This window comes from Sus scrofa, chromosome 5 (assembly GCF_054392235.1).
Source record: "Sus scrofa isolate SSC_HxYL_T2T_F1_AM1 chromosome 5, Sscrofa_HxYL_maternal_Yorkshire_Landrace_v2.0, whole genome shotgun sequence".
NCBI classification, from domain to species: Eukaryota; Metazoa; Chordata; class Mammalia; order Artiodactyla; family Suidae; genus Sus; species Sus scrofa.
Window position 1 is genome coordinate 36234706 of NC_139387.1, and position 144179 is coordinate 36378884.

Sequence of the window (144179 nt, forward strand, 5' to 3'; positions counted from 1 at the left end):
GGAAAATGATGGATCATATTACAGACAGAGATTTCTGTCTATCATGTAGACATATATTTCTGTCTACAATATATGTCTATAATAAGAGATTTCTGGGAAGAAATATAGCAGAGACTCTGTCATGGTATCTTTTGGAGGAGGCAATGGGACCCCCCTCATGACCTCTGTCCCACAATTGAGGGAACACTGCTCTGTAACTCTATGAACATAGACACAGTAAATTGTTGTTACTGGAAGTGAGGTGTACACACACACTGATGCATGTGCAAAAGCAGACCCATTTTCAAGCAGTCAAATGCAAGGACAAAAAAAAAAATCTGATTACACAACCACAGTGTTTATCAATTTTTCCAAAAAGACACAAACACTTAAATTTGCCTAACAATGATGTTGACTTAAGTCAGTTGCTGAATTTTTAAACTTCATTTATTACTCGTTTTTGATAAATGATCATGGGTGTTTTTAAGAACAGCAACTCTTGAACTAAAGGGTTCTCATTATTCAAGGAATAACAGGGCAAACCCTGCTTCATGTCCTTCAGGATTTTTAGAGACTACAATTGCCAATATAAGTAAAAATATACAAAACAAAACAACACTTAAAATATCACCCACCTCTGATAATGCTTTTGGTGCCTCTGTCATCTCAGGAATCGGAAATCCTGTGCCAATTTCTGTCATGGCTCAGTGGTTAACGAATCCGACTAGGAACCATAAGGTTGCGGCTTCAATCCCTGGCCCCCTCTGTGGGTTAAGGATCCGATGTTGCCGTGAGCTAGGATCCCAAGTTGCTGTGGCTGTGGTGTAGGCCAGCGGCTACAGCTCTGATTGGACCCCTACCCTGGGAACCTCCATTTGCCATGGGTGCGGCCCTAGAAAAGACAAAAAAAAAAAAAAAATTGGAGTTCCTGTCGTGGCGCAGCAGAAACAAATCCATGAGGTTGCAGGGTTGATCCCTGGCCTCGCTCAGTGGGTTAAGGATCTGGCATTGCCATGAGCTATGGTGTAGGTCGCAGACGAGGCTTGGATACCACATTGCTGTGGCCGTGGTGTAGGCCGGCGGCTACAGCGCAGATTAGACCCCTAGCCTGGGAACCTCCATGTGCCATGGGTGTGGCCCTAAAAAGACAAAAAAAAAGCAAAAAAAAAAGTTAAAAAAAAAAAAAGAAATTCTATTCCTTTAGTTCCTTGGGTCATCTCAGGGTTCAACAAGGCTGACCAATCTCAGGCCCTGGTGTTCTCCTAACTCTCTAGAGATCTGCAAGAACTGTGCTCCCAACCTTCATCCTGGTTACACCCAAGGTCATCCTCAGGCATAAATTGACTAGCCAAAGTAATGGATCAAGTACATCAGAAGTTTTCCTCTTTGCATTTGGCTAAATCCCAATTGTCTATTTGCAAAAGGAGTGGTCTGTAGAAACAGAACTGATGGATTCTATCAGCAAATGGATTACTTGCAAGGATGCCTCACCTCTAAAATGCTTGCCCCAGGGAACACACTACAAGGCATGGTGAGTGCTAGGGTTTAGATCTGTTCACAATGGATTTAAATCTGTCCACGTTTGCTCTCTGACTCAGAAAGGACAGCAAAAGGCCTGAGGACTGGATGAAGGTGAACAAGAAACTGGCTCTCTTCTTCTCTGGAAATTGAGGTGTCCTCAGCCAGGTTAGAACACAGGATCGAGAAAAATCACCATAGCGGTTTTTTTATTCTTAATGGAAATGACTTAGTTATATTGTAGAAAAAAGTTTTAAACATTGATCTCCCCAATAAAAGAGATAAACTGGATACATGCAAGTGGACAACAGGCAGGGGCCAGCAAATTCATTACTGGTTTCACCACTTCTTAGATAATGTGTCCATGGCCAGATCTCTTAATATCTCTAAACCTTAAGTTTTCTCACCTCTAAAATGGAAGTTTGGTGCTATACTAATTTTAGGGAAGGAAAAAAAAAAGCGTCTATATGCATCCCTAAAACAAAAAGAGTGCCTAATGTTAAGTTTCCTCATCTCCCCTTAAGAGGAACATTTGTCAGATCAGAAGATAATATTAGTAACCACAGAAGGTCCTGCAAGGTCAAGTTTTACCTCTGACGTCTCAAACTGCTTACGTAATGGTACTTAAACCAGAATCATGTGGAAGCCCAATTAAAAGCACATTGCCTTCCTATACTAGGACACTGGGATGCAGCAAGTTTGGGGAGGAATCTGCATTTTAACAACCTTGCTGATAATCTGGAAGTTCACCAAAGCCTGAAACCCAATAGGTTAGGGCGATGTCAATATAATGACAGAAAATAGTCGTTTTGATTTACTCTAATAATTTTATCTTTAAAGTAGATTAAAAGATATATTCGATCCGTTAATAAAATTGCAATTCTAAAAACTCTATGTAAGTATTGCCTAAATCTCTTAGTGCTTCAATGTAGCTAAGCCATGAGGTAGAAACCGTAAAGCTTGCTGATTTCACAGACGGTAAAATTCCAGTTCAAATGTCATGCCTCTCGGGGAAGTCTCCCTGACTATCTCAGCCCCTTTTGTGGGATTAATCAAATCTTGTGGTTTCTGGCTCTTAGCAAATTGTATTTCCATTCACTGCCTACATGGTTTCTGGAGGGGGAAACATTAGTCATGCGATCTGCTCCCCCCTTCAACATAGTACCAGCTACATAGTAAGCCTTAAGTAAATGCATGCTGAATTTCACTATAAATTTCTTAAATGAACTTACACTTATTTTATAAAATTAAGAATATGTAAAAAATTTAGACATAACTACTGGCAACACTTTGAAATAACTGTTTGAATTTGCAAGTCCATTAACCTCTTTCAGAAAAAAAATGTTTCCTAATCTCACGTTTTCTCTTAGGAAGGAAAAATGAAGCAATTTGCTCACAAACTTCCCCTTAAATTAAACATTGATTTAGCATCTCTTATTGAATATAATCCCCTCTTCTCTGCTGTGTGACTTCTTTTAAATGGGCTGGCAATGGATGAATAATAAGCAACTCCTTTTACAAATATTTAAAGACACCACTCAAACAAAACAAAAACCTCTTTCCACATCAATTTAGTGAGCCCTTAATTATTCTTCCTAAGCACACAGGATCATAAAAGGCAGACTGCGCACAGTTTCCCTCCTGCTGAAATGACATGAGAGAAGATTTTAGGGAAGTGCTGAAAGGAATCAGTAATTGCCCACTGACTTGTCATGCACGTATATTAGTAGATGAACCAGAAGCAAAGCAGCAACAGTAGCAACAGTGCTGAGTTTTGTGGTGGCTTCCATAAACTGGTCCCTGTCCTTAGGGAACCCATCATCTCTGGAAAAGACCTATACATGAACAGTTAATTACCAGGGAAGGTGAGAAATACTCTCTGGAACATATAGAGCTGTGCTATGGGAATGAATAAAAGGGAAGAGCTGCCTGGGGATCAGGTGTGACAGACTGGAAAACATCTGATCCAAGTATTGAAGGATGAATAGTTCTCCCAAAGCTATTCCTAAGGACAGGTATTACATTTACTGAGCTTGCTTCATAGGTGGTCAGGGTCAGCACCCTCAAAAAGAGTAAAAGTTTAACAATAAAATATATGAGCCAATGAAGGATTCGGGATTAGAGTTGCCTAAACAGATGCTAACAGCCTAGCCAGTATATTTAGATCACATAAAATCCAGTTATGCTCCTGAAAATGCAGGCAGCAAGATGACCAATTTAATAGGAGAGGGAAAAGGAGGCACATGTAAGCTATAAAGGATTTATTCACTTCCCCCAATAAAGACTAAGCCCGTCCACATACGTTTGTTAATTTATGAATTTTCCAATTCATAGTCCAGAGACAAACTGTGCCATTTTAAAATAGCTTTTACAGATAATCTACAGGATTTTATTTAGACCCATCACCTTGATCTTTATTTCTGCCTCATTCAGCTCAGCATCTTATTTGTTGGATTCATAAACTGGGTATTTAATTAGATTACTTAGCGACACCTAGTGGTGGAGACTGGAACCAAAGACTACTTTGACCATGAAGTTTTGTGCCTCTACCTTCATGCTTTGTCCAAGAAAGCCCTCATATTCCAAGTTTTCTTTTCAACCCATTGTAATGATATGCGACGGTTAATCTTATGTGTCAACTTGGCTCGGCCAATAGATGCCTAAATCAAATATTATTACTGGGTATGTGTGTCAAGAGTGTTTCTGATGAGATTAGCATTTGAGTAAATAGACAGACCTCTCTGAAGGGGATGAGCATCATTCCTTGAGGACCTAAATAGAATAAAAGGCAGAGGAAGGAGTATTTGTCCCCTTTTGCTTTCTGCCTGTCTGCTTGAGCTGGGACCTTGATCTCCAGCACTTAGACTGGGATTTATACCATCAGCTCCTTTGGTTTTCAGGCGTTCAGACTTAAGACTGGAATTACAGAAAAGAAAAACATGGACTTGGAGAATAGATTTGTGGTTGCCAAGGGGGTGGGGGAGGGAGTGGGATGGATTGGGAACTTGGGGTTAATAGATGCAAACTATTGCCTTTGGGGTGGATAAGCAATGAGATCCTGCTGTGCAGCACTGGGAACTACATCTAGTCACTTATGATGGAGCATGATAATGGGAGAAAAAAAGAATCTATATGTGTATGTGTAACTGGGTCACCATGCTGTACAGCAGAAAATTGACAGAACACTGTAAACCAGCTAGAATGAAAAAAATAAAAATCATTATATAAGAACAAAAAAGGCTGGACTTAACACCACTGGCCCTTCTGGGCCTCCAGCTTGCAGACAGCAGATGGTGGGATTTCTCAGCTTCCATAATTGCATGAGCCAATTCTTCATAATACATCTTTCCAGATCTATAGTGATATCCATATCTATAACTTATTGGTTCTGTTTCTCCAGAGAACCTTGACTAACCCTAGATACTAAAACAAATCCACACAAGCAGTCTGACCTGAAATATAATTGATTAGAGAGAGAACAAGAAAAAGAGAAGAACAAGAGGGAGAGAGAGGGAAAGTGATGCCTAGTTCAAGTTGAAGGGGTGTGTTAGAACACAGAGGAGCCAAGGTCAGTCATGAGGGTATTTATTATATGACTACATTCATATCACGAAATAGAAAGGTAAGTCTACCTCCCTCTTGATGTAGAAGATGTAATGAGAACCTGTGGCAGTCTGAAGGAAGTAAGACTCAATACTTTGTTTCTGTCTTCTCCACTCAGATTTGAGACTAGAAAATAAACCAGGTTATGATGATTTTGAAGTCCAAGATTCATACAAATTTAGATTTTTTTAAGCAAAAAGAAATGGTGCTTTTTTCATAAATCATAAAATGCCCTTCCCACTTCTCAATCTCTGTTACTTCTGTCCTTTCTTTGTCCACCTTATCATCACATCAAACTGTTTTTCCCACCTTGGGAGGTGGACATTAATCTCATTTAGAGCAACATTCGGTGTTTCTCTAAAAATAAAGTGGTGATTTGCTACTCTGGCATATCCTTTTAGAAAACCAATTAATCTAGCAAAGTGGTTAAAAAGGCAAAACCCATAGTCATTAACAAAATTAAAGAACAAAAGTATAACAAGCTACTAGAAGAAAACGTGAGTGCATATGACAGTTTTCAGTTAAAGGTGTAAATCATAGACCAATCCCATCCTAGAGTTCTGAGGGAACTCACACGAGAAGCTGCTGCCATAAATCTTGGAAAAAACAAAGAACAGGAATAATGCTAAAGGATGGGATTCAATTTTAAAAACTAGAACAGATTTTTGAGGATAACAGACCAGGGAATCCTCAACACAATTTTAGAGCTGAGAATTTAAGCAGAAGTCTTCCCTTTCTTTCCATGGTCTAGCTCCCTTTCCAACAATGGGGTTCATTACCTACAAGTTAAGCCCTTAAGGTTCTGGGGCCATGTGAACTTGATCTGAAACATTAGAGCTACTCGCCCCTTGAAGGTGGAATTCAGAGATGATGCAGTATTGAGTAGCCTTGATTCTAAGGCTCAAAAGCTTTGTGGGCCCCTTCACTTCCAGACTCCAGACAGCACACTGCCCAGTCTTCACCCATCTATTCTTTTAAGTGCTCTTCTTTCTGTCTGAAGTATTCACCTAATATACTGCTATTCACCTTCCAGATGCCAAGAGACTATCACCTCTTTGGGGGATCTGTCCCTCATTTCTTTCCTACATAGTTACTCTTAGCCACACATAACCCAGTTACTGTAATAATTTGTTATTGCATCTGTCTTTTCCATTAAAACCATAACCTCCATGGGTAGAGCCATGTAACGTAGCCTTCACCCACCAGTCCATCCTATTTATTGATTAAATATTTATTAGGCATCTAGTATGCACTGCGCATGGAGATGGGACCTGGGGATACAATGATGAATAAGATTCACGTCCTTTCCTCAAAGGGCTTATAATCTGGGATGAAAGACAAACAAGAAAACTGATCATTCTGGCATGTTCTAGTAAATGCTAAGCATAGAGTTCTGAGAAGCACAGAGCAGGACCGCTTGGTTTATGAAAGAGTCTGGGAAGGGTTCCTGGAGTAAGAGAGGGTGGGGAAGGATCACTGGAAAGGCATTCCAGGCAAAGCAGAGGCACAAAGGCGTGCATCAGCACTGTGTGGCTATCACACATGAGGCCCAGTGGCCTCCCTGTTGCTGGGCCTGGCCCCTACAATCCATCCTCCATATTATCACCTGAGTGGTCCTCTTAACCTGCAAATATACAAACAAAAAGAAGGTCTCTCCAGGATCAAGTTTCTGCAATGGCTCCGTGTCACCTGAAGGAAAAATCTAGCTCCCTACTGTCAGTCCCATCACCTCAGCCTTCATGCCAATGCTGGTACAGTGCCTGGTGTGAAATATTTTTAGACGGACAAAGAAATGACTGAAATACTGATTAAATGGTTAGTAAATGGCAGGGGGAAGAGGATAAGGAAGGAATAAAATAAATTTATTCCAGTTTTATAGTCCCTAATTCTCCCATGCACCATCCTCACCGGGCTTTGTCAAGTGTCTGAATATTGTTTACACAGCCAAAGGTCAAAACACATTAATGAATAAAAATACACTTTACTTATTTGCTTTAAACTCACTGCATTTGAGAAGTGGCTTTAAGTGTCTGGAACAATACTGGTTCTTCTTACCTTTGTTTTAAATTTCTATTTCTTCAACTTCCTGTAGACTGTAATACACTAGGTACTTTTCAAGCATTTATCTTAGTAAAAAGTCATAAACATGCAATGAGGAAGGTGCTATGGTAACCTCACCTTCCAGATGAAAAAACTGAAATTTAAGGAGTTATGGGACAGGCAAAATGTCAAAGTTGATAAGTGGCAGAGCTGAAATTTGAACCCGGCGCTATTTGACTATAGCATCTCTGTTCTTAATACTCTGGATGTGCTTAGTAGATTGACTTGGTCCAGACCCTCGCATGGATCAGAGGAGAAGGGAAGAACCAAGACCATTTACATTATGATACAGGGATTGGCTCCCAAAGTGCCAGCAAGCAGAAACCTAATCTCTACTGTTGCAAGCCCAGGCTCCATTCAAACCAGCATCAGCATTTACATGCAGGGAAATCTAATCCAGAGGCTGGGGGTGGAGGAATGGAACACATTCCAACCATAAGCTGACCTCAAGTTCATACTAGTACCTGGGCCATGGTCTCAAGGGGCATATCTGTATGAAGTGGCATCTCCAGAGTGAACTGGGATTGTGAGATGCAGGTGTGGGGCAACTGATACAGAGGAACCGGGAAGGGACAGGCAGGAATCAGTATTGCCCTCCTCCATACATCATCAATCCGACTTGGGATTCAAGGAACTGGAGCCTCTAGGCAGAAAACTGGTATGACAGCCCTAGCCATGGAGACATCAAGCACATGGAGGCTTTCAAAAGGCTCATTTAGTGGGCACCTTGGTGGATCTAAGTGTTCCTGAGACACCAAAATACCAGGCAGAAAGACCAATTCTGACCTCTGCCTGTTGGGGATGTGTGGGAATTAAGTGTCTCCCTGTCCTGGTCGGAGGGTTGAGGACTGAGGAAAGCAGAAAATGACCCTGAGGATGGTTGGCATTTTTACAGGATCTCCCCTAAAGCCAAGAAACGATAGTGGGATTGCATGCAGGTGTGGGAACTATCCGGGGGAGAAGAAAAGCACTGTGTAGTATCCTTAAATAAAACTGATACCAAAGGTCTTTACTTTATGAAAGCCTTCTGTTACTTATATTTTTAACATTTAAGGATACAAGGACAAAAATCAGATACATGTTAATACTTAACAGCCCAACTTTCAACTGGTGCTTTACCCTAAATGATACTGGACAAGGAGTAATTGCTTATTAATATTTTTAGTGAAAAGCCCGACATTTTCAAGTTATGCTACAAAAGTCATTAACGTTAAAATAAAAATACACAGTACAATATACAGAGATTTAATACCAAACCTTAAGCCTCCTTACCAGAAAAAGGTAAGACTGTTTTATTTCCCTCAGAACAGAATCTGATCTGTGTGCTCTCTTTTCCCATGGAATTATGTTGAATAAAGACTTGCTTGACCCAATGACATTATGCAGTTGAAGTATTCTGTCACTATCAACATTAGTGACAACAACAACATTTATTAAAATCAATGTATAAAAACACTATAAAATGGTTCAAAACCAAGATGGATTAGTAGACTCATGCAAGGAATAACAGATAAATAGACATGTGACAGTGGAAGTGGTGTACACTCTTCAGGGTAGAATCGAGGTGATGGGTCCTCGGATGTTTACTTCAAAATCCTTTCAACTATGCTGTATGTTTTAAAGTTTTCCTAGTGACATACTGGGGAAAAGAGTCAGTGGGAAGCAAAACAAAATAATTCTCTGATTAAAAAAATATTATTAAGGCATGGGATTTTTCCAAAATTGTTTTACCAGATACTTATTTTCTACAACTTAAATAAAAATCAAAGGCAGTTTCAAGAGGCCTTTCCTAATATTGACAATGAATAAACTCAACACGGGATGACTTTCAATGAAAAAAAATCTGAATTATATATTTACCTGAATTATCTTTGTATGTATACACATGTGTACATATGCCCGTATATGTATGTATGTTTGTACGTATGTATGTATACATATGTTTGCACATATGTATTAGAAGATGTGGAGAATGAAGAAATGTTAAAGAATAAGAGAAAGGAACCATGAAAAACTGCAAAAACTTGAAAGAGATCTGAAAGATGAGGTTTGATCATTTTAGATTAGAAAAGCAACCCCCTCCCCCCCCAAAAAAAATTCTAAAATATGTCAGAGGTGGCCCTGGATGAACTGTTTGGTAACTGTAACATGCAAGATGAATATGAATATGCATTTTCCATGTTTCTGCCAGGGTCAGCAGGATTTAATATTGACTCGTTCTCCCTGGCTGTGAGTCAGATTCCCTGGTGAGACACTGAAGAATTCACTCCTCTAAAGCTCTGATTCAGTACATCGGGGATGAGGTTTGGGCATCTGTATTTTTAATGCCTAAGGAGATTCCCAGGCACAGCTGGTTTTGAGCACTATTCCCTTGCCCCTGAAGCTGCAGACAGCAAATTATTTCTTAGTCATGAGAGCAGCGGACCTATAAATTTCTATTTAAATTATTAGTCCTTGCTGTTCTTTCCTCCCATTTCGTGCAGCTCTGTTCTGTTAGGTGAAAGGATGTTATTTTCTCCAGGGCCCCAGTACACCGTCATTTCACACTTGAAGAGAATACTTTTATAAAATCTAAATGTGGTCTTTTATTTTATTTTTTTTTTAAGACTTGAGGGAGAGAAGAGGAAGGTGGTCAAACAGGGTTTCCGAAGAGGACATAAACATGTAGGGAGAGGGGAAGAGAAGGTGGTATTGGTTCACAAACCCTGGGGAAACACTTTTCTCTTTCGTCATGTTGAAGAACTCTTTAGAGATCTGAGGTAGCATATTATCAGCCAGTGGGCTTCAGAAGAGAGGAGGGTGTGCCTGCAAGAGGCCCGGTTTATGCCTATGGTGCCAGTATAATTGTTAACGACGTCCCTTTTCATTCTTAAAAATACCCTGACTTTAGACACTACATTTTAAGATCACCCTCCAAGGTTAAATAAGTAAGAGTGTTGTGGGGATCAGATTATAACTGTAGACTTGGCAAGGTTCTTAACCTCTGAGCCTTTGCACCTTCATTTGTACACTGAGAATGCTATCTTCAAGATTGCCAAGCGGGTTAAAACAAGGTGAAATGCCTGGCTCTGTCTGGCACTGTGTAGGGGCTCAAAAAAGCAGCAGTGCTTTATACTATGGCTTGGAATCCAGCCTGCCTGAAGTCGAATCTAGACTCCGTCACCTCTGAGCAATGTGCCTTGGAATGATTTTGTTGCCCTCTCAATTCCTTACTTTTTTATCTATAAAACGGATGTAAAGAGAGTCCTAGCCTAGCCAAGGGTATTGTAAGGATTAAATGAATTAGAATATACACAGTGCTTTGAACAATCCCTGGCACACAGTGGATTCTCAATAAATGTAATATATTATTATTATTAATCTAAAGAAATTTAGGTTTTTAATCTAATCTTGTGGATAAAATGACACCTCAATTTGAAGGTGTCTTTTTGCAGTACGAAAATATTTAGGGTAAAATTATGACTCATAAATTGCTGTCTTCCATTTTGACCTTGGCCATTCTACTATTTTGTATTCATGAACTAGAGCTGTTTTTGTTCCTTTTAAAATTTTGTTTGTGGGTACTTTTGTTTGTTCTCTTACATGAGCACTCAGAACCTCTTTCAGTTTGTTCTCTTACTGTAGTTACTATCTTGATTCCCAGTCTAGGAATGTGGGACCCCACGGGGTTCCATCTGGGCGTGACTTTGCTACCCCTGCCTTAGTGACATAATGGGTTGGGTAAGGAATAAAAGACCACATGTTAAACTGGAGACTGTGCCCAGAAGCTAACCTCAGTTGACTGCAAAGCATCCATTTCAACCAAAGTTTTTAGACCAATTGAACTAGGAGGAAACAGCATCTAAGTATAGGGAGTAGGAGGCTTAGAATTTTTCATGAAAACTTCCAAATTCAAAGTTCATAACTCATAATTCTTTCTCTTTATGGACATAAAATAAGATAATAGGATAATATCCCAGAGTAATATATATTCATATAGGTATATCTTTCAATGCATGGTCAAGTGGAAAATTAATAAAATTAAACACATCAATGTTTACTGGACCAAGTAAAACATTTTGTATATTGTTTTGTTAGCTCACATTCAACTATCAGTGTAGCTACTTTTACTGGATCAAAGAAACATGCATAACTTATAACCAGTTTATTGAAAGGGACACAGACAGAAAGCAAGTTTATTTTTAAAAATAACCTCTCAACTTTTCTTCCCTACTCTTGGATGAAACCTTGGTCATTTATGTCAAATGTAACTCTCATTTTCAACACACACACACACACACACACACACACACAACCCAGTCAGAGAGTACTATGAAAAATTCAAACTCTCATCTAATTTATTTATTTATTTTTTTGTCTTTTGTCTTTTTTTTAGGGCCGCACCGGTGGCATATGGAGGTTCCCAGGATAGCGGTCTAATCAGAGCTGCAGCTGCTGGCTACAGCCACAGCCACAGCCACGCCAGATCCGAGCCTCATCTGCAACCTACACCACAGCTCATGGGCAATGCCGGATCCTTAACCTACTGAGCAAGGCCAGGGACCAAACCCTCAATCTCATGGTTCCTAATCACATTCATTTCTGCTGAGCCACAATGGGAACTTCAATTTATTTCCTTATTTTAATATTTTTTCTTTTTTTCACTGCCCCACAGCATATGGAATTCCTGGGCGGGGATCAGAGCTGAGCTGCAGTTGCCAACTAAGCCACAGCTGCGGCCAACATCGGATCCTTAACCCACTATGCTGGGCTGGGGACTGAACCTGCATCCTAGCACTCCCAAGATGCCACTAATCCCATCACACCATGGTGGGAACCCCTTGTCTAATTTAAAACCTTTCCCTTTCCCTGGCTTGGATCTGCTTTATATTTAGAAACCTGTCAGAGGGGAAGTGGGGCATACACAGCATGTCAGTTGAGGTTCTGTAACAGATGATAACAGTCCTGAAATATCAGTGGTTTAACACAGTGGAAATTTAGGTTTTGCTCATAAAAAGCAGAATCCAGCTGTGGTGAGTTTGAGGCAATGTGGTATTGGTGGGAAGAGGAGGCTCTGCTATCTTAAATAATGTAGATTCCAAAATTGCCCTGGTCTTAGTTTGCATTTCCCCAGAAGTATATCTTGAAATAAAGATTTGAATAAAAGTAGTTTTATTGGGGAGGCTATCAAGTAAATCACTAAAGAGAAAGCAAATGAGATAGAGAAATAAAATCAGACAAAAATGATGATGCAAGTTATAACCGAGGGCAACTAGAACTTAATCTTGCTGAGAACCAGTAGAGAATATATACCTCAGTGCTATCCGCCAAGAAGAAGCAAACTTGGGTATTTATCCACCAACTCCAAATGACCACTGGCTTAGGACTGTTCACATATTGTGGGGGGGGGATGCTAATTCCTTGATATTTCCACCTGCCATATATATGGGCAAAGGAACTTCCAGCAGCTAGAGAAAGCCTTTAGGTAGAGACTCAGGTGCAGGCAGCTAGAATTTAGGTTAGTGTGCACTTCAATATTAAGGGCTAAGAGCACATTATAGCATGTGCCACACCCTGGATGCCACCCTCCAGGTGACAGAAGCAGGGAGGGGAAAACATTGAAGATTTTATGGGAGGTTAGTGTGGGACAGGATAGCACATAACATAGATCACTTTCATCCACATTCCACTGGGAAGAATTCAGTCACATGCCCTCATGTAGCAAAGGACACTGCCTTTGGAAAAGGTAACCTCATGGTGTGTAGTGACTTTCTTGCATGATATACCAATGGAAGGGGAGCACAATCCATGGTGGACTTCCAGCTGTCTTTCCCAACCCTGACTGCTGCTTCTCCATTTACTCATCTTCTACTTCTCATTCCCCATTCACTTACCTGTACTTGGTTCCTTCAGGGTTGGACTGGAAGAAGGAGAGGAAATATGGGACAAAAATCCCTTACTTGATTATTTCAATTGAAATCTGTCATTAGTGCTCTTTGGATGCAGCAATGCCCAAAGTTCTTTAGAGCTGGCATTGCTGGTGATCTCTTGCTTAGAGTTTTCCTGATGTGGGCTGCAACTCTTCTGGTAGGTATTAGAACTCCCTCCAAGCCCCCGACTGTTGGTTCCCACTCTCTCCAGGTCACTTTGCACAAATCTGCAATGTCTTGAACAAAGGCCCTCTCAACTCAAGACAAACCACCCATTCCCCTTCCCTGTGATCCATGTCAGGTTCACCAGCATCTGGACCATTCTCAACACTGCCTTGTCCTTGGCTCTCAAGAGCAGTATGCTACAGATCACATGCCAAGCTCTTGAAGCTTTTTGTTTTGGTTTGGTTTTTTGGAATGGCTTGAGGAAGGGAAAGTCTGCCTTTCCTTTCTCATTTTATGGGAAAGTTAGGTGGAAACTCTCAGCACGCTGACTACTCTCACCAAAGAGAACTTCCCTACCAGCTACTTCAATATCTCAGTGATGTTTTTTGTCTTGTCTAATACAGCCTTATACAAGGTAAGGGAAGAACTTGCATGGCATAACTCACTTTGGACCATATTCTTTGCATGTTCAGCAGAGGTACCTGTCCCTTCCTTTGGAATATAAGAGAACATGTCACCAGCTGTTTGCAGCCTTGGGGCCTCGGTCAAGCTTCAAGACAATGGGAGAACATGCATTCGATATTCTGTTACACATACCACAGAATTTCTCCCCGTGTCTACATTTCTAGGACATCTTTGCGGCTACAATAATCAATGAAAAACTCTGGGAGTTATTAGGATGGTTCCTTAGATTTTAGGAAGGCAAGTTTCAAAAGCATAGATATGAATTTGTAAAAGGTCTTAAAAGGATAAATGGCTCAAGGGACATATAAAGCTCTAAAATAAGTGAAATGCTGAAGCTCAAGTTTAAATAAATAATAAAATGAAGATGGTGGTGAGTGGCATTTAAAGAGAGCAATGTAGTCATGGGGGAGCCTCTCTGATGAACTCATGTTTGAATAGGACAGCGTCACACACACATACATCGCAATACCACGAGGGCATGAGCAAGCACAAATGCAAATGGGAAAACAGGTCTGTAAAAGCAGCATTTAGAAAACTGAGACACATCATGAACCAATGGTTTTTGTTTGTTTGTTTTTATGGCCACACCTGTAGCACACAGAAGTTCCCTGGCTAGGGATCAAATCGGAGCTGCAGCTGCAGGCCTACGACACAGCCACAGCAAGGCTGGAGGATCCTAGCCACATCTGCAACCTACACTGCAGCTTATGGAAATGCTGTATACTTAACCCACTGAGTGAGGCCAGGGATCAAATCCACATTCTCATGGACACTGTGCTGGATTCTTAACCTACTGAGCCTCAACAGGAACTCCTGAACCAAGGTTTAAAAAAATGCTAAAGAAAAAAAGTGAAAATGATTTTTTAAAGCTACATTTGGAAAATAAAACAAGAAAGGGAGGACTCAATCTACTGTTTAGGCAAGATAGCAAGCACCCTGTTAACAACAAAGTGAAGACCAAATGGCTGTACTGCTTCTTTCATTTTATATTATTTTATCCAGAAGAATTATTTTTCAACTGAAGAAAGTGCAGTCAAAGCATTTTTCAGAGCAAACTGAAGACCAGAATAGATGGCAAGTTTCTAAAGGAAGACCCTGTAGTCTTAGATGAGTTCTAGTTTCCAAGCCTAGGGGAATTTTAGCTCCAAATACACAAGAATGTACAGATATGACTACAGAATTTCTCTGAGATATTGCTGAAGCATTCCCAGGAAGCTAACTCATTACAGGGCCTCTGCTCCTGGTCTGCTCTCTCTGCCTGGAGTACCTGTGCCCTAAACATCCCCAATCATTGGAACAGAAATGCCCTTGCTATGAGTTCCCTGAGCTCTCTCACCACACTGCCCTCAAGAGACTCATCACCTGACACTGCCTGTAAATCATCTGTAAGAAGATGTCACCTTTTTCCTGTTGTATTACCTGGGCTTGGCATAGTGCCAGAGCCTATGCCAAATAGGCAGTAAGCATTTCTTCAATTAATGAACCAACCAACTATTGTATCCTTCTTAATCTTTTCCTGTAGAAGAGTTTGTCTGCTCTGAGACCAAAGCTAAATAGCTCATTTTGTCTGTGTATGGAATGACTGTGGTCTGAGTGAAAGAATACAAAGATAATCTGGTATACAAATCCATACCAGGCAAAAAAAAAAAAAAAGTTGGATTCCAAGCTATACCACTGGTATCTGAAAGAATATCCAAACCCTATGCTACTCCATATGCCAACAAACATGTCACAATAACTTCTCCTTAATTTAGCATTTACAGTGTGACAGGACTTATGCTAAAGGTTGAAATTCTAAGAGCCCTGAAAAGGTAAATATTTTGTCCAATTTTACAGTTGACAGAGTAGGCTCTGAAAAGTAATGCATCCTGCCCAGGATGATACAGAGGGTGAGAAAAATGGTATTCAACCCCAGATCTGCTTAATTCACAACCATGTATTGGGCTGATATAACAAAATAGCACAACCAAAGGGCTTATAAAAACAGAAATGTATCCCTTCATATTCTAGATGCTAGAAACCCAAAGTCAAGCTGTTAGTAAGACCATGTTCCCTCTGAGACTTTGGGAAGAGGCCTGCCTGCCTCTTCCTAGCTTCTGGTGGAGGCTTGCAGCTGCAGCACTCCAATATCTGCCTCCATCATTACACAGCTGTTTTCCTGTGGGTCTGTCTCCTCATCAACTTCCCTTTTATTATAAGAACACCAGCCATATTGGATTAGGGTGTGCCCTAAGGACCTCATCTTAGCTAATTATGTCTGAAATGACCCTATTTCCCAGTAAGGTCACATTTTGAGGTAATGGGGGTTAGGACTTCAACACATCTTTTTGGTGAACCCAGTTCAATCCATAACATGCCTACACACCATTATGCTGCTCCTCTGAGGAATGTGGGAGTGATAGAAGCCTTGAGAGCACAGAACAAATTATTCTGAACAGAAAAGCACAACAAAGTAGAGATTGAATCCTAAAAAGCACATCGAAACACCATTATTTCTACTTTCTGTCACCATTTTATTCAATAAAATATGTTCTTTAAACTATTACCATCTTAATAGAGATGCTTCCATGAACAGAAGCAATGCCTTACACTCAATAAAATGTTTATTTTTACATTAAGGATTTGACTTTACTATGCAGAAAAAAAGGTTAAATTTAACCAATGATGGGAGAGAAAGCAGATAAGCAAGTCAGGGTTTGTGCAGCTGATTACCTAAGTTTAACCAAAAGAGTTATGTAGTACTTACTGCAATCAGTGGTAGAGAAGGCCACCTCTCCACGTACAACTTGTGCTTCATCTTCCAGAATGTGGAGTTGTCACTCAGCCAGAGATTATGTGACCACTTCTTACCAATGGAATGCAAGCACAAGTGATGTGTGTCACTTCTAGGCTGCATGATCTCATTTCTCATCCTTCGGTTGGAGGTGAGGACACCAAGGCTCTAGAGGCATAAGATGGAAGGAATCTAAGGCCCTGAATTACTATATAAAGGAAAACTGCCACTGACTAGGGCATTCATTGGACCATTATGTTAGGCAGGTGTAATGGACAGGTTAGGGTTTCCATGTTATGGTGCTATCCTAATTAATACAGAAAGTTGCCCCTTAACGTAGAGTGCTGTTACAACAAAGACCCAATTACATTGGCTTGGAGGGCAAGTGTAGGCAGTGAGGAAATAGGCAACACTAGCTGGAAAAAGTGGAAATCAATACTATACAGAGGCAAAATATTTGGTAAAACTGTCACCTGTCATAAGTCAGACTATATGCCTACTGAGCCTGTGTCTCTAGAAGTGGTTGGAAAGAATATCAACACATGATTTTTCTTGCTCCTTTTAGCAAGGTATTGCAAGGCAAACAAGAAACAACCTTACACAAAACTTGGCTGATTTGAAATCACAGATGGAAATCACAGGGATGAAAAGCTAACTCCTACAAAATCTAAAAAGTAAAAAACTGAAAAATAAAATCTTTGAGATACAGAGGACTGTTAAGAATCCTAAGTTAAATACAGTGATTTGGTCCCACAGCAAAAATCAGCCTAATGCTATTGAAGTCCCACCCAATCCTATTCTTTTAAATACATCCAAAGCAGACACCATTAAGTTGAAAAATAGTTACTTGGGGAGAGAAACAGTCATACGTTTAAGCCATATGACTTTTAGGAATGAATTTGCGATATGATTCTTAATACATGGGACTGAAAGCGAACAAATAGATCAAAAGCCTACCATGTTTCTGAGGGACCTTTGCTGCCAAAGAAACCACTATCATAGTTCACTTATTATTCAGGTCTGAAAATCCTTGGAACCCCAAACTTCCATGGCCAAAATAATAAGCACTGAAAACTCTACAGACTTGTTCGATAATTCCTAAATACCACTTCACATGGGCCATGGAGAATATTAGGGGGAAAAAAAGAATTTTTTCAGGAAATGAAGCCAGGCTCCACAGAGAACAATGGAGAGTTTTTCCCAGAGATAGAGTAAGTTTCTAACCTAGGAATTCCCCTCCCCTTCAAGCTGGCTCCTAAATCCTTTTGACATGTCCCCATTGTTTTCTTTCAAAGGATGTTCTGCTTTTTCTGGCTCATCTTATACTTTTCCTGTCACAGCCCTGGAATCAGATTATTCCAAGGAGCTCAACTTCCTCTTTGAGGGCAATGGCATTTAGTAAGCAAAAGAGGTGTGCTCATTGCTATTGGGATGTCTTTATTTCTAGGCCCTTTCTGGAGACAACCTAGTGTACTGGGGGTAGGGGGGGCATGAGATACACACACACATATATTAATTTTTTATATCTTTTTATCATTTATCTTAAAATCTGTTAGTTTATGCTAATACCTCCAATTGCAGTTCAGCCCCAGATGGTTCAATCATCCCTCCATCCATACTGTTGCTTTTATTCAAAGTGAAAAAACTGGCTCCTGTTTCTGCAACATATTTACTCGCTTGTTCAATCTCCATTTTACACAAATTTTCAAATTGTTATCGCATACTATTGCAAAAAAAAAAACCTAATTGGAATTCATATCTGTTTATAAATCTTTTTTATCTTCAGATTGAAGACACAAAGTCATTGTACTATACTCAAAAGTTACTTGGTTATTCATTTTCTCCTCTCAGGGTGCTTTTGTTACTAATTTGAAATAGAGTCTAGTTCATATGTTTCTGTTTATATTCCATTTTGAAGAGTTTTTTCACATCCTTGTTGATGCAATTAGATATTATTTTTGAGTATGTTCCAAAAGTCAAAATTAAATAAAAAGGCACACGCAGAGAAATTTACTCTATCTCTCACCTCATATCCTCCACTCTTTTCCCATCCACTCATATAAGTAGCCTACCTCTGTTCTGGTTTGTTCTTCCCATGTTTTTTTAAATTACAGATTCACTGAATAAACCATGCTATATCCTACAGTAGAGTACCATGTGGGTGTATAAAATAATGAGGAATATCTCTATCAACTGATGGAATGATTTCTATGGGATATTAAATATAAAGTACAAAAGAATAATGGTTCTTAATAAGATAATAACATGTAGTATGTTAACCTACTAATAGAATATGGTATGTTAACTTTTGTTTAAGGGAAATAAAAATATACATGTATCTACAAAGAGAAATATAAGAAAAGTAAGCCAGAAACAAATGAGATTGATTAACTTTCTTGAAGACAGCCTTTTGTCTTAAAAGTCTATTCTTTCTATTTTTAATATGGACATTTCACCTTATTTTAATTAGTATTAGCTGTGTGTATCTTTCCCCCTCTTTTAGTTTTGCCACTTCTGAGTGTGGCAACCATGATTGTGCACTGCTCAAATCCTTCTTCAACAGAATCTGCTGCCGAGAGGTAAGCTCACTGGCAATTTCCAGTTGCTACACTTTCAAATCCACCTCAGCTTTCTCATGGAGGACATGCTTCACTTGGGATGCTCTCAGCCACGTACTGAGAACAGCAGGGGTACTAGAGATCTCTCTAATGGTCAGTCTTTGCCATGGACTCCGTTGGTCTGGCTTTCTCAGAACCGTGCTGCTGTCTGGGGCTCTTACTACTCAATTCTCCTTTTCCTCCCTCCCCTTTCACGTGTTAGACCTTCCTCGCTGTTTGAAGGCTCTCTCCTCATATTTCTACTCCCTTTCTCTAAATCTTTCAGACATTTTTCCCAATAAATCTCTTCTACATCTGGTCCGTTTCTTATATCTGCTTCTCAGGAAATGCTGCCAGTTTAAGAACATGCTGTTTCCCTTGTAAAACAATTGAGATCTAAATTTTTTAACCCAATATAGCATTCTTTTAACTAACTACTATGGTTTTATTATATTCCTTATGATAATTAATACAGTTAGATGTGTTTCCATCCTTTCCCATGTTGATTTCTAGGCATTGTACTTTTCTTAGGATTTGATCTTTCCCGTTTTTTCCTGCCTGTGGTTAGGTTATTGTACATTCTATTTGCATTTGTTTTATTTTATATTTCCAATGGTTAACCAAATGCATGTTTTACTTAAGGTCTAAAATTAAATACCACTTTATCCCTCTTCCCAAGTAATAGGAGAATCTTGAAACACTTTAAATCTTCTCACTCCCACTCCCTTTCCAATTTACAGACTGTTCTTGTCCCGTACTTAGGTACACATTTGAACCTGTCAAATTAACTTGCAATGTTTATTTTAGATTTGTATCTATACTCATGTTCTTTGTTCACCCTTTTTACTTCCATCCCATACATCATTTTCCTTCTTCCTAGAGTATATATCTCAACAAGTGTTTTCATACAGTCTGGTGATAAAACTCAGCTTTTGTTATCTGAAAATACATTTCTTTCACTTTCACTCTTTTTTTTTTTTTTTTTTTTTTTTGTCTTTTGTCTTTTGTCTTTTTAGGGCCACACGTGCGGCATATGAAGATTCCCAGGCTAGGGGTCATATTGGAGCTGTAGCCTCTGGCCCACGCCACAGCTACAGCAATGCCAGATCCGAGCTGAGTCTGCAACCTACACCACAGCTCACAGAAACACCAGATCCCTAACCCACTGAGCAAGGCCAAGGATCAAACCCATGTCCTTATGGATGCTAGTCGGGTTCCTTAACACTAAGCCACCACGGGAACTCCTCACTTTCACTCTTAAAAGAGAGTTTTGATGGGTATATTATTCTAGGTTGACAGCAATTTTCTCTAAACATTTTGAAAACATTATTCAATTGGCTCCTGGCTCCCATTGTTGCTATAAACTTTGCTGTTGGTCTAATTGTTGCTCCCTTGAGGCAATTGTTCTTTTCTCTCTAGCTGTTCTTCTTTTATTTATTTGTTTGTTTATTTTTTGGTCTTTTGTCTTTTTAAGGCTTTACCCACAGCATATCCAATCAGAGCTACAGCTGCCAGCTTACACCACAGCCACAGCAATGCTGGATCCTTAACCCACTGAGCAAGGCCAGGGACCCCACCCGCAATGTCACGATTCCTAGTTGGATTCATTTCCCCTGCACCATGACAGGAACTCCCTCTAGCTATTCTTTACCTTTGATAATAATCCCTTTCATTATGATGTGTCTAGATGTGCATTTGTTCTTAAATATCCTGAGTAATTCTCTGATATTCAAAGCCAAATCCCTTCAAATGTTCCTCTTCTTTATCTTCTTCCTCTGAGACTAATAAAGTATGTCAGAAATTATTTTATTATTTTTATTATTTTTTTTATTCCATAAATCTTACCTTCTTTTACCTTCTTTTAAACCATACCTCGTATTTTTGTCCCATTTTGCCACTTTCTGGATAATTTCTTCTTCTTTTTTTTTAGTTCAATAACTTCTCCATTGCATATCATATAATTTACAGGTTAACTTTTTCCCTGTTATTTTTTATTTTAACAAATATTTATTCAATTATAGCATTCTGCTTTGCTATAAAGAAGTTTTCTGTTGCTTGTTCATATTTGTGATCTTTTATATTTTTAAACTATTTTATAAGCTTCAAAATCTCAAGTTCTTAGAGGTTTAATTATGTTATGTGTGGTTTCCATTGACTATTCCCTATGGTGTCTTGTTTCCATGTGAGCTTAGTGATCTTTTATTGCAATCTTCTATTTGTCTTAATGTGTAGGAACTCTGCAGGTGTTAACATGGATATATTTTCTATGGAGAGTGTATGTATCTATTTCTTCTAAAAGCCAGAAGGTGCTAAAAATTTGGAACCAATTTAACTCCCTTTTAGAATGTTATGCTAATGAAAAAAATCTCATTTTTTTAAACTGACTGCTGCATAGATAAATTCTACCTTTATTTTTTATTTCTTTGATATTAAGGTTAACCAGGAATATATTTGTTTATTTACAACTACTATGGATTTTTTTAGTCATTTTAAAAACATTTATTTCTTAAAAGCAAAAATAAACCAATTGGACCTAATCAAACCTATAAGCTTTTGCACAGCAAAGGAAACCACATCAAAAAAAAACAAAAACAAAAACAAAAACAAAAACAACCAAACAAACATCCTAAAGAATGGGAGAAAATAGTTTCAAACAATGCAACTGACAAGGGCTTAATCTCTATACAACTCAATAGCAAAAAAAAAAAAATAACGACCCAATTGAAAAATGGGCAAAAGACCTGAATAGACATTTCTCCAAAGAAGGCATACAGATGGCCAACAGGCACTGAAAAAATGCTCAACATCACTGATTAGAGAAATGCAAATCAAAACTACTGTGAGGTATCACCTCACACCAGTCAGAATGGCCATCATTAACACATCAACAAATAACAAATGCTGGAGAGGGTGTGGAGAAAAGGGTACCCTCCTACACTGTTGGTGGCAATGTAAATTAGTACAACCACTATGGAAAACAGTATGGAGGCACCTCAGAAAACTAAATATAGAACTATCATATGAGGCAGCAATCCCACTCTTTGGCACATATCCAGATAAAACTTTCCTTGAAAATGCTACATGCACCCATATGTTCACTGCAGCTTTTTTTTTTTTTTTTTTTTTTTTTGTCTTTTTGCCATTTCTTGGGCCGCTCCCGCGGCATATGGAGCTTCCCAGGCTAGGGGTCGAATTGGAGCTGTAGCCACCGGCCTACGCCAGAGCCACAGCAACTTGGGACCCAAGCCATGTCTGCAACCTACACCACAGCTCACGGCAACGCTGGATCGTTAACCCACTGAGCAAGCACAGGGACCGAACCCGCAACCTCATGGTTCCTAGTTGGATTCATTAACCACTGCACCACGATGGGAACTCCCATTGCAGCATTATTTACAATAGCCAAGATATGGAAACGACAGGTGAATGTCCATTGACAGATGAATAGATTAAGATGTAGTATATATACACAATGGAATACTACTCGGCCATAAAAAAGAACAAAATAATGCCATTTGCAGGAACATGGATGGAACTAGGGACTCTCATACTAAGTGAAGTCAGAAAGAAAAAGACAAGTACCATATGATATCACTTACATCTGGAATCTAATATACGGCACAAATGAACTTTTCCACAGAAAAGAAACTCATGGACTTGGAGAACAGACTTGTGGTTGCCAAGTGGGAGGGAGAGGGAGTAGAATGGACTGAGAGTCTGGGGTTAATAGATGCAAACTATTGCATTTGGAGTGAGCAATGAGATCCTGCTGTACAGCACAGGGAACTATATCTAGTCATTTATGATGAAACATGATGGAGGATAATGTGAGAAAAAGAATGTATATCTATGTGAGACTGGATCACTTTCCTGTACAGAAGAAATTGACAGAACACTGCAAACCAGCTATAATGGAAAAAATAAAAATCATTTAAAAATATTTATTTCTAATTTTACTGAATAAAATCAGAACTCTGGCCTATAATATATATGCTGAAACATTCATTAAATTAAAGTTTTCTTTATGGCCAAGTGAATGTCCAATTGTTATCAAAGATTCATAAACACAGTAACAAACATACTGTCACATATCTGAGTCTGTTGACCAGTCAATACATTCTATACTGTTAACCTATTTGGAGGTATTAGAACTAAAGCCGAATGAGATATACTGAAGGCTACTGTTGTAACTGTGTTTTTGTCATGCGCTCCTTGAATTTATAATTTTTTTCTGTATATACTTATCTGTTAGATTGTTTTGTGGCATACAGTTTGATGAATAGTGCATCTTAATCAGATATGCTTTTAAAATCTTTGTGTGTGTATCTATGTGTGTGTGTATAAACTCTACCTCTAAATATGTATTTCCATCCCTATCTATCATAATCAGATGAAAACTCCCCTACATGGTTAAAAATAAGACATCAAATATTACTCTCCTATAAGATGAGACTTTTAAGGATTACTTAATTTCCCCCTTCTTTCCCAATGAACAACTCCTAGGTTTGCTTAAATTGTTTAATTGTTATGGTTCTAGGCTTGCACTAGAACTTTCGTTGAAGCTTTTCCCTCAAAATTTAACCATTCTTACCTGTACTAATACTACAAATAGTCTATCAATATCTATGTGGTTTAACTGAGTTTCATTGTTCCCTACCAGGCTTACCCTAAATTTGTGGGACCAGGACAAGAGGACAAATGAATGTCCACACACTTCATGTATACACATTCGAAAGTTCCTGTATAAATCAAGTTAACAAACTATTAAATAAAATATGCTATATGTTTCAATGTTGGAAATATCTACCTGTAAAATAACAAAATCAAAAAGTATAGGTATGAGCTCCCATCATGGCTCAGTGGTAATGAACCCAACTAGTATCCATGAGGATGACGGTTCAACCCCTGGCCTTGCTCAGTGGGTTAAGGATCCGGCATTGCCTTGAGCTGCGGTACAGGTTGCAGACACGGCTCAGATCACTATAGCTGTGGCATAGGCCAGCTGTAGCTCCAATTCAACTCCTAGCCTAGGAACTTCCATAGGTCACAGGCACGGCCCTAAAAAACAAAACAAAACAAAACAAAAAACAGCAAAAAAAAAAAAAATTAGTAAAGCTATGGCTTTTAAAAACTCCAAGTTAATAAACTATAAAAAACAACTGAATCCAATTATTGCACATGTCTAAGGGTTCTGCTGATAAACCAGTGATATTTATAAAATAAAAATTGTATGTAATTCATACATTACTATATTTTTACTCCATAAAATTTATATTTTTACCTTCATTTAAACAAAATTACTAATGATGTTCTTATAAAATTACCTGAGACTAAAAATAAAATGTAATCACAAATATAAGCACTGAATATAATTTCATAAAAAATCAAAATTTTTATTTTTGCATTTAAAAAATATCCTTCAAATATATTTAAAATATCAAAATTAAAATTAAATATAATTTATAATTAAAAAATGAAATTTTGAATCAAGTTTATTTTTAAAAAGTAATATTTTTATAATTTTAAACACAATATATCTTACCTTTTACAAAAATAAAACTATTCTCTATTTTAGTATTCAGTATCCAACTAGTTACCAATGATTTCAAAATACTTATCATGCTTCATCCATGTTATGTCTAATCAACATATGCACAAATAAAAAAGTAATCTTCATTGTTAATACTGCAAAATATTCTTCCACCTCAATGTGCAACTGCTACAAAATAGCATGCTAATTCTTAGTACCTACAAAGCCAGGAATTAGACAGAAGAGAAGAAAGAAAAATTGACCCTCGGTACTAGCAAAGAATGACACTTCAATATGGGAGAAGGACTGCATTCATGCTATCTGAGAAGAAGGTTTGATACATTAATTACAGTTATTTTTCTCTGACCTAAGTACTGTGTTACTCACATCCCCCATGCCCTGGAAAAGCTCTGGAGAAGCACGCCCCTGGGCAATGCTCATCTCAAGAGTGGATATTTACAGTGATGGTTTGTACTGTGCCAGCTATGAGCACTAGCTCTGGATATCTAGGGGTATCTAGATCTAGGGTGATCCAAATGCAAGTAAATTTTTTTTTTTTCCCACTGTACAGCAAGGGGGTCAGGTCATCCTTAGATGTATACATTGCAGTTACAGTTTTTTCCCCCACCCTTTCTTCTGTTGCGACATGAGTATCTAGACATAGTTCTCAATGCTATTCAGCAGGATCTCCTTATAAATCTATTCTAGGTTGTGTCTGATAAGCCCAAGCTCCCGATCCCTCCCACTCCCTCTCCCTCCCATCAGGCAACCACAAGTCTCTTCTCCAAGTCCATGATTTTCTTTTCTGAGGAGATGTTCATTTGTGCTGGATATTAGATTCCAGTTATAAGTGATATCATATGGTATTTGTCTTTGTCTTTCTGGCTCATTTCACTCAGTATGAGATTCTCTAGTTCCATCCATGTTGCTGCAAATGGCATGATGTCATCCTTTTTTATGGCTGAGTAGTATTCCATTGTGTATATATACCACCTCTTCCGAATCCAATCATCTGTCGATGGACATTTGGATTGTTTCCATGTCCTGGCTATTGTGAATAGGGCTGCAATGAACATGCGGGTGCATGTGTCTCTTTTAAGTAGAGCTTTGTCCAGATAGATGCCCAAGAGTGGGATTGCAGGGTCATACGGAAGTTCTATGTATAGATTTCTAAGGTATCTCCAAACTGTTCTCCATAGTGGCTGTACCAGTTGACATTCCCACCAGCAGTGCAGGAGGGTTCCCTTTTCTCCACAGCCCCTCCAGCACTTGTTATTTGTGGATTTATTAATGATGGCCATTCTGACTGGTGTGAGGTGGTATCTCATGGTAGTTTTGATTCAAATGCAAGTAAATTTATTTTGGTCAGTCTGTGACCTGAGAGGCCCTGTAAAGCTTGGGGCCTAGGTGAGGTCCGTTTCATTTAGGTGTAAGATGAAGGAGCTCTCTATTTCCTCTCTTCTTCATATTCCTTTCAGACAAGGAACAAGCATTTTTAGAAATCCTTCTCATGGGGTATGTGAATACACTTTTTAAATTCTTGCATAGCCACAGATATCCAGCAAGAGCAACAAGACAGAGGACAACTGGCTGGGTACTGAATCTCTGAATTCAGTTCTTTTTTGCTGATGTTCATTTTCTTCTATCTTCAGCTTGCAGCTTTGAAATAATCTAATAGTAATAGCAATATTAGTAATATCACTACTCTATGCCAGGAACAGTTTTAAATACTGTATATCAATTAACTACTGGTTAATTTAATCCTTATAAAATCTTATGGTGTAAGTGCATCACTATCACTACCCTAGATGAGAAAACAGAAATACAGGTAAATAAGTTAATCAAGGTCTCATAGGCAGTAAATGGAGAAACCAGAAGTCAAAACTAGACTGTGCATCTCAAGTCATTTTTCTTAACCTCTATGATATGCCATCTCCCTAATAACTGTTTAATTCTTTTTCTTTTTGGAGGGTATCTTATTTTTTTCTACCTGAAAGCATGAAAATTTTTCTTTTCATGCTTGTAGTTCAGGAATTTTACTATAATATGCCCAGGTATGTTTTCCATCTTATTTTTTCCTTACCAAACCTGCTTGGAATTCAAATCTTCTTTCAAACTAGTAACTCAGGTTTGCCTTTATTCTAGAAAAACATTCAAGAATTACCTGTAAAATGATTGTCTCCCATTCATCTTTTACATCTGTATCCTTATGGAAAAACTACTATTCAAGAGCTAAATTACTGGACCCATTCATGTCTGTCTTTCATCTTTTCCACCTCTCTCTTTTCATTCTGCTCTTTGCATGATTTCTTTCATTTGACATTTGTCTCTAATGTAGAAATCAACAAACTCTTCTTTTCTTCAAGTCACCTATTGCTTGCTCATTTGAAAATAATGTTTGGGTATTTTAGTTTCAAAAAAAATCTTTGGAGTCCTCAGAAGGCTACATCTACCTCTTTGGTTTGGTCTTTGTCTGAAGGATGGTGCCATATACCTGTACTATTTTTTTGTTGTTGTTGCTTTTGTTTTTGCCTTTTTTTTTTTTTTTTTTTTTTTTCTGTACCTACAGCATGTTGAAGTTCCCGGGCCAGGGCTCAAACCAGCACCACATTAGTGACCTGAACTGCTGCAGTGACAATGCCAGATCCTTAACCCACTGCGCCACAACAGAACTCCATAAGCTATAACTCTTGCCTTTTCTGTTGTTGTTGCCACATTTAGTCTCAAGTCTGATGTATCGTAAGTGGTCGTGGTCCACCAAGAGGAAGGAAAAGCATTTCTTTTATCTGCCCAAGGGACAGAGGAGAGAGCTAGGAAGAAGCCACCCAACTCTACTGTCTCCTTCCACAGTACAGACTTAGCCCAGGTACTCAGTTTTTGCTCCTCTTCTTGGGGACCAGAGAGAACAAGTGTATTCATATGGAGACAGTGCCAGTTTTACCCCTGGAAGTATACACGTTTCTCAAGGCTTCCTGATTCTAATTCCTGTCCTAGAGCTCCCCCACAGGAGTTTAGAGGCTCTGGCTTGACCCTCAGAGACAAAGCCCCAAAGCAGTCTCCTGAGGAGAATCATCCCCTAGAACCCAAGACCTCCTGCTCAAATCCTACAGTTAGGACTGAGAATGGAGGGGAAGTGAAAGCATTCAGGCTGGTCATCATGTTTCCAGAAACTGTCCTTATGTTCAAAACACCTTACATAAAAATAAGTAGGAATAACCAAATTCACACCACATTTTCCTCCCAAGATCATCAAATTTTCAGTAATCTATTATGCAAACATCTCATGAAATACTGTAACCTTTTCTATATCGTTAAAATTTTTAATTAATCAGAATATTTTTTTCAATACTTAACCTAGGTCAACTTTTGTTTCCTCACTTGTAAAATAGCATGTACTGACTCTTGCTATAAAGTATTGTGTTGAGAATTAACTAAGATAATCCGCCCAAAGTTCCAAGCATTTCCCTTAAATATTATAATTGATATTAATATTAATAATAGTAAATGAATAAACCCTAGTGTGAAAGTCCTTTATGAGCTGTATAGGTATTGAACAACATTCGTTACTATTCTTTTTTATATTTTATTTTTATTAGAGTACAGTTGATTTGCAATGTTGTGTCAATTTCTTCTGTATAGCATAGTGATTCAGTCATGTGCTATAGGCACAGCCAAAACAAACAAACAAAAAGTACCGAACTTCCTTTCTTTAAATAAAATAAATAAATAAATAGACTTGTTTCAGAGGGTAGCTGTAATAATGAAGTGAAAGAAATAGACATAAAATGTTTTAACATGTCAGAATAACCAGAAGTATTCAATACTATTAGTTATCTTTATCCTTTTATTAGTGTTCAGTTTTATTCTTTGGCATGTATCCAGAACACAGCTATTCTTGTGTGCCAAATAAATCTGCCTTAATAAAAAACTGAGCTCCTCTTGAAAATACAGAAGTGTTTACAAGAACAGCCACCAAGTTTGAAAGTTTCTTAACTCTAGTTGGAAGTGAATTAAATTAATATTTGTATGTTAGGCCATGACTCTCCTTAGAAAACATTTATTTAACACATGTTAAGCCAGAGATGAATGGAAAATCAAAGCCATGAAGTTCTATATCATGTTTGTAATTTTAGACTAGAAAAAAATTTAAGGTTTATATAAGTAGACAACTACATTGGCTACATAGAATATCAATTAACACTCCCACAGAACTGCCTAACTTTAAGCAACGATACTTCCAGGCAGGGTCTCTAAGATGAACCATTTACCAAATGTATACCATGGAAACCAAATAAGGTCATTTGCTCTTTGCTACTTTATCAGAAAGGCCTTTCCTGACCACTTCCCTCCCATTCTGGCTGTCTTTTCTTCCCAGCACTTGTCACCATCTAACACACACCTTTACTTGTCTATATGTAGATTAGGAGACCCCCATCCCTACCCCACTAGATTGTAAGCTCTGTGAGAACAGGGACTTTGTTTCATCCATTGCTGCCTCCCTGGTACCTAAAAGGGTACCTGAGACATAATAGATAATTAATAAATACTTGCTCAATCAGTGACTGACAGAACCAATGAATGAATATCTATTCAGTAGGTTAAAGCTATATGACATCATCACAGATAATGACTTTATTTGAAATATTTGATTTATAACATTTTCTTCTTTAACTTATTAAAGAGTAGGCTCATTTACCTATGAAATTTACCCTTGAATTGAGATAATGAACTTAATCTTCTGCTTACAAAAAATGCCTATTTTTATCCTTTTTGAGATGGATAGGACCCAAAGATAGGGGAAATATGCCTCCAGCCATCCAAAAAAAAAGTTCACATTGAGAAAAGAATTTTAATAGGGGAGACCAAGATCACATCTCTATTTTCCCTTTATTAGAAGTATGAATTAATCCATTCAGAATCCTTCTTTCTCCTGCTCTTCATCCCCGTCCTCCTGCTGTTCATTCTTCTCTTCAGGAATCTCAAACTGGTGGACATGACTCAATTAATACATCTTAATTTTACCTTTGTAAAAGGTAAAAATAAAGTTACCCTAGTTTAACTATAATCTACAAGAAAATTCTCCTACGTGCCATATCATGTACAAACTATGCACTGTTCCATAATTTTATTTAATTAAAAAAAATTTACTTTTTCCTTTTTATGGCCACACCTATAGCATATGGAAGTTCCCGGGCCAGTGGTGGAATTGGAGCTGCATCTGAGGCCTACACCACAGCCATGGCAACACTGGATTCAAGCCGCAATTGCGACCTACACCACAGCTTGCCGAAACGCCGAATCCTTAATCCACTGAGTGTGGCCAGGGACCAAACCCCCATCCTCATGGAGACTATGTCAGGTCCTTAACCCACTAAGCCACAATGGGCACTCTCAGAATTTTAAATAAAACACTGTTCCCTTTTTAATATAGTAAATTTGCTCTAATAATCCCACAGCAGTTAAAGTCCTGTAAAACCAGGTTATCAGACACACTGTCCTTCAGAATGTGATCATCTGCAGGGTTATTTTCACTAATGTTTCAGGAATTGATGAGACTGAAGCAGTAAGAATTATAGGGATTCTAGGACAGTAATATTTTGATAACTTTTAAACCACTCTGGTAGAGACTGACTGTTTAATAAAATGTACTTTTATTATTTTCTGTAGTAACAATTACTGTTAGACTCAATAAATGACAAAGTTTCTTTAAAAAAACAGTAACTTTATGTCAAGGTAATTTTTTGAAGGATCCTCCTTCCAAATCTTGATGTATTTGTGATTTAGTGACACACAACTCAGGGTATAGTCAGGATACACATCCAGTAATCTTCCATGTAAGTTAAAGTGGTTAAAAATGTTGGCTCCAGAATTAATAGGCCTGGGAGTGAAACTTGTTTCTGCCATGTACTTACCATGCAATCTTGGATAGGCAGTTTAACCTTTCTGTGCCTCTTTTTTCCTATCTATAAAAAGGGGATGCTAATAAAAGCACTCACTTTTTAGGACTGTTGAGAAGATAAGAGTTAATTCAGCTAGGGCACCTGAGAAATGCCTGGCCTGTAACAATAGAGTATAGGATTTTTCTGGATTAACTTTGATTTCCCAAGAGGAATCAAAAGGATTTCAAAATTATAAAATAGGGAATTATCAAATTACCTGCATCTGCTTCATAAAGTTTCATGGAAGAGAAGAGATTCTAGCTTAGAGTGAATTCGTGAGTTTCCATTTCCATTTAATTCCTTAAATTGTTCTACATGAGTCCCTAGAAAGCAGGAATGACCCAATTCATGGGATTGGCAACAGTCCCAAGTTCTGGCCCTCAATTGAGTAGATTCTGCTTCAAACAAGGAAGTTGTGTTCTTGCAGAAAGAAAATACCCTTGCAGTTTTAAGATTAAATACCTCAGAGTCAGTGACTTATTAATTTCTCATTTGGCTAATGAAAAGAAGGACAGGGATAAAGTTTGAAGCTCTTGTCACCTCAAAAGAATACATTTTTATATTTCTTTAGAATTTTCAGATGCCGATTTGAATATACTCTCCTACAATAACCTGTTAGCATGAGGAGTTTTAAGATTAATGCTTACATTCTCTAGGAGAGACTGTTCAACAATAGAATTAAAGTTGTCTCCAGGGAGACTTTTAAAAAAATTTTTTTTAATTTTATTTTGCTAAGAACCTTTTCAAAAGATCTACCTTTTTAACTAACTTTAATAATTGCATTATAATTGCAACAATAATTGCATTATTGTTAACTATACATACAATGTTTTATAGCAGATCTCTACAGCTTATTTATCTTAATAAACTGAAGCTTCACACCTGTTGATTAATAACTCACTTCCTTCTCCCGTAGCCTCCGGTAACACTCAATTTAATCTTTGATTTTACAATTTGACTATTTTTTATTCTTTTAATAACTGTTTATTTTTATTTATTTATTTTTAATGGCCAGGGATTGAATCCCAGCCACAGCTACAGCAACATCGGGTCCTTTAACCCATTGCACCAGGCCAGAAATCAAACCCGCACCTCTGCAACAACGCCAGCTGCTGCATTCAGATTCTCAACACACTATGCCACACCAGGAATTCCTGAAATTTGACTATTTTAGATACTGAAATAAGTAGAGTCATGCAGTATTTGTCTTTCAGGAGTTTGGCTTATTTCACCTAGCAAAATGTCCTCAAAATCCATCATGTTGTCATATCTTACAAAACATCCTTCTTTTTAAAGGCTAAATAGTACTCCACCATATGTATATATCATACTTTTTTTCATCCATTTATCAGCTGATGGACATTTAGGTTGTTTCAACAACTTAGTTATTGTGAATAGTGCTGCAACCAACATGGACTGATAGTATCTCCTTGAGATCTTAATTTCAATCATTTGGATAAATGCTCAGAAGTGAAATGCTGGATCATATGGTAGTTCTATTTTTTATTTTTTGAGAAACTTTTATACTTTGTTCCATAGCATCTGCACCATTTTGCTTCCTACCAATGTTGTGAAAGAGTTTCAATTTCTCCACATCCTCCAACACACCTTGTCTTGATTTTTTGATAACAGCTATCTTAATAGGTATGAGGTAATACCCATTGTCGTTTTGAGTTGTATTTCTCTGAAGATTAGTGATGTTGAAAATCTTTTCATACACCTATTGGTCATTTGTATGTATCCTTTGAGAAGTGTCTAGTCAAGTTCTTAGGTCAGTTTTTACCTGGATTATCAGAGGTTTTTGTTACGAAGTTGTAGGAGTTCCTTATGTATTTTGGAAATTAACCCTTATAAGATACGTGTTTTGAAAATATTTTCTTCCAGGAGTTCCCGTTGTGGCTTGGCAATTATGAACCTGACCAGCATCCATGAGGACATGGGTTCGATCCCTGGCCTTGTTCAGTGGGTTGGGGATCTGGCGTTGCCTTGAGCTGTGGTGTAGGTCACAGATGTGACTTGGATCTGGCGTGGATGTGGCTGTGGCTGTGGTGTAGACTGGCAGCTGAAGCTCTGATTCAACCCCTAGCCTGGGAACCTTCATGTGCTGTGGGTGTGGCCCTTTTTGAGCCAAAAAAAAAAAAATTTTCTCCCATTATGAAGGTTGCCTTTTCATTCTGTTGATTGTTTACTTTGCTGTGTAGAAGTTTTTTAGTTTGATGTAGTCCCACTTGTTCATGTTTGTTTTTGTTGCCTCTACTTTTGGTGTCAAATTCATGAAGTTATTACTAAGACCAATGACATGAAGGTTCCCCCTTTTCGTCTAGGCATTTTATAGTTTCAGTTCTAATATATACGTTTGTTGCTGTTTGTCTTTTTAGGGCCGCACCCACGGCACATGGAGGTTCCCAGACCAGGGGTCCAATCAGAGCTACAGCTGCCAGCCTACACCAGAGCCACAGCAATGCCAGATCCGAGCCATGTCTGCGACCTACACCACAGCTCATGGCAACACTGTATCCTTAACCCACTGAGCAAGGCCAGGGATCAAACCCTCAACCTCATGGTTCCTAGTCGGATTCATTTCCGCTGTGCCACAACAGGAACTCCATACTTGTTTTTAATCTATTTGAGTTAATTTTTGTACATTGTGTAAGGAAAGGGTCCAATTTTATTTCGCATGGGGATATCCAGTTTTCCTAACATCATTTGTTGAAAAGACTATCCTTTCCCCAAGAAGACACCTTACATATATCTTTAAAGGACACTCCCATGGTAACTAAATAGAGATTTTTGTTCTTGTGTTTTCAGCCTTGAATTTCATTTAACAAGTTGTTTCCAGGTAGCTTTATGGTTTGGAATTCTGTCCTCTTTTCACACCTGAAGAAACAGGACTCTTAATTTTAGCAGCATCCCTTTTATAGGCGATTGTTGATTATTGTGTATTGCAGCTTTTAGGCTATAAAAAGAATTTTATTTGCCTGGACTGAATCAGAAATATAGTTGCTAAAATTATGTAGAACTCAATAAAAGAGAGTAGGAGACAGACTTTTAAGAAAGGCACATTAAGACCACGCCCCACTGCCTCTATTCTTCCATGCCTTCAAGTATATAACTGCTCATATGCCATTGGGCTGGAATGGTTCAACTGGAAATAGGAAGATGAAATATTTACACTGGTGCTGAAAAGTAATTTGATATGGAGAGATGATGTGGAAAATGCTGTCCATTACCCGCCCAAGCCACTTCTACTTTTTCTTCTCAGCTTATGGTTTCCTGATTTGTTGAGTAGGGACCTCCACTGGGAATGAACCATGAATGATCTAAACCAGGCATTCTAATCTCATTCTACTAGCATGTAACTGGTTGATGACAGGCATGTGATCTAGTTTAGCTAATGAGATGTGGAGAAGCTGAGAGAGGGTTCCTTTGCCTGACTGAAAAAACAAAGTTCAGGAGTTTCCGCCGTGGCTCAGCAGAAACTAACCTGACTGGCCTCCATGAGGATGCAGGTTCAATCCCTGACCTCTCTCAGTGGGTTAAGGCTTTGGTGCTGCTGAGAGCTGTGGTGTAGGGTTGCAGACATGGCTCGGATCCTCCAGGGTTGAGGCTCTAAAAGAAAAAAATTCTGTGGAAAGGAAAGCTTAGAATTTCTCTTTTTTTTCTGTCTGGAATATGGTTCTGGTTCTTTTTTTTTTCTTTTCTTCTTTTTTTTTTTTTTTTTTTTTGGTCTGTTTAGGGCCATACTCATGGCACATAGAAGTTTGTAGGCCAGGGGTCTAATGAGAGCTGTAACCGCTGGTCTACACCACAGTCACAGCAATGTGGGATCCAAGCCATGTCTGCAACCTACACCACAGCTCACACAACACCAGATCCTTAACCCACTGAGTGATGCCAGGGATCAAACCTGTATCCTCATGGATACTAGCCAGGTTTGTTTCCACTGAGCCACAATGGGAACTCCTAGCTCTGGTTCTTGAGATGCAGCAAATATGTTGTAATATAGCAAAAAGCCTGAGGATGAAAGCTAAAGATAATGAAACAGAAAGATAGAAGGGACGGGGTTCTTTGATAGGATCTCTGAGCAGCTGGATCCACTCTATCAACTATCTGCCACTGGCATTTTCGTAAGAAACTAGAAAGTACGCCCTATTTTTTTACATTTCTGAAAACAGGTTTGCTCTTCCTTGCAACTGAATATCTGGTATAGCTAGATTCTCCTAAGGTTTGTTGTAAGACTCCATTGCTATGTCATGAGCAATATTGATGTTTCCATTTGGGCTCACTCCAAAGTAGCCTCTGAGACCACAATTAGGATGCAAGTAGTTCATTTGAGGGATGAAGTGAACACCAGTAAAGTTAGGGAAGTGAGACACAGAAGAGAAGGCCACTAGCAAAGAGTGCACCATCAACATAACTACCACTGAGGGGAAACTCTAGAGACCAATGGAAAACACAGCCTCAGGAAGCCATAAGGAAGCTGGATTATTAGCATACCAATTCCTATCATGCATGAGTTGATGACTCCTCCAGTGACCATTAATTCCCTGGCAAATATGCCTACCATATAAGAGGCAAATTGGGCTTTAGCAATCAGAAAAAAAAAAAAAAACCTCAGGAAAAGAAATGCATGATTGGTAGTTGGAAGTATAGCTAGTATGCTCTAAAGATTTGGGTGGGGCATCTGCTTCAAGTAATGAACTGCTATTACAAAGTGTTGAATGAATGGTTATAGTCACTGCATTGGCCTCTAATAAGGGATATTTTCTAAGCACCTAACAGACAAATGAACCTTCCTGCTGACACCAAATCTAGGTCTAGACCTAAACTATTCTTTCTCAGATAAATCCCCATTAATGTACCTCAAATAAAATCATTTATAATTGTCTTCCTGTAACTAAGGCTGATAGTAAAATGGAAAAGACATGTATTCAATATGACTTTTGGTTATGACTTTGATTTACCTTGGCCACGGTGGGGAAGAGGATTGGGATTTGAGTGACAGGTGGGGAATATTCATTCTCCATCTGTATCCACTATCATGTTCTTCCCAGACCCTTCCCAGCTGGCTTCAGGAAGGAACATTCTACTCTGTTTTTAAAGTTTACTCCTTTGTCTTCCAACTCTCTACATTTCCCCAATATACTCAAAAAACTTGATTCTCTGGTGTCATAAATTCTACTTCATGTTAAAAATAAAAACATGATAATACGTTCCCCTTCACTTAATGTTTTATTGGAATGGCATATTTTGGAGAAGTGGCATGATATTATTTAAAAATAGCATTGGACTAGAAATTTTATGACAACTGAATTCTAGTACCAAATTTATCAATGAGTTATCTGAACAACCGTGTGTAATTCACTTACCTTCTCTAATGCTCAGTTTTATGATAAAGAAAATGCAGGTTTGACAAGTCCAACTCTAAGGACCCTTTAAACTCTGAAAGTCTAATTCTTCAGCTGACTTGGAGTCTGGCTGCCTCTATCTATATTGAGTCTATTTTATTGCTTATAATAGAGTATTCCCTCCCAAAAAAGGTTCTCTATAGAAACAGACTGACCAGAGAGTAAAACAGGAAGCTAATCCCAGGGTTCTATTTAGAGGAAAGTAAAGAAATTCATTCTTCAAGTTTAACTCCTGCTGCCTGTCATTCCATCACTATGGTTTTGTTTTTTCACATGGCAAAGACTTTGACAAGTTTACTAAGTGTATTGGAGAATTAAGCTTAGTTGATAATGAACAAATACCTTGTCAGCTGACACCATAGCAGAAGACTGTGGGTGCAGGGAGAGTGATGACATGTAAGGGGATGGAGGAGTATGAAGCCCAGAAAGGAAAATCAAGTAATGAGACCAGTGGAGAAAACAGAGGATATGGAAAGACAAACTTTGCTTATTAGTTTATTACTATTTTTCTGCCTGATATACCCTTTATACAATGTCCAACACAGTGTCAAGTTTGGGTGGGTGATTTTGAATGAATACTGACATGACTCTTTTAGGTGATGGTATTTATGAAGGTCAGAATTTAGTTGAGAAGAACTATGAAGTTAAATCAAAACAAAAACATATCAGGGAGTTCCCGTTGTGGCTCAGTGGTTAACGAATCTGACTAAGAACCATGAGGTTGCAGGTTCGATCCCTGGCCTTGTTCAGTGGGTTAAGGTTCCAGCGTTGCCGTGAGCTGTGGTCTAGGTTGCAGATGTGGCTCGGATCCCGCGTTGCTGTGGCTCTGACGTAGGCCAGTGGCTACGGCTTCAATTAGACTCCTAGCCTGGGAACCTCCATATGCTGTAGGAGCGGCCCTAGAAAAGACAAAAAATATATATATTAAAATTTTCCCTCCAAATGCAATCTTACTCTTATACTGAATAGATTCACATCTTTGCTTTAGATCCATCACCAGAAATTAACAGTAAATAAGCAAACTTTAAAAAAACACAACTTTCAGCAAAATTTATACATCAGTTTTAAAGTTATTAGTAAGCTCTGTCCTTTGTTTATATAACTCCTGTCATTTTATATCTAAACTAGCTATATATGCTTCAAAGGAGAGTAGCCTGCTACTTAGAGCTGCCTAGCCATTACCACACAATCAGACTGCCACTCAGCATGTTGTCACTCAGACAGAAAAGATATGCCATCTTATCTCTGCAATTTGTCACCCAAATAGCTCACTGAAGCTCTCTTGCTTCATAGCTAGGGTGGAAGTTAATCTACTCAACAAGTCAGACATAATTTTCCTAAAAAAAGACTCCTTGATTCTCTCCCAAAAGAGACCACAAGCACGTATGCATCAAGCTACTAACTGTGACCTTGATATTTTTCCAGCACCGTCACATCTGCACATGATATAAGGAATTAGCTCAAGAATTGGTGGTAAATCTATGGGCTGCCAGATTCTCCTATCTGCACTGAAAGAAACCATGTCTCTTGGATCCAAGCTCTATTTGTGCAATTGGCATGAATTTTTAGTTGGCTTTCTGTTCCCCAACCACAGCCTGAAATCTTAAAAACACTTGCTCTAGCAGGACAGCAAGCTCTTTAGGAGCAAGACGTTTGTTTGTCTCTCCAGCATCTGGATTCTTTACACTATGGCAAGAAGTAGGTGGAAGACACACAGAGGGAGAGTAGAGCCCAGCCCCGCCCCCCCCGCCCCCGTTCCCTCCACCACCTAGGAAAGGAAGCCTCTCCTTTAGTACCTAGACAAAGACGGATTTACTATGAGGCTGAAGCTTCCAGAGTTCCTCGCCTCTTATATGTTTGTATTCATTATTTTTAATTTTTTTATTTTTTGTCTCTCTGTCTTTTCTAGGGCCACACCCGTGGCATGTGGAGGTTCCCAGGCTAGGGGTCTAATCAGCTGTAGCCACCGGCCTGTGCCAGAGCCACAGCAACACCAGATCCAAGCCGCGCCTGCGACCTACACCACAGCTCACAGCAACACCGGATCCTTAACCCACTGAGCAAGGCCAGGGATCAAACCTGCAACCGCATGGTTTCTAGTCAGATTCGTTAACTACTGAGCCATGACAGGAACTCCTATTCACTATATTTTTTAGGTTTTTTTTTTTCTAAAAAAAATGATATAAACTTCAAGATCCACAAATTCAGCTTCATATTTCTCTTAGGAAATCCTAGCAAACCTGAATGACCTTTGTCACTATCTGATTACTGAATTCTAATTTCTACATTGCTGTATAGAAACAAGAAGTCACAAAGAGCAGCTGAGTTGTATAGTTATCTGGTACACTTTATTAACAGAGGGGACTGATGTGGATAATTGACCACCTAGCAAATGTTTAATATTTAACAAAAGATTTCTTTATGTCTATTCACTTTACTTTGTCTACATGTAGGAGGCCTTCAAAGAATAGTACTTGTGAAAGAAACATGTTTTTTTAGAGTATTTTTATCCTATTTTATGTCATTGGAAACTTGAGAACTCAAATTTATAGAGACTGGCAATATTTTTAAAAATATCTCCTAGACGTTTGCAAATAGGATGAGCAGTAATTATAAATTTATCACAAAACAGAGATAGTATATTAATACGCACTTCAAAAGTTACAAAATTGCAGTCTATGTGTTTCACAGACCAACTGTCAAATATGTCCTGATGGGGAAACTATTAGTTAAAAAAAAAAAAAAAAAAAAAAAAGACATAATATGCTGACATTAGGCATATTTTATATTGAGCAAGACTGTTTAAAATTCTTCACAAGCATGTTCAGGCTTCATTTTAATTAAATTCCATGCAGAAGTGCTCAGCTTTTGAACCATGTGATAGTCCCAGGACAATAGTAAATTTCAAGGGAAAAACTGAGCTGCTAAAAGTCATTTCTGAAATTGCCCTCTGTTCTTATTATTTCAACATAATGACCTTGCTGTTCAAAAAAAAATCCAATATTTCTTTCTCTGATATGTGATTACTGTTTGATATCAAATGACTTTACAATATAATAATAACTAATACTTGCATCACATTGTTATTTAAAATGATTTTCACTACTTTATCTCATTTAAATATCACATCAATCCTATCAGTTTTATTACCCTTCATTTTCAGATAAGAACTTTGAGACTCAGAGTGGTTAACTAATTCTAAATCTTAAATAAATACTTCACAGGACCAGAATTTTAACTATATTCTGAAATTTTTCTATTAAGCTGCAAACTAACCTTTAGTTAAATAACGAGTGATCTTCTAGCATAAACCAAATTTTAAAAGTTTGCTGTCATAAGCACTGTTGACAATTTTTCTGCAATACTTGTGTTACTCTCCTTTCATTACCTCAAAAAGTAAGGCTCAAAGAAATGCTTTCATTCCCTATGTTGACAAATTATACCAAATGAAAAAAGCCAGGGACCATAAAACCAAAATAAATATTAAAAATCATTTTTTGGGGGGAGAGGGCAGGGGAGAAAAAAGTGAGGAGCTATTGTTTAATTGATACAGAGTTTCAGTTTTGCAAGATGAAAAGAATTCTGGAGGTAAGTGGTATTGATGGTTGCACAACAATGTGAACCTAATTAATGCCGCTGAACTGTACGCTCAAAAATTCTTAGAATGGTAAATTTTATCTTATGAGTATTTTAACACAAAAATGGTTTTGAAAAGATGAACAGATGTTCATCCTTTTAAATTTTTTAACTCTAGGGGAAACAGGACTAACCACAAAGAGTCCTGTTCCATAAAGATAGCTGTTTACGTTTGGCTTATATAATTACAATTCATTTTGATTAAAAAAAATATAATGACACGGGAAAATGCTCATTATGTAGCATTAAAGTAGGTGTGGCGAGGAAGCAAGATACAAAATTATGTAGAATAATAACACAGATTTTTTTATTATTCTTAAAAATGGGTACGGGTACTTAACAGTGGTTGTAGGAAAAGGCACCAAAATAATAGTGGTTACTTCTGGACCAAGGGTCGGCAAAAATGTTTTATAAATGGCTGGACAGTAAATATTTTAGGATTGGTGGCCACAAAAGGTCTCAGCTGCATGTTCCTCTGTGTGTCCACAAGGTGAAGGTGTTTACGACCCTTTAAAAATGTAAAAAACCATTCTTAACTCACTCAAGGGCCTACAAAAACAGGCCATGGGCAGGGTTTGACTCTGACTTCTCTTAAATGATGGAAGTATGGGTAACTTTTATTTTCTTCTTCTGTTTTTCTATTTTAAAATATTACACTATGGACACACAGTACATTTCTATAATAGAAAAATAAAAGGTATTATGTTATGATCTTAAAGACCTCCTCATATTCTATTTGCAATTTTTTTTCTCCTGAGCAGCTCATAAAATTAAGAGGGTACATATTACATGCTATTCTTAAGGAAATTGCCCAACGTCTGAGTGCCTCTTTCTGAGAAGGTGGACCATACCAGGGGAGGAGAAAAAACAACATTCAGACAGAATCTCTAGTGCAAAGCCCTTTTTATAATTCTACTTGTTTGCCTCTTGTGATTCTATTAAGAAAGGTGGTTATATTTCACCTTTGAACCTAAGACAAGTGAGGTAAGATGGTTATGATGTAACCAAGAGCCTTCAAGTTCTGCCTGGGAGAAGATCTCCCCCTTTGAAATAACAGCTCCACCATGTCTACAGGGCTGAGCTATGAGTAGTGGGCTAGCTCCTTGATGCCTGCCTCCTTGAGAAAGAAGCCACGACAGGTCAAGAACCCTGGACTACTTTGACAGGCATGAGTTCTTTCACTGGGAGAGGGCTGGAAGCAATGGGCATAATATCTGACTTTAGCTTAGCCTTGCCTTTCATAATAAACAAATGGTCAAGAAAATAAGCCAGAAAAACAAACAAAACTCTTTGTTCTCTGTTTCATGAGGTCATGAAATTTTCCAGTCACTGTGATCAGAATACAGGAAGTCAGTTTTATTTCAGAGAGGGGAATTATCTCTGATGTTGAAAATACCTTCCAGGTCAAAGTTCATAACCTATTAACCCCATGCAGACTATTGCCTTTGGAATGGATAAGCAATGAGATCCTGCTGAGGAGCACTGGGAACTGCATCTAGTCACTTATGATAGGGCATGATAATGTGAGAAAAAAGAATCTATACATGTATGTGTAACTGGGCACCATGCTCTATAGTAGAAAATTGACAGAACACTGTAAACCAGCTATAATGAAAAAATAAAAATCATTATATATATAAAGTTCATAACTCTCTGCCCTCAAAGAAGGTATTAGATTATAGGCAACTAAAGCCTTTGTTTTCTCATCTTCTCAAATCTCCTCTCTTAAATTTCTGATTCTCCTCAAAAATTTTCTTGCTTTCTTTTATTTTCTATTCTCAATCCTTATTTTCTCCTTTTTAATAATTATCCCAATACAAGTGATCAGAAATTCTTGTATCCTGGAACTGAAATTCTTGTGCTTGCTCATCAAGTTTTACAAAGGGGTATTCTGAACACGTGAGTTCCATGAAAGGAAAATGTGACAGGCGTGGAGTTCTGTATTCGAGACCGCTTGGGAACATGGGTGTGTTTTGTGGCTGCGTGGTGATGCTAAGCAATGGAGTCAGAACCATCCTACATTCCCCTGGAGCTCTTCAAGTTTCAGTTAGAGCTAAGAGTAAGTGAGGGGCCATCTGCCTCAGAAGTGTTGTACTCAGGTTCACAGACTCTTTGTAATATTAATCACAAACAACAGAGACGGTACATATCTAGCACACCAGGTTTGTGGAGTTAGGGTTTGGTAATTATTTAATTCTAATTGTTCAAGGGAGACAGGGAGAACTGCCTGACACAGCTCCTAAGTCACCACCCCTGCTGTGGTCTGAATGTTTGTCCCCCACCCCCACCCCCACCCCAATTAATGGGTTAAGATCCCATTCCCCAATGTGAGGGCATTTGGAGATGAGGCTTTGGGAGGTACTTTATTCATGACAGGGAGCCCTCATGAATGCGGTTAGTGCCTTAAAAGAAGCTCCAGAGAGATCCTCATCCTTTTCCAGCATATGAAACATCCCTCACCTTTTCCCACACAGTGAGAAGACACCATCTACAAATCAGGAAGGGGGCCTTCATCAGAACTCAATCTTGCTGGCCCACCAATGTTGGTCTTCCAGCCCCCAGAACTGTGAAAAAGAATTTCTGTGGTTTGAAGTCACCCAGTATGTGGTATTCTTATAGCGGCCCAAATGGACTAAGACAATATCTTTGTGTGCTTTGATTGTATGGGATGTGCCTTGGGAAAAAAGAAAAAAAAAAAAAGACTTTTGGAAATGCTACTGCAATCAGAAGCTCTGAAGAGAACTGTATTAATGTGAAATAAATTAAAGTGGCTGCCTACTAGAGATGTTCTGACCTGCCTTCCTTCCTTGTCCATTCCTCTCATTCTATTAAAATCAACTCATGATGCTTTTAAAACAGTCTGTCCCTGGCCTTGTGCTAAGAGAACATTCCCTTTTGTCACTGCTCTAAAAAAGAGCAAGGCTGTATTGGAGGCTAACTTCGGCAAATAAATCAGACGTGCAAAGGCTCTAGCAGGCATGGGGGCAGGAAAGCTCCAAAGCACTCCGGGAACTGTCGAAGCACAGTCAAATGGGCTATGCTCATGAGTTTAACAGGCACATGCACAATTTGGAAGTCATTATCTCAAGCACATCTCTGTTGCCATCTCATTAAGTAGAAACCTCCTCTGTATCCCCCTTTTTTTCCACTGTGCTTTAAAGCTCTGAAGGGGAATTCAGTTTTGCCAGAGACAGAGACACCTACAGAATACACAGTGCTTTACTGATCTTCTCTTCAATTACTCTTCCCTGGGCTGGCCTAGTGGGACTGCGTTCTTTGGAGAGGTTCCAGAGGACTCCGAGACTGACCCCATCTACCGGTCATTGTGTCCTTGGTGGTTTGATTATTTCCCTCTGTTTTCCCTTGGCAGCAGACGCTCTCTTAATTGAAGCCACCTGTTTGGTGGCATGTCCTCTATTCCCAGAGAGGAGTGGAAACCCCACGTGCCGCTCCATTGCCAGCTCACTGCTGTCTGCATTTGAATTTGATTGCAGAAGAGGAGCACAGTGTCAGCCTGAATCCAAATTGATCCTGCTAGGGGTCTGGAGAATTTGCAACTGCGTCAAGTGCATATATATTGCTCCATTTTACAAGTGCGTCTTGATTTAAACAAACTGAAGTGTGGAAGAACATAATTAAGGGAACCGAAAAACTGAGTTGATGGTTTAGAAGCATATTTGAGATAAAAGGAAACTTAAAAGCCACTTAATTCAACTTTTTATTCAATGTATGATTCCTTCTTATAAAATCTCCTATAAGAGGCTCTCAAGATAATACTTGGAGTATTCCATGATAAGAAGCATATCTCTCAAGAAGTAGTTCATGCCTTCAGAGAGATACTGAAACTTCTCCCAAATATCCAGCAAAAATCTATCCCCCTACTTATTTTTAGCCCATTTACTTGAATATTCATACTTGTAACTACACAGGAAAATAAATTTTCTACCTCAAACTTCAACTATTAGAAGACAACTGTAATACTTCACGAGTACTCTTTTCTCCAAGCAAAATATCCTCAGCATTTCCAACCTTTCCTTATAATATCATGCTGTCTAGATCTTTCCTCCCTTACTGGTTGTTTTTTCCTCTCTGACAAAATTGCCTCTCCTAAGGTGTAGATCCCAGAATTGAACTGGTGATCTGAATACTGAGTGTAAGGGAAATTATCATATCACTTAACCAGAAATAACACAGAAAATATTTTTAAAATATTAATAGCAAGTTCTTCCCTATAAATAATTACTTAAAATGTCAATGGATTAAACTCCTCAGTAAAAAGACAAGCAGTGGCTGAATGGATTTTTTAAAAACTATATACTATCTATAAGAAACTCATTTTAGATTTAAAAAACACCCATAGGCTGAAAGTGAAAGGATGGAAAAAATATCTCATGCAAATGCAATCCAAAGGAGGAGAGATGGCCATACTTATATTAGGCAAAATTAAGTCAAAAACTATCATGAGACAAAAAAGACATAATGATAAAAGGGTCAATTCACCAGGGAGATACAACAGTTAGAAATATACATACACTCAACATTAGGACATCTAAACATATGAAGAAAATATTGACCAAACTGAAGGGAGAAGTAGACAGCAATACAATAATAGGAGATTTCAATACCCTGCTTTCGATAATGGCTAGAAATCCAAACAGAGGATCAAAAAGTAAATTAGAAAATATCTTAAGGCAAGCGAAAAAACACAACATACTAAAACTTACGGGATTCAGCAAAAGGAGTACTAACAGAGAATTTTATAGTAATAAATACACTAAAAAAAGTACAAAGATCTCAAATAAAAACCAAAATCCACACCTCAAGGAACTAGAAAAAGAACAAAAAAAAACTAAAGTAAGCAGAAGAAAGAAAATAATAGAGTTTAGAGCAGAAACAAATGAAACAGAAAAAACAATGAAACTAACAGTTGTTTCTTTTTAAGTCAACAAAATTGACAACACTTTAGCTAAACTAACTATAAATAAAAGAAAGAAGACTACTCAAATAAACAAAATCAGAAATGAAAAGAGGAGACACTTTGTCTTGAACCAAATGGCTTATGGCCCAAATGTCTCATGGACCTTTTGACAGGAACCAAATGTCTTATGAATGTTTTGAACAGAACCAAATGTCTGCTAATCAAGAATGACACCATCCCTTCTTAAACTCTTCCCAAAAAATTGAAGAGGAGGAAATACTTTCAGTCTCATTTTATGAGGCCAGCATTACTCTGATACTAAAGCCAGGAGATACTACAAAAGAAAACTACAAACCAATGTCCCTGATTAATATAGATGCAGAGTTCCTCAACTAAACACTAGCAAATTGAATTCAACAGCACCGCAAAAGAATCATATACATGACTAAGTGGGATTTATCCCTGGGATGAACAGATGGTTCAACATACAAAAAAAAATAATCAATATGATACACCACAATAACAGAATAAAGCCCCAAAATCACAAGATACCTTTCTTAGATGCAAAGAAAGCACCTGACTAATTCAACATCACTTCATGATAAAAATGCTGAAAAAAACTGTGGGTAGCAGGAAATTACCTCAATATAAAAGTGCTACAAGTAGCCCATAGCCAACATACTCACAGATGAAAAACTGAAAGTTTTTTTCTTAAGAGCAGGAACAAGGCAAGATGCCCACTTCTGCTACTTCTTTCTATTCAACACAGTACTGAAAGGCCTCACAAGGACAATTAGGCAAGAAAAAGAAATGAAAGGCCTCCAAATGGAAAGAAAGAAGTAAAATTATCTCTGTTCACAGATGACATGATATTATATATAGGAAACTCTAAAGACAGCACACACACACACACACACACACAAAACCTATTAAAAGAAATACACAAGTTCAGCCAAAGTTGCAGGATTAAAAAAAAAATCAACATACAAAAATCAGCTGCATTTTTATACACTACTAATGAATAATCCAAAGAAGATATTAAGAAAGCAGTCGAAAAAAGTGAACTCAGTATCTTGAAGAGATATTTGCACTCCCACATTCAATGCACCATTATTCACAATAGCAAATAAGCAGAAACAACCCAAATGTTTACTGACAGATAAATGGGTAAATAAAATGTAGTATATACATACAATGGAATGTTAGCCATAAAGAGGAGGAACTCCTGTCATATGCTACAACATATATGAACCTTGAAGACATTATGCTAAGTGAAAGAAGTCAGTCACAGAAGAACAAATACTGCATGATTCCACTTTTATGAAATACCTAAAGTGATCAAACTTAACTGAAGCGGAAAGTAGAATGGTGACGCCAGGGGCTGGGGGAGAAGGAAATGGGGAATTGTTGTTAAGAGGGTATCAAGTTTTAGTCGTGCAAGATGAAAAAGTCCTAGAGATCTGCTGTATATAACAATACCATACAGTACACTTAAAATTTAAGAAGGTAGAGCCTGTGCTTTGTGTTTTTTTTACCACAATAACAATAATTTTTGAAAGCTTACCTTGCAGACGTTCCATGCATATCAATATCCCCAGCAAAAAGAGAAACCTGAACAGGGAAAAGCAGAAAAACTACGGATCTCCACCATGCCTATGGATGCACCAGACTGTGTAAATAATCGTGCCATTCAGAAGCCCATTCATGGTCTTTAGAGTATCTAAAAGGTTTGCAAAAGTGCTCATAGGTGAAACAGAAGGAAGCATCTACAGCCATCTCAGAGGGAGCCTTCTGCTTCCAAGAATAAAGTCACACATTCACAGGTGCTTCCTGTTTTTTCAAACACCTTCCCCACCTTCTGCACACCAAGCATGCATTCTGCAAAACGTGAGCCCAACAGGAAGCTGCCTACAAATTCAGGTAGCTTTTCTGCATCTAAAAGAGGTCTTAAAGATACTTTCAGAGAAATGCCAGCAAAAGCTATAGTCATTTGGGGAAGAACAAGTCTGGAAGAAAAATACACAGTGGACTAGGACCAAGAGGGTGAGAACATTTTTATGTGAAAATGATGTCTGCAAGTTGCCTTTTAAACAAATAAATGTGTTTTCTTTAGATTTTCAGCTCCTGTGGGTGAAATTAGGAGAACTAATTGCAAGTGGATAGTGTCTGTCGTTTCTCTAAAGGGAGGGAGGAAGAGGAAAGAGGAAAGCTGAGGTGGAGAGAAGGAAAGAGGCCTGCCTGGCCAGAATACCCCAGCTGAGAACTACTAGAAGAATTTTTCTATTTCAGGAAGCTTACAAACCTTTCCCGGGATTTCAGAACAGCCACCTTGAAATGCATGTGTAGAGTGTTGATTAAATCGTGATAGTGTTCACAGCAAGCTTTGCTTGAGCCATTCTGGGGAATGTCTTCTTAAAGTGGTCACAGGTGGACTAGTTGGAATGAGAATGCAGGCTCCATGCTCAGTTTTCAAATGGATTCAGTGAGGAAGTTCAAGGTGATGAGTGCCAGGCCACATCTAGGTGCTGGCTAATCTTGGGTTGTAGGGTGATTTTGTTTTTTATAATTAAAAATGGGGGGAATTGGTAACTTGTGGTAGCAATACTCGTTCAGTTCCCAATATGTGTTTATATTTGCTTTTATTAGGCTCCATTTTCTTCCCATCCACATTGCCGAATTAAGTTAAATTGTATAAATGCTTTTGTTTATTAAACTGACTTCTTGACATTCTCTCTTTCTGAAATGAAATTAAAATCAATAACCACAAAGGTAAGCTTCTTCCAGTTAACTGACTAAAGGGCTAGACGAGGAATTTTCTTCTGCTGGAATTCAAACCTAAATTGGTCAGAATTGGTCCATATACATCTTAAAGAAGACCACCCTTAGCAGCAGGAGTTATGGGAACAAAACTGTATATAACAAACAAAAACTTTCTTTTTCTTTTATTTGGAAAACTTTATACATCTAAGGGATTGAAAAACAATAGTGATTTTTTTAAACTGTAAAATCTTCCTGCATAAGAAATGCTTTCTCTTTCAGCTGTCTCATGTTGTTTGGTAGAGCACCATGTCATTATGGATGAACATCTATTAAGGATCCCACCATGTAAACGCTATAGATTCAAAAAAGTTCTTGTTCTGAAGAACTTGATGTCCTCTTAGGACATAAAGATAACAAAAGAAAAATCACCAAATAATGACAAAGGCAGGCTGGATTCTAGGCTCGGTTCTGTCACTTACTAAATATCTCTGGGTTTCAATTTCCTCATCGACAAAACGAGGAGGCTGAATTATGTGTTCTCTGAAAGCTTCTAGCTTTAAAATCTATTACTTCTTAAGCACTGGTTTTTAAAAAAAAAACTGGAATAAAAGAACATAGTAAGAGTCAGATGAGTTGCTATAATGGTTCTGAGAAGGAAGACATTATGTCAGGCTGGAAAAACTGGAAAGCACTGTGGGGCTGAGAGCATGAGCTGTGTGTGGAAAATGTACAAAACCTAAGAAGGCAGAGAGGGGGAGCAGGAGTTCACGGGCTTACTCGGGAGAGCAGGGGATGCTCCAATATGGCTAGATTCACGTGTACCCCTGGAAGCACACCTGAATGATAGAGAAAATCCTCTTTTTGACATCCTGACATGCAAGGATAATAACGGTTGCTTGCAGAAAAGTTTTAATAGCTGAGACAGATGATCCAATAAACATAGCCTCCTTAGAGGATAGCTACCACGATGGGCTGAATTTTAAAGCCAGAGCTCTCTTTTAAAGTTTGGTGTCCCCTTGTAGAACCTCAGAAAATAAGTCTTCCTGAAAGAAAACTACACAAAATCATATGATCATAAGGTCATTGGCTACAGGCAATGGAACAAGTCACCAAGGATAAAATGATACTAGCCTCCAACTAAGAAAGTGTAGCTTCCTACTTTCAAGTAGGTCTGTAGGATGTCTGCTCCTTGCCCTTTGACCCCATTCCATTCTCTCAACTAAACAGTCTCTTGCCTCCAAGACAACTCTCAGGCCCCATGGCAGCTATTTCTAATATTACCTCCATTGGTGCCATCATTTCTGTATCTGTCACCAATAATCCCGTTATTTGTTCTCCCCAATTCTACTCCTGAGCTACAGAGCACTATGTTAGAAAATTAAAAGATACGGAGTGTATCCCCCATAAATTTGTTCTTTTTAACCTCAATTAGACTATCACCGCTATGCAACCATTTTTTAAAAATTCCTCTCTAATCACCTTCCTAAATTTTTACCACCATTAATTTTCTTTATCCTCAAATTCTTAATGCTCTACCTTTTACACTCTGATGACATCCTATATCTGCATTCTTGAGGATTTTGATGTTAACCGATACACATTCCCTCATCTTTCCCTGTCAATTCATCTCAAATTATGTTGTATCTTCATCTGGGTACCTATACAGCTAGCATTTAAAAGGTGTTTATTATGAGCTAGGTCCTTACATATATGTTAATTTTTTCAAAATTATGAAGTAACTACTATTGTCTCTGTTTTATAGATGAATATGACATGTGCCTAAGATCACGCAACCAGTAAAGAACCAAGAAAGGATTTCAATTTAGGTAGTTTCAGCTCAGAGCCTACATCCTTTCCCTGACCCTGAAGGGAAGTAGGGGAATGAGTGTGTATACGTGTGTGTGTGTGTGTGTGTGTGTGTGTGTTTGTGTGTAGGCTGGGGAATTTGAATATAGTTTTATATTATATATATATGTATAGTAGTTATATATGATATATACTATATATAGTTACATATTTTATATATATGTGTGTGTGTAATATCCAAGATTAATCTGTCCCTTCTACCTCTGACTTCTATTCTATCCTCACTCACCTACTCAAGGAGTTTTATCAGTTAGCTTTCGCTGTGTAACAAACCATGACAAAACTCAGTGTCTTAAAACAACAATCATACATCACAGCTCACAAGTCTAAAGGTAAGCTAGATGTTTCTGGTCATATGAGCTAGGCTGGCTAATTTCAGCATACTCACTCACTCATACCTCAGTGACCACTTGGAGGCTTCTCTGGGACTGAATGATTTCTAATGGCCTTACATGTCTGCAAATTGAGCTGATATCAGCTAGGGTAATAAAAGTAGCTAAGCCATGTGTCATTCATCATCCAGAAGTATAGCTTAGTCCCATTCACATGTTAGCAATTGTAGGATCCCCCTCCCAAGGGCCACAAAAGACAGCAAGTCCCTCTGTGCAAGCACTTTACAAGTCTCTGTTTGCATCTCAAGGGTTTTCATCCCATTCATCAAGCAAAGTCATGGTAAGGCCCAGAGTCACCCAAGAGCAAGTCACAACTACAGAAGCCTACAGACTTTTATGCATGAACTATATACCACCCTTTCTCTAATTTAGTCCCTCCCTTTACACTGGATCCTTCCTTTCATCTACCAATTTGGCGAGAAATACCCTGTTCTAGAAAACCCCCCTTCAATCCCATTATCCTCTGGTGTATAATGTAGCCAAGCCCAGATTGCTGGGAATTGACTTCATAACTGAAAAGTTCATGAATTAACTTCCATGTGGAAAACATGATAACCAAAGGATAAGTAAAGTAGTTTTAAAATGTGCAATAATCACAGCAACTATTTAAAAAACAAAACAAAACAAAACCTTAGAAAAACAAAAGCCTTTTTTTTTCCAAGGAGGATTACTGCTCAGAAATACTGGCATATGGTGATAATAAGAAAGCAGACTGACTTTCAGTTGGTTATAATTTTGTTTTTATATGCTCTACTGACAATGTACCCCTTATTACATGGGCAGAGGATAAATGCTGCCATTACCCTGCCCTTGTACACCAGTGCTCCAGAACCTCTCTCTTGAGTCTTAGGATAAAGGACATTTGACCTTGAAGTTTCATTATCATGTATATTCCATCATGTAAGAAAATAAAACAAACAAAGCAGTACCCTAATTATCCTCTGGCTTTCCCTGAACTCCACTGGAGGGCATGCATACATTTCATTTTATAAGATATTATGTAACTGGCCTGTGCTTCCTTAGGAGTATGTGAGAGTTTCCACTGATCCACATCCTTGGCTATACTCACTATTTTAAACCTTTTCAACTGGAAAGCTATAAAATAGTATTTAATATTTTAATTTGCATTTCCATGCTATAAAGACTTGTATGCTCCATTTTACAGAATACTAAAGTGAAGTCTTTCTTTTATTTCTCTTGCTACATACTCCCCATCTAATTGCTTTTAGGACTAATATAATTCCTTTTAGTTCCTGATATTTTGGCTGACAAATTAGTCACCATTTTTCTCTAAGTAAACATATCTTAAAGCAAGTGTTTGCTTCTTATAGTAACAGAGAAAAGGTAAATGATTTGCATAAGTAGAGGTAATCTCACTATGGCAATTTTAAGGCTCAGAAAATATCTCTTAGTTTTTTCTCCAATTCTCTTTCTCCTTAGTCCTCCCACCCATTGAGAGCCACCATAAACAGCCAAAATACTGCATGTAAGGTTCTATCTGTGAAATCTGCAGCTTGGCTTAAGAAAAGGAACTAGCTAAAAATCTGAAAAAGTTGTCCTCTTGTCACTTTCCTGCCCTTGTACAGTGGTGAGGGGTTTCAGACACAAAAAGGACTCCATCAGACTTGAATCCCTTTGATAAAGCTCACATAAGCAACTAGATTCTGGCTGAGGTCTCTTATTTAAAAAGAATTTAGGAGTTCCCGTCGTGGCGCAGTGGTTAACGAATCCGACTAGGAACCATGAGGTTGCGGGTTCGGTCCCTGCCCCTTGTTCAGTGGGTTAAGGATCCGGCGTTGCCGTGAGCTGTGGTGTAGGTTGCAGACGCGGCTGGGATCCCGCGTTGCTGTGGCTCTGGCGTAGGCCGGTGGCTACAGCTCCGATTCGACCCCTAGCCTGGGAACCTCCATATGCCACGGGAGCGGCCCAAGAAATAGCAACAACAACAACAACAAAAAGACAAAAGACAAAAAAAAAAAAAAAAAAGAATTTATTTTTCCTTATTTTTTAATTCCTTATTTTTTAATTCCAGGATTTTATTGGGCAGACGAACGTTTCTTTATTCCTTTAGAAAATCTCCCGGTTTTTATGCAGTTCATAATGTACTTTCCTCTCTTATTCAGATAGGATTTGTAAGCGCAATCTGGTGTTCATCTCAGTAACGAATCACAATATGCAACAATGTCAGATCATTAAATGGAACATTGTGTAGTTCTACAATAGACATTATAAAGCATTTGTAAAAGGTCATTGAAGAATCTTGAGTGATATGAAAAATATTCATGAGATAATGTTCAGTCAGTGGAAATAAACTATAGGTCGATATACACATATCAATAGCAGTTACGGCTTCATTATGAAATCTATTTATCCAACTAACTACCAAGACAAAGAAAATATACCAAAATATTAACAGTGAGTATCTTGAGTAAAGAGATTGTGAATTATTAAACACTTAAAATACAGTTCTACTTTTTAATAATTCTATCATGAAAATATAATTTCTGTAATCCAATATGATTAGAACAAAAAGCACTTACTGGTTAAAAAAAAAAAGATAATACGACAAAGGTTCTAGGAAGATTTTGATCTTATTATAGAAGCTTTGATGAAGAAATTTAATATACACAATTTTCCTTTTTGCTTTCTTGAGTTTAACTTGGTTTGAGAGAATAACAATAGAATTGTAACTTTCCAGATATACCTTGTAAACATTCATTCTGTAAATTCAGACATGTATAAGAAAGTCTGGTACCATGCTGAAGTCTATTTGCATGAAGGGTAGAGGGTCTTGGTAATGAAATTATTTTGGAGGAGGGTTGATGATTGGGGGTCTTCCCCAAACCCCATCCATTGTGGCATGGTGGAATATTTTAATCCCATTGGGAAACATTTCAGCTAGGGAAGGCATTCATTGTTACAGGAGAGTTGCAGTACACAGCTGTGTTAAGGGTGACCCTGAGGCTAAAGAAGAACTCAGTTACACCTTCACACAGTGACAACAATCTTCCTACCCCTCCCTCAGAGAAGAGTCATGGCTCTCAAGAGAGGAAGCTATGAAAGGGAATGCTTTAAATGAATTCTGAATCAGCCAGTGTTGCTACAAAGCAAATAGATTGCAAGGTACCCAGTTTCATTAATGTCCATCAAAGCATCATTATATCCATCTGGAAGCCAAACACAAAAAGAGGGACAGTAGATGGGTGATGTCATGGGGATCTCTTCCATCATAAATTCATTTTGTGAATCAAAAATTTTGAGATTTTTTTTTAAATGTGCTCTGTCCAAACTTGTTAAAACCCCTAGGTACAATTTCCTAAGACCAAGAGGAGAATTTAAATAAATTTTCAAAGCAATTGTACACATATTTATGAAGTGATCACGCAATGTGTGTAACATGATGCTAGATATCACGGAGGCTAAAGAGGTAAGACACTCCCTGTGAAGAAAGATCTTAGGATCATATTTGGGAGGCAAAACAGACATACATATAGCACATAAACAACACCACATATTCCACGAGCTGCAGTAGGGTTAAAATATAGATGAAAGAAGTGGTCTATGGCAATTTTAAGAATAGGGACTTTGTATTCAGCTCCCCTTAAAGTCAATCTCAGTTCCTTTTATTACTATGTGTATCTAAGGTACTCTGGACAAGTTACATAACTTCTGTATGCCTCAGTTTCTCCATCTGTAGAATGGTGAAATTAAATCTGCTTTATAAACAATCTGAATGTAATATGTTTAGGACAGTGCCTCACATCCAGAGGGAGCTCAACAATCTTCCTATCACTGCAAATGCCAAGAAAAATACTTCAGAAAATACATCTGATATTTGTAAAATAATGACTGCCAGAGTGGGATGAAGGCTTTTGACAGAAAGTGATGCCTTTTAGAAATGGCAGTCAAATTTCAAAGAACATTTTTCAGGTTTGCATTTTATAAAAGGTTGGGAATTATTCATCCCAATGACAACTACAAATCACTCCCATATGGAGAAGAAAGTGGTAAGAAAAAAAAAATGTTAGCTGATTATTTTCTCAAAAAAAACTTAGATAACTGATTTGAGGTTTCTCTTCAAAATGTGAAAAGTTCATGACAGCCCACATTCATGATGCTGACAATCCCAAGAATATAAGCAAATCAGTTCCCATTCAGGGAAGGAGAAAATATTCATAATAGATATAGTATGCAATCAAAAATTTTAAGTAAGAAAACAGTATTTATTCATTCATTCACTCAAAAAACATATATTAAGACCTACCATCTGAGGGATGATATGATCTGGAATCTAAAAGTAAATGACATAGGCCATGCCCTCAAGAGTTTTTAAGACAGTCAATAAATAAGTGATTAAAATGCAATATGGCGAGGGTTAGTAAGAGACACTACAGAAGGCATGGGAGAGGAACATAAAGCTGTAAATCAGGAAGGACATCTGGGAGGAGACGCTGTCTGAATGGGATGTGGGAGGAAGAAGGAGGCAGGTACTTCACTGGGCTACATTGCCAGTGTGAAAAGCACGGAGTGGAGCTGAATGTACAGAGTAAGGCAGAGGCCATGTGAAAGAGTTCTGCCTCTATTCTGAGACCAACATCAATCCACTGAAAGATTTAAGAAAGGGGGATGACATAAACTATCTTCATTTTTGAAAGATCGCACTGATTATGTCCTGGGAACATACTGGAAGGGAGACCAGGGCTGAGCTTTTATTAATTTCATAGTTACAAAATCTTAGGTAGTCTTTTTTGTCCTTAGAGTTCAGTGAAACCAAATGTAGATCCTTGAGGAGAGACTATTATGTAGTGATTAAAAGCACAGAATCTTGATTAAAAAATCAGTTTTTCTCACTGCTCTCTCTGTGACCCTGGGCAAATGTGTCATTATCTCTGGTCTGTTTCTTTATTAATAGGCAAATAAAATGTCTACCTTTTATTAGAATTGGCTTGCAAATAAATAAACCAAATCTCAAAGGCTTAACATGATAAAAATTTTTTTGGTTGAAGTCAAGAAAAGGCATTATTAACTAAAATGATACAGTAAGTTAAAGGTAGCAGGATAAAAGCATTACATGCTAAAATTATTATTTATTTTTTTTGTCCATGCCTGAAGCATGCGGAAGTTCAGGGGTCAGGGAGTGAACCTGAGCCACAGCAGTGACCCAAGCCACTGCAGTAATAATGCCAGTTCCTTAACCTCTAGGCCACTGGGGAACTTTTGAAATTATTTCACATAGATATAAATAATATGAAATTGGAAGACATAGTAATAATAGTACAATATTAACTTATAGTAACAACAAAGAAGCTTAAATATTTTGGAATAAACTTTAAAGGAAAGGTGTTGAAGAAACTCTATGAGGAAAACCTTCCTGAAAGCTATAAAAAGAGGTCTGAACAAAATGACAGACACCCCCAATTTTTTAACAGAATGACTCAATACCATATATTGTCAATTCTCTAAGTTAATATAAAATTTAACCCAATCCCAACAAAAACATTAATAAGCTTTTTTATGGAGGTAGATTAGTTCATATCAAAAATCATGTGAAGTGCCCGCTGTGGCACAGTGGGTTAAGAATCTGAATGCAGTGGCTTGGGTCACTGCAGAGGCATGGGTTCAATCCCTGGCCCAGTACAGTGGAGTTAAAGGATCTGGCATTGCCACAGCTGCAGTGTAGGCTGAGGCTGCAGCTCAAATTCAATGTCTGACCTGGGAACTTCTGTATGCTGTGTGCAAAGCCAAAACAACAACAACAAAAACAAAAGAAGACGACAACAGGGGGAAAAATAAGAATAGCCAAGAACACACTAAAAAGGAAAGACTAGAAAGAAAAATTAGCTCTATCAGATATAAAACATACCATAAAGTTTTCTTAATTAAAACAGGGTGACACTGGTACATGAATAGACAAACAGATGAAGAGAACAGATCAGAAAGCCCAGAATTAGATGCAAACACATAGAAATTTAGTATATGAGAAGGTAGCATCACAAATTGCCAGAAAAACATAGTAATTTTAATAGATGGTCCCAGGAGAGCAGGATTACTATTTGGAATAAAATAAATTTAGATCCATACTTCACACCACCCATAAGCATAAACTCCAAATGGAACCAGGATTTAAATTTTTTTTTTTTAATTTAAGTACTAGAAGGAAACATGGGTGGATTCCTCTTTAACCTTGGTATAGGAAAAGACTTCTAACTATGACTCAACATCCAGAGGCAATTAAAACAAACTGATAGGGAGTTCCCGTTGTGGCTCAGTGGCTGACAAATCTGACTAGTATCCATGAGCATGTGGGTTCAATCCCTGGCCTCGCTCAGTGAGTTAAGGATCTGGCGTTGCTGTGAGTAGTTGATGTAGGTCACAGACACGGCTCAGATCCCACATTGCTGTGGCTCTGGTGTAGGCCAGGAGCTACAGCTCTGATTTGACCCCTAGCCTTTGTATGCCACAGGTGCAGCCCTAAAAAGACAAAAAAGACCAAAAAAACAAAAACAAAAACAAAAACAAAACCCTGATACATAGCTATATAAAATAATTTTTTTCCTGCATGACAAAAACAGTCAGACAATTCACATCCTTAAAAAAAAATGTCTAACATAGATAAAACTATAAAGTACTAGCATTGCTACTATATAAGGAACTCAAAATTTGAGGGGAAAACAATTTTTAAAATCCATTAAAATAAGGAAAAGACATGAGCAGACCATCACAAAAAGAGTTATAAAAATCATCTTTAAAGACAGAAAAAGATACTTTACTCATAATTAGAGAAATGCAAATTAAAACCATACTGAGATATTGTTACTGGATTGGCAACAATTTAAAAAGTATGTAACAACACATTCTGTAGGGAAACAGGCACTCTCATACACTGCTTGGAAGAAATGCAAACTGCTGCAAAGGTTTTGAAGGGAAATTTGGCAAGAAAACTACATATACACTTACCTTTCAACTCACCAAGTCCAATTCTAGGAACTGACCCAGATATACTCCAATAATACAAAAATACATTTGCACAGGGTGACTAAGTACAACACTGTTTGCTACTGCAAAATATTAGAAATAATATAAATGTCTAAATATAGGAGAGTGGTTAAATAAGTTATGTACAACTGCACAGCTGTAGGAGAAAAACAGAAAAAGACTAAAATTTAGGATTGTTTTCCAGGATACATTAAGTTAAAAAAGGACCCCAAAAAAGTGCAAAAGAGGAACTGTTATATGCCACTTTTCATGAAAGAAAAAAAGAGAAATGAACTATACATTTATCTACTTGTTTGTGACAAAAGAAACACTGAAAGGATAACCCAGAAATTAATAAGATAAGAAATAAGGAAGAGAGGCATTGGTGGAAGCATGACAGGGGCAGAGGAAGGAGCATTTCTCTGGGTATAAGAGTTTGTGCTCTTCTGACTTTTAGAAATCATGATAATATTTAATAGACCAAAAATATAAATACATGATTAAAATCAAGCAGGATAAGGGGAGAACCCAAAATACAATAACAATAGTAACAAAGGAGCCTAACTCTATTACAAACTACACTGAAGGGGCTAGGGAAGAAAAGAAAAAACCTAAATAAGTCTGAAAAACAGTATTTTGATTACATACTCTAAGATGAAAAGAAATGTACAAAAAACATCATAAACTAGTTAGTAAGTTCCTCCACTCCCCTAGAATGGCATAGGTTAAGAATTAGGAAGTGAATCAATATATATTTTAGAATTGTGCAAATAGGTAAATAAACTTTAAATAATTAGAGGCAGATTTCTTACTGCCAGAGAAAGGAGTTACAAATGAAGAAACGAGGAAGACTAAAATAAACTTTATGTGTCAGATTAGAATTAAACGTATGAACTCCTGGTGATGACAGATGTTAGATAGACAGATAGGTAGATAGATAATAGATGATAGATTGATCGACTTAGATGATGTGTATGCGTGCTTGTTTACATATGCATGGTTTCTTTTTGGCTTTACTTGCTGAAAAGGCCTAAAATTAAAGATGCCAATAGCAAAGAATACAGCAAGCATGCAGATTTAGATTTCCAGAAACAATTCTCTAATCAATGAGGGATTCTTGGACAAATTCCTGATCCCAGAGCTAGGACAGCAAAAGCATAAAATTAGCTTGGAACGGTACAAGAAAGAAAAGAAGCACCTAATAATAATAATGATGATAACAACAACAGCAGCAGCAGCAGCAGACACACATTGAAGGGACACACAAGTCAACGAGAAGAAGCTCCCAATGGTCAAATCTAAGCCAATTTGGAGAACAAGTAAATAATGATAACGGGTTATAACATAGAGAATAAAATAAATATCCATGCTCCATACCAATATACATAAATACTTGAATAACCAATAAATGGGAAAGGGAAACTTCTCTTCTTTACAGAATTCCAATTAATAAATGTCAAGCAAGATGGAAATTTAAAATATCATCAATTGGCGATTTTTGGGCCAAGACAGGATAACAAACAGTCTTAAAGTATCTCATAATAAGACACTAATAAGTACAAAGAGTAAAATCGTTAGTTTACAGTGGAGAAATCCAGCAGACACTACCTTAACCAAATGATTAAAGTTAACATCACCAATAATAAGATTAATCAACATCATGGACTCCCTATATACGACATACTAAGAAGGCCACAATATCACTTTCATGGTACTTTTATTATGTATGTATAATATGAATATAACCCTACAAATTTAATCAAATCTGGATCTCAGATCATAATTCAGCATTAGAGATAATTGGCAAAAGTTGAATAATGTCTGTAGATTAATTAACAGTATAGTATCAATGTTAATTTCCTAATTTTGAGAGTTGTACTATAGTTAAGTAAGTTGTTAACATCTGGAAAACTGGGTAAAGGGAATGTGGGAACTTTATACCATATTTTAGATTTTTTTTCAGTTTTTTATTAGCCTGAAATTACTTCATAGTATAAAGTTTTGAAAAGTTAAAACTGCTACAAAGAAAGAAAAGGTATTTTAAAACCCTGCCATCTATGGTTCAAATATTTTGCTGGAAAAGGAACAACTTAACCCCTTCTCAAAATAAAAGGATATTTTCTTCTCAAGACAAAAATGTTAAGTATGCATTTTACTTTATGAAAAGCTAAAATATGTACATGGAAAGATAATTCTTTACATAAATTCTCCCCCAGATCAATACGTTCCCTTTCTCTAACTCATTATTTTAAATTTCCAACTATTGCTCATATTTTCAGAGGATATGATCCAGGTAATGATGTAATTTTTCTGTAAATTAGCTGCTAGTGATAATGTGACTCCAGTGGATATTGAGTGTCTTACAGTCTAATTTTAAGTGTATAATGTTCTAGGCGGCAGATTTCAGGGAGTTCCATTTCTGCCCAAGCTATTAGCTGTAATTTAGCAGCAAAGAAGACTTGGCTCACATGTAACAAGTACTATGTGCAATTATGAAGTTTGCTTTTCGTTTTGAAAAAGGAAGGTGGAGAAATGGAGAATAGGATAAAGGGACTAGAAAGGTTAGACCAATTCTGCCAACAACAAGAGTCTTCACTATGGTTATTTCACACTCTTAGTATCAAATAGACCATGTTGAAGTACTTTAATTTCCTTAAAATACATAATAAGTATATATTTAATAAGAAGTAGCTAATAATGATGAAGTAGCTAATTATGATGAATGTCTTCTGCATTCTATTTTCATGAAACATTTTGCTTTGGAGAATTCAAATGAAAATACAACAGGTCTCCTGATTTTACCACTAGAGGGCAAAAGATATTAAGAAACAGGGCAACAAAGCTCACTTGCTTCTGAGATTCTCTAATTTTATGGTTTGGAATTTCTAGGTAACTATTTGAAATGAACCAATTCAGAAAACAAATAAGAAATGTACAAATGAGGATAGGAAAAGGTTAAGAGGGAAAAACTAACATTTTTTATAAGAATGAAATCTCCACGTTCCCAAAAGTGCTCACCTACATACATTTATTAATTAGATTATTGATTTGGGTTAAACATTCAATTAAACACTGAAATAGGCGGGCAGTGATAAATTGTGATGTTTCCTCTCCTGGTGATGTTTGAGAAAAATACTGCCTGGTTAATGCAATCGTATCTAGAAAATTAGGAATGAGCTGGTCCAGAATCAATAAGGCCAAGCTCTTGCATTCAATTTGTGTATAGGTCAGTGAACATCTCTCTAAATCAGAGGCACCCCCCTCACTCTAACCAGCAAGTAGTCATCACCAGTCATAAAGGAACAGAGTCCATGTGCACAGGCAGGACCCAGCCCCAACCCAGCTCCACACCGAAGAACCGAATGGAATCAAAGTGCACTTTCTACTGATGGTGGGTCAATGAGATCTCCCACCAAATGGACAGTATTTTAATCTTAAGACTAGAAATTACTTGTGCAGTAAAAAATGCAAACTTCTACTGTTCTTCATACCATCATTTTTCCAACTTCCCTTTTCTCATTTCTATTTTCTTTCTCACCTATGTATGCTACAATGCTGTTTTTTCCCCTTTGATAGGGTGCATTCATGGAAGAGGTGGTGAATTACTGATTTTAGTGGTTTAAAAAATTATTTCACTTCTTCCACCAGTTTTGCTGAAACAGCTTGAATTAAGCTTGGAATCGAATCCAATTGAACTCAAAACAGATCCAGATGCTCTATCCCTATACTCTGCAGAAGACGGCACCTTACCCACTACAATGAGCTCACTTCCTCTCCACTGCATGAAAATCACAGTCCTCATTTCATAAATGAGAAATTTTGAGAAAAACTGTACATATTACTTAGAATCAACCTGCTATTTCTGTATCCAAAACAGCCCTCGTTGGTCTGAGGATGGTTGTGACCAACACTGCATTTGTACAGCTGGAAATACCAGTGTTCCCACACTGCTTCCCAATCTCTCTAAAAAGTCAAAGTCAACTAGAGGGCTGAGAAAATCATCTTGATGATTTGGCCAGAATACTAGGTAATTATTCTGGATATAAGGGCTAAAGGCTGGGGAAGATAAATATTCTTTTGAATGTTTATTTACATTATTCTGTATGTTTATGATAAGTGTAATGGGTTTTTTTTTACTTTTTCAGAAAAGTCCCAGAAATAACTGTATTACATAAATGTTCTGCATTGTCTTAAAATTACTGAAGTCTATTTTGCCTAACATAGCTCATTATTTCATTTTGACTTCCTCATCTCTAGCTTTTCAATGTATTTTCTTGTATGATTTAGGTCTTCTTTAGATATAAATGTTGTTGAGCCCCAGTTGCATCTGATACATGAAAATCATCTTTTGAATCTGCCAATTCTGTTTTTATTGCTGTGATACCTTTGGAAGCCAAATTATGCTTTAATAGAGTTGAATGGGTTTCAGGAGAAAAACCTGCATACATTGTGTTTTGAGTCACTCACCCAGGATCTGCTCATTGTGATCCCTTAGAAGCTGACCCTATTATTTTGCATGGAGCACCTAACTTATGTGAGTCCACAGTAGAAACGATATAGAGAAAAACACCATGTCCTGAGCTTAGCAGAATTCACTTTCCCATCCTCAGTCACTCCTTTGTGTGTCAGGGAATCTCTCATCACATTGTCCCCTTCCTGAACTCAGGTCAGATAGAATTCTTCCTTTCCCAGCCTTGAATGACTCCCTTGATCTGATGCTCACTGAATTATATTGTTTTCAGGAATATCTGAGGCTATGTTAGGTTTTTTTGTTTGTTTGTTCATTTGTTTGTTTTTTTTTGTTTTTTGTAGCAAGAGTCTGTAGGGCAGCCAGGCTTTGCTCACATCTGAGAACAGGAGGCTGGGTGTACTGGAAATCATTCCACCCTAGGGATCTGATGTGACACTGAGGTCACAACCCCCACACATGGGTGGGCCTGAACACATCCCTCAGAGACAGAAACACCAAACACTACCTGAATTTATGAAGAAAATGCAGCTTCTTGATTTTCTATCGTAGATCTATTCTGCCTCGTAAACATCCATTTCACTTGTATCAGGAGGTGGAAAACAGTCTTTTAAACTTGTCAATGTTAGGTATTAAGTCTTCTGTGAACTTTACACCTCTTATCTTTTTTTTTTTTTCTTTTTATGGCTGCACCTACAGCAGATGGAAGTTCCTGGGCTAGTGGTAAAACCAGAGCTGCAACTGCCAGTCTACACCACAGCCACAGCAACGCTGGAGTCAAGTTGCATCCGCAACCTAGGGCAACACCAGATCCTTAACCCTTCAGGCCTGGGACTGAACCTGCATCCTCATGGACACTATGTCAGGTTTTTAACGCACTGAGACACATGGGAACTCCCCTTCTCCCATTTTGAATATCATTATGAATTCACAGAATCATGAACTCGACTTGTTTATGAATAATTATTTTTTAATGTGCAAATGGTTCCAAGTTGAATATCTCAAAGCTGATTCCACTGTCCTTTCAGCACTATTCCTGGTATTTTAAAAGCATCTTTGCATTCAGACAAGAATGAAATGTTCACCTAGTCTTCAAAGAGCTCTGGTTCCTTTCACAATGGAGAGTCAAAGGAGAGAGCAAAATCCCAGACATTAGAAAGCACAGCTGACATTGGTTTACTGCTCAGCCTCTTCAGTGATAGAACACGCTGAAAATCCACATTCATATTTTTCAGTTTAGCTTAGATTTCCTAAATCTATTTCATTTCCTTCTAACATATTTTTTTCTCTACAACATACTTAATTGCAAAATGAGACAGGGCTCTTCATAAAGAGTTCAAATCACCATTATCTTTCTGGTTGGGGATGGGAGTGAGATATAAAGGGTATTCCAGATAAAATTAAGCTTGTACAGCTGACCCTTGAACAATGCAGGGGTTAGGGACATCCACCCTCAGCACAACTGAAAATCTGAGTTTAACTTTATAGTCAGCCCTCCACATCCACAGATTCAACAAACGACAGATCAGGTAGTGCTGTAGTATGTATTTATTGAAAAAAAAAACTGCAAATAAGTGGACTCATGCAGTTCAAACGTGTGTTGTTCAAGGGTCAACTACATATAGGCACATCATATACAGAGATCCAAAGGCATGAAAGTGACATGAAATAAAATGATGGGAGGAGAAGGCAGTGACAAGAGATGAGGGTACCTGGGATGTTTGGTTAGTATAGGAGGGATCTCGGTTTGCCACACAGTGGAGTTTGATTTTCACCCAATGGCTGATCTTAAGACAAAAGTAACTAGGTGATTTTAAGAAATGTTCTAGAAAGCTAATCAGCAAATAAATTTACAATAATTACAAAAAAAAACATATTTATATCATTAACCTTCCTTCAAGGTGAAGCATTCTAGGAAACGCTTAAAGAAGGAAATTTTTATGCATATGAGTTTTTAAAACAAATCCTTGATATTTTATAAGCTGAGGTTGCTAAGTCAAGCCCTAAGGGAAATATCATCTCCTTGTATGATGGTATTTATCTATCTCCTTCACCCATGGAAGAAGGGATCAAATGTACCCATTATGCCATCCCATAGCAGAATTCTAAGGTTAAACCCCCATGATCTCTGCCTCTGGTGGTATAAATTTGATTAGGTTACATCTCTGATTAGGTTACATTATATTCCATGACTAAGGAAATTTTGCAGATGTAATTAGTTGAAAATTTCATCAAAAAGGAGATTATCTCCAGTGAACCTGACTTAAGGAGTTGTAAGCCCTTTAAGAGAGGATTTCAGTCTTCACTGAGGTCAGAAAGAGAGTCTCTTGCTGGCTTTGAAGAAGAAGTCATAATAAGTTCTACAGCCACCAGGAAATGAATTCTGCCAACAACTATATGAACTTGGAAGAAGAATTTGAAACTCTGATGAGACTCCAGACCTGGCTGATATTTTGACTGCAGTTCTGTGACACCCTATGCAGCAGACCCGGCTAAGCTAATCTGTGTCCCTGAATCATGGAAACTGTGAGATAAGTATGTGTTGCTTTAAGCTCTGAAATATGTAGTAATTTGTAATGAAGCAATGAAAACTAACATATCCATATGAATGGTAAAGAAAATCTTATGCCTATCAAAATAGGCAGTGTGGACAATGGTTAAAGACATGGAGCCTAAAGCCAGGCTACATGGGTTCATGCCCAGCAATCACCGCCTATTGGTGTGTAACTTCTGTCATGTTCCTTCACGCTTCCATGCCTCAATGTCCTCATTATGAAATGAGGATGAACAAACATAAAGCTTAGCTTATAGGATTATTCTGAGAGTTAAAGGACTTAATTTATGCCAAGTCCCTAGAATGCATGCACCTGGCATGCAATAAGCACACTATAAGACATTAGCTATCCTTATGTGATTTAAGTAGTTATCAATGGATCTAGAACCATCAAAAGCTTTCTTCATATACCCTCTTAACAAATTAACGGTCATCCTATTATTAACACTGAAGGCATTTTATAAAAAGGTCAAATTATCACTGTGCTGGGATTCTATAATCGAATTCATTCAGAAAAAAACATTAAAGGATAAAACAATGTAAGAAAACATTATCTCAATTTTAAATTACAAACTCTCTTAACGCCCCCCCTCCTGCAAGATCTGGAGATCAGTCAGTTCCAAAGTAATCACCAAAATGCATGAGTAACAGTGGAACTCCTACGTTGTAGGTGCTGCATGTTACTTCCAAGGAATTACACAGTGCAAAAATTTTATATCTATAAAATAAAATTTAAAAAAATACTTTTGGAGAAGCTATTCTGCTCTGATCAGAAGAAAAACTGATGAATGTACAGATGTACAGAAGAGATAGGTGATGGATGATGGATAGATCGATACATCGATAGATCGATAGTAGGTAGATACAATGGATGGCTGGGTTGTTCGATGGATGAGAGGAAGAGAGGGAAGGAAAGAAGGAAGGAATGATCAGCTGGAATCCTGATCATCAGAACACACATCTTTAATTCCCTGGGTCAAATGGATTTAAATATTTTCAAATATCAAAACATAAGTGAAGCTTTTTCTGAATCAATAAAAAATGTTAGCCATAACATTTTTTAAAATTTAAGCAAAACTGGAAATGGAAAAAAAAACTCCCCAAGATAGCCAATTAGAAGGATTTAGCCAGGTGAAAGGAAAAGTCAGTTGTGAAACAAAGGATATTGTTGTCAAAGACCAGATACATCAGAATCACAAGGGAGAACTTCAAAAAAACTATACTTAGGTTCGCTGATAGAGAACCTGACCTAGGAGGACTGGAGTACAGACCAGGGAACTGTATTTTTCTCTGTATTCATTAAGGTAAGGTAGGCTGTAGCAACAGATTTCAAAACATCAGTAGATTAACTCAGCAGAAATTAATTCCTTGCCCACAAAATGGCTCAGAGTAAGGTTGAAGGGAGGCTCCTCTTTGTGCAGTCATTCACTCAGTAACCAAGACTCTTTCCATCTTGCAGCTCCCCCATATTGTACGGTTTCAGTGGTATTCATTTCTACTGGATGGAAGGAGAAAGAGCATAGAGAAACACATGCGGAAAGGCGTAATGGGCCAGACTAAAAGTGGCTTGGATTTTTCCCTTTCTCAGAAGAACTCTGTCACACGGCCACCCCTAATTTCAAGGAAGGGGGCAGGGTGTAGCTGTTGAGCCAGTAAGAAGATGAAGCAGATTTCAGTGAACAAGAAGAATCAGCCTCTGCACACTGTGTGATTTTGATGTACAACTGGTACATGGTTGAAAACTCACAGGTGAACTATAATTTTTGAGTCAAAATAATCTAGGTCCCAAACCTAGTCACCTCACAGATGTCTGACCTTAGGCAAGATATCTCCCCTCTCTATGCCTCAATCTTTTCTGTTCTTTTTAAGTGAGAATTTTTAAATCTGACATCTTAAGATTTTTATGAGATTGAAATAAGATAATATGTTTAAAATCATTAGAATACTCGCTGGCACTTAATGAATAGTCATAAATATTTTATTCTAACTGCATTGTTGGTTTGGAAGGAAAGGGAAACAAGTTCTGCTACTTGAGCTGAGAAATCAGATGCAGCAGTATCAGAATAAATATACTATTTCAACTGAATTATTGGATTGAGGAGGTGTGAAAAAGCAGAATTTTAACACAACAGAAGATTTTTTGCTCTTGTAAGAGATACTGGGCAAGTGTTCCAGTTAGTGGGCAGCTCTCCTCCAGGTGGTCATTCTGAGATCCAGTCTCTTTTTATCTGGTGGCTCTGCCATACCCTGGGGCTTTATCACCATCTTATCCAGTGTAGCAAGACACACTGGTGATAGAGTATGTAATGTGGTCTGAGAGTTAGATGTCTCAATAACAGAATATTTGATGTTCACAGAAAGAAAAATTACTCTGAGAATAAAGCAAAAGAAATCTTAAGATATTAAGGGATTGAATATGTTGGTAGAGCAGTTCTCAAGCTGAGATTTCAATAATCTTGTTATCATGTATTTCAATTCAGGGAGTTTGATATACTTTTAGATTTGACTTTGCCACATATAAGTCTGTACCACTACACCTAAGGAAGTCCAAGAGTACTCAGGTCCAGAAGTGGACCTGAGCTGTGCAGTACTTATCATTTGAATCCAGTGATACCATGAAGGATGAGCTGAATTCTGTATAGTTAGGAGGATTAATTTATGAGTCGTTCTGAAGTCTGGATTAGTATGAGGACATTGTCTAATCAATGAAGTTATCTATTAGAAGCAGAGAATGATCCTTGTTCAGCACTTCCTGAAGGTGAGTTATGTACAGACTTGTTTTCCAATAATTTCCACTAGGCCACAAGAATATATCTATGCTCTTCCTGCCTTCAGATTCCAACTGGAGGAATTTATTCCTAATCAAAATAACTAAGAGGAAAATATGTCCCTGTGTGCCCCATCTTCTTGGTTTCTCTACCATTTTCCAGCTTTCCTGGTTTCAAACCCCGTTTCCCCTACCCCCTTGGCAGACTCTTACACTTTTGGTGCTGTCCTCCCAAATCAGCATCTGAGAACAAGACTCCCTCCATGTGACTTTCCTGATTCCACTCAAGTTTACCCCTTAGACCTTGCCCTAGTTATGAACTCTTGCTGACCTGATAAACCTATCAGGCCTGCCCCCCCTTCCCCCATGGGCTTCATTTACAATGGTGGTGGTCAATGTTCTCACCTCAGTAGGTCCCCTGCTTCTTCTGAACACTTGCCTTGGCTAGATCATCTATCAGGGAGGTGGGAGGAAGAGGACATTGGGGGTACCTTCCATGTGCCAGTCCCACAGGCATCATTTCATTTATTACCTTGGTGCCCCTGGGAAATTACTTGAGCACTGCAACTTCCTTTTCTACTTCTGCGAAATGAAGATGATGACAAGTTCCCAGGATCAAATCATAGCCACTGTCTATTTAGGTCCTCACTATGTGGCTGGGTCTCTGTTTAGTGTTAGATGTACTATCTAATTTAAGCCCTATAACATCCCTAGGAAGTAGGTCTTATAGCATGCCCATATTTGTAGATGAGGAAATTGAGACAAGGGAAGGTTAGGCGACTCAATCAATTTGGGCATAGTGCTTGGATCTTCAGCGTTTCCAGGTAATATTGACTCAGTTGATTTCCTTGCCTCTGAAAGTATAGTGACAATAGAAAATTTTTATGACTAGAGGCACCTTTAGCACAAATATCATAGTCCCATTATGTGCTCTCTTCAGCAACACTTCTGTGGCGGCTCTTTGCCACATGAGCCCACTTTACCCAAAACCAAGTAACACAAACTTAAATCTGACCTAGTTTAATAAAAATGTGGGTTGTGGTTCAATTGTTCAGTAATTGATTACTAAGAATTTAAACAGTGTTTAACAACCACGATAAATGCAGTCTTTCTTTTGTGGTCTCTCTCAGAAACACTGCTATTTCTCACTGTTTTATACACACGGTAACTCCTTCCAAATAACCTGCAAATGCATAGGAGTTACATTCCCCCAAACACCATATCTCAAACGGTGTGGCTTTAAAGAGGGGTCATGGAATGGATCTCAAGATGATGTTCCAGATAACTCAAGCCCTAAATGTTATCCCTCATGTTTGTTGTCTACAGTTTACTGGCAGTGGCCAGTAAACTGAAGCCCTGATTCTGCTCCAAAATAATCTATACTACTTACTTCCCTTTCAACAAGTAGACAAACTCAAGTGGAGAGAAAAGCAGCCTGAGCACAGGAGTGCTGGTATCAAGAGGACAGTCAGACCAGTCAGCTGACACCCACTGGCTGTGGTTCCTACCACCACTTGCGCTACGTAGCTGAAGTGAGAAGGTACACGTGCAGTACAACCTTAGGGGAGCCAAGAGTCACCCCTGCCCTGCCAGCCACACCCTACTCGGTCTACCAGGCAGGAGGCGTTTCCACTGGTCAAGGTTTATACACCAGATTCCAATGCAAGAGTGAGCTGGTGCCTTTCTGTTTCCTGCTGGGTTTTACAGGCCTCCTTCAGCTGCTCTGGGATGTTAGAATAAACGATCTGTTTTGAGTGGGGAAAGGTTTGATGTTCCTTTTGTGGGGGTGTTCAATTCATCAGAAGAAAAAAAGAGCCAGACTCTTGCTCTCAGTGGTGCAGTGTGGAAATGTAGCACATCCTACTCTGACATTTCTCTTCTGCCTCCCTTAGCCCCAGTTGCTAGATTGTGGTTTCCAGTTTGTTTTGCTTTTTCTTTCTCTTAATTGGTTTTACTCTTCATGCCAACTATCTGCAGTCCTCTTAACTAAAGCCCTAATACTTTTGAAATAACAGGGAAAGCTGGTATTAGCCACCTACCAAGACTGGAAAAAGGGTTTTGCAAATGTTCCACCTTCATGCTTTGTGCAGAGTGAGGCCTTCTGGCGGATGCTCCTAGAGTAGTGGACTTCAGTAGTGTTTTCCTCCTGCCTCCATGACTCCAGGTCCCTGGTCTCATACAAGTAAATCTACTATCTCCCACCTATCTCTCAGAGAAAGTCCGTCTTTCGAGACTCATCTTTTCTGAACCTTGTAGCAGTAACCATTAGGAATCTCAGTAGTGCCTGACATGTGAGGCTTTGAACCTTGGACATGTGCCCCTGGCAATTACTTGATCTGGGGCCCTAAGCCATTTGTCTGATCATTAAAGATGTGAAAGAAACTAATATTTTGGAAATACTGTATGCTTCATGTCAATGTTTGTTAAAACAAAACAAAATGTGACTTGTCTGTGTCTACATCCATCCTTTCAATCAAATAAAATTGTTTGGTTCCTTTAGCAGGTACTCATCACCTGCCTGCTTTGGATACAGAACCATCCTAAGAAGACAGAAAGAAAGCAGAGACACAGTGGCCATGGCACTTGATGAGTTTCAATGCTTCTCTACTAGTTACTACTTGTACTCTGATTTTACAAAGGAGGAAACTCAGGCCAGGAGACGTAAAGGCCTTCACCCAAAGTCACACAAGATTGTCTGGCTCTGTGGTCCACAGTATAACCACTATAACCACCTTGCCAGGCTGTCTCTGGAATCCTCCAGAGTTAGCACACACTTGATTCCAGAGCAGAGCATTAGTCTTGAATCCTTGCCTTCTGTTTACCCTAATGAACTATACAGAATAACTCAGAAGGAAACCTACTTTGCCTCTAGCCCTCCCTTAAGCCTCTCTCCCTAAGCCTTAGCCAAGAACTGACAAACCACAAGTCTCCTGCTTCCCCCCCTTCAGTGCTGTACTTTCAGCCTTTAGAGGCAGGGCTTCCTGCTCTGCCTTTGCCCTAGCACCAAGCTGCACCAACTCTATGTATGCACCAGCCCAAACTCTCCAAAGGATCTCTTCTCTAGCTTCAATGCCTATGGAGATATAACCCTGTTCTGCTATTTGCTATTTATATCCCTTGGTCCTCTAAACAGCATCCACCTCCACCACCTCCTTCCCAGCCAGGGAGGGAAAGAAGGCAGAGGTTCTGGTGTCTCTACTGCAAGGCTATGATGGTTATCTCTTTACCTCTCCTGGTGGACTTTGGAATCAGGGAGAGTAAATGATTAGTTACCCTCTGAGAACAGTTTGAAGCATCGAACCATTTAGGAGTATCTAAATGTTTAAAGAAAAAATAGGTGCAAGAAAAATAACGAACAATGAGTGAGTGGGATTTTAAAGTTCTGAGATGGAAGAGTTCTAGCTGGTTTTCAGATGCAGGGTCTGATCACAGTAGTGGTTGCTACAGTGTAGAAATGGGAACCATCAGGAATGAGGGCTGGATGATTTGCCCTTGTTGGCACTGGAACAGCCAGAACAATGGACAGAGCTGTGAAGAAAGGTTTTCTCACAAGACAGATGCCGAGGTCCTCTGGAGTCAGAGGAGTTACCTTGAGTTTGGTAGTGACAGCCACTGGATGGGGAAAAGAAACAAGCCTTTACAGATATGTCAGGCCCACCCAACAAGGAAGTTACTATTGAAAGGGGGTAGAAGAGGCTAACCCAAGGGAAAGCTGCCTGCACTTCTCCCTAAAATGGGGGTGGGGAGAGCAGGAACAAGAGGAGCATATGCAGTCTGCTTTCTCCTCCTGAAAGGGTTTCAAGGGAAGTCATGCCAAAACCATGCACCTAACCTGAGCCAGTAGTTTGACGAGGTTGAGAGTCTGGATTCTTCCAGTTAGTTTATTGTCTACAAACTCAATTCAATTCCACAAGTGTATGTTTATACACTACTAACAACATCTATTACCATCACTTCACATAGACAACATAATTCCAGCCAGTGGGTAGTTTAATTAGGAAAGACAGTTATTAATGGTTATACAGAGTGAATGGGCCTTTGCCATCAAGTGCAGAAGGAAAACAGCATGCATTACATAAAAACAATGACAGCTTTGCTCTTTCCATGGTGCTCATTTTGCTCATTCCATGGTAACTCATTTTGGTTCTGATTAGGGCTCCTTAGGGGATAGAGAAGAAACACACAGTGGCAAAAGAGAGAGGTTAAATAGCATGGAGCAGAGAAGTGACAACAAAATGAAAAAGAATTATCAAGTAAGAAGCCTATGAGAGAACTGGAATGGCCAAGCCCTGTCCATGATATCTTGTCTCACCACAGCACAAACGCCTTAACCATTTTGCCTGTTTTACGCAAAAGCCTGTGGACAGCTGAACATGAAATGGTAGTCCTATTTTATTTGATTAGTTGATAGCACACATTTTTAGCACTTTGTCATACATTTCTGTACAATTTAGATCTGAGAACCAGGGTTTAGGACTTTATAGGGAATGAAAGTCCAGCCCCTCTTCCTCCCAGTGTGTTGGTAGAGGTGGGTGCTGCCAAGTGAAACACCACATGGTTAGGGCAGTCTTGACCTCTGCAATTTTCAGTCTTCAACAAATGAATGTGTAATATACAAATACAATACATACATTTCACAAATATTTAATCATTGAACTCCTCTCTTCATTTCTTCCTGCTAACTTATTAGCATATAGAATACTGTTCGTCAGAGTCCAATTTGAAAAACATTAAGTGTGACGGTTAATTTTATGTGTCACTTGGCTGAGTCGCAGTGCCCAAATATTTGGTCATTAAAGTTTCTGTAAGGATTTTTTGGGATGAGATTTATATTTAAATTAATGGACTTTAAGTAAAGCAGATTGCCCTCCTCAATGGAGGTGGGCCTCATCCAGTCAGTTAAAGGCCGGAATAGAACAAAAGGCTTGACTTCCCCCGAGCAAGAAGGAATTTTACCAGCAAACTGCCTTTGAACTTAAACTGCAACTCTTTCCTGAGTCTCCAGTCTGCTGACCTTCTCCATCAGATTTTGGACATCAAGCCTCCATAATTGCAGAAACTGCATTAAACTCATGTGAACTTGGAAAACAGAATGGAGTAATTTCCAGATAGTCAGAATAACTGTGATTCATCATAAAAAGAGCACTAGGAACATACACATTTCTAATATGCTATACAAACAGATTTTGAGATAAGGGGCAGTTAAAAACCTAGGCACTGTGATTAAGTGTGAAACATGTCAAAACAACCAAAATGAATCTTAAAGAAAAAAGCACGAACATAAAAAGTAAGTGATCAAAACATCAAACGAAAAAAAATCCTAGACTCTTCCTGAGGTCTTATCTAAGGCAAGACAGACATGAAGCTTTAAGTTGACAGGCAGGCAGAGGCTTCAACTCAGGAATGGCTGATGTGTTCATGCTCTAAAAGTAGAGCCACAGAAAGAGGCAGGTGGGGTCATGTGCTTCTGCATGAGAAAGGCACAGCCAGAGAAAAACTGGAAACATACCACCCTAAAACAGGTCTGTGTAAGGTCTGGAAGGGAAAGGCCTGAGAAAACTCCCAGGATCATTGCCGATCTTTTTACCCAATGCATGACAAGTTACCAGGAGCAAGTCAACACACCCTGGTACTTTGGGATAGGATGACATCACATCCCTTTACACATGCTGGCCTCCACAGTTCTTATGGCTTCTATTAACAATTCATCAGTATCTAAACACTATAACTCTCCTTACCTGGGCTTATGGTCCACTCATCACCTTGCTCATTAACTATATTTATTTGATTTCAATACTATGTGGTCTCCCCCAAAAAATGTGACATTTAAAATAAAAGTACAAGGGCATACATTTAAGAAGAATCCAAAAACAAAGTCAACAAATAAATGGGAAAGAGAAAATTATCTTCTAAGAGAAAAGCAACAGAAAAATAACTAAGTTTTAAATTCAACTCAACATGTATTTACTACATACTTCTTCCCAAATCTACTTTCTCCAGTAGCATGGCATGGATGTTAAGTGGGCTGCCACTTACTTACTAGCTGTGGCCTTAAGTACAGTTACTTAACTGTTCTGTGTCTCTGTTCTTCTATTTTTAGAATGGAGAGAATAGGGAGGAACATAAAACTTTCCCCCAAATTAATACAACTTCAAATTATTAGCTGTTTCTCCATTCCTAACCCAGTGAAAATACCTGAAAGAAAAGTTTAGGAGAGAGAGGGAAAACTAACACTTATAATGCATACCTACTGTAGTTTAGCACTCTCCCCATAATCTCATTTAATCACCATAAACTTGTGAGAAAACATTTTATCAATATATAGATAAAATGGAGTCTTGGAGGCTCTAAGGCTTAGCTCAGAAGCTGTAAATGACCTCAAATCTACTCTCTGATGAAGCATAGCATGGAATAATGCTCCACAGAGCAGGATACCTGAATTAATCAGCCTTATAATCACTCAAAATGCTTATCAAAACTGAAAATTCCTGTGCCTTCACCCAGGCTTATTTAATTTCAATTTTTTGATAGTAGCAGAATGTCAATCTCTTGATGATAGCAGGTTTTAATAAGCTACCCACTGTCATAATTCCTCTGCACATTCAAAAGCTTCTAAGTTAGGAGAATGGATTCTGAAGTCAGGCCTGGGACTGGTTTTGCCGTCTTCTAGATATGGGAGCCTAGATACAAGGCATATTACTTAACTTCTCTGAGACTCTTTACCTTACCAAAATCTCATAATAGAACCTCATAAAGTCACTGCAGTGATTAAATAATGAACGCATTGTGCCAAGTTCAAGGTCTGGGACATAGTAATTATTATTATTTCCTTCACATGACATTAACTTTATTTCCCCTTTGTTCTCATCCAACTTCAGAATTCGCGGTGTTTGGTTTCTTTCCCGTTATTCAACTGAAAGCAGCCAAGTGCGTATCACAAGTGGCCTCCTCGCCAAATTCAGTGACCTCTTTTTTCAATCTCATTCAGCTTTGTATCCAGTCTGCCCACCAATTGTTCACTAAAATGGTATAGTATATCTGTTCTGGACCATACACTGGGTATTTTTAAGGTATACAATGGTGAATACAGGAAGTGCAATCCCTACCCTTGTGGAGCTTTCAAGCCTGCATTGGGGCATTGATTTAGGTAAGTAATGGCATATAAGCATATTAACAAATTGTACAATTAAAGAAAAGAATGGCATGCCTTAAAAGAAAATAACAAAATGGATATTTTATCAAAAAGGGTCTGGAAAGGTCTAGGACCAGAGAAGCCAGGTACAGAAAGAGTCGTTCCCACAGGAAGAACAACAGCATGTGGAAGACCCTAAGGTAGAAAAGAGCTTGTCACACTAAAGAAAATAAAGGAAAATCTGTGTGGTCGGTCAAGAGGAAGGGCAGTGTAAATGAACCAGGAGAACAGGCATGACCTTAGCCTTGCAAAGCCTTGTAAACCATGATGAAGGTTTGCACTGAATTCCAAGGGCAATGTGGGCCCACTGGAGGACTTTGAGCCAGAGATGTTACAGTCACTGTGGTTGTGGATTTGGAGAATGGATTAGAAGCAGGCTAGAGGAGAAACTGAGAGATCAGTAGGCTTGGAGGGTTTGGATTTGGGTGCTTAAAAGGAAGTGGACACACAAGTGGAACAGTTTGAGATATGTTTTGGTAGAGAATTGAAAAAATATGGAGATGAACTGGATATGGGAAATAAAGACGTGCTATGAACTACTCATAAGCTCAGCTTTGAGCAACTGGTTGATAGAGCCAGTTATGAAGAAGAGATACTGAATCACTCTCAGAGGAAAAGCCCAGGATCTGTATATTTCTAGAAATCTCCAAAGTAATTCTGATGGCTAGCTCTGGTTGAGAAAAGCCAACCTTAGAGGAGTGGTATAGAGAATAGCAGTTAAGTTTTTTTTTTCCTTAGGGCCACACCTGCAGCATGTGGAAGTCTCAAGGCTAGGGGTCAAATCAGAGCCACAGATGCTGGCCTACATCACAGTCAGAGCTATGGCGGATCCTTTAACCCACTGAAAGAGGCCAGGGATCGAACCTGCATCCTCACGGATACTTGTCAGGTTCGTTACCACTGAGCCACAATGGCTCTGAGTGTAGTAAGTTAATGGCTGATTATTGTATCTTTCTTTGGAGGTAGCTTGCCTTGTTCAAATCTTATCACTGGGCAAGTCAAGTCAGTTTCCTCATCTGTAAAATGGAAATAACAAGAGAACATATGTCATGGGGCTGTTGTAATGGTAAATCTTATAAAATACTTGGAACATTATTTCCAACCTTATTTAGCTCAGTCAATTGAATAAGCCATGTGCTTTCATGTCTCTAAGCTTTTGTCCTTCCTTTTGCTTTTTCCATGTTGTGACTTCCTATGTTCTCCTCAGAGACAGCATTTCTTGACTACTCCCCATATCACCACCAACCCCAGCCAATCATCTAGGCCACTTCTCTTGCTTGCATGATCATAGAATTTAACACCTCACATTATAATTACTTATTGGTTTGTCTGTCTCCTAACCAAGGCTTAGAACTCCTGAAAGTAGCTAGCCCTATCTTATATAAATGAATGTCCACAGAACATAGTCTGGTGTCATAGACTGAAGCACAGAACGAATCTGTTAGATTTAACTGAATTAAGCTAAATTGAAAGCATGATACCCTCAGGGAATGCATTACAAACTCTCTCATTTAATTACACAGTATCATATGGATGCAAACATAGCAAGTTACACCCAAGAGATATAAAAAATTCACCCTAAATGGCTATTCAGGCACAACCTTAAACCTAAACCAGTCATGCCAAACATAACACCTTTTTTATCTGACTCTCACCTCTGCTTTGTTCTTCCTGGGCAACGTGGGGCCCATGCCTGAGGAGCAGAAGAAGGGGAAAGGGGGTTGGGGGAGGAAGAGACACACTCCTACAACTTTACAAAAACCTTCCTTCAATGAGGGAAGGAAGGTAGAGAGAGCTGCTGCGTGTGCTGGAATAAGCATGTCAGGCTGTTTTGAGTACTCTGCAATCCTGTGGCTTTGTACAGACACTCCAAACACCAGTAGGCAAACACCAATAACATTACAGGCAGAGTGAATCAGCCCAGAACTTTTCTAAGAAGACCAAGCCCTTGTATGGAAGCAAAACTTGCTAATACATCTGCAGCCTTCAGAAGGCATCCATGTATATCGTTGTACATTTTAAGCCAAAATAAAATCTAAAGCAACAGCAGAATCTGATCTCACTCATGCTAACGCTCTGGAGCCTTCAATCTCCAGAAAGTATGCAGGAGATACTAGTCATGCATCTGAAACTAAAATAACTTGATAAAGGGTTTGGATCCCTGAGGGAAAAGATGAAAAGGACTTTTTACTCTATTCTTTAATCTCAGGGCAAATGGGCATGGCAGGAGGCAGTCTGACATGTATAAGCAGACAGTTTCTGGAGACAAACAGACCTGTATCCAAATCCTGATGCATTCATTTTTCAGTTCTGTGCTCATTAAAGTTAACGCTACTAATAACAATAATAATAATAACTAACACTGATATGTGTTTACTGCATGCCATACTCTGTTCTAAGTGCTTTACATATATTAGCTTATTTTAATCCTAAGAAAAATAAAACCCATGAGGAAGACACTTCTATCTATATTTCACAGTGAAAGAAACAGTCATAGAAACAGTGAGTGACTGGTACAAGCTAGTTAACAGCAGAGCCAGGATTCGAACCCGGGCTGTGTAGGGTTTGAACCCCTGGAGTCTGGCTCCAGACACCACACTCATACCCACTGCGTTTCCCTGCTCTTCCTGTGCCTTAGGAGCACATCACATGGCTTTCAGAATTTAAGTTTCCTTGGCTATAAAGTGGGTATAATGAGGCCAACCCCAGTGCAGCCTGAAAGAGACGATGTTAAGTAGAACCCTGGAGACCAAAGACTAGATCAGAGGCTTTTAATTTTCAAGTTGAGAACTTAAGTGCTCATAATATATCAGATTTCTAGGTAAATGCTAATAAACATCAGTTATCTAGAGTGTCCAAAAACAGCAAATGTTACGGCTGGACTGAACAAACTGGAGGCTTTGCAGTGTACTTTTCTGAAACGTGAATTGATCCAGAAAGCAGTCTTAGTTTACGAAGTCAATACTTCTAAGGAAACCATGCCTTTTGTTACCAACAGAAACCCACCAAAAGGCAACAACCAGCCAGAGGGAGGAGTCAAAAGCTGGGAGAGCCCAAGGGAAAGCAATTATTTAGACTCGGAGGGGCCAGTTAGAAAAGTTCCTGAAGCCAGATGAGAACACTGTGGGAAAGAGAAGAAGGAAGGCCAATGTGAGGAGAGGCATTTGCATGATCAAAGGCACTGAGGCGTGAGAACTCTCTTCTCCCAGAGTAAGAGAAGAGTGAGCACTGAAAAACAGAAAGCACGAAGGAGGCCTCGGAAGCTGGACAGGGAAGAGGCTCTGAAGGGCACTGAATGTCACACAACAGAATGTGGACTTCATTCTGTGTACAACAGGGAGCCACCACGAGTTTCTGAAAGGACATCAGATCCATGCTTTAGCAAGACCATTTGTGGAGTGTTGTGTGTGGATTAAAGTAGAGAGTACAACTATCATGGAGATCAATTCTGAGGTAGGGAGTATAAGGGAATATTTGGTTTTCTTCTACACTGATGGATTGAAATATGCACCAAAATATGCCACTACATTAAAACCTGGAGAGAGAAGGGCCAAATGCTATCTTACCACTGTGCCAGAAGTGGAAATAAATTGTTACCACACTTAAGGAAGATTAAACTAAGAAATTGTAGTTGTTAGCAAAACTGCCACATAAAATTTTAAAAGTAATTGTAGAATTACGTACATATTTCCACCAGAGAATGGAATCTGGATGGAGTGGGCGAAGTAAGCAAAGAAGTAAACAGTGTTCGGGGCTTTAGAAGAGCCGCACTTTTCACCAAGAAGAGCCAAAATAATTTTCTTTGAATCGGTTCTCATATTTCCTTGAAGAGAAATTGATAGTGTTGTGGAAAACTTAACTATTGAAATCACAATGAAAACTGCAACCCAATATGAGTAAACTGGTATTATGTCAAGGTGACAAGTTACTGAACTTCTGACTCAAAAAAGCAGAGTGAGAAGATGTTTCAAAAGAATTGGGTTTGAAGAATAGAAAAGAACATACCACTTCCCCCATCCATATCTGACCCTGGGGGCACGGGAGCTTGGCTGATTTAATGTGGTTGTCCATGCTGGTCATTCATTCTCCCACATAATCCCAAACTGAATACCATTTCTTCAGGGTCCCTTCCAAGACCCTCCTTTACATGACAGGTCCCATTATTGAACATCATTCCCCATACTGATCATCCTTGGTTCTCATGTGGGTAAGCATGTGTTCTTCTTAGACATGGCTTTTAACTATTCTTAATTTTATGGGTAGTTTGTTTCTCCAATTTAACTGTAAGCATTTAAAAATGGGAATATTTGGGTATATTTCTGTAATATTTTCATTGTGGTGAATAAAAATGAAGACAGCAAAGCAATAGTACCAATAAGAGCTAAGCTTGTTGAATGCTTACCCTGTGTTCAGCATTGTTTCAAAAGCTGTGTATGAATTCGCTCAACTAATCATTACAACAACTACATGAGGTCAATACTGTTATTGCCCTCAGTTTACACTTCATGAAAACTGAACCACAGGTTAATCATCTTTACCACCGTCACAAAGCCTGTAAGCATAAGATCTCAGGCAGTCTGATATCAGAGTTGTGATCCAATGTACCCTTTAATATATTTTCTTCTTTGAATTCAAATTCCAAAAGGAATTTGAAAACCAGAGGCCCTAGGCAGGAACTGCAGACAAGATTTGGGACCAAGTAAGGTATGGTTTCTTAAAAATTTGAGAAACAATCTTTTCATAGTCTCCACAAGATTTTGTGGCCCACCATAGCACAGGGTCATCTTTGACCTAGACGCTAAAGGAAACATGCAGCTTCCTGGACCTCTGCTTCCACTGTGTTGCTTCTACCTTAATGTGCTGTCACTTATTGAGATCTGAAGATAATGCGAGTAAAGTAGATAGAGAAGTGGTAAGTAGAAGCAGCATACCAAACAGAAAACACATCCATGCCTCACCGAAGCCGTGAACTCTTCTCTCACTTTCTGTTAGCTAATGACTCTGACTGGCACACGATAAGAGGGAGAAGGAATGACCTCAATGGCCCCAGAGGAGTCTGGAGCAGAGAACAAGGCATCCTCAGGCCTAGCACCGTTCTTTGGTACCCAGTCCCCCTGTCAACCACCACAGTAAGTACCTGCCTTCCTTTGAGTCCTGTAAGCCAGCACAGCACACCCCACTGGAAAGGAGGACTGAGTTGTGAGTGCTACAGGTACTGTGTCCATGCTGTCCTGGCCTTTGAGGCTTTGTGTTTCTATATGGTCTACTCATTGCATTTCAACTCCAATTTCTCCGGTATATAGCTTGGCCTTGACTTTCCTCTCTGGCCCTCAAGTCTCTGCATACCTCTTCCCTAGTTCTATCCCTATGCTCACTTAATCCACTTCACAGCTACTCAGATTCTCATGAAAGGAGGGTTTGACAATGCATAATATATCAGAGTACAAACTATGGACCAACTTGCACCTTTATTCATCCCTACCTTTACCATGGCCATCGTACCATGCACAAGGTTTACTCTGGGCATAATTGGAAGTAGAGAGATTGTTACAGACTGAGGTCCTGTTAGGTAAGGACATGAGAAATGTGCCATCAAATCACTGGTCAACAACGAACAAAGATGGCTACGACAATTCTTCCAAATCTGTGCACATGTCTCTTTGGAATGCAAGTTTGCCACTCTCCCATTAAGACCTAGTGTCCATTTCCCCTCTCCTTGAATATAAGTTGGCCCTGAGACTTGAAGAAGGCCATGGAAGGGACAGCATATGACCTCAGAGCCTTGGCCTCAAAGGCCAGCTTTTGCTTTCATGTTCTTGCTTGGCCTGAGACCACCACATGAGAGAGTGACCAGTCTCCAAGAGGATAGAGACTGCTACCAGCCAAAGGGTAGAACCAACCTTGAGAAATGTGAATGGGACCCTCAAGCCTCAGCTGTGTTGTGAGATGACTGCAGCCCTATCAGTAACCCCAGGCTGGCCAGCAAAAGAATCACCCAGCTGAGCCCTGGCTTCTCAGATCTCAGACCTTCTCTACCCAAAGTGCTAAAACATAGAAATTTATGAGCAGACAATTTTAAGTAGGTTTTGGAAAGATTTATTATAAAGAAATAGCTAACTGATAAAACTCCAAATCAAAACCAAGAAGAAACTCAGTCTCTCTTATATTATCATGATATAACATACTGTCCTAATAGTCATCATTAAACCATTAAAGCTTTGTATATTCCATTCTACTACTGCTGCTCCTTCTGCTGCTACTGCCATTGCTCCTCCTCGTGCTGCTGCTGCTACCACTACTACTACTACTACTACTACTACTACTACTACACACACACACACACACACACACACACGCATTCAATATCCTACCTGCTCTACTCAGATGTTCTTTGGGGCTTTTAATTTATCTGTGTCCATACTACAATATTTCCAGTTCAGTCCTTTGAACTAGTCCCATTCCCTTATTTCCAGACTTTCTTGTCTATGAAGAGTAGCTATCACTTACTATGTACCAGAAACTGTTGATTTCTCACCATCAGCTTATCAGACTGACAACCATTACTCTGCTTAGAGAAAGCTGAGGTACAGTAAATTAAGTCTACTCAAGGTCACAGAGCTAGTAATGGGTGATGGAGCTAGGATATGAATTCAGGCAGGAAGGCTCAAGTCTATGCCCTTACAGTCTACACTAGGCTGTACTACACTCTTTAGGTGACTACCCCCAGGCACTCTAATCTTTACATGTTCAAAGCCAAACTCATCCTTTTCTCTCACAAACCTCACATTCCCTACTTTGATAAATAATTATCAATTACTTATATGCCCAAAGAAGAAAGCTCCACATTTGATGAGAACCACATCCTACAAAATCCATGCTTTCATGCCTTACATCAGGATATCATTAATTCCATCTTAATTACAAACAGGCTTGTTGCTAGTCTCCTTACCTGTGACTGGGTGGCTCAGTCACTTTTTATTTCTACTGTCTTTTTCTTTTCCCCAGTTCATGTCTACATTACAACCATGAACGATATACATTGTCAGCAGAGTAGCTGACCTTGAGAGGTGCAAGATAGTTGGCCATACTGGTATGATTGTGGTTATGTGTGACTGTTAGTGCCTGTGTGTGTCTGTGTTTGTAGGAGGTAAGTGCTGCTTGAGGATAGGCAACCAACTCCTTCCAGTTTTCCCTAGACTTTCCCTATTTTAGCACTTGAAGTCCTGCATCCCAGGAAACTGCTCCCTCCCAGGCAAACCAGGACAACTGGAAAGTCTTCCTGAGAGAGCAACTGGGTACAGGATTTAACTAAATGACTGAGTGTGGAAGGCTGTGCTGACGTTCTGCCTCCAATGAAGTCAGTTCAAATTTTGGCTTTTCTCTTTCTCTTACAAAATTAACCAGAAAGAGAGGTGATAATACCACCAATTTCTTAAACCCTCATTTAAATCAATCTGTTACATTTGGAATGGATAAGCAATAGGGTCCTACTGTATAGCAAAGGAAATTACGTTCAATCTCTTGGGTTAGAACATGATGGAAGATAGTATGAAAAAAATGTACATATATGTATGACTGGGTCACTTTGCTGTGCAACAGAAACTGAAAGAACATTGTAAATCAACTGTACTTTAATAAAAACTTTTAAAAGAAATTAAAAAATAAGTCTACCAGCATCTTCTGAAACAAATGACTATCACTTCCTTCTGAAAATATTGTCTTCACTTGGTTTCTAGCCTTCACACTCTGATTTTTCTCTAACCTTAATTTCTCAATCTCCTTTGATGACTCCTCTTTCATCATCTACCTTAATGCTGTAAAGCTGCAATTTTCTATGTTTAACCCTATGATTTTTCTCTAATAGAATCCACCAGACAGGTGACCTTATTGAGCAAACTCTCAAGTTCAAAATCAACTGCATGACAGATATAAAATCAAGAAGAGGAGATCAAAATGTTACCTTTGCTACTGATTTTTAACATATTTATGTTAGAGAATATGGTATGAGTCATAGAGTAACTGGATTTGCTAAGACTTTGCCAACTAACCCATTCAATCATAGGAACATTTGGACAACCACAGGCTTCTTCCAATGCAAACTGACTTTTGAAAAACTCACAGCATGGAAGATTAGAAAATGTGAGAAAAAGAATGTCTATATACATATAATATATGACTGGGTCACTTTGCTATATAGCAAAAATTGACAGAACGTTGTAAATCAACTATAATTTAAAAAACTGTAAAAAAAGAAAATGTATATTCTCTGAAGGCAGACATCCCAAAAAGATACAAGAAAATTAATGAACCATGAATACTAGATTCATTCTCCCAAAGTGATCAATTAGTTATGTCACCCCTCCTCCACTGGGAAAGAGTTACTAAGAGAGTAGTAAGGAGTCAGGACCATGACATTGATGGGGGATCCTCAGTAGAACACAAAAAGTGGGGAATATGTTTTCCCTATAACAAATATGAATTTATTTTAATGACTTTCCACTATACCTCCAGCTTCAACCTCTTCCCTCAGGTTCAGACTTATATGTCCACCTGCCTACTCAGCCTATCTGCTTGGAAGTCTAATACATATTTCAAACTCAACATGTCCCATAGAGATCTTGATTTTTTTCACTATTCTCTTTACTTTTCAGTTAGTTTGCTAGGTTTCCTAGGATATTACCGCTGCCATAGTAAAATGCCATAGTGAAGTGCCATAGGCTAGGAGGCTTAAACAACAGAAATTTATTTTCTCACAGTTCTGGAGGCTGGAAGTCTAAGATAAGGTGCCAGCTTGGTTGGTTTCTCCTGAGGCCTCTCTCATTGGCTTGCAGACAGCCACCTTCTCTCTGCGTCCTCACGTGCCTTTTCTCTGAGTAGACATCACTAATGTCTTTCTCTTCTTATAAGGACACAAGCCATCATAGATTAGAACCCAACTCTTATGACCTCACTTCACCTTAATTTCCTCCTTAAAGGCCCTATCTCCAAATAGTCACACTGGGAATTAGGATTTCAAAATAGGAACTGGGGGAAAGACACAATCCAGTCCATTAACAACTTTTTTCATAATGTTGCCTCATTTCAGGAGATGGCATCACCACTGACCAACTGCTTAAACCAAAACCTTAGGAATCGTTTAGGATTCCTCTTTTCCTCACACCCTATGTCCAGCCCATTGTCAAGTTCTGTCAATGTGCCAATTCCACATCCCACCATCTGCACTACAGACTCTGGCTTGGACCACCATCTTATGCATTCTCTACTGAAATAGCCTCTTAACTGGCTGCCCCACTCCCTTTCTTGCCCTACCACAGTCTATTTTCCATATATTCATCAGAGGTATCTTTAAAAGTAAGTCACATATTGGGAGTTTCTGCTGTGAGGCAGTGGAAACAAATCCAACTAGTATCCATGAGGATATGGGTTCGATCCCTGGCAGCGTTCAGTGGGTCAGGGATCCGGCATTGCTGTGAGCTATGGAGTAGGTCACAGATGCAGCTGGGATCCCACATTGTTGCAGCTGTGGTACTGGCCAGCAGATGTAGCCTGGTAACTTCCATATGCCACTGGTGCAGCCCTCAAAAGCAAAAAAAGAAAAAGAAAAGTTAGTCACATATCACTGCTTCTCTGATTTGAATACTCTAATGGCTTCTCATTACACTTAGAATAAAACCCAAGTGTAGTCCTGACCCACCATCATCTATCCCTTACTGCTCTGTCCTTACTGTACTTCATGCTTCCCCACTTAACTCCAGTCACTCTGGCCTCCTTGATTTTCTTAAAGCAGACAAAGCTCATTTCTGCATCACAACCATTACACTGTGGTAGTCCTCATCCTTCTGTCTGTAACTTTGTAGAACTGTCTTCCCCCTTTTCATTTTATGTCTATCTCTGTTCAAATGTAACACCTAATAGAAACTCTCCTGACCTCTCTATATAAAATACACCCCCCTCCCCATGACTCTCTACTCTCTTACCCTCCTCTATGTTCCTTCAAAGTATTTACAACTGCTTGAAACTATGTGTATTTGTATTTTATTGGTTGCTTATTGTTAGTCTTTCCTACTAGCTTGAGGAAGGCTTCTTGTTCCCTGCTGTACCTCCAATACTGAGAACAGTCCTTGGCACAAAATAGACGTAATAAATATTAGTTGAATGAAAATAATTTATGCCATATTTTATAAAATAGAACAATTATTCTAATTTGAAAATTTGATCATATCACTTTCTTTCTCAAGACCTTCAACTACTTTTTATTGTTCCCTGGGTAAAACATTAGCATTTTGTATGGTGTATAAGGTCCTTCAATTCTTCAGTTTCACCTTTAGCTACTCTCTCTGCAGCTGGAGCTCCACCACTAAATAACCTTTTTAAGGCCAGTGTTATACTCATTCAGGTTGGAATGTTTGGCCTCGTACACAATACCTGGCTCAAAATGGCTACAAAACAGCAGCTGACATTAAGTGGCAGGAATTATTCTATAAAGCAGAGAGAATCAAGTGTCTTCGTTTTACATTTTCCTAGTTGGTTACTATGCTGATAAAATGGTGATAATAAAATTAACCCTATCTATCTCACAGGTTATTGGGTTTTTTTTTAAATCGAATTCATTAATATTTATAAAGCACCACTCTGTGTTTGGCACTGTCCCAGATGCTGGGGCTACATTAGTGAGTAAAACAGACAAAGATGTCAGCCTTCATGGAATTTATGCTCTAGTAAAGGAAATACACTTAAGACACACACACACAATGAGCGCAATCCAGAAAACTAAATCAAGAAAGGAGGGTGGAGAGTATCTGGTACAATGCTACAATGCATACGCATGCTTTATATTTGAAGGACAGGGAAGCCTCACAGACATGATGATTTTTTTTAATGATTTTTATTTTTACCAATTTAGTTGGCTTACAGTGTTCTGTCAATTTTCTATTGTACAGCAAAGTGACCCAGTCACACATACATGTATACATTCTTTTTCTCACATTATCACACTTCATCATAAGTGACTAGCTATAGCTCCCAGTGCTATACTGCAGGATCTCATTGCTTATCCATTCCAAAGGCAACAGTTTGCATCTATTAACCCCTGATTCCCAGTCCATCCCACTACCTCCCCCTCCTCTTGGCAACCACAGTCTCCAAGCCCATGAGTTTCTTTCTGTGGAAAGGTTTATTTGTGCTGTATATTAGATTCCAGATATAAGTGATATCATATGGTATTTGTCTTTCTCCTTCTGACTTAACTTCACTTAGTATGAGAGTCTATAGTTGCAGCCACGTTGCTGCAAATGGCATTATTTTGTTCTTTTTTATGGCTGAGTATTCCATGAGATGATGATATCTGAATAGAGAAGAAAGGAGTTGAGGGTAAGAACCTTCTGGGCAGAAGGTACAACAAATGCAAAGGCCCTGAGACATATTCTAGGCCACAAAATAAAGTCTCAGGAAATTTTAAAATCATACAAAGAATGCTCTTAGACCACACTAAATTAAATTAAAAATAAATTGAATTAATAAAAATAAGTAACAGAGAACATGTCTGGATAATCTCCAGATATTTAGAAACTAAATAACACTTCTAAACAACCCATGGATCAAAGAAATCAAAAGGAATTAGGAAGTATTTTATTTTATTTTTGTCTTTTTGCCATTTCTTGGGCTGCTCTCATGGCATATGGAGGTTCCCAGGCAGGGGTCGAATGGGAGCTGTAGCCTACACCAGAGCCACAGCAACACAGGATCCGAGCCGCATTTGCGACCTGTATACACCACAGCTCACAGCAACGCCAGATCTTTAACCCACTGAGCAAGGCCAGGGATCCAACCTGTGACCTCATGGTTCTTAGCCAGATTTGTTAACCACTGAGCCACGACGGGAACTCCAAGGAAGTATTTTAAACTGAATGAAATTGAAAACACGAAATACCAGAACCTATAAAATGCAGTGAAATTTACAGAACTAAAACATTTATATTAGAAAAGAATAAGGGAGTTCCAGTCATGGCTCAGCAGAAACAAATCTGACTAGCATCCATGAGGACACAGGTTTGATCCCTGGCCTCGCTAAGTGGGTTAAGGATCCAGCATTGCTGTGAGCTGTGGTGTAGGTTCACAGACGAGGCTCAGATCTGATGTTGCTGTGGCACAGGCCAGCAGCTGTAGCTCTGATTCAACCCCTAGCCTGGGAACCTCCATATGCCAGGGGTGCAGCACTTAAAAGACAAGAAAAAAAAAAAAAAAAAGAGAAAAAAGAAAAGGATAAAGGTTTGAACCTAATGACTTCAGCTTCCACCTTAAGAAACTAGGGGATAAAGAGCAACTAAAGCTCAAAATAAGGAAAAGAAAATTCAGAATAAAGTTTGGAGTGGAAAAAAAATGAAGTAGAAAACAAGAAAAAAAGAGAAAATCAATTAAATAAAAAAATTAATTCTTAAGAAAAATCAATAAAACTGACAAACCTCTCACAAATGAGATCAGAAAAAGAGAAAATACAAACTACCAATATCATGAATGAGAGAAGTGACACTACAAATTCTACCAATATTAAATGAAAAATAAATATTATGAACAACTTTATACCAATAAACTTGGCAACGTTGATGAAACCACAAATTTCTGGAATAGTGCGAGCTACCATAGCACATTCAAGAAATGACAGATAGCAAACAGCCCCTATCTATTCAGAAATGTAATCTATTTTTAAATGCAGTCTATTAAAGAAGGTGAATGGAAATCTTTCCCACAAAGAAAAGTCTAGGACCAGATGATTTCACTAGCAAATTCTACCAAAGATTTAAGCAAGATATAATAGCTATTCTAAACAAACTCTTCTAAAAAATTGAACAAGCGGGAATACTCCCCAACTCATTCTCTGAGGCTAGCATTATTCTGAAACCAAAACCAAGCAAAGGCAGTAATGAAAACGAAAGACCAATATTCCTCCAGAGTACGCATGTAAAAATTCTTAACAAAACTTTAGCAAGTTGAATATGATGATATATAAAAAGGATAATAGCTCAGAATCAGGTGAGGTTTATCCCAGAACTACCATGTTAGAGAGCAAGGAAGACCAGGTACCTAGACTGAATGAGCTGGGAAAGTGAGCTGAGATCTGAGGAGTAAAGGAAGAGCACATGTTCCAGATCACCTGACCTAAACAGTTCTAATGTCCCTGAACTGAACAGGCAATACCATTGGTGAGAATTCTAGACCCTGTCATAGACAGACAGGGAAGATTTGCAAGACGAGTGAAAAGTAAAACAGAGAGAACTGTCGACCTCGCTGTGAGGACTTAGACTTTTAATCTGAGTGAGATACTTGAGAAACCATTACAGGGTTTTGAGCAAAGGAAGTAAATAAATATATCATCATCTGACTGTTTTAATAACCTATTTTGTTGAGAACATATTTTATTAGAGTAAGAATGGAATCAAAGAGACCAAATAACAGTATGTAAATTAAAGTATTTTGTAAACTACAAGTGAGTCAAATATTAATAAATCAACCACTGCAATAACTTAGTCATTTTCCTAATAACTTCTTAGTATACCACTGTTCTCATGATTGATGGGAGTAGAGAACCCCTGCAGGGTTGAACTCATGCCAGAGTAAGCCAGAAGCAGCTCTATCTGCTGCTGAGCACAGCAGGGCACTAAGTTCCCAAGGCCTGGAGTACTGGACATGAGATTTATCTGCAATGACCAGAGACAAATTAAAGCTTCCAAAAAGACTGAGAAAAAAGATCCAAGACTATAACCAGGAAAATGGAACCAAAGATCAAGTGCAAGATATAACGCACCAGTAGGTAATAGTAAGCCCAGGTCCAGGAGAGCTGGAATCAGAATTGTGTTCAAGGTTACGGTCATGGATTACAAAATAGAATTTTCTTTTACAAAGAATTTGGAATATGCCCAGGGGCAGGATGGCCACTTGAGTGGTTTAAAAAATACATAATCCATCACATGCCTAACTAATTTCATGTTCTAGGTCATAAAGATTTAATTTGTTTTAAAACTCCTAAAAGAACAATATAATGGTAAGAGTGCTAGTCTCTTTGCAGGTGGACAGGGAAGTTTATTTCAGAGGAAATAAATATCTGGTAGATAATTATCAACCTCATCCACACATAAAGGCAGTTCTGCTGACATGCACATTTTTTTCACAGGTAGACTCTGCAGTTTCTATTCAGCACACAGGCCTTCCACCTGGGAAAGTCCGGCTTAGCGATGACATTTCCGTCCTGCTCACAAAGTTACCCATTGGCTCTTGTGTGTTTCAGAGGGATGTTTTCTAAAGCTGAGCATTATTTGGAAAACAAAAGTGATGAGCCAACTAACCCACATGTCATACCGAAATCTTAGAAGGAAATTACTGCCTACAAGACACATAGACACATACACACAACCGCTTTTTAAAATATTTTTGCATTTCACTGAGTTCTATTAAATAGCTTCAGAATGTTTGAAACATACTAGAAATTCCTGAGAAATATTTGTTTCAATAAATTTCCTATAGACATGTTTGGGAAGTAAAAATGTTTTCTTCTATTCATTTACATATTCACACAGTAAACATGCAGTGAAGTCTATCCTCAATACCTAGCACTCGGCTTATAATAATGAAAAACCTAGGTTCCTGCACTCAAGGACTTTAATTTAGTGAAGGACAGAACCACATGTAAATAGCTACAATTCAAAGAGTAAAGGTGATCAGAGAAATACAAAATACTTGGGATGAAAGAGAAAGAAGTGTCTCACTACCAGGCTCTTTGAAGATCAACAGAGAAAGGTGTTGGTGACCTGCATCTTGACCTGAATCTTCATGGATTGGAAAGAATTTATAAAGGGGAGAACAGAAAAGACTAACATTTCAGTAGAGGGAATAAAGCCTGGAGGTATAAAAGAGCATGGTAAGCCTTAAACCATATTGAAAAAAAGCCTCTGCATTAGGTAGTCCAACACCTAGCACCTAACCAGTAATTAATTTTAGCCTGTTGACCTTGTGATTGTGATTTAAAATGTTGTGATCATTTTGTGATTACATAATTTTGATGGTGACTATAATGATGACAAAACAAGATCTTACTGTGGAACTTGACCAAAGTGTCCAAATATGTGGCTGTGCTAACCAACTATTTATTATATGAATCAATCTGCTTGCATTTTCCATTTCTAAACCCTTCAGTGTGCTCTGAGAAAGTACTAGCATATACCACGCTACTTGTTCAGCCTGAAAGATTAAAGGTTTTCTTCTCATACTATTATAACACCTAATCCTCCTGAAATAAATTTTTTATGTTCAAAATAATTCCTGTCAAAATTTCAGTGACACGCACACACACATCCATTACCAAACTGTTATAAAATAAATCATCTATTAAGATGAAAAAATAAAGAAAATTAGTTCAAAAACTAAGATTGGACTAATTCTCTTAGGTATAACCTATTATAATATGTTCTATAGCCTCTTAAATAAAAATAACTTATTACTAGACTAAAAACAAACAGAAGGTATAGCCCAGAACTAAAACCTAATATATATACACCACCATGGTATTCAATAAAGGAGACACCATTAATCAATAACAGAGTAAAGGTTTAGTCAATTAGTGCTGTGTGAATGACCAGCTAGCAATTTGGAAAAAAAAAATTTTTTTGTCTTTCTAGGGCCACACCTGCAGCATATGGGAGTTTCCAGGCTAGGGGTCAAATGAGAGCTAAAGCTGCCAGACTATGGCAAAGCCACAGCAACGCAGGGTCCAAGCTGAGTCTGCAACCTACACCACAGCTCAAGGCAACACCAGATCCTTAACCCACTGAGCAGGCCAGGGATTGAACCCACGTCCTCATGGATACTAGTCGGGTTCATTATTACTGAGCCATGAGGGGAACTCCGGGGAAAAAAAATCTATTTAAAACCTTATTTGATTGCACACAATCAAAATAAATTGTAGAAAAATTAAGGAAGAAAACATGCAAAATCAAACCGAAATTAGTTGGAAAAAAACGATGTAAAATGAGTATCAAATGTCTAGAGGCAAAATGATTTACTAAGCTTAGAAATGATAAAAGACATAAACAGAGTTCCTGTCTTGGCTCAGTGGTTAACAAACCTGACTAGTATCCATGAGGACGCAGGTTTGATCCCTGGCCTCGTTCAGTGGGTTAAGGATCCAGCGTTGCCGTAGCTGGGGTGTAGGTGGCAGATATAGCTCAGTCCTGTGTTGCTGTGGTTGTGGTGCAGGCTGGCAGCTACAGCTCCAATTTGACCCCTAGCCTGGGAACCTCCACATGCCATGGGTGCGGCCCTCAAAAGACAAAAGACAAAAAAAAAAAAAAAGACATAGGGAGAAAATGAAAGATTATACTATATGAAAATACAAAACTTCATACATAAAATCTGAGAATCATGAGAATAATATCAAATTGTGGAAATGCCTATAGAAAATACTAAAAACATTAGTATCTTTATAACATTATGGACTTATCCTACCCGACCAAACACTTCACAGGAAAAAAAACAGAGCGGGGCGGGGGGGAATACAAAAAGATTAAATATTTATATAACTAAATACAGGGAGTTCCCGTCATGGCTCAGTGGTTAACAAATCCTACTAGGAGGCATGAGGTTGCGGGTTCAATCCTTGGCCTTGCTCAGTAGGCTAAGGATCCAGCGTGGCCGTGAGCTGTGGTGTAGGTTGCAGAAGAGGTTCGGCTCCCACATTGCTATTGCTGTGGCTATGGTATAGGCCGGTGACTATGGCTCCAATTCAACCCCTAGTCTGGGAGACTCCATATGCAGCCAGAGTGGCCCAAGAAATGGCAAAAAGACAAAAAAAAAATTTTAAAATTAAAAAAAAATTTAAATACAAAAGGGAATTTTAAAATAATTATATTTATAGATTACAACTAATCAATAAACGCAGAAAACATATATTCATTATTAGTAGCAGAAATAAAATAACACTGAGGTATCACTGTTTGGCTGATACAAATGGTCTTTTTCTAACTAATAATCTTCAGTGCAGATGCAGAGATGGTACAATGGAGAATCTTTCTGTTTAGATAATGTGGCTGTCATTATTTTTATCCTGAATTTTTCTAATGTCTCTAATGGTGACTTATTGCTCTTATAACTGAAAAAGGGAGGGACAATATATATCTGTATTAAAAATCTCTTTCCCAAATTTAGGTAAATTTATGATCCCATACACTGGGCCAACAGGTATCTACTCCCACTGCATGTTGTTAAAGAGTCTGCTTGAGAGCTGCAGGATCTCTCAGCGGAAAAGGGTGATTTTCATCTAACAGCATCTGCTGAGGTAGGAGAGTAGAGAAACAGCAGTTGTCTACCAGCTTGAAATGCTTAATAACAAAGTAGGTATTGCTATTCTGACATCATGAGTCAAAATCAGAATTTTTATAGGAAACACATTTATAAAAAATAAGTGAAACATGTACATTCAGCAGAGACATGCTACAGAATTGTAGGCAATGCGATTGAAGAGACGAGGTGAGTGAATTACTAGGAACTCTGCCTAGAGGAGGATCATGTGTGTGATAAGTGCTTCGGAAAATTTTATCATCCTTTTCTCTTTTCTTTAAAAAAGTTCATGGAGGCATTTAAGTTTATTTTATTTTATTTTTCTGAGTGGGTATTTATTAAACTTTATTTAAAACTGGGTGAGAAAATAATTTGTAAGTGTCACAGAATATATTACTTTCAGAATAAAGCTTACATTGTATCCTGATGCAATTATCCTAATGAATAACATTAAATCTTCAATCCTTTATAACCACGTATATTTTGTGGCGTTCCCATTGTGGCTCAGCAGAAACAAATCTGACTAGCATCCACGAGGATGCAGGTTCCATCCCTGGCCTTACTCAATGGGTTAAGGATCTGGCATTGCCATGAGCTGTGGTGTAGGTTGCAGACATGGTTCAGATCCCACGCTGCTGTGACTGTGGCATAGGCCAGGAGCTACAGCTCTGATCGACTCCTAGCCTATGAACGTCCATGTGCAGCAGGTACGGCCCTAGAGAGACAAAATAGTAATGATAATAAAATCACCTGCATTTTTAAAATCTATTAGCTCTTATTATTTTCCTTTTTGTTTACTCAATGAATTTTATTACATTTACAGTTGTACAATGATCATCACGACCCAGTTTTACAGCATTTCCATCCCAAACCCCCAGCCCATCCTTCTCCACTTTCCCTCTCCAACCTGTCTCTTTTGGAAACCATAAGTTTTTCAACATCTATGAGTCAGTATCTGTACTGCTAAGTTCATTGTATGCTTTTTTTAGATTCCACATGTAAGTGACAGCACATGACGGTGGTGTCTGTCTAACTTCACTTAACATGATAATTTCTAAGTCCATCATGTTGCTGCAATTCCATCATTTCTTTCCTTTTGATGGCTGAGTAACAGTCCATTGTGTATGTGTACCACATCTTCTTTATCCACTCTTCCGTTGATGGACATTTAGGTTGTTTCCACATCTTGGCTACTGTAAATAGTGCTGCAATGAACCCTAGAGTACATGTATCTTTTCAAGTCATGGTTTTCTCCGGATAGATGCCCAGGAGTGGGACTGCTGGATCAAATTTTAAAAACCTATTTTTAGTCTTCTGAGCAATCTCCATACTGTTTTCCACCATGGTTGCACCAATTTACATTCCCACCAACAGCATAAGAGGGTTCCCTTTTCTCCACACTCTCTCCAGCATTTCTTGTTTGCAGACTTTTTGAACATGGCCATTCTGGCTGGTGTAAGGTGGTAGCTACCTCATGGTAATTTTGATTTGCATTTCTCTAATAATTGGTGATACTGAACATCTTTTCATGTGTTTCTTGACCATCTGTACGTCTTCTTTGGAGAACTGTCGGTTTAGATCTTCTGCCCATTTTTCGATAGGCTTGTTTGTTTTTCTGGTATTGAGCTGCAGGAGGTATTCATGTATTTTGGAGATTAATCCCTTATCAGTCACTTCATTTGTAAATATTTTCTCCCAATCTGTGGGTTGTCTTTTCCTTTTGTTTAGGGTTTCCTTTGCTGTGCAAAAACTTTTCAGTTTATTTAGGTCCCATTTGTTTATTTTTGGTTTTGTTGTCATTACTCTAGGAGGTGGATCTGAGAAGATATTGCTGTGGTTTATGTCAGAGAGTGTTTGGCCTATGTCTTCTTCTAAGAGTTTTATAGCATCCAGTTTTATATTTAGGTCTTTAATCCATTTCGAGTTTATTTTTATATATGGTGTTAGGATGTGTTCTAATTTCATTCTTTTATACATAGTTGTCCAATTTTCCCCAGCACCACTTATTGAGGGGACTGTCTTTTCTCCACTGTATATTCTTGCCTCCTTTTTTTTTTTTTTTTTGTCTTTTTAGGGCCACACCAGCAGAAGCATATGGAGGTTCCTAGGCTAGGTGTTGAATTGGAGCTGTAGCTGCCAGCCTACACCACAGCCACAGCAACGCAGGATCCAAGCCACATCTGTGACCCACACCACAGCTCAAGGGAGCGCCGGATCCTCATCCCATTGAGCAAGGCCAAGGATCGAACCTACATCCTCATGGATGCTAGTCAGATTCATTTCCACCAAGCCATGACAGGAACTCCCAATTTCAGTACTTGTGAATGGTCTATTCATCTTTTCTATTTCATCTTGGTTTAGTCTTGGAAGATTGCACTTTTCTAAGAATCTGTCCATTTCTTCTAGGTTGTTTGTTTCACTGGCATATAGTTGCATGTAGTAGTCTCTTATGATCCTTTGTATTTCTGTGATGTCCACTGTAACTTGTTTTTCTTTTCTAATTTTATTGATTTGAGTCCTCTTTTTTTCTTGATAAGTCTGACTAAGAATTTATCAATTTTATTGATATTTTCAAAGAACCAGCTTTTCGTTTCATTGATCTTTTCTATGGTTTTCTTCATTTCTATTTATTTCTGCTCTGATCTTTATAATTTCTTTCCTTCTGCTGATTTTAGGTCTTAACTGTTCTTCTCTCTCTAGTTGCTTTAGATGTAAAGTTAGGTTGTTTATTTGAGCTTTTTCTTGTTTTGCTTTTTGCTTGTATTGTTATAAACCTCCCTCTTAGAACCACTTTTGCTGCATCTCATAGAATTTGGAATGTTGTGTCTGTTGTTGTTTACTTCTAGATATTTTTTAATATTCTCTTTGATTTCTTCAGTGATCCATTGGTTGTTTAGTACCATGTTGTTTAGTCTTCACATGTTTGCATTTTTTGCAGTGTTTTTCTTGTTGATTTCCAGTCATTTAGCATTGTGGTCGGAAAAAATGTTTGATATGATGTCAATTTTCTTAAAGTTGCCAAGGCTTGATTTGTGGCCTAGAATGTGATCAGTCCTAGAGAATGCTCTGTGTGCACTTGAGAAGAATGTGTATTCTGCTGCTTTTGGATGGAATGTTCTATAAATATCTATTAAGTCCATCTGGTCTAATGCATCATTCAGGCCTGTATTTCCTTGCTGATTTTCTGTCTGGATGATCTGTCTATTGCTGTAAGTGGGGTGTTAAAGTCCCTGCTATTATAGTGTTATTGTCAGTTTCTTCTTTTAAGGTTGTTAGCAGTTGCCTTATATATTTAGGTGATCCTATGTTGGGTGCATATATATTTACAACTGTTATATTTTCTTGGATAGATGCTTTGACCATTATGTAATACCCTTCTTTGTCTCTTATAATATTCTTTATTTTAAGGTCTATTTTGTCTGATACAAGTATTGCTACTCCAGCTTTCTTTTGACTCCCATTTTTCATGGAATATTTTTCTTCTATCCTCTCACTTTCGATTTGTAAAGTGGGTCTCTGGAAGACAGCATATATATGGGTCTTGTTTTTGTATCCATTCAGCCGTCTATGTCTTTTGAGTGGGGCATTTAGTCCATTTACATTTAAGGTAATTATCGATATGTATGTTCTTATTGCCATTTTATTAACTGTTTCGGATTTGTTTTTGTTGCTCTTTTTTCTTCCCTTCTTCTCTTCTTCTCTTGTGGTTTTATTACTCTTTAGTGTTGTATTTGAGTTGCTTTTTCTTATTTGTGTATCTATTGTAGATTTTTGGTTTGCAGTTACCCTGAAGTTTTGATAGAGTAGCCTATATATATACAAATTGTTTTAAGTTGTTGATCTCTTATTTGCAAGTATATCTCCAGTGTCCTGCATTTGTACCCTCCTCTTCTCATGATTTCTGATTTTTGTAGCATATTTGTATGTGGATGATTTCCTAACTTTACTGTATGTACATCTTTACTGGTAAGCCTTGTTATTTGTAATATATTTGTTTCTAGTCATGGCCTTTTCTTTTCTACCTAGAGAAGTTCCTTTAGTATTTGTTGTAAAGCTGGTTTAGTAGTGCTGAATTCTCTTAGCTTTTGCTTGTCTGTAAAGCTTTTGATTTTTCTTTCAAATCTGAATGAGAGCCTTGCTAGATAGAGTAATCTTGGTTGGAGTTTTTTTCTTTCATCACTTCAAGCATATCATGCCACTCCCCTCTGGCCTGCAGAGTTTCTGCTGAAAAATCTGCCAGTAACCTTACGGGGGTTGCCTTGTATGTTGTTTCTTTTCCCTAACATCCTTCAATATTTTCTCTGTCTTTAATTTTGGTCAGTTTTACTAATATCTGTCTAAGGGTGTTCCTCCTTGGGTTTATTTTATATGGTACCTGTGCTTCTTGATTTAGATTCCTTTCCCATTTTAGGGAAGTTTCTGGCTATTATCTCTTCAAATATTTTTTCTGGCCCTTTCTCCCTCTGTTCTCCTTCTGGCACTCCTATAACATGGTTGTTGGTGCATTTAACGTTGTCCCAGAGTTCTCTTAGACTGTCTTCATTTCTTTTCAATCTTTTTTCTCTTTTCTGTTCCAATTCTGTTCTCCACCTCACTTATTTGTTCTTCTGCCCCCTATATTTTGCTGCTGGTTGCTTCTAATGAATTTTTTATTTCAGTTACTGTATTTTGCATTTCTTCTTGCTTAATCCTTAAATCTCATATTTCTTTGCTCAATGTTCCTTATAATTTATCAATCTTTGCCTCCAGTTTATTTCGAATATCTTGAATCATCTTCACTATCATCAGTCTAAAGTCTTTTTCATGGAGGCTGGTAATCTCCAGATCACTTAGCTATTTTTCTGGGGTTCTCCTTGGTGAGATTAGAGGTGGCTGTGTGCCTGGGGGGTTCTTTAGACAGCCTGTTTGCTGATGGGTGGGGCTGTGATCCCACTGATCCCACCTTGATTACTGTTTGGCCTGAGGCTTCTCAGCACTGATGGGTCGGGCCAGATTCTTCCAAAACGGCCACCTAAGGAACACACACTGGTGATTATTCCAGAGACCTTTGCCTCCAATGTCCTCCCCTCACAATGAGCCATAGTCACCCCGTTTTCCAGGAGATCTTCCAAGAACTGCGATAATCCTGACCCAGATTCCTATGGAGTCTCTTCTTTTCCCTGGGACCCAGTGCACATGAAAGCCTGTGTGCAGCTTTCAAGGATGGAGTATCCATTTTCCCCAGTCCCATAAAGCTCCTGTGCACAAGCCCCACTGGCCTTCAATGCCAAATGTTGTGGGGGCTCCTTCTCCCAGTGCCAGATCCCCAGGCATGGGGACCTGCCCCTGACATGGGGCTCAGAACTCTCACTCCTATAGGTGCGTCTCTGTGATACAGTTACTTTCCAGTCCATGGACTGCCCACCCAGTGGGTATGGGGTTGCTTATATAGCATAATTGCTCCTCCTACTGTCTTGATGTGACCTTTTCTTTGTCTTCTGGAGTAGGAAATCTTTTTTGATAGTTTGCAGTCTATTTGATAAAAGGTTGTTCAGCAGTTGGCTGTAATTTCATTGCTTTTATGAAAGAGGGTGAGCTCCAGTATTTCTACTCTGCCCTAAGTTTATTTTAATAGTTTTAAATATCTGTAAAATAACTCCACCTCTATACAATTTGGTGGTGGTGGTAGTACTGAAAATGTGTTATGGTGGGGACTCTTGACAATTCACTGGAAACTTTATGGATGGATGGATGGATAGAATGATAAATGGTAAATACATGCTGATGGCACAAAGGGCCAAGAGTTCAGCACAGAGGTTAGGGGAAAATAAGTTTCATGAAGGATCCCAGAAAACTCCATATTCTATTTCACTGCCTGGGCTAAAAACCATTAATGAGTTTCTCCTTGTCATTCCACCACCTTATATAAAATAGTACGAAATAAAATCAAGGTCTTTCTTTTGAAACTAGTTCACAAAAACTGTTGAACCAGCTACACTGACTACATTTACATCTTTCTTTTTGAAAAAAAAAAAAAAACCTATTTATAGAGTACCGTCTTGTGAGGATGTTTTGTAGAATGTTATGACCATCAGGGTCAGGTCACTATGATCCTGACTGTAACTGGGAGTGAAGAGTATGGAAGTAGGTCAGGCTGGTTTCAAATCAATTCTATAAAAGCGAAGTAAATCTACCTTCTCCAGCTCCTATCCACCTGACAGAATACACAGAGGACCCCACAAGGCTATGAAGCCTTGTGCAATGGCTGCTGGTTTAGCTCTCTGCTGACCAGGAGAATTTCCACTTCAGGAGTAGTGATCATGGTGTCCTGGACAGAGTGAGAACAGGAGGACCTGGTCACATAAAGGCTTATATGCCACTTTCCTTTCTTCCTTTAGAGGTTAGGAATGGTGTCAATAATGAAGAAGAATAAAACTAATTTGAACTTGATTATAAGAATGTCCTTCATTTACTATATCCTTTCTGTATCTAACTCTAGCTGAAAAAGAATCAACAGAACATGTTTAAAGTCAGAACAAATAAGGGGGAAGTGCCCGTTGTGGCTCAGTGGTAACAAACCTGACTAGTGTCCATGAGGACATGAGTTTGATCCCTGGCCTCGATCAGTGGGTTAAGTATCCAGCGTTGCCGTGAGCTGTAGCATAGGTCGCAAATATGGCTCAGACCTGGCATTGCTATGGCTGTGGCATAGGCCAGCAGCTGCAGGTCCAATATGACCCCTAGCCTGGGAACTTCCATATGCCGAGGGGAACTTCCATATTTCATGAGTGTGACCCTTAAAAAAAAATAAGGGTTTAATAAGTGCTTGATATAAAATAAATAAGTGAAATGAATGTTCTTTCCTTTATATAAGCAGCATCAACAAGTAACAAAACAAAAGGAGAAACAGGGGTGGGAGTATAGAAAACCTACAAAATTATACTGAGGGGCAGTTAACAGAAGGACATGTTTATAAAATTATTAATCCTGCCCAAATTAATATTTAATGAAGTTTTAACTACAGAAAATTCTTTTAGTTTTTTTTAATCACAGGGAAAAGCTGTAAATTACAGTTAAAAGTTGTACATTAATATAAAAATAAATGTAGGAGATTGCCTGTAAATCTTCATAAACAAAAGAAATTGAGCAAGGCAAGATAGAACACTTGCTATTTGGCTACTAATACTGCCTACAAAAGTACAGTGACCAGAGTAAATGTGATGCGAGTGAAAAAAAAAAAAGAGACAAAGCAGCAGCATCCAGAAAAAGATTCAATTAACTATTATAACTTGATATGTAACAAAATTAACATTTTCCATTTAGTGGGGGAAATTCAGTCCATTTATAAATGATCTTATGATTGTTGATTCACCTAGGAAAAAAGCTTAATTATTTAATCTCTATCTCATAATACAAAGCATAAATATACAATTCAGAGTATATATGCATGTATATAAAGCATATACATATGTATGTATGTATGCATATATGTATATACACATATACAATCTGTTTTTTCACTTGCACTTTGGATTTTTTCCACAGTACATTCATCTATCAGTGGAGAGGCAAGGCAGCAAAGCTGGAGGCCATGTCTGGGAGGCATGCAACTCTGTTGCTCATCCACATGAGGTCATAAATATAACTGTGTGAATTTCAACATTTCTTATTTTTATCTTTCTTCCACAAAGAAACCTAGAGTGCTCAGAAATAATGTTTGGAATGTTGGAAATGAGTACAAATACTGACTATGGATTTGGGACTGGCAACTTCTGGACTCCCCATTTCCACTGCTGATAATGGCTTTTCACCACACATGCTTTCCAGCAATGTTTTTGAAGCTGAGCCCAAGAGGTCTTTTGGCTATACTTCCAAAGTTTTCACAGATAGCCAAGCATGCGAACACCACATTCACCGCCCCTGTGCAACTGGAGCAACTTCATATGCTTCACACATCAACCTCCTGTTTCAAACTATATTTAAAGGGTCCGCTTCATGCACCTCCTTCGGGTTTTTAAAACCACTTAGGTTTCTGGAATCACAGTTCTGCTCTAAATAATAGTGACCACCCTGAGCTATATTTATTGTGTTACTCTATGCCAGAGCACTATTTGTGCAGTAGAATTTCTTCTATTATGAAGTAGAGAAGACGTGCTTTCATCCTTGCAGGTTAAGTGTGATGGTGAATAAGATAAAGGCTAAATATATTTAGAGATAAACACTACATATTAAATGTTAAAACCACACATCAATAGACTTCATTTTAGATTGTGGTTTCAGGGTGTCAGGCTATCTTTTGGCTTAGCTGACTAATCTACCCCTTTGGTAAGATTGGTTCTTCTATTTTTCCTGCAGAGAGAAGAGGTGTAAAGACAAGATATTCTTTAGCTTATGCACTCATCCATCATTTTTTTAAGAGACTCCTCTGATTACTGTGTGGAGAACAGACCAGGTGGGGAATGACTGGCAATGTTGGGAGTCTATTTCGGCAGCTAGTGCTATCACCCAGTCAACAGGTGAAAACCCACGTTGCAAAGCAAATTTATTTCTACAAGTTACAGAAGTACACAGGTCTCACATGGATCCCTAATGGATCTACTATGCCATACCAAAGCGGGGGGGCGGGGGAGGCATAGTGCAGCACTTGACTCTTGGTTCAAATTTCAGCTCTGGCCATTGTGGGACCATGATCCTTACATCTTGATTTCTAGCTTCTTAGAACTATGTTTTGCCATTTTTAAAAAGGGGCTAAAAGTAGTACCTACCACAGAGGATTGTCAAAAATACAGAAGTAAGTATATGTGAAGTGTTTAGAATAGTTCCCACCAGGCAGTAAGTTCCAACTATCTTTTTGCCTAGAACACACTCACACACACAAAAAGCATCTAAATGGGGCAATGCGGTTTGTGACCCCAAGAGGGCAGCAAAGGAATAAGAATGGAGGTGGAAGTACACAAAACCAAATTCATGTAAATTATCAAAGAAGACGTACTGTCTGATGAGGAAACAAACAAACAAGCAAACAAACAGGAAGAAGGCTTCTATGAATCCTGCAAAATGGAGGCTGAGCTCAGGGCCACTTAGAGCCTGACATTCGCTAACAGTTCAAGTGTAGTAAAAAATCAGTGACTCGAGGAACGAGAAGGATGCAGACTTTCATCTGGGAACACACTTCCAAGGTGGGCCACTCACCTCAGTTGATACTGGCTGCTGACTGAGTGCTTAGCTGAGGCTGAGGGCCAATGCCCTTACTTTCCCTCCATGTGGACCTCTCTATGTGACCTGGATTTCCTTACAGATGGTAGCTGGGATCCTGTCTCTCATTTCCACAAGCAAAGCATCAGCAAGTCTTAACAGGTCTGGAGGCAAAGTACATTCCAAAACTAATCTGATCTCATTTCCACAGCTCCCACCTGAGTCCAAGTCAACATGCTTCTCTCTCCAGATTACAGCAAAGTCTCCTGAGAGGCTTCCACCCTTCCAATTTAGCCCCACGTAATCTATTATTTATACTGGAGCCAGTGAAACCTGATCATGTCACATTGCTCATCTTTTTCTTTCTTTCTTTCCTTTTAGGGCTGCATCTGTGGCACATTCCCAGGCTAGGGGCTGAATAGGAGCTGCAGCTACCGGCCTACACCATAGCCACAGCAACACCAGATCCAAATGGCATCTTTGATCTACTCTGTAGCTTGTGACAATGCTGGATCCTAACCCACTGAGTGAGGCCAGGAATTGAACCCGCATCCTCACAGATACTATAATGGGTTCTTAATCCATTGGGCCACAAAGGGAACTCCTCACACTGCTCATCTAAAAACCATCTGATGGCTTCCTATCATCATTACACTAAATGATGATTATCATCATCAGCTCTAATGGTGGCCTGTCTGTATGCTGACCCCTGTTTCTCCTTCTCTTTTCATCTTCAGCCTTCTCTCCACCACATGCACACTGACCTTCTTTCTCTAATTCCAGTAGTTGAGGGATGTTTCCATTTCAGGGCCTTCTGTTCCCAAATCTCTTCATACCTGCTCTATCCCATTGTTCACACCTCAGCTTGGATACTACCTCCTGGGTCATCCCACATAAATAAGTACTTCCTATCCCTTAACCCTGCTGTATTTTTATCATACTTATTATTGAAATTGTTATTTATATATTTGATTCCTTGCTCGTGGTCTTCTTCCAGAATATAAATACCTCATAGATGGGGGTTTGAATTTTGTTCATCGCTTTTATTAACAGCACTTAGATCCATTTAATAAAGCTATGTTGATCACTGAATAGAGAATTAAAAAAAAAAAAGAAAGAAAACAGACTCCTTCTGGCCTTTCTGATTGGAAGTGGCATAAACTAAGCTCTGCTTTCACTATAATGCAAACATGTCTGTGCTCCCTCTTAGCTATGGGCAATCCTTTCCTAGGATCCTGTGGTTTTTATAGAATAGTTGGGGACGAGTGGTTGTTTCAATGTGTACTCTTCAAGGGGTTTCGGCTTGATGCTGGTTATCTGCACTACTGTGGTTCAGCTATGTTTGGGCTTGTTAGGTGAGTTGGTGGTGACAGGCCTCTCAGAGTTCAATTCTAATGAAGTTTTTGGTTTTGAATGGCTGACTACAAAGAAGACTGTGGTTGGGGTGAGTGGGGGAAGTAGGGGGTGGAGATAGGAAGGGAATGCGAAGGTGTAATGGCTAAGTGAACATGCTGTCACTCTTCTGGGCTGCTCACCACAATTGCACAGGCTGCCTACATTTGGGGAATCCCCCCTCCTGGCATCTAGGACACTGGGATACACTATAGGCCCCAACAAACACATACACCTGAGCAAGGTTTTGAATCATTTCAGAGAAACAAGTGCCACCTGGGGTCTACTCTGGTGAGAAAGGCAACAGGTAAGTCCAATTCTCAGAGGGAGGGCTGGCTAAGGTCACACACCAGCCAAGACCCAGCACCAGCAGAGGCAACAGAGTAGTTTCTAGCAGAGCCATTCTTTAGTGTGATTCTGGGCACTGATCCTGGCCGAGGAGCCTCCCTGTCTGGTTTCTAGCTCCCTGGGAAATCCTATATTCGTTAATAAATTCCTTTTCTACTCATACTATTTTTCAATTAGCTGCAACTGAGAACTCTGACCAGAACAGGTGGGGTGTTTATTATGAGTCTAACCCAGGCACCAGGCCTGACACATCTGGAGAAAGGAGCTAGAAGCCCAAAATGGCAGAAATTATTTTAATGAGAAATTTCATGAGAATCAGAATCTGAAGAGCAATGCTTTATTCTCCCATGTGACAGAATTCTACATCAAGCAGGAAAATGAGCCTTCTCCTACTTTTCCCTGGAACACACAGAATCCTGGCACCAGGAAGAACCCAGAGAAATAGTCTTCAAACAACTTTTAGAAGTTCTATTCTTTTTTTAATGAATTCCAACACAGAAACAAGTCCAGCTGGAACCAGCTGAGGTGGGACTTGGTACCTCAACCATGTCACTGGGGTGTCCTTACAGATCCCTAGACTACTTTGTGATCAATCTCCAGGACTCAATGGTAGTGTGAGGCAGGAGGCCCACAGAGTCTATGACACCCAGGAGACCAGGAGAATCTCCTGAGACAACACCTTGCAGATGCATGCCAGAAAGGCAGCAGTCCCAGGTAAGCAGATTTATTTCTGAGCACATCACCTGAGGGTTCCCATAAGGCTGGTGGGGAGCCCATCAGGCCTTGTTTCAGGGACTCCAGACCTTGCATTAAGATGTGAGGACAGGAGTTCTCGTCGTGGCTCAGTGGTTAACGAACCCAACTAGTAACCGTGAGGATGCAGCTTCTATCCCGGACCTTGCTCAGTGGGTTAAGGACCTGGCATTGCCATGAGCTGTGGTGGAGGTCGCAGATGCGGCTTGGATCCCACATTGCTGTGGCTGTGGCATAGGCTGGCAGCTGCAGCTCCAATTTGACCCCTAGCCTGGGAACCTCCACATGCTGTGTGTGCAGCCCTAAAAAGACAAAAGACAAAAAAAAAAAAAAAAAGTGAGGACAATTAAACATTACAGAGGGATTTAAACACTCTGCAATTAATGTCTTTTCTAATACAATCTCGTAAAACCTAGAGAATTTCTGATTGCACACCTGTTTACTCAACTATATCCTATCGGTGGCCTATTATGCATTTTCAAGTTATTTAACTTGCCTTAAACCTTAGTAATTGTTTAATTTCTATTGTAAACTCAACTTTGGGGAAAAGGAACTTAAATTGCTCACAAGTGCCTCTGGGCCTGCATCTTCAAGAATTTTCCATACCCACTCACCTACCCTACTGATGGACCACTGAATTCTGAACACTAATCAGAGAGACCAGGACATCTCCTGGCACAAGGCTCTCCTGATCCAATCTTTGTCCACTGGATTGGATCCCCTTACATCACCTTAGCTGCCTTTGTGAACCTGTGAGTATTGGAGTGGAAAGGGTGTGAGTGTAAGATAAGTTTTGGATTCAAAGACTTACTAGCGATAAGATTTTTGGAGAGTTGTTTAAGCTCTCCGAGCATGCAAATAGGACAAATAATACTAACCGATTATAAGGTATTTAAAGAAACAAGTAGGAAGCCTGGAATCTAGAAGTTATATAAAAACACTACCCACTTTTGTGAGGGCATTCATTTTCTCAGGACCATACTTAACCACTGCAGCTTTGGCCCTTCTCACTGCCGGTAGTCTCCCAGTCTGATAGCCAGGACCAGAGATTGGCTAGTTGAGATTGAGATTTGCTCACTCCATGTCTCTGTGTCACATCTTGGTAATTCTCATAATATTTCAAACTTTTTCATTATTTTTTTTCATTATTATTATTAAACTATTTCATTATTATATTTTTTATGGTGATCTGTGAATAGTGATCTCTGATGTTACTGTCTCTGTTCTGAGGCACCACAAACCACACCCATATAAATGTTGCGTATGTTCTAATTGCTCCACTGGCCAGTCATTCCCTGTCTCTCTCCCTCTCCTTAGGCTTCCCAATTCCCTGAGACATAATAGTATTGAAGCAAATTAACACCCCCACAATGGCCTCTAAGTGTTTTTTTTTTTTAAGCATTTTTTTTTATTACTCAAATGAATTTATCACATCTGTAGTTGTATAATGATCATAACAATCTGATTTCACAGGATTTCCATCCCACAGCCCAAGCACATCCCCCCACCCCCAAACTGTCTCCTCCAGAGACCATAAGTTTTTCAATGTCTGTGAGTCAGCATCTGTTCTACAAAGAAGTTCAGTCTGTCCTTTTTTTCAGATTCCACATGTCAGTGAAAGCATTGGATGTTGGTGTCTCATTGTATGGTTGACTTCACTTAGCATGATAGTTTCTAGGTCCATCCATGTTGCTAAAAATGCTGGTATTACGTTCTTTTTGATGGCTGAGTAATATTCCATTGTGTATATGTACCACTTCTTCCGGATCCACTCCTCCATTGATGGACATTTAGGTTATTTCCATGTCTTGGCTATTGTAAATAGTGCTGCAATGAACATTGGAGTACATGTGTCTTTGCGAGTCATGGTTTTCTCTGGATAGATGCCCAGGAGTGGGATTGCTGGATCAAATGGTAGTTCTATGTTTAGTTTTCTGAGGAATCTCCATACTGCTTTCCACAGTGGTTGCACCAATTTACAATCCCACCAACAGAGTACTAGGGTTCCTTTTTCTCCACACCCTCTCCAGCACTTACTGTTTGTAGACTTTTGGATAATGGCCATTCTGGTTGGTGTAAGGTGGTACCTCAGAGTGGTTTTGATTTGCATCTCTCTGAGTGATGTTGAACATCTTTTCATGTGTTTTTGGCCATCTGTATGTCTTCTCTGGAGAACTGTTTAGATCTTCTGCCCATTTTTTGATAGGCTTGTTTTTCTGGTATGGAGCTGCAGAAGGTGTTTATAAATTTTGGAGATTAATCCCTTGTCAGTCAATTCACTTGCAAAGATTTTCTCCCATTCTATGGGTTGTCTTTTTGTGTTGTTTAGGATTTCCTTTGCTGTGCAGAAACTCTGAAGTTTGATTAGGTCCCATTTGTTTATTTTTGTTTTTCTTGTCAATACTCTGATAGGTGGATCTGAGAAAATGTTGCTGTCATTTATGTCAGAGAGTGTTTGGCCTATGTTTTCCTCTAAGAGTTTTATAGTGTCTGGTCTTATATCTAGGTCTTTAATCCATTTGGAGTTTATTTTTGTGTATGGTGTTAGGGAGTGTTCTAATTTCATTCTTTTCCATGTGGCTGTCCAGTTTGCCTCTAAGTGTTCAAATGAAAATAAGAGCCGTATATCTCTCACTTTAAATCAAAAGCTAGACATGATTAAGCTTAGTGAGGAAGGCACGTCAAAAGCTGAGACAGGCTGAAAGCTAGGCCCCTTACAACAGTTAGCCAAGTTAAACATGCAAAGAAGTTCTTGAGGGAAATTGAAGGTGCTACTCCAGTGAACACATGAATGACAAAAAGGCAAAACAGGCTTATTGATGATACAGAGAAAGGTGTAGTGGGTCTGGATAAAAGATCAAACCAGCCATAATATTCCCTTAAGCCAAAACCTAATCCTTAAGCCAAGGCTCTAACTTTTCAATTCTATAAAGGTTGAGAGAAGTGAGGAAATTTAAGAATAAAAGTCTGAAGCTAACAGTGGCTGGTTCGTGAAGTTTAAGGAAAGAAGCTGTCTCCTTAACATGCAAGGGTGGCTACAATAAACAGATGTTCACTGTAGACAAAACAGTCATATATTGGAAGAAGGTGCCATCTAGGACCTTCATAGCTAGAGAGGAGAAGTCAACACCTGGTTTCAAAGCATCAAAGGACAGGCTGACTCTCTTGTAAGGGGCTAATGCAGCTGATGATTTTAAGTTGAAGCCAATGCTCATTTACCATTCTGAGAACCCTAGAGCCCTTAAGATTATGCTAAATCTACTCTGCCTATGCTCTATTAATACAACAATGAAGCCTGAATGATAGCACATCTGTTTAGAGCATGGTTTACTGAATATTTTAGCCTACTGCTGAGACCAATCACTCCGAAAAAAATATTTCTGCCAAAAATATTACTGCTCATTGACAATGTACCTGGTCACCCATGGGCTCTGACAGAGAGGCACAACTACTCGATTAATGTTGTTTCCACACCTGCTAACACAGCCTCCATTCTGCAGTCCATAGTTCAAGCAGTAACTTCATCTTGCAAGTCTTAGTATTTCAGAAATACATTCTGTAAGGCTATATAGCTGCAAGAGAGAATGATTCCTCTGATGGATCTGGGCAAAGTAAATTGAAAATTTTCTGGAAAGGACTCATCCCTAAATGCTATTAAGAATATTCATGATTCATGGGAATAAATCAAAATATCAATATTAACAGGAACCTGGAAGAAGTTGATTCTAACCCTCACAGATGCCTTTGAGGGAACTTCGGGGGGTGACCCTTTGAGGGTTACTTCAGTGGAGGAAATAGCTGCAGATATGTTGGAAATTTAAGAAAATTAGAATCAGCAGTGGAACCCAAAGATGTGACTGCATTACTGCAATCTCATAATACAACTTGAATGGCTGAGGAGTTACTTCTGATGAATAAGCAAAAAAAAGTGGTTTCTTGAGATGGAACCTACTCCTGGTAAAGATGCTGTGAAGACTGTTGAAATGAAAACAAAAGATTTAGAATATTACATAAACTTGGTTGATGGAGCAGTGGCAGGGTTTGAGAGGATCAATTCCAATTTCGAAAGAAGTTCTGTCGGTAAAACGCTATCAAACATCACTGCATGCTGCAGAGAAACTGCTCACGAAAGGAAGAATCAACTGGTTCAGCAAACTTCTTTCATTTTAGAAACTGCCTCAGCCATCCCACCCTTTAGCAACCACCAGATTGATGTCTGATCAATCATCAGCCATCAAAATCAAGGCAAGACTCCACTGGCAAAAATATTACAACAAATTGAAGGCTCAGTTGATGGTTAGCATTTTTTAGCAGTAAAGTGTTTGTTTGTTTGTTTGTTTTTCTGCCTTTGTCCTATTAGGGCCGCACCGGCAGCACGTGGAGGTTCCCAGGCTAGGGGTCCAATCAGAGTTGTTGCTGCCGGCCTACACCACAGCCACAGCAACAGGGATCCAAGCCACGTCTGCGACCTACACCATAGCTCACGGCAATACCGGATCCTTAACCCACTGAGTGAGGCCAGGGATCGAACCTCCAACCTCCTGGTTCCTAGTCAGATTCGTTTCCGCTGCGCCACAATGGGAACTCCACAATAAAGTATTTTTTAATTAAGGTATGTACACTGTCTTTTTGGACATAATGATTCTGCACACAAGAGACTAAAGTATAGTGAAATATAACTTCTATTTGCACTGAGAAAGCAAAGATTCATGTGATTCACTTCATTGTGATATTTATTTTATTGATGTGGTCTGGAACCAAACCTGCAATTATCTTTGAGGTATGCCTGTATATAGGAAAAACAAGTTCCAGTAGCCTACAAACAGTATGATACCATTTTAATAAAGCTCAAAACAAGCAAAATGACATGGTTATATATGTGTCTGTGCTAAAACGATCAATTAAAAGAGATAAGGGAGGAGTTCCCACTATGGCTTATTGGGTTACGAACCTGTCTAGTATCCATGAGGATGCAGGTTTGATCCCTGGCCTCTCTCAGTGGGTTAAGGATCCAGCGTTGCCGTGAGATGTCGTGTAGGTTGCAGACGCGGCTCGGATCCTGAGATGCTGTGGCTGTGGCGTAGGCCAGCAGCTATAGCTCTGGTTTGACCCCTAGCCTGGGAACCTCCATATGCCACAGGTGCAGCCCTAAAAAGAAAAGAAAAACAAAAAGAGAGGTAAGGGAATGATACCTGCACCTTACTTAGTAGCAGTTACCCTTTAAGGGGAGGCAGGAGAAGGAAAGCACATGGTACAAGTGCTTTGTGCATTGGTAACATGTTGTTTTGTTTTGGGGAGGTGGGGTCATGGATGTAGGTTTTATTATTATGTTGTATTCTTTTGTGTATACCAAATACTGCACAATAAAAACATTTAAGGGATAACCAATACAGCTAGAACAGTTGATTAAAACCAGTAGGGAACAGGCAACATTTCTGGAAATGGCACAGATTCTATGTCCTCTAAGGGAAGGCTGCCTGTATCCAGCCTTCCACTTTCAGGTATTGGAGACCTGCTCTCGACTAGCAAGGAGAAATTTACTCATGCACTAAAGCATCCATGAGCCAGAGAAAGACATCAGAATGCCAAAGTGTAACCACAACTCTCACATACTGGACATGCTCATCGAGCATGACCTGCACATCCTTTACCTAGAGGCGAACTACACAGGAAGCAAATTATAATAAGAAGCCTTGTTACTGACTTTTTATAAGAATTCCTGGCCAGAAGGGTGGGCTTCCTGGTTTCAGCAACACAACATACAACAGTGAAAATAAATTGCAGCTTCATAGAACAACATATCTTAGAAACACAAGTAATACAAAAAGCTAGTTTCACCCTCCTACCTACACAGGCAAACCTGCATGAGAACCTAACATGTGCTTCATGAGCATAGATCAAAATTAAGGGAGTAGGCAAAGTGAGAATAAAACAAAGCTAGGCCTCAGCTTCCCACTGTCTTTAGGAGAGTTCAACACAGCCCAGCCCAAGTGATGTCGTTCTCACCTTGCATGCCCAGGACAAACACCATTCATTGATGAGGGATTTTTTTTCCTCCAGGGACTGCCTCATGACCCTTCTCAAAGCACTCCAAATAGCCACTGCCAACTGAGTTTGTCCAGGAACTAAAAACGACGGTTTGTAAACTTGTACTAACAGCTAAAATAAAAATTACTTACACTGTCATAAAAGGCCTACAATCTCGCCACAAACTATACTCTCTTCTGGCTCCATCTGGAGTGGTATCCCTAAAGTGTTCTGTGCTATTTTCACATACTCATCTGTGCTGACTCAAGCGCCTCCTACACATTCACACACATACTTGCACACACCCTCCCATGTGCGCGCACACACATACACACGCAAATCTGGAATGTCCTTTATTTCCTCCCTGTCCTGCTTCAATCCAACCTCTTCCACAAAGTCTCCCTGACCATCCCTGCCAGAACTGCCGTGTCCCTCTTCTGAAGGCCTGAAATGTACATGTTCTGGGCATTCATACCTGGCATAGGTAACTTTATTTTTAAGTATTTCTGGACTATAATCCATGAGGGTTTTTTAAGCTTCTTGAGGGCAGGACTATACTTCTTTGGATTATCTACAAAACTGGCACAGCATCTCACATTCTTTTTTTTTCCCCTGCACTTAATACCCAACCCGAAACATGAAAAAAAATTAATCTCTTCCAGAGTTCTCACTGTGGTGTAATGGGATCGGCAGTGTCTTGGGAGCACTGTGTTGCAGGTCCAATACCCTGCCCAGCACAGTGGGTTAAGGATCCAGCATTGCTGCAGCCACAGCTTAGGTTGCAAATGCAGCTCAGATCTGATCCCTGGCCTGGGAACTCCATATGCTGCAGGGCTGCCACAAAAAAAAAAAAAAAAAAAAAAAAAAAAGAGAGAGAGAGAAAGAGACTACCTTGGAGTTCCCTTTGTGGCTGAGCAGTAAAAAACCCAATCAGTATCCGTGAGGATGCAGGTTCGATATCTGGCCCCACTCAGTGGGTTAAAGATCTGTCATTGCTATGAGCTGTGGTGTAGGATGCACATGCAGCTCAGATCTGGTGTTGCTGCAGCCATGGTGTAGGCTGGCAGCTGCAGCTCCCAATTCAACTCCTAGCCTGGGAACTTCCATATGCTGCGGCTGCAGCCCTAAGAAGGCAAAAAAAAAAAAAAAAAAAGAAAAAGAAAATCAGTCTCTTTAATTATAAGAAATTCCCATGTAGTCTTTTGCTCTAAAAAGAGAAGAAAGAAATGAGTGGAAAAAAAAACACATTTCTAATTGTATTTAATTGAATTTTTCATTAGTAAATTGGTGATGGTGGTTGCTGGGGGCATAGTATGGTGCCAAATTCACTAAAGCAAGAGAGTAAATGGGTCAAATTCCAGAAAAATTTTGCATAATCTCACAATTTTTCCCTGCTATATATAATGCTTTTTTAGTGAAAGTATCAGGAGAATACATTAGGTGAAGAGAAGTTATGTCTACTCTTCTGTAGTTATAAATATTTATTATCCTTATAATATTCACTATTGAAAATTCAAAAAAGACAGAAAAGATAAAGGAAAGAAAAGTACTCAGAAATCTCACCACCCAAAACTAACCATAGTTTGGCATATATCCTTTTATTCATTTCTAAATGCATATATGTATCTGAAATATATACTCTTTTTTGTTTGTCTTTTTTAGGGACAACATATGAAGCTCCCAGGCTAGGGGTCAAATCAGAGCTACAGCCACTGGCCTACATCACAGCCACAGCAACGGGGGATTCAAGCCATGTCTGCGACCTACACCACACCTCAGGGCAACGCTGGATCCCTGACCTACTGAGAGAAGCCAGGGATCGAACCCGCATCCTCATGGATACTAGTCCGATTCATTTCTGCTGCACCACAACAGGAATCCCTGAAATATATATTCGTCTACATTTTAGGATCATGTTTATTCACAACGTACTTTTCCACCCAGGAATCTATTATGTAGATTTTCCTACATCCACGAATCCTGCTACGCCTCATCCTTTCTACTACTACATTGTACTATTCTGTATGTGTGTTTGTTTTCAAGTAACAGAAGCCAAATATGAACTGACTCTGACAAAACAGGATGTTCTGCTGTGGAAACACCAACAAATAGTGAGTAAAAAAGAAAAAAGGGAGAGAAAAAAGGAGAGAAAAAAGGGAACCCTCACACACTGTTGGTGGGAGTATAAAGTGGTGCGGCCACCATGGAAAACAGTATGGAAGTTCCTCAGAAAATTAAAAATAGAACTGCCATTCTGGGTATATTTCTGAAGAAAATAAAAACACTAATTTGAAAAGATATATGCATCCCAATGTTCAGAGCAGCAGTGTTTACAATAGCCAAGATATGAAAGCAACCTAATTATTCATCAATAGATGAATGGATAAAGAGGATGTGGAATATATATACAACAGAATCTTATTCAGCTGTAAAAAAAGAATGAAATCTTTCCATTTTCGACAACATGGATTCACTTAAACAGTACTATGCTAAGTGAAATAAGTCAGACAGATAGAGACAAATACCATATAATTTCACTTACATATGGAATCTAACAAAAACAAAACAAATGAACATAACAAAATAGAAACAGACTCATTGATACAGAAAATAAACAGGTAGTTGCCAGAGGGGAGGGAGGTTTTCCCAGATGAGTATGACAAGGAGAGTTGGAGACAAGAGAGTTTTTTGAACTCGAATGCTAAGAGATTTCAGCGATGGTTTATGGACTTACCATCTCAAAGACTGAGTCCTTTTTAAAGCCTAAACACATCAGTTTTCTATCACTGCTGTAACAAATTACCACAAATTTAGTGGCTTAAAACAACCTAAATTTATTAAAACCTTATGGTCTGACACAGGCCTCATTGTGATGTCTCTCTGTTAGCAACATCGTCTCCATTTCTGGGGGCTCTTGAGAAGAACCTGTTTCCTCGCCTATCCCAGCTTCTGCCTTTTCCATCTCCTTCATCTTCAAAACACCAGCAAAAAGAAATCAAGCCCCTCCCATACTGTGCCACCCTAACCTCTTCTTCTGCCTCCCTCTTCCACTTTTGAGGACTCTTGAGATGACACTGGGCCCACCTGGGCAAACCAAAATAATATCTTTAAGGTCAGCTGATAAGCAACCTCAGTTCTACCTGCAACTGTAATTCCCTTTTGCCCTGTAACATATATTCACAGGTTCTGGATGCTAGGATGTGGACATCTCTGGGTCTTTTGGTTTGCCTTTCATAAGACATAATGCCAAAGTGTCCTGTAGAAACACATCACATTCGGAGTTCCCGTCGTGGCTCAGTGGTTAATGAAGCCGACTAAGAACCATGAGGTTGCAGGTTCAATCCCTGGCCTTGCTCAGTGGGTTAAGGATCCGGCGTTGCTGCGAGCTGTGGTGTAGGTTGCAGACGTGGCTCGGATGCTGAGTTGCTGTGGCTCTGGCATAGGCCGACAGCTACAGCTCTGATTAGACCCCTAGCCTGGGAACCTCCATATGCCGAGGGAATGGCCCTAGAAAAAGGCAAAAAGACAAAAAAAGAAAAAAAATCACATTCTTCCCAGTACAATATGAAAAGGACTATTCACCACTACTTCCTAGCTCTAGGCATTGATTTTACATATGGTCTTTATTTGCACCTATTTGATTACTAAAGGGCCTAAGCAACTTTCCTATAAATAGATTTTTTTCTTCTTTTGTGAAGAAAATCTACATCCTTTGCAAAATTTTTAAAGGTCTTTTTTGTTTGTTTTTCTAAGAGTTAACAGAGATTAATTCTGTGCCTAGTATATGTGCCATAAATGTGGGGGATTTTCCAGCTCATCATTAGTTTCTCAACTTTCTTTTCATTATTACCCAATCAAATCTGTCAGTTATTTTGAGGGGGATTTCTGGCCTTTAGAAAATATTCTCTACTATAAGGAAACAAAATTTCCCTGGATTTCTCAGTGTCTTTGTAAAAAGTCCTAAGTCTCCTAAGACGGGGAATATTCATTTTCACTTTCCCTAGAAGAATTTTACTCTGCACATACCAAGAAAATTAGATTCTGTACCCAATTGTCTAGTGTGGCTCTAATCCAAATGGCTACAGCATGGACTAGGTCCTCAGGGTAGCCCTCAAGGAGTCAAGAAGAGGGGAGCTCTAGGTATTTATGTTCAAAAAGGGATGAAACCCAGACTCTGGACACATCTCTAGGTTATAAAAGCTGGAGACACCCATGGTTTCTCTGGCCCTTGGAAAGACATAATAACCTTCCAAAAAAATTTTAGAGAACCCAGAATCCTTTCCATACTTCAATAAGGAGCAAAAGGTTTTTTCCCTCTATCTCTCCTTTAAGGAGATAAGGGGTTTAGCTATCTCTCTCCTGTACACAAACAGAAAAAATCCATGGTAGCCTACAGCTACTCTTGTAGCACATTTAACTTGCCTATCATCTCATCACCCCTAAGGTAAGAACCAGGATAAGTAAGCTATCCCATTTATTATTTACTATTTATTATTTTTCTCCTACCCAGAACACCTCCTATGAATATTCAAGTTTAAGTTAATAAAGATGAAAACCCAATAGCCACTCTATAAAAACAGTCTTATCTTCTGGTAATTTACAGTTTTATTGTATACATTTAAATGTTGATCCAGGGAGTTCCTGTCGTGGCGCAGTGGTTAACGAATCCGACTAGGAACCATGAGGTTGCGGGTTCGGTCCCTGCCCTTGCTAAGTGGGTTAACGATCCGGCGTTGCCGTGAGCTGTGGTGTAGGTTGCAGACTCGGCTTGGATCCCGCGTTGCTGTGGCTCTGGCCTAGGCCGGTGGTTACAGCTCCGATTCAACCCCTAGCCTGGGAACCTCCATATGCCGTGGGAGCGGCCCAAGAAATAGCAAAAAAAAAATAAAAAAAAAAAATAAAAAAATAAAAATAAAAAATAAAATAAATGTTGATCCAGCTGTACTTTATTTGGTGTACAGACTGAGTGAGATGGAGTCCGTTTTTTCCCTACAAATGGTTCTCCAATTGTTATAAACCCATTTTTGGAAATAAGCAACTTCTCTTCTGTGACTTGAAATCTCAATGAGGTGGGAAGCACAGGTAGAGACATTTTATTCCTATTTTATAATTAGGATATCCAAGAGCGAAAAGATTAAATGATTTAAGATTACTAAAAAATCTCGGTGAAGCCAGGATGAAATTTTTTGTTCAAAAAAAAAAAAAAACCACAAGAGTTTTCCTGCAGTTTCTTTCTGGAAACCAATGGCTCACTGTACCTAAAAATAATCCACAGGAAGAAATGATTGGAAGATGGTGACATGGTGTGATATGTACCTTTAATCAGCAGGAAGGCATGGAGCAAAACAGTACAAGTAGCAATTTCTCCTTATATAGATTTGCAGAACCAATTTCAAAGTTACTTCGTGTATTTCCTATCTATAAACTGTCTCTTTCAATGGTAAAAAGCTTAGGAAATTTATAAATATGTAAATAAACTATGATACCTACTTAAACAGCAGATTAAAAAAGAAAACTGTCATCAAAACAAAAACTTTGACTTCTTACCGAAGTCAAAAACTGAATCACTCTGCCATACACCTGAATTTAATATAATATTGTTAATCAAAACTGTATTTCAATTTTTTTAAGTCAGCAACTTAACAAATAATTAACCAATGCATTATTTTCTTCAAGAACCATTATTCAAAAACTCCCTAAAATGGATTTTCTCCATGACAAACTTCATACAATTACAAACACTTTATCTTTTATTATAATCCGTAAAAATCAGTTTCACAGATCACATGACTTGTTTACGTCTTTTCTTTAAGCACCCCTAAGATTCCAATTGAAATGGTAAAAAAGCACCATGAAAATGTTTCTGCTCCAAGCTGAATGCAAAGTTTTGGGAGACACTGACAAAGAAAAAACTGAGATATGTGTGAACTTGTAAATCCCACCATATGCTGAAGGTCACCAGCAATTAAGCTGTGAATATATGGAGACCACAATCCGTGTGTGCCTCTATTCTGCTGACTTAACGTTAATTCATAAAATGTATGCCGGGGAGGTTTTTTCTTTTTCTAAATGTTCAGACACCATTATAACAACATTAAAAAACATCAAATTAAGTAGGAAAAAATGCACACATACCACCCTTATAACATCTTAGTTCTTCTTATTTTTAATTCATTCAACCTGTCACTGAGGGCTTATTTCTATCTCATACTTATTTATCTGTATAAATTTTATATAGTTGTAATTTTAGAGTATAAAGGAATAAAAATGTTTTACTCATTTTCATTTAATATTACTTTTAACATTATATTTCCATGTAGTTCTTTTTATTTTAGCATAAATGCAAAGGTAATGAAATTGTCCATTCCATTGTAACATATAAGTTGCTTAAATGTTTCCTTCGCGTGTTTATTTAAATTTCTCTCAGGTTTTTAAAATGTAAGAAGTGTTATGGTATGCATTGGGCATATTAGCCTATATAAGTAAGTTTTAAAAAATTAATTTAAAATAAATCTCCAGAACTGATATCAAAAAGTCAAAAGTTCTGCATATTTTCTGGCCCTTAATACCACATTCTTCCCCAAGGCCTGACACCCATCTGCATAGCAACCAACAAAAGATGAATATACCTATTTCCCTGTAAAATTACTGATTTTGATTTTAATATTAACTCCTGAAATTTTAAAATAATTCCTCATTCTCTGAATTAATCTTTTTTAAAATTACTGGTAAATTTGAATGCTCCCACAAATATTTATTTTCTAAACTTTTTAAGTTAATTTGCCATGTCACTTTTTACGTTATCTATTGAGATACCGTTGAAGTTCTTATGATGTTGTATGAGCTTTTCACATACCACAGAGCAGAATTTCTCACTCTTAGCATTATTGAGGCTAAATAATTCTTTGCTGGGACTCTATCCTATGATTGTAGGATGTTGAACAGGTCTCTACCAACTAGATGCCAGTAGCACCTGCCCACAAGTTGTAACAAATAAAAATGTCTCCAGTTGCCAAGGGTCCTTGGGAGGTTAAACTGCCCCAAGATAAGAAGCACTGCCATAGCCCATAACAGATAGACCTATCAATTACTAACAGCCACTACATACCTGATACTGTTCTAAGTGCTTTATTTATATTCATGCATCTCATATCTACAACAATGCTACAAGTCCCCCTTGACAAAAGAAGAAAGAGAGGCACAGATGAATTAAATTGCTTGAACATGTGATAGAGAGAGGCTTTCAGTCTAACTTTCAAGTTCATGCTTTAACCACCACTCCTGGATCCCCTCCCTTCCCATTATAGGATTCCATTTTTTCCATTCTATCAAATCCTCTTTTTTTGTTAGTTTTAATTTTATAAACATTTTTACATAATTAAAAATGTCCATCTTTTTCCCTATGGTTTTGTATTTTAATTCTCTCAAAAGCATCCATCTCTTTGACATATCTGGGAGTTACTCTTTTTCTACTTTTAAAAAATTTTAATATTTTACTCTTCCATGTCTTATTTTGGCACATAGCTCTAACTAAATTTTTCTCCATATTACCATAAGCTTATTATAATATTTAATAAAGTTTTCTAGAGCTTAATTCAATCAAAGATGTACTATTATATTGATTAGCTCTCTACTACACTTCACTAAACAAATAATTTGTTTCTATGCACTATTTATATATAATTGTTATCAAAAAATTCTACTATCTGTTAGGAACGATCTTCTCCCATTATTTTTCTTTTCTTTTTTCTTTTTGGAATATTCCTTGATGTTTTTATCATTTATTTTTTTAACTGAATGAATTTTATTATATTTATAGTTGTATAATGATCATCACGATCCAATTTTACAGCATTTCCATCGCCCATCCTTCACTTTCCCTCTCCAACCTGTCTCTTTTGGAAACCATAAGTTTTTCAACGTCTGTAAGTCAGCATCTGTACTGCTAAGTTCATTGTATGCTTTTTTTAGATTCCACATGTAAGTGACAGCACATGACGGTGGTGTCTGTCTAACTTCACTTAACATGATAATTTCTAAGTCCATCATGTTGCTGCAATTCCATCATTTCTTTCCTTTTGATGGCTGAGTAACAGTCCATTGTGTATGTGTACCACATCTTCTTTATCCACTCTTCCATTGATGGACATTTAGGTTGTTTCCACATCTTGGCTACTGTAAATAGTGCTGCAATGAACCCTGGAGTACATGTATCTTTTCAAGTCATGGTTTTCTCCGGATAGATGCCCAGGAGTGGGACTGCTGGATCAAATTTTAAAAACCTATTTTTAGTCTTCTGAGTAATCTCCATACTGTTTTCCACCATGGTTGCACCAATTTACATTCCCACCAACAGCATAAGAGGGTTCCCTTTTCTCCACACTCTCTCCAGCATTTCTTGTTTGCAGACTTTTTGAACATGGCCATTCTGGCTGGTGTAAGGTGGTAGCTACCTCATGGTAATTTTGATTTGCATTTCTCTAATAATTGGTGATACTGAACATCTTTTCATGTGTTTCTTGGCCATCTGTACGTCTTCTTTGGAGAACTGTCGGTTTAGATCTTCTGCCCATTTTTCGATAGGCTTGTTTGTTTTTCTGGTATTGAGCTGCAGGAGGTATTCATGTATTTTGGAGATTAATCCCTTATCAGTCACTTCATTTGTAAATATTTTCTCCCAATCTGTGGGTTGTCTTTTCCTTTTGTTTAGGGTTTCCTTTGCTGTGCAAAAACTTTTCAGTTTAATTAGGTCCCATTTGTTTATTTTTGGTTTTGTTGTCATTACTCTAGGAGGTGGATCTGAGAAGATATTGCTGTGGTTTATGTCAGAGAGTGTTTGGCCTATGTCTTCTTCTAAGAGTTTTATAGCATCCAGTTTTATATTTAGGTCTTTAATCCATTTTGAGTTTATTTTTGTGTATGGTGTTAGGAAGTGTTCTAATTTCATTCTTTTACATGTAGCTATCCAGTTTTCCCCAGCACCACTTATTGAGGGGACTGTCTTTTCTCCACTATATATTCCTGCTTCCTTTGTCATAGGTTAGTTCACTGTAGGCACATGGGTTTAATTCTGGCTCTTGTTTAATTTCTAATGCAATTCAAAAACCAGATGGTCTAGGAGTTCCCACCGTGGTGCAGTGGTTAACAAATACGACTAGGAACCATGAGGTTGCGGGTTCGATCCCTGGCCTTGCTCAGTGGGTTAAAGATCCGGCATTGCTATGAGCTATGGTGTAGGTTGCAGATGTGGCTCGGATCCCACGTTGCTGTGGCTCTGGCGTAGGCCGGTGGCTACAGGACAGCTCCGATTCGACCCCTAGCCTGGGAACCTCCATATGCCATGGGAGCGACACAAGAAATGGCAAAAAGACAAAACAAAACAAAAAACAAACAAAAAAAAAAAAACCAACAACCAAAAAAAAAGGTGGTCCAGTTCTGAAAAGAATAATGTTAAAATTTTATTTTACACTAAACCTATGGGCTAACTGGGTATATAAAATGAGTTCTTTATAAGATTGAGTCTTATTACCCAAAAGTACCAGGTATGTTTTTAACAAAATAAAACAATGGTGATCATATAATACAGGAAATAAAAATAGTTATTATGCTACCTAGAAAATTTAATGTCCACAGTGACTCAACACATATAAATGCCCCAACTTAGAAATCTGAGTTCCAAACACTCATTTGCAAGCAAATTAACTTTTCAGATATCAAAATTTTTGTTATAAAAAAAGTATTATATAAATGTTAATTGGGTTTCTGGGTAGCCCACTACAAATACCTCTCTCTTAACATAAAGAAATACCCAGAGGAGAATGCTGCTCTCTGAAAAGGACACTCAGTGAAGTGGGCATCATTTGGAGGTTTCCAGAAATGAGAGTCACCTCGTGAGGTGGGGACCACCTGTGGTTCAGCCTCTGCTTTCCCTGAGAATTCCATGGGCACTGCCTTAGCCAGATACAGTTTAGAGACCTGTACCCTCCAGAATCAAATCCAAGAGGAGAGGTTCATTAGAGCTTCTCTTACACTCCTGGCCCCTATCAGACAAGGTCGGTCATCATCATGGAGAAGTGTGACGAGGCTTCATAAGCTTTTTAGTTGCCCCCCATTACTTTCGTTATCCTCCAACATTTCTCTACTATGAATATGGTAATTCTTAAAATGAAGAGAGGTTTTCTTTGGAGCAACTATACCTTTTCACAGTATAGTGAAAAGAGGCTAAGGGGAAGGTGAAGAACTTCGGGAGGCCCAGGGAATGGTGGTCTCCATCAAAAATGAAAAGATCTGTGTGCCTCTTAGGCCTGTGGGAAGAAAGGATAATGATGCTACTTCATAGGGTTGGGGTGGAAATCCAGTTAATAGATGCAAAAAGCACTTAGAACAGAGCTTGACACATAATCGGGGCTCCTTAAAGTTAGCTGGAGTTACTCAGGAGTAACCATGAGGCCTGAAGACAGAAATATCATGTAGATTTCCCCCCACTAGGATAAGTGAAATTAACTCGTACTCAAATTAATTAATTGATTACTTAAGCTGACCCAGAGGAATTATGAGTTCTTAAACTAGAGGAGAGGAAAGGCAAAATGAACTCACATGTATTGATATGTTGAGCTCTGTACGTGGCATTGAAATTCTTAGCTCATTTATTTTCTATAACTTTACCTCCCTAAAAAGGCTCATTTTATCTGATCTCTGAAGCTTAGCAGGATCAGTCCCACCTGGCCCTCAATCTTACAGGAAACCTATGTGGGTTAGTGGTTAAGTGTAGCGGTGTGGCCATCAGTAAGTTACTAAACCTCTCTGCCTCAATTTCTTCATCTGAAAAATGGGGCTAACAATGGTAGCCACTTCAGGAGGTTCTTGTTAGGACTAAGTGAAACAATATATATGTCTGACATACAGTTCTAGGAGCCAGTAAGGGCTAGCTCTTATTTTCATTATTGTCACTCCTATAATTCCGGGAGTCAGAAACCATTATTTCCATTATAGAAGAGTGAAGAAGTTCAGAAGTTATATAAATTTAAAAAGTCACATAGCCATTAGGAAAATAAAGGTAGTATTTTATCCCCAAACTGATTTTAATAACTAGGTTTTGTATTTTTTATATTTTTCTCTTTTTTTAACATGAAGCTTCCATAAGAGAAGACTTGCAGGAAGATGTGAGAGTTCCTTACAAATGCTTTACCGGTAGGCTCACAGATGGGTAGGACCAGGCTTTCTTTGTTGCCTTCAAAAACAGATCCGTATCTCTAGTAGAAGCTGCAGAGAAGGTCTTTGGGGTTTATTATAAAGAAGGAACATTTTACCAAAAGGAAAGAAGCTCAAAAGCAGACTAGTCTCTTTAAAGGGCTAGTAAATCCTTCAACTTCCCTAACCTCTTTACCTTTGTTGGTACTGCAAAAAGAGATTAGATGGCAGCTTTTGGAGGATATTTCAGAGATATTTATGTATGATTTATGTCAAAGAGTGTTCTGTCTGTGTTCTCTTCTAGGGGTTTTATGATTTCAGGTCTTACATTTAGGTGGGAACGTAAATTGGTGCAGGTGTTATGGAAAACAGGAGGTTACTCAAAAAGAACTATCATATGATCCAGCAATTCCACTTCTGAGTATATATCAAGAAAAAGCAAAAAACACCCCAATGTTCATAGCAGCACTACTTAAAACAGCCTATATATATTGGAGCAACCCAAGTGTCCATCAAAAGACGGATAAAGATGTGTATATACACAATGGAGTATTACACAGCCAAAAAAAGAATGAAACTCTGCCATTTGCAGAAATATACATGGACCTAGAGAATATTATGCTTCAATGAAAAAAGAATGGAAGACAAATATTTTATGGTATCACTTATATGCAGAATCTAAAAAATAAAACAAATGAATGTATGTAGCAAAATACAAACAGATTCACATATACAGAAAACAAACTAGTGCCTATCATTGGGGAGAGGGAAGGAAGGAGGGGCAATTTGGGGGTATGGGATTAAGAGATACAAATTACTATGTATGAAATAGATAAGCAACAAGGATATATTGTATTGCAGATGGAATTATAGCTATCATCTTGTAATAACTTTTAATGAAGTGTAAACTGTAAAAACACTGAATCACCATACTGTCTATCTGAAACTAATATTGTAAAACTATATGCTTCAACAACAAAAAAAGAAGAGATTCATGTAACTGCTTCCAGTGTGCCCTGATCTCCTCCTATCCTCGGCAATATCTTGGAGACAAACCTTCTGCCACACCAATACACCCTCTTTCCTCTGTTTCAAGGGCAAGTTAATTTCTTGACCAGCCTTTAGGACCAAGGATGAGTGAAGCTTTCCTGTTATTTCCAGGAAAAGATAAAGCTTTCTCCTTTGCTCACTTTCGATCATTTTTGTACCTCACTCATCAGATGACTGAGTTACTCTATCTAAATATCCAAGGATCCTGTAGGTTATGCAAGGAAGTCATTACAGCTCTAGTCTCATCAGCACAGCTTCAAGAACTCTCTTGGCACCTCCTGGAGCTCTGAGTCTTACTGCAGGGAACCCTAGGGGAAGGGAACCCAGATCTCAGGATCAGTCTATTCCTGTACTTGATCTCTCTCCAGCTCCTCGCAAGGACCTCATGGCTGCCTCTGCTGCAGGTGCAGAGAATGCCACCACGTCAGGCAGAGCTGACCTCAGGGAATGACTATCCTGTACCCTGGGGAAGTGACACTAAGATCTAGGGCAAGATGGGGGCAGGAAGGGAACGATCCACTTCACCACTCTGTGTTAATCTTTGTCATCAGTGCCCCAGAGCAACACTTTTGGAGCCCATATTCTCACAAGGCCATTACATTAATGTGGCATTTTATTGTTAAAAATAGTTCCTCTCTTATTCCTCTTCACCCACACAAGTATTATTAATGATAAACTATTTTTCGATTGACTAGTTTAAATACACATAAAAGAAAACTAACAATAGCTTAATCAAATTAGCATTGTATTTTTATCTAGAAGCCTAGGAATGTAAGGTGATCTGGTGGCTCCGTTGACATAAGGGACATAGATTCTTTCTGCTTCATCATTTTCAGTGAGTAGCTTCCCTCCTCAAGGTGACCTCATGATAACTTTACATCTTTCTCTGGGCAGGAGGAGGGAGAAAGAGAAAGGGTGTTTATTCTCCACGCTGAGTTTCACTCAGAGATTTCCATAGGCCACAGCCATCTGCAAGGAAGGCTGGGTAATGTCCTTTATATTTTATTAAAAATCTGGACACAAATCTCTCTCTATCAATATCGGGATCTATTACTAAAGAAGTGGGGAAATAATAATTGAGTAGGAAAATAGTGGTCCCTAACCAAGGAAACTGAGGCTAATGGGGGTTAAATTATTTGGTCAGAATAACATAACTAGTCAGTTTCTTATACAGGCCCTAAGAATCTTTAAAACTCTCCCCTGTTACTGCACAACCCTCAGGGACATACTGATCTCATGTTCTATACAAATGAAGCCCTTCTGTACCTTACAGTGGTGCAGTGTACAACCTGTACCACCACAGATGGTGATCTGCCTCTTTGTTCTACTCGTGGAAAAATTCTGTGTGTCATAATACCTCTCTCCGCCACCCTCAGGAATCCTACTTTCCCTACTCTTAAGCATTTGGAGATGAATACACACTGTTTCATATTTTACTAGAGAAATCAGATCACCCTCCATTTATTGGAGGCCCTTTTTCTGCCCAGAAGCCGTAAGTCTGCTTCAGGACTTCCCTGATTAGGAGGAAAAAAATGGGAAGAAGCGACCATCTTTTCACATCTAATAAAATGAAAAAAATCAAGAAGTTAGCACTGCAGGTGTATTTTCTACAATTTGAATGAAAAAAAAAAGTATATGTATGTGTTACAGTAAGTTAATTAAGTCAGACAAAGAAAGATAAATATGATTTCACTAATGTGGAATATTAAAAGAAAGAAAAACAAGAAAAATAAATAAGTAAACAAATGAATAAACCAAACCAAACCAAACACGTTGATACACAGAACAGAGGAGTGCTGCCAGAGGGGAAGGGGTGGGGTGAGATGGTAAAGAGGACCAACTGAATGGTGATGAATGGTGGTGAGCACACTGTAGGGTATACAGAAATACTAAAATAATGTTATACACACTATATGCATAATGTTATAAAGCAATGCTACTTTAAAAAATATTTTTTTAAAAGTGTGAGAAGGGTTGGAGAGATGGAAAAAAGTGAACACAAGCTTATGCCCCTCTCAATTCCACCTTGCTCATTAACCCTATGCCTGTACCTCCTCCTGCAAAAATAGTAAACATTGATTTTTAAAGTGCCTCATTTGTTTACTAGAAGTTATCCATTTTAGGCATCATAGGGCTTTTGCTAATATTAATAGATTAATACTCTTGACTTTCATTCAAGTATAATTCTCATGTGTATCTTCCCTTATTTAGAACCCCGAAGGATGGGAGGAACCCACTCATAATACCAAAGGACCTAAGTTTGGAGTCTCATTTTTAAAAACTAGTCATTATACTTTACAGCTATATATCATAATAGAACACTTTAAAAAAGTACACTCATGAAACAGTTGCTATCCTACTCTCTCCCTAAAGGCTGAATTTAGGGAGTGAAACATTGATTGAGATTGGGCTGAGTTACTGGAAGTTTCATTGTATGAAGTTATAAATGTGATAAACTGGGATCTCATTTTCCTGATAGAACATGGGTCTATTTACCTAAATACAGAGTTCTTTTTTTGAAGATGTGATCTCTGCAGTCTGCAGTCACAAACAAGGAATCATCCTGGGGCCACTGTGGGGTCTTTCAGTAAACTGAAAGTAACTGAGTGAAAAGGAATCTCCAAGAGAGGCTGGGGAGTGCCGCCAGCCCACCACTATAGAAAAGTTCAAAGCTAAGTCAGAAAAAAAATGCTCAACCACAAGGCGGATGTTCTGCTTTTCACACCCAAGTCATTTGAAAAGCAAAGTCAGTAAATTTTTGAAGCCTTCACAATATTAGGATTACTCCGGAAGAGAAGAAAAGATAAAGAAACACTAAGCTTCTCTTTCCATTGTCTTCCTTGCTGACTTGTTTCTCCCAGGCTGATTCTTTAAATTTTATTTCCTTACTTTTCACAGGAAACTATGAAATTAAGACAACTATTTTTAACCTTTAGGGGTATTCACGGAATTAATATGTTCACTATCATATCTATTGTGAAAATAGTTAAGAACTCCCTGGGAAGTGAGTAAAAGTTCCACAGAGAAAAATGACAAGAGCATTAATAGGCTAAACATACCACTGAGGCTTTAATTCCAACAGTCTGGTAAATAAATGAGTAATAAATTCTAAAGAAAGTTAGACTGTGCTTCAAAAAGCCAAAGTAATAAAATCAATAAAGACCAAAAAAGCCAATTAAGTGAAAAAAAAAAAAAATACCCAAATGTCCTTTGATACTGTTGATGTCATCAGGTTTTCACTATGTCTCTTTACTTACTGTCTAAGAATTAATGTCAGAAGTCTTTAAATTCATCCTAAAACTGCACAGTGTTTAGAAAATGCAGACTTTGCTAAGGTATTTACCCAGTTTGGATAAGGTTTAAAACTTTTGCAAAATATTGCTTTTGAAAGCATCGTTGAATGAAAAGGCATTGGGGGGAAAAAAAAAAAAAAACCAACCACTGTCTGGATGGGCTGTTGGGACATAAACTATTACCGACAGTTTAGCACCATTCAACTCCTACTACAACCACACTGATGAGAATTGAAATTCTATACATTCAGTTAAATGATTTGCATACTGGAGCAGTCTGCAAATACTGGAACAGAAGCCCAGAGCTTGGGTCTCTTGCATTTCCCACACTCTTCTCTGAACCCCTCGCTCACTTATGGTTAATACCACATAGCTCACTGCTTAGTCATGAAGCTCTCTATTGTTTGGGTACCCAAGCAGATTGGAACCTCCATGTGTATATAACAGGGACCACCATTACATCTATCATATACTTCACACAATATCTTTTACAGAAGTGGCCATGCTGCCACTCATTCATTTATCCATTCATTCAACTCCTATATGTCACAAGTCTAAATGTGCAAGAATCTGTTCTACATATATACTAAGGATATTGACTGAACAAAGTCGTTACTCTTTTAGGGCTTAAATTTGAATGAGATGAGACAGTGAACAAGAAAAATACCAGAGATGGCAAATATGACAGAGAAAATTAAAATAGAGTAATATGATAGAAATTGAGTGGCTACATTGAATTGGGTCATCAGGGACATGAGAAGGTGATAGCTAACAGACCTGAATGACCAAGAACCAATTGATTAAATGGGCTGGCAGGTACTCTGGAACCAGCAGAGGCCCTGTGTGGCCAGAGCACAGTGGGAGAGGAGGAATATGATAAAAATGAGGTGGGAGAAGAACAGGAAAGAGTCCTTAAGGTTTTGGAACCCACAATTTGGCACATGGATTTTATTCTAAACGCAGCACTGGGTTTTATGTAGGAAAATTAACATGGTCCAATGTACATTTTTTAAGAATCTGAAAATGAATGGATGTGTGTATATGTATAACTGAATCACTCTGTTGCATAGCAGAAATTATCACAACATTGTAAATCAACTATACTTCAATAAAATTTAAAATAAAGACTGCTCTAGATTTTATGTGCAATAGAAAGCAAAAAAAAAAAAGAGAATAATTAGGTTATTGTAATAGTTCATAAGAAGGATTATGTTTCTTGGATGAAAGCAGAATTAACAGAGAGAAATATAGATAGAGGAGACATTAGGAGTATCTTCAAGAGAATTTTCTAAATGAATTGATTGGGGGGAAATGATAAAAGAAGGAAATAATGATTACTCAGATTTTTGGCTTAAGCAAATGAATAAACAATTATGACTTTTACTGATATGGATGAGGAACAGGTATATAGGAGGTGAGGATGGAAGGGGAATCAAGAGTTCTCTTTAGTTTGAAAAGTTAATTGTTCACGTTGGAAGGTTAATATAGTTCTTGAAAAAGGTCAAGGTGGAGTCATATATATCTGGGACTCATCAGCCCACACATGGTATCTAAAATTATGGGACTGGGTGAGATCACGCCCAACTGCTAGGTAGAGAAGTTAAGAGGAACCTAGCTTAGAGGTCGGGGGCCTTTCCTGTTTACATCGGTAATTAGCAGATGAGCAGGCCAAACAAGTAAGAGGGCAGAGAAATGGGTTTTCACAGCATCTAAATCAAAAGGTAAAGAATTAGTATTAGATTCCCTTTCCCCTTTTGCAGAAAAGAACACCGATGAACAACTTTGGTGGTCTGCTCTTTTCACCAAGCCATTCAGCATAGGAAACTCTGATCATAGTCACTAAGTACTGGAAGAATGACTGCTACATTAGATTTCTGTTTTAGGAAATATATGTGTATATTTCTCATAGTTCATAAATTGGACTATGAATGACCATATTATTATTACTGTTAAGCAGAAAACTGAAATAACATTTGCTTTAAAAAGACTGTAATTGGCCTAGAACTATGAAATGCAAGGATGAAAAAAGCATACTGGAATCTTAATGTGGTTCCTTTAATGAATTTTATTTGTAATAAATATGAGAATGTCAAGAAATACTGGATGAGTCGGGATAATGGAGTCACTTCCTATGTGAGAAAGTAAAATTCACCTTTTTAAAAAGCTTATTTTCTAATTACGTAAGGAATGTAACATAGCGTGATTTTTAGTTATTTTTTTTTTTAGGGCTGCACCTGGGGGCATATGGAAGTTCCCAGGCTAGGGGTCGAATTGGAGCTACAGCTGCCGGTCTATGCCACAGCTACAGCAACACCAGATCCGAGCCGTCTGAGACCTACACCACAGCTCATGGCAACACCAGATCCCTGACCCACTGAGGGAGGCCAGGGATCAAACCCACACCCTCATGGATACTAGTCGGATTCATTTCCACTGCACCACAATGGGAACTCCCTATTGCAATTAATTAAAAAGCAAATATAAAACTAAAGTCTACCCCTAAACCTTAGGCCTATCCGTAGAAGTAGGCTTCTTAGCAGTTTTGTTAATTCTCTGAGTATTTTGCCTGTGTTTGTGTGTTTGCATATATGTGCGCATGTATGTGTAGGTATATGCGTTTGTACATGTGCGTAGTAGGTGCTGTGGTTGCCCTGCCCAGTTCCTCTTTTCTATTGCTGCTAGAGTTGGCTGACAGTATCTCAGAGCTTCCCTTTTCTCTGGAGAGTTATCCTTGGCCAAAAGGGAGAATAAATAATTCCCTTACACTGGGAGTATGGAGGTAGATCACATTTGGTCAACAACGGACTGATACACGCATACAAAATAGCCTCAAGCTGGGGAACCACCTCTCTGCAATTTATGTAAGGCAGAATCAGACTGAGCTGGTTTCCACCCAAGATCACATTCCTGCTTTGTTCCTTCCCCTATCCTACCCTGCTTTTCTCACTCCCCTATCCAGAGCACTTTCCCAATAAATTGCTTGAAGAATCACTATCTCAGGATCTGTTTCTGTGGGATCCAACTAAGACAGTATATTTCTATATACCCTATAGAAATTCTACGTATCCTATATGCATATGACAGCAAGTTTTACATAAATGTTAATGTGGTGTGCACATCATTAAGTAGCTTTCTTAACAATTTCCTTGAAAAGCTTTTTTATCAATATGCACAGATTTATTCCACTGTTTTTAACTGAAATACACTATTACATTGTAGGGAAAAAGAGAGAATTTCTCAAACTTAAAAAATGTTCCAATGCCGTAAACAAACGTCATCACTGTTGGTTACACTTCCTTGATTACCAGAAGTAGAGTCATCTTATATCTTTATGGTCCATTTGTAACTCCTCTTTTGTGAATCTTTTTTTAATCATTTGCCTATTTTTCAATCAGACTGTTTGCATTTTCCTTACGTATTATCACTGGTTCTTTATAAATTCTGAATGTTGTTCATTTCTCTTGGATATGTTGCAAATACTTTTTCCTAGTTATCACTGTTTTCTATGGGTTTTTGTGTGTGTGGTCTTTTGTGTTATTCAGGTGTTTGTTAATTTGTTGAAAAAAATGTATTTTATTCTTAGTGCATATATGTATTTTAGAATATCACCACAAAGTCATACCTTTGACTATTATTTTCTTCTAACATTTTATTTATTTAATCCACTTGGATTTTTTTTATCACTGGCATTAAATGTTGTTATAATCTTATTGTATTCTCTATAAAGGATGACTAATTGTCCCACATATACACACAGCTCATTCCTGGACTCTTAATCCTATTCCCATTGATCTTTTTGGTTTTTATTTCTACTTAAACACCGTATTATTTTTACTACCATAGGTGTGCTAAATACTTTACTTCCTGGTGGGGCATCTTTTTTGTTCATATTCATTATTTTTTTATTTCCTTGTTTATTCTTATGCATTTATTCTTTGATATTAATTTTGGAATTAGCTTATGAAATTCCATAAAACTTCTTTTAAAATTTTTATTGGGACTGTACTGAATTCATAACATAGTTTGGGTAGAAGTGACATCTTTAAAATATAGTTGACCCTTGAACAACCCAAGAGTTGGGGATGTGGACCCCTCTGCAGTAGAAAAACAGGTACAGTTGTCCCTCAGCATCTGCTGGTGATTGGATCAGAACCCTTTGCAAATATCAAAATCCACGCATGATCAAGTCACATAGTTGGCCCTTCAAATCCACAGTTCTAGATCTTCAGAGTCAATAAACCACAGATCATGTAGTATTGTATTTACTGAAAAAGACTCTGTGCATAACTTTAGAGTCAGCCCTCCATAGCCATGGTTCTACATCCACAGATTCCACCAACCACAGATGGTGTAGCACTGAATATATTTATATGATATATATATTTACTGAAAAATAATCCACGTACAAGTGGACTGGTGCAATTTAAATCCATGTTATTCAAGGGTCAACTGTACTGATTTTTCCCATGTTCAAACATTACATACAGTTGTTTATTTTTTAATTTATTTTTTATTAAAGTATAATCGACTTACAATGTTGTGGCAAATTCTGCTGTATAGCAAAGGGACCTAGTCATAGACATATATATATTACTTTTCTTTTTTGTAGGTTTTTTTTGTTTTTTGGGCCACACCTGCAACATGTGGAAGTTCCCAGGCTAGAGGTTGAATCAGAGCTGTAGCCACTGGCCTACGCCACAGCCACAGCAACAGAGGATCCCAGCCATATCTACGACTTACACTACAGCTCATGGCAACCCTGGATCCTTAACCCACTGAGTGAGGCCAGAGACTGAACCTGCATCCTCATGGATACTAGTTGGGTTCATTAACAACTGAGCCGCAAAGAGAACTCCTACTTTTCTTATATATCTTCCATCATAGGCTATCCCAAGAGATTAGATATAGTTCCCTGTGCTATACAGTAGGATCTCATTGCTTATCCATTCTAAATATAATAGTTTGCATTTACTAATCTCAAATTCCCAGTCCATCCCACTCCCTCTCCCCTCCCGCTTGGCAACCACAAGTCTGAGCTCTATGTCTATGTGTTTATTTCTATTTTGCAGGTTCATCTGTGCCATATTTTAGATTCCACATATAGGTGATATCATATGGTATTTGTCTTTCTCTTTCTGACTTACCTCACTTAGTATAATTATCTCTAGCTGCATCCAGGTTGCTTTACGAATGTCATTACTTCATTCTTTTTATGGCCGAATAGTACTCCATTGCATATAGGTACCACATCTTAATCCATTCATCTGTCAATGGACATTTAGACTGTTACCATGTCTTGGCTATTGTGAATAGTGCTACAATGAACATAGGGATGGATACCTATATCTTTTTTAATACTCAACATAGAAAAGCTGAAAGCATTCCCACTAAAATCTGGAAAATAGAAAGATGCCCACCCTCATCACTTTAACATAGTTTAGTAATAAGAGTCCTAGCCACAACAATCAGACCAAAAAAAAAAAAAAAAAGACATAAAAGGTATCCAAATTGGAAGAAAAAGGTAAAATTATCACTAGATGACATGATACTATATATAGAAAACCCTGAGTCCACACAAAAACCACTCAATCTGATCAATGAATTCAGCACAGAAGTAGAATACAAGATTAACATTCAGAAATCAGTTGCATTTCTGAATATTAACAATAAAGTATTAGAAAAGGAATATTAAAATACCTTTTAAAATCACACCAAAAAAATTAAATATCTAGGAATAAACCTGACCAAAGAGGTGATAGGCTTATATTCTAAGAACTGTAAAACATTAATCAAGGAAAATAAAGAGGATTCAAAGAAATGGAAAGATACCCCATGCTTCTGGACTGGAAGAAATTATATCGTTAAAATGGCCATACTACCCAAAGCAATCTACATATTTAATACAATCCCTATCAAATTACTCATGACATTTTTCACTGACCTAAAACAAATCATCAAAAAATTTTATGGAACCATAAAAGACCCAGAATTGCCAAAGCAATCCTGAGGAAAAAGCACAGTCTGGATGCATAACTCTCTGAGATTTCAGACAATATTACAAAGATACAGTAATCAAGACAGTGTGGTACTGGTACAAAAACGAACCTGTGGGTCAATGGAACAGAATAGAGAACCCAGAAATAAACCCAGACACCCACAGTCAATTAATCTTTGACAAAGGAGGCAATAATATAAAATGGGAAAAAGACAGCAAGTGGTTTTGGGAAAACTGGACAGCTGCATGTGAATCAATAAAACTAGAACACACCCTTACACCATGCACAAAAATAAACTCAAAATGGCCTCAAGACTTAAACATAATACATGACACCATAAAACTCCTAGAAAAGAACATAAGCAAAACATTCTCTGACATAAACCATATTTTCTTAGGTCAGTCTCCCAAGGCAATAGAAATAAAAATAAACAAATGGGACCTAATCAAGCTTACAAGCTTTTACAGAGCAAAGGAAATCCTAAGAAAAAAACAAAAAGACACCTCTGGAATGGAAAAAAAATAGTTGCAAATGATGCAACCGACAAGGGCTTAATTTCCAAAATATACCAATAACTCATACAACTCAACAACAACAAAATCCCAATCCAAAAATGAGCAGAAAACCTAAACAGACATTTCTACAAAGAAGAAATACAGATGGCCAGCAGGCATATGAAAAAATGCTCAATATCACTAATTATTAGGGAAATGCAAGTCAAAACTACAATAAGGTAGCCCCTCATACCACAGACAACAGCTTGTCTCTAGAAATGAACAATTCTTACATCTGAATATAAGAAATAAACTGAGTTTATTTCATTTCATCCAAATATCAGTTGGTATCTGAAGTATCACTGTTGAGACATGTGCCAGCCAACCTGGGAGGTCTTCCTTTATTCCCCAATCAGTCTATTCTTTCATTTTAGATGTTCTTTCTGAGAAACAACTCCTTACTTCCTGAAATGCATCCTTTAGATGTTAATTGAGAGTGGTCTACTGATGGTAAACTCTCTCAGCTTGTCTTGAAAATGTCGCTATTTCACTTTTATTTTGAAAATACAATTGCTTTCTTGCAAAAAGATATTACCCCATTTCTTCTGGCTTCCACTATTGCTCTTGAAATGTCACCTATAAGTGTAAGTGTTGATGATTTGTAGGCAGTTTGTCTTTTCTCTTTATTTGCCTTCAAGATACATGCTTTAAACATTGGAATGCTCAGAGGTCAGGCCATACACACCTTCTCTTGCCACCCCCTCTCTGAGATATCTCGGTCAGTCTCATGGGTTCATATATCACTTACATGGTAACAATTTCTAAAATGACATGTTCAACCCAGACCTCTCTCTCTCGCTCGCTCCAAACTTGCCATACCCAACTATTTAAAAACACGTCCTCTTAAAACTCCTCAAACACAACATGCCCCATTTTTTCTTTTTTTACTTTTTTAGGGCCACATCCAAGGCATATGGAAGTTCCCAGGCTAGGGGTCAAATCCAAGCTGTAGCTGCCAGCCTATTCCACAGCCCACAGCAACGGGAGATCCAAGCCGTGTCTACGACCTACACCACAGCTCATGGCAATGCCAGTTCCTTTAACTAACGGAGCAAGGCCAGAGATTGAACCCACATCCTCATGGATATTAGTCAGGTTCGTTACTGCTGAGCCACAATGGGAACTCCCATTTTTACTTTTTCCCAAGCATGCTTCTTCAGCAATCTTCCCTTCCTCAATAAATAGCAAAGTTATTTTTCCATTACTGTGGGACAAAAGGTGACCATTTTCTTTAGACTGTACATTCAGTTCTTCTGCATTCAAAATATTATATAAAATATAGAGTTCCCATTGGGGCTCAGTGTGTTAAAGGCCTGAAATTATCTCTGTGAGGATGTGGGTATGGCCTCTGGCCTTGCTCAGTGGATAAAGGATCTGGCATAGGTCACAGATATGGCTTAGATCTGGTGTGGCTGGACCTGGGATTGCCATGGCTGTGGCATAAGTCACAGCTGCAGCTCTGATTCAAACCCTACCCTGGGAACCTCCATATGCCACAGGTACAACCATTAAAAAAAAAATTATACAAAATCCATGTCTTGCCACCCCCATCATCTTTCTTTTGGCTAATTACAACAGCTTCCTACTTGTTATCCCTGCTTTCATACTTGGCCTGTGTCAAATTAGTTTATTTTCAGCACAGAAATCAGAATGATGCTATTTTCTGTGAAACACATAGTATCACCCTACTAGTATCATCTACTTAACACCCTCCAAAGGCTTTTCATTTGACTCTGAGTAAAAGCCAAAATCTCTTCAATGGTCTACAAGGCTCTTAAATGATCTGGCACCTTCTATATCTATGATTTTGTCTATGTCTCTTTCCCTTAATTATCCAGATCTAGCCACAGTAACATCCCTGCTATTAATCCATCACACAAAGCATTTCTCCCTGCCTTCCTCAGGACCTTTGCACATGCATTTGCCCCTCAAATAATCACATGGCTCACTCCTTCACCCTTTTAGGTCCTTAGTCAATTTTCATTTCCTAGGAAGACTTTCCCTGATAAAAATTACAACTACTACTCCAAAATTCCCCACTTCCCTTCTCTGTCAAATATTTTGCATAGATTTAGACATATCATCAAACTATGTATATTATTTATTTAGTGTCTAATACCCCTCCCCTACCACATGCACACTAGAATGTAAGCTCCATGCAGTCATGGGTTTGGTCTGTTTTGTTTTTCCTTCTTCAGAAGAAATCATAAAGATCAGAACAGAAATAAATGAAATAGAGACAAAGAAAACAATAGAGAAGATCAATGAAACCAAAAGTTGGTTCTTTCAAAAGATCAACAAAACTGATAAACCTTTAGCCAGACTCATCAAGAAAAAAAAGGAGAGGGTTCAAATCAATAAAATCAGAAAAGAAAAAGGAGAAATTATAAATGACACCACAGAAATACAAAGAATCATAAAAGACTACTATAAGCAACCTATATGCCACTAAAATGGACAACCTAGAAGAAATGGACAGATTCACAACCTACCAAGACTGAACCAGGAAGAAATTGAAAATATGAGTAGACAAATCACAAGTACTAAAATTGAAAATGTGATCAAAATACTTCCAAAAAAAATCAAAAATCCAGGACCTGATGGCTACACAGGAGAATTCTATCAAACATTCAGAGAAGAGTTAACACCTTCTTAGTAACATTCCTCTGAAACTCTTCCAAAAAACAGCAGAGGAAGGAACACTCCCAAGCTCATTCTATGAGGCCACCATCACCATAATACCAAAACCAGACAAGGATACCACAAAAAAGAAAATTACAGTCCAGTATCACTGACGAACATAGATGCAGAAATCCTTAATAAAATATTAGCAAACCAAATCCAAATATATTAAAAAGATCACACACTTCTCATTGTTGCATTCTTAATGCTATAAAATTAGCACATAATAAGTTGAATAAATGATGTTTTGCAGTTTCTATATAATGTGTCTAATTGCGGATTTTTAAAACGTAATCCTTTTTTGGATAACTGAATGCAAATCTGTATTTTATCAATACTACCCAAATGATTCAAATTAATGTTAAATTTAAGAACCACTTCTCTAAGATGTGCTTAGAGAATAATTTCTGGGTCACAGAATAAGAATTGCTTTACAAAACAAAAGCTGAGTTTCTTTTCAAAGTGATTATGCCACTTGTTCCAATAAATATATCTTCTCTAATATTTAGTACCTTCAGACTTATTAGTTTTTTCCAAATTAGGGATATAAAATGATTTCTCACTGTGGTTCTAACTTGCCTTTTCAGATTATTGATAACATCAAGCATCTATTTTCCTCCCTATAGGTGATTTACCACAAATATTTCTTCTTCTTCTGAAAAACACCTACTTTTTCCTTGTGCTCATTTACTGAGCAGTTATTTCCTTATCATTTTAAGTACTTTACATACATGAGATACCAAGGTTTTATTGGTAATACTGTAGCTAGTAGCTTTTCCCCAGTTACATTCTTTCCTTTTACTTTCCTGTGAACTCTGATAAACAGAAGTTCCTTCCCTTTTTAATATTTAATCCTTTTATTTAAGAATTTTAGGGAGTTCCTGTCATGGCTCAGCGGAAACGAATCTAACAACCATGAAGTTGCTGGTTCGATCCCTGGCCTTGCTCAGTGGGCTAAGTATGTAGGCTGCAGACACATCTTGGATGTGGCATTGCTGTGGCTGTGACACAGGCTAGCAGATACAGCTTGAATTCCACCCCTAGCCTGGGAACCTCAATGTGCCACAGTGCAGCCCTAAAAAAAAAAAAAAAAAAAAAAAATTAGGATTTAAGAAATTCTTTCATACCATATAGTGATGTTTCTCTTATATCTTCTTGTAAGAGCTTAAAGCACTGTTTGTCACATTTAAGCCCTAATTTCATCTGCAAAAGAATTTTATCTGTAATATGTACTAAAAATCCAATTCCTACATAAGCAATTGTCCCTCTTGAACATCTCCTCCTTTCCCCAGTGATCTGAAATGCCACCTCTGTAAATTAATCAATTTTCCATATATACTTTGGTTTGTTGTTAGACTCATCATTCTCTGCTGTTGGTCTGTATCACCATGCACAAAAAAACATAGTCTTCATTATTATACAGTTAATCCTTGAATAACATAGAATTGAACTATATGAACTGTTTTCAATAAATACATATTACAGTACATCTGAGGTTGACTGACTCCAAGGATGAAAAACTGTGGACATGCAGGGTGAACCATAAAGTTATACATTGATTTTCAAATTCAGGATGTGTTGGCACCCCTAATCGCTATGTTGTTCGAGGGTCACAGGTATATTCGTAAGTCCTGATGTCTAATAACCCACCTAGTTGTTGTTCTTCAGCAGTGTCTTGGTTTTTCTTGGCTCAACTAGCCACATTCATTTTAGAATCTGTCAGGATTCATTAGCAAAACTCTGTGAGATACTGAAAGAATTTCATTGATTCTATAGATTAATTCAGGAAGGCTTGACTTTAAAGTGGTGAGTCAAGGAGTTCCTATTGTGGCTCAGGGGGTTAAGAACCTGAAACAGTGTCCATGAGGGTGCAGGACACCATTCCATTTCTGGCCTCTCTCAGTGAGTTAAGGACCCAGTGTTGCCACAAGCTGTGGCATAAGTTGCAGATGCAACTCAGATCTGGTGTGGCTGTGGCTGTGGCACAGGCTGGCAGCTCAGATTCAACCCCTAGCCTGAGAACTTCCATATGCCCTAGGTGTATTTATTTATAAAGTAGTGAGTCCTCTTGCCTATAAATGTTTAAAAACACAGTATATCTCTCCATTTATTTAGAGTTGTTTTTGTTGGGGTTTTTTTTGTTTGTTTTTTCTTTTTTTTTTTTTTTTTTTTTTTTTTTTGTCTTTTTAGGGCTGTACCCATGGCATATGGAAGTTCCTAAGCTAGGGGTTGAACTGGATCTACAGCTGCCAGCCCACACCACAGCCAAAGCAATGCAGGATCTGAGCTGTGTCTGCAACCTACACCACAGCTCATGGCAATGCTGGATCACTGACCCACCGAGTGAGGCCAGGGATCGAACCTGAATCCTCATGGATACTAGATGGATTCATTTCTGCTAAGCCACCACGGGAACTTCTATTTAGGTCTTTTTAATATCTTGCAATATAAGGTTTTATAACTTTCTCAAACAGGCTTTATATATATTTTTTGTAATACACTTTCAGATGAGTCTTTGTACCTCTGACTTTCACCTGCTTGTTTTTCCTATTAAAAGCCAATAAATCTTCCTAAAGTAAATTTACATTAACCCCAAACTCAAAAAATCTATGGGAACTACCTATTGCCTATGGAATCAAACACCAACTTCTCAGGCTGATATTTATATGGCTCTGTTTACCCAACCGGCATCATATTCGCTAGGACTCCTTTTCATTTCTTTACTTGGGGGGAATTACAGTGTAGAAGACGAGCTCATTTAGGTAACAGAATCTAACAAAATTAGAGCCAAGCCCTGACTCCACTGCTTGCTGATTTATGGCTTAGATGAAGCAACTTAGTTCTCTGAGTTCCTCCAAACAAGAAAAATATGGATAATCATAACACGGAATAGCACAGGATAATCAGAGCATAGTAGGTTAAGGCCAAGTGAAGAATACATGAAACAGTATACAAAAGTTACACAGCACTTGTGATTTACCAGCATTAATTGCTATTATTATATTGTTACTATGACACATTAAAAACAGATAACCACATGTCTTCTCTGAGTGATTAACCATCACCGTGACTACATTTAACTTTTCTCATTGAAGTGTTTTTTTTCTACACATTTTTTAATGCTAAGCTGAACCTAGAAGAGGAAATGGCCATACTCTAGATAGGCTTGTCCCCCCTTCTGGATACATGGTGAAGAGGGAAACAGGGAAGGGTAGGCATAGGGTGTGGAGACTAATCTAGCTTATGAATGACCCCTGGTATGCAGTCTGCCAGTATCCCGAAATCATAATTACAAAGCGACATGCGTGACAAAAGCAAATGCAGTCCAAACTGACTTCAACATGAAAAAGCAGACAAGAATAACCCACTGGTAACCAGAAAGCAGGAGTCACCACAATGCTAAGATCGAAATGAGTGGTGAAATTGATGTTTTAAGGTCTACTTGGTTTAAAAGAATGTTCTCTACAGAATTCCCACTGTGGCACAGTGAGTTAGGGATCCAGTGTTGTATCTGCAGCAGCACCATTCAATTCCCAGCCCAGCTCAGTGGATTAAGGATCCAGTGTAGCCACAGCTGTGGCCTAGGTTGAGCTGCAGCCCAGATTCAATCCCTGGCATGGGAACTTCCATGTGCCAAGAATGTGGCCAAGAAAGAAAAAGAATAATAATAAAAATAAAGGAATAGGAGTTCCCATCGTGGCTCAGCGGAAACAAATCTGACAAGCATCCATGAGGACGCATGTTCAATCCCTGGCCTCACTCAGTGGGTTAAGGATCCAGCATTGCCATTAGCTGTGGTGTAGGTCACAGGCATGGCTCGGATCTGGTGTTGCTGTGGCTGTGGCATAGGCCAACAGCTATAGCTCCGATTCCACCCCTAGCCTGGGAACCTCCATACGCCTTGAGTTTGGCCCTAAAAAACAACAACAACAAAATAAATAAATAAAGGAATGTTCTCTCCAGTGCTGAGGGCTAGTAATAGCTAATAAGCAGATTGCCCTGCTCCCTTTCAAGTTGGACCAGGTTCAGAGTAGGGCTCCCAAAAAGGAAACTAGAATACCATTTTTTTTTCTTTAAAATGGCAACAGGAGTTCCTGTCGTGGCTCAGTGGTTAATGAACCCGACTAGCATCCATGAGGACTTGTGTTCAATCCCTGGCCTTGCTCAGAGGGTTAAGGATCCTGCATAGCTGTAGCTATGGCATAGGCCGGTGGCTAGAGCTCCGATTCGACCCCTAGCCTGGGAACCTCCACATGCCACGGATGCAGCCCTAAAGTGACCAAAAAAAAGACAAAAAAAATAAAAAGGCAATAGCTTGGCCATTCATATCTAGCAATTTTAGCAAGGGTAGATAAAAGACTGCAGTTTCCGTGAATGCCAAAACTCATCATTTCCTTGCTTTAGCATTTGGCTCAGAAACAAAAACTTGGAAGGCCTAATACTATCTTCTTTTAGTAATAACCTTAGACACATAGTAGTTACTACTTTGATGATATATGACATGACACATCATATGAAACTATAGTACATATGGCATGTGTGATAGACAATCTGATAATGATGTGCCCAGGAAATCTGTCCATATGTAAAAGGAATTCTCACAAGAAGTAAAACTCAAATTCATACCTAGGGAAAGAGGGCTTACAAGAGTTAATCAAGGTTCTATAGTTCTAATCCCTACAGGATTTGGGATTTATAATGAGCTACTAGTCATAGAAGGGACCCTGAGCCACCAGAGAGGCAATGCAGACTACGATCAAGGAAGAGGCCTAAGTCTGCATTCTGGGCTTACTTAACATCAGGTTAAGTCAACCTGTGACTCAAAGACTATGAGAGGATTCAGGGTTCATCTCTGATACAGTGAAACACTACCACAGTGGATACAGGGTCTGACAAGTGAAACAGAATCATTCTCCTTAGAGAACGATGTTCCTGCGTGTGACAGTTACAATGCTAGTAGTGGAGGTGAGTGAACATGTGTAGGAGGATCATTTGTTTGTTTTTTCTCTGTTCATTTTATGATGGAGGAAAATACAGCACTCTTGGAAGATCAGAGGAATGATTTGTAAATGATCTCAAGGAAGTCAGAGGTGAGGCGAAGCACACAGACGAGAGGATTGCCTTAAACCAAAAGGTAGAAATCTGCTTGTCACAAAGGCTAATTAAGCATCACTTCATAAATCAATCTTGCTACTAGGATGAGGAACATTTAGCCACTGATCAAGGATTGCAGCCACTATCTTATGAACAATATCCTATACTGGGTATATATAATAAAAATTTCTCCTATTTGTCTGAAAGACAGGAGACTAAAACTCAACTTATATGGATTCTTGGTCATTAGATGGGAATTTAAAACCACATCTGAAAAATGCAGGGATTTCATATCATTTCTGCTAAAATGTCAGTAAACGGAGTCCAAATGAATGGCCTCACTCCAACGACTTAGGTTGGGAATTTCCCTCTGCACCTTACTGTGACCATTTATCAGTAACATGACAAACCTCAAGCAAAAAAAAAAAAAAAAAAAAAAAAAATGTTTAATGGGCTTAAAAAAAATCTCACCAGGACTCCTGTTTTCTTCATATTCTACCTGGCCCTCATACACTATTTCTATGACAGCAATTCAGTGGCAATAGCTGGGGTGGTGGTAATTTTTCCCTCTTGCAACTTAAGGCTGAAGCACTGTGGTGGGACGTACTGAGAAGTTTGCTTCCTGTCAATGCACAATTTGCTACGAGCAACCCTTTCTCTGGGCTGCCAGGGCCTGTGGTCTGAACTGTGTGACACTAACATTCAATTACAGTAAGATGTTTATTTAATAACTGATGTTTCCGGTAAACTTGCTGTGGGTTCCATATGCCTTAAGGCTAATTAGAAAAGTTTCAGAGGATACTAAGAAATACTTTTCAACAAAATTTACACTTCTCTTATGATTTATCACAACCAAAAATATCAAGGATTCTCCTTGGAGCTGCTTCAGACATAGCTGAGATAGATGTGGTAACGCTTTAAATCAAATCCTGGGAGTTAAGAAGCTTCAGAACTATTTTTGCTGGACAGGAAATATTTTCAGCTGATGAGGTTAGGGTCGAGAGAAGTACCTGAGAAGTCCTTTTAGGCGTGCCATGGTCTGCTGACAAATACACATACTCTCATGCTTATCTTCACTTTAACCAAACCAAGGTGCTTCCTAGCAACACTCTAGCCTCCAGTCATCAGCAGAGCTCCAAAGCAAACAATTCTATGAGTTCCCCAGTTAATGTAATCAATGGGATTTGCTTCCTTGAGAACTAATGTTAAGGTTTCCACAATCTTATCAGGTTCTATATCAGGGACTTATCCAATTAACAAAATAATTAGAAACACGTAGGTGTAAGCTTTGAGTTTTCTTAGATAGGAAATCAGAATCACTTTCCTCTTCTCCCTTTTTTTGGGGGCTGTGCCCACAGCATGCAGTGACAACACTGGATCCTTAACCTGCTAGGCCACCAGGGAACTCCTATTTTTTTCTTCTTTTAAAGATCCTGCAGAGGAGAAAAGCTGTCTCTTCTCTTTTTTCCAGTTCTGATGGGATCAACCAAGGCATAAATTTTAATTACAGGAACCTATAAGTCTTGGTTTCAAAAAGTAAAATGTCAAGCTGGAAGGCTGGGTTGAGGGAATTCAACAAATGCTCACGCATTTTTCTATTCTTCTATAGAAATATAGAGCTGATAATATTAAATGAAAATGTCCACTAGATGCATAAAACTTTGTGGGTAAATTGCAGAGTTTAAATATTACTTTTGTCTGATCAGTTAGGAATAGTATATTATATTAGCTATCACTTCACCATTCACTATTAGTTCATTTCATTTTTGCTCAAAAATCCCCATTAGATAAATAAGGTATGTATTTCCAACCCCACTGCACAGACTAGAAAAAAGTTTTGGAAAGCTCAGTGCCTAGACCAAGGTCAGACATCTAGTAATTAAGGAGTAAGGAGCAGATCACAGGACTCAGTGTGTCTGACTAGACAATGAAAAAAAATGTGGCATTAGGGAGTTCCTGTTGTGGCTTATCAGGTTACGAACCCAACTAGTATCCATGAGGATGCAGGTTCAATCTCTGGCCTTGCTCATGGGGTTGAGGTTCCAGCATTGCCATGAGCCGTAGTGTAGGTCACAGATGTGGCTTGGATCCTCTGTTGCTATGGCTGTGGTGTAGGCCAGCAGCTGCAGCTCCAATTCAACCCCTAGCCTGGGAACTTCCATATGCCACAGATGTGACCCTAAAAAGAAAAAAAAAAAAAAAAAGATGCAGTCTTAGATCATTTAATGTATAATCCGTAAAAACTTGTAAGGTCCTTATACGCCGAGAACTATAAAACTTTAATCAAAGAAATCAAAGAAGATGTAAAGAAATGGAAAGATATTCCATGTTCCTGGATTGGAAAAATCAATATTGTAAAAATGGCCATACTACCCAAAGCAATCTACAGAGTCAATGCAATACCTATCAAATTACCCATAACATTTTTCACAGAACTAGAACAAAAAATCCAAAAATTTATATGGAACAACAAAAGACCCAGAATTGCCAAAGCAATCCTAAGAAACAAAAACCAAGCAGGAGGTGTAACTCTCCCAGACTTCAAGAAATACTACAAAGCCACAGTCATCAAAACAGTGTGGTACTGGCATCAAAACAGACAGACCAATGGAACAGAATAGAGAATCCAGAAATAAACCCTGACACCTATGGTCAATTAATCTTTGACAAGGGAGGCAAGAACATAAAATGGGAAAAGGAAAGTCTATTCAGCAAGCATTGCTGGGAAACCTGGACAGCTGCATGCAAAGCAATGAAACTAGAACACACCCTCACGCCATGCACAAAAATAAACTCCAAATGGCTGAAAGACTTAAATAGACAACAGGACACCATCAAACTCCTAGAAGAAAACATAGGCAAAACACTCTCTGACATCAACATCATGAATATTTTCTCAGGTCAGTCTCCCAAAGCAATAGAAATTAGAGCAAAAATAAACCCATGGGACCTCATCAAAATGAAAAGCTTTTGCATAGCAAAGGAAACCCAAAAGAAAACAAAAAGACAACTTACAGAATGGGAGAAAATAGTTTCAAATGATGCAACCGACAAAGGCTTAATCTCTAGAATATATAAATAACTTATACAACCGAACAGCAAAAAAGCCAACAACACAATGGAAAAATGGGCAAAAGACCTGAATAGACATTTCTCCAAGGAAGATATACAGATGGCCAGCAAACACATGAAAAAATGCTCAACATCGCTGATTATAAGAGAAACGCAAATCAAAACTACCATGAGATACCACCTCACACCAGTCAGAATGGCCATCATTAATAAATCCACAAATAACAAGTGGAGGGGGTGTGGAGAAAAGGGAACCCTCCTGCACTGTTGGTGGGAATGTAAACTGGTACAGCCACTACGAAGAACAGTTTGGAGATACCTTAGAAATCTATACATAGAACTTCCATATGACCCCGCAGTCCCACTCTTGGGCATCTATCCAGACAAAACTCTCCTTAAAAGAGACACATGCACCCGCATGTTCATTGCAGCACTATTCACAATAGCCAGGACATGGAAACAACCCAAATGTCCATCGACAGATGATTGGATTCGGAAGATGTGGTAATATATACACAATGGAATACTACTTAGCCATAAAAAAGGATGACATAATGCCATTTGCAGCAACATGGATGGAACTAGAGAATCTCATACCAAGTGAAATGAGCCAGAAAGACAAAGACAAATACCATATATCACTTATAACTGGAATCTAATATCCGGCACAAATGAACATCTCAGAAAAGAAAATCATGGACTTGGAGAAAAAGACTTGTGACTGCCTGATGGGAGAGGGAGGGAGTGGGAGGGATTGGGAACTGGGGCTTATCAGACACAACTTAGAATAGATTTACAAGGAGATCCTGCTGAGTAGCATTGAGAACTTTGTCTAGATACTCATGTTGCAACAGAACAAAGGGTGAGGAAAAAAATGTAATTGTAATGTATACATGTAAGGATAACATGATCCCCTTGCTGTATAGTGGGAAAATAAAATAAAATAAAATCTAAAAAAAAAAAAAAACTCATAAGGTCCTGTCAGTGAGCCATCTTCTGAATAAAGGAAGAATCACCTATATCTCCTTTCCTAAAAGAACAGGCTAAAATGGCTTGTGCTCTCCAGAGTTTGTACAACTATACTCAATCCACTAAGACACGGCTTACAGTCCTACACTACATTGAAATTGTTCTCAACAAAGTTTGTGACAACTTCCAATTCAATGAAAACTTTTTTGACCTGATATAATTTGAATTCTTGGTGCCATTTATCATTTCATGCACTTATGAAATTCCCTCTTTCTTTATCTTTTCCTCAGTACCACTGTCTCTGTTTTTTCTTAGGCTAGGCAGCCTAGGGCAACTAAAAATCATTGGATTTGAAGTATTAGATGTACTCGGGTTATAATTCCAGCTCTGTCACTTACTAGCTTGGGATCTTGGGAAAATTAACCTAACAAGCCTCAATCAAAATAATTAATATTACCAAAATTATAGAACAGTTTGAGGATCACATGAAAGCCTCTAGTCTTAGTTCATCAACTCACTCAATGGGAGTTCCCACTGTGGCACAATAGGATTGGCAGCATCTCTGCTGCACCAGGACGCAGGTTTGATCCCTGTGATGTCTCACTACATTGGCCTGGTACAGAGGGTTAAAGGATATGGCAGTGCCATACTTCAGCATAGGTCACAACTGCAGCTCAGATTTGATCCTTGGCCTGGGGATTATGCGGGGATACGCTGCAGGGTGGCTAAAAAGGAAAAAAAAAAGTCACTCAATGGATTGAGGCTCTTTCTGAGTTTATTTTTGTTGAGCTCTTTCAGTGACCACACAGATACCCATAATATTAGGGTTCTAATAAATTTCAAGCCTATACTCTTTCACTCTGTATGATGTTGCTGTCCAATAGGACTTTCTAATGATGATGGAAATGTTCTATAATCTATGCTTAACCAATATAATAGCCATAAGTCACATGCAGCCTTTGAGCATTGAAATACGGCTAGTACAACTGAGAAATTGAATTTTTAATTTTACTTAATTTTAATGAATTCAAGGTTAAATTTAAGTAATCACATCTTACTAGTAGCTACTTATTCGGCAGTGCAGCTGTACATTTTCCTCCCGTAGCTTCATACCACCTCAAGACTTCAGACACAACCCATGCACAAAAGAGTCCCACCTTTATATTTCAGTCTTGATATTCACTTGCCTATTAGACATAATTGAGCATCTCACAAGTGCTTATAATTCAACAGGTTCACAATTGAACTCACCATGTTTTCCCTTCAAACTTGCCCTTCCTCTTAGTCCCTGCATCTCAATGACAGCACTGTAGTCCATTTACGTATCTTGGTCATGAGCCTGTAGTTACCATGGATAATCCTTTTCTCCACTAGCCTCCATGTGTAGTCAGCCTACACTCATTCATATATGTTAAATATCCTTCTCTCTATAGGCTTGATACAGGCCCTCATTACTCCTGAGTTCTAATATAATGGAGTTCAAATTTGTTCATCTGCTCCCAGTCACACCCCTCATCCTGCCTTCAATCATCTTCCACATGGCTGCCAGTGTTTGGTCACTGATTTGATCTTATCTTGCACTTATTCAAAAATTTGTCAGTGGTTCCTAGATATAAGGAGATTCATATCACCTGCCCTACATTTAGTTCTCCAGGCTCATGTCCCATTGCACACCCCAGAGAGAGAAGAGAGAGAGAAAAGTGAGGAAAGCTTATTCAAAGAAATAATGGCGGAGTTCCCGTCGTG